At 41.8% G+C, this 107213-nt stretch overlaps 9 protein-coding genes and 1 long non-coding RNA gene across 13 annotated transcripts; 5 read left to right on the plus strand and 5 right to left on the minus strand.

The window, feature by feature from the left end:
* Positions 1 to 897: 897 nt before the first annotated feature.
* slc34a1b (solute carrier family 34 member 1b) lies at positions 898 to 12157 on the minus strand. The gene is made up of 13 exons (XM_026358468.1): positions 12125 to 12157; positions 10912 to 10985; positions 10621 to 10806; positions 10031 to 10177; positions 9614 to 9757; positions 8228 to 8339; positions 7522 to 7717; positions 6910 to 7005; positions 6705 to 6753; positions 6369 to 6536; positions 6066 to 6182; positions 3012 to 3136; positions 898 to 2641 (listed from the first exon to the last, which is right to left on the minus strand). Exons 2-13 carry the CDS (start codon positions 10970 to 10972, stop codon positions 2048 to 2050), a joined length of 1995 nt encoding a protein of 664 aa, XP_026214253.1. The 5' UTR covers positions 10973 to 10985; positions 12125 to 12157; the 3' UTR covers positions 898 to 2047.
* A 1667-nt stretch (positions 12158 to 13824) lies between these two features.
* On the minus strand, positions 13825 to 16211 carry LOC113160906 (SCAN domain-containing protein 3-like; the record flags this gene model as incomplete). The annotated part of the gene is made up of 2 exons (XM_026358371.1): positions 13825 to 13875; positions 14538 to 16211. Coding segments are annotated over 2 exons (1725 nt in total), but the record flags the coding sequence as incomplete, so codon positions are not given.
* Positions 16212 to 23291: 7080 nt separating this feature from the next.
* rgs14b (regulator of G protein signaling 14b) lies at positions 23292 to 33423 on the minus strand. 3 transcript variants are annotated; one of them, XM_026357629.1, is made up of 16 exons: positions 33418 to 33423; positions 33201 to 33340; positions 29863 to 29884; positions 29548 to 29699; positions 29330 to 29422; positions 28621 to 28764; positions 28351 to 28527; positions 28155 to 28236; positions 27939 to 28039; positions 27512 to 27730; positions 27150 to 27226; positions 26713 to 26839; positions 26156 to 26237; positions 25313 to 25356; positions 24882 to 24981; positions 23292 to 24377 (listed from the first exon to the last, which is right to left on the minus strand). In XM_026357629.1, the coding sequence occupies exons 2-16, from the start codon at positions 33318 to 33320 to the stop codon at positions 24094 to 24096; spliced, it is 1824 nt and encodes a 607-aa protein (XP_026213414.1). In that variant the 5' UTR covers positions 33321 to 33340; positions 33418 to 33423; the 3' UTR covers positions 23292 to 24093. The 3 variants fall into 3 exon arrangements, with proteins under 3 accessions (XP_026213414.1, XP_026213415.1, XP_026213416.1); XM_026357630.1 differs by having other exon boundaries at positions 24903 to 24981; positions 33201 to 33421; XM_026357631.1 differs by lacking the exons at positions 33201 to 33340; positions 33418 to 33423 and adding an exon at positions 32342 to 32461.
* An 829-nt stretch (positions 33424 to 34252) lies between these two features.
* On the plus strand, positions 34253 to 37123 carry LOC113160642. Its single transcript, XM_026357994.2, has 9 exons — positions 34253 to 34283; positions 34653 to 34704; positions 34793 to 34845; positions 34965 to 35012; positions 35195 to 35239; positions 35577 to 35603; positions 35681 to 35935; positions 36128 to 36226; positions 36940 to 37123. Exons 2-9 carry the CDS (start codon positions 34682 to 34684, stop codon positions 37020 to 37022), a joined length of 633 nt encoding a protein of 210 aa, XP_026213779.1. The 5' UTR covers positions 34253 to 34283; positions 34653 to 34681; the 3' UTR covers positions 37023 to 37123.
* Positions 37124 to 37132: 9 nt separating this feature from the next.
* LOC113160671 (ADP-ribosylation factor-like protein 3) lies at positions 37133 to 41597 on the plus strand. Its single transcript, XM_026358037.1, has 6 exons — positions 37133 to 38098; positions 38964 to 39107; positions 40228 to 40344; positions 40861 to 40911; positions 41069 to 41254; positions 41408 to 41597. The coding sequence occupies exons 1-6, from the start codon at positions 38081 to 38083 to the stop codon at positions 41453 to 41455; spliced, it is 564 nt and encodes a 187-aa protein (XP_026213822.1). The 5' UTR covers positions 37133 to 38080; the 3' UTR covers positions 41456 to 41597.
* Positions 41598 to 43446: 1849 nt separating this feature from the next.
* LOC113160875 lies at positions 43447 to 44225 on the plus strand. The gene is made up of 2 exons (XR_003298718.1): positions 43447 to 43588; positions 43777 to 44225. It is a non-coding gene; the product is annotated as an uncharacterized LOC113160875 (long non-coding RNA).
* A 326-nt stretch (positions 44226 to 44551) lies between these two features.
* On the minus strand, positions 44552 to 52982 carry LOC113160732 (soluble guanylate cyclase 88E-like). Its single transcript, XM_026358134.1, has 19 exons — positions 52932 to 52982; positions 52582 to 52793; positions 52251 to 52391; positions 51646 to 51785; positions 51341 to 51475; positions 51107 to 51230; positions 50895 to 51014; positions 50608 to 50692; positions 50160 to 50246; positions 48876 to 48993; positions 48158 to 48287; positions 47819 to 47965; positions 47262 to 47408; positions 47029 to 47185; positions 46838 to 46947; positions 46656 to 46745; positions 45736 to 45894; positions 45491 to 45628; positions 44552 to 45387 (listed from the first exon to the last, which is right to left on the minus strand). The coding sequence occupies exons 2-19, from the start codon at positions 52699 to 52701 to the stop codon at positions 45235 to 45237; spliced, it is 2301 nt and encodes a 766-aa protein (XP_026213919.1). The 5' UTR covers positions 52702 to 52793; positions 52932 to 52982; the 3' UTR covers positions 44552 to 45234.
* A 1614-nt stretch (positions 52983 to 54596) lies between these two features.
* On the plus strand, positions 54597 to 59120 carry myoz3a (myozenin 3a). Of its 2 annotated transcripts, none has more exons than XM_026358283.1 (6): positions 54597 to 54705; positions 55185 to 55252; positions 56183 to 56346; positions 56891 to 57044; positions 57658 to 57841; positions 58635 to 59120. In XM_026358283.1, exons 2-6 carry the CDS (start codon positions 55189 to 55191, stop codon positions 58816 to 58818), a joined length of 750 nt encoding a protein of 249 aa, XP_026214068.1. In that variant the 5' UTR covers positions 54597 to 54705; positions 55185 to 55188; the 3' UTR covers positions 58819 to 59120. The 2 variants fall into 2 exon arrangements, with proteins under 2 accessions (XP_026214068.1, XP_026214069.1); XM_026358284.1 differs by having other exon boundaries at positions 56891 to 56972.
* A 135-nt stretch (positions 59121 to 59255) lies between these two features.
* Positions 59256 to 63975, minus strand: rbm22 (RNA binding motif protein 22). The gene is made up of 11 exons (XM_026358282.1): positions 63831 to 63975; positions 62590 to 62643; positions 62474 to 62503; positions 62220 to 62352; positions 61996 to 62096; positions 61653 to 61825; positions 61327 to 61527; positions 61043 to 61207; positions 60523 to 60611; positions 60150 to 60278; positions 59256 to 59993 (listed from the first exon to the last, which is right to left on the minus strand). The coding sequence occupies exons 1-11, from the start codon at positions 63882 to 63884 to the stop codon at positions 59839 to 59841; spliced, it is 1284 nt and encodes a 427-aa protein (XP_026214067.1). The 5' UTR covers positions 63885 to 63975; the 3' UTR covers positions 59256 to 59838.
* A 1781-nt stretch (positions 63976 to 65756) lies between these two features.
* LOC113160492 (bifunctional heparan sulfate N-deacetylase/N-sulfotransferase 1) lies at positions 65757 to 104901 on the plus strand. Its single transcript, XM_026357778.1, has 15 exons — positions 65757 to 65963; positions 93852 to 94865; positions 96390 to 96872; positions 97627 to 97714; positions 98064 to 98218; positions 98983 to 99168; positions 100277 to 100405; positions 100992 to 101174; positions 101544 to 101640; positions 102193 to 102316; positions 103017 to 103191; positions 103320 to 103490; positions 103989 to 104098; positions 104396 to 104498; positions 104610 to 104901. The coding sequence occupies exons 2-15, from the start codon at positions 94320 to 94322 to the stop codon at positions 104727 to 104729; spliced, it is 2670 nt and encodes an 889-aa protein (XP_026213563.1). The 5' UTR covers positions 65757 to 65963; positions 93852 to 94319; the 3' UTR covers positions 104730 to 104901.
* Positions 104902 to 107213: the final 2312 nt, after the last annotated feature.

Here is a 107213-nt window from a genome sequence, read left to right on the forward strand (position 1 = left end):
GCATCATGGGTAGTGAAGCAAAATGCTTCAGAAGCAAAATCTGAGTGCTCAAATTAGTTATTGGAGAATGTGGCGTGACTCTGGTCCTACACATGGCAAGTTTTGCTTAAATGGCAGAAAGAAGCGACCTTTTGGCCTCTGAAGACACTACAGCAACTTCACCACCTGGAGAACGATGTACAACAAATGTGTGTGAGTGAGTTGTGAAGTAACAGGTTTCAGCGGTATAACAATAATCACTTTGCGAAAAGTGGGAAGAGTAGTCGCACAGAACGAAACACCTTGCATATTCGAGATAAGTGAAGAAAAAAGGTCACTTGGGAGTGTGTACGTGCAAATCACTGCAAATAACTCACGATAGCTTGTATTTAATAATGTAGAGACTGATAGAGAACAATGATGATGACAGCAGAAATCTTTGGCAGCTTCTGTTCCTTGCTGTGAATCCCCATATTTGAGGGTTTGGCAGGACCTGACCCTGCTGGATTCAAGCACTGATCCAAACTGCACCCACACAAGTGAGCATCAGCAATCAGATCAGCTCACACTCAGTGTATATTGCTATCCAATGGGTGTGTTTTTGTGACTGCATGCTGTAGCGAGTGCTGTGGTAGAGTCTCATTCTTGGCTCCCCTCTCCTTTCCTCTCAGCCTGCTCTCAAATGTCTCCAAGATTCAGCAGGATGATGCAAACTTCATCCAGACTGCCATGTCTGGCGGTGGTGATGGTCGTATCTCATTAGAAACACCAAAACTTTAAAGAGCGTGGCACGATCAAAGGTGATGATGAGAGGAAGCTATTTTTGTTGAAACAAAAAAAAGTGTCTGGAGTGTGAGTTTGCACATTAGCGAGGTCTTTGAACAGGGGAAAATAAAAGTCTTGCAAAGAAGACATACAGTATCTTCCTACTGAAAGGTGCTTTCATGTAAAACATACAAGAATGAATGAATTCTCCCTTTTTTGAACACCAAGTGTAGACAGATAATACAGTAATTTATTTCATGTACACTTTCAGCTTGTTTCCAAAGTGCTGTTCAAGAGAGTAATTTCATTGTCTGTCACCTTAAAAGGAAAAAGTCTGACTTTATTCTCTCCTACATCCACTGACTTTAGAGGGTTGACATTTTTTAAATGCATGATCAATTGTTTCGACACAACAGAAGAAAAAAACACATTCACACATTCAACAACACCTCCCAAGTGTACATACTCACCCACTTAGAAAAGCATTCACACACACACACACACACACACAGGCTACAACACATTCATACACTGCTTTGTAGATAACATCAAGTAGAGAGTGTGATGATATTCTTAAACTCATCAATTATTTCTTTGTTTATTAAATTTAATTGTTTGATCATTAGACGGTTTCCTTTTCTTTGTGTTGTGTTCTTTGAAAAACAAACTCAAGACTTGTTTCAAACTTTATACATACAGACATTAGTTATTACTAGACGTGTCTGGATGTTGTGAAAGAGACGTCTGTGAAGCTAATTTTTGGGAAACCATTTACAAAGAACAGCTCTATAGTGCCCCTAGTGGTCAAAACGCACAGTGTACAGTACCTTTAATGCAGTGACAGAATCGCTATTTATGCATTATATGTTTTTACCTTAAAAGAAACAGCTGGCAAAAAATCCCTTTAGTAGCTGCTCTGGGGCTTCGGGATGAAAAGTGCTTTGTACAAATAGAAACGTGAATGTTACATTATGCGATAATCAAAATGATTTAAAATAATGGAGAGCTCTAGAGCAACTCCTTAATGGAGCTTGCTGTGAAACTGTTTTGTCACCTTCATACTAAGGTTTGAGAGATTAACATGTCCATAGCCATAGAGCTGTTTGGTGTGGCTTCCAGTTGTACAACAATGATCTTACACAGCTCATGGTGTTTAGTTTGGTTTAAGTAGGATATCAACAAATATCAAACAATCAGAAACCAGAAAGTCAGTTTATTTTCAGCATTATAACCTGGTTTTCTCAATCCTATTCATCCCATAATACTGACAAAATGGGATGCAGATACCGTCTTATCAGTCCAGCTACAGTGGCGTACTGTTGCACCTCTCTAACCCTTTCAGTTTAAGCACCCGTACCCCTGGTCTGCTCTCATCCAGGTAGTCCAAGACTGGGTTGTCATATGCCAACTGTGTCTTTCTCTCAGCAGACTCTTTCTTTGGGTCGGTAGAGTTCATCTGTGTCGAGATGTGCTCCTCTTCATCTCCTCCCTGCGCTTCCTGGCATGCTGAGGTGCAGCAGACGGTTGCCTTGGTGATGAGGCGATCGAGCGGTTTGAGAGAGCGCATCCACTGGGGCAGGAAGTCCCAGTTCTGGAGCTTGGCCGGCAGGTGACGGGGGCTGCGGGACTGCATCACATTTACCATGATGATGAAGATGGTAACGCCCAGGAAAGGAGCCCCAACACCGGCCATCACCCGCCAGCCAGCCAACGAGAGGCCCAGCACCAGAGATGGAAGGAGTAAGAAGCAAAGGAGAAGGTACAAGACTGCAAACCAGCGGTACTTGGCAGTGCGCTCCCCAAGCACACGAGCCATTCTTATCGGCAGACGCATGAAAGGAAGAGGATACCACAGCAGAATGCCAAAGATGTTGAAGAAAAGGTGGCACAGAGCGATCTACATGTGAAAAAAAGATGACACAATTCAATTTCAATGTCAATTTGGGCTGAAACATCTACATGTAAATCAGGTGGTAACTATGTGGTAACATTGACATTGTCAGGAAAAGTGTTCCATCAAACCACAATCACCTGATGAACATAGATGTGTCTAAAGCTACAGATTTATGTATAATCCATATTCATAAATATACTAGTAAATACTAGATCTTTAGATACAGTTTTCTCACTATCTGCAATTCATTCTCACATCAGTGGAAAATATATTAATCAAATCTCTTTTTCCTCCAAATGAGAAGCTAGTGGTACTTCCTATTTCCTCAGTGTCCTGCAGTTTTGAATGGGCTGTTGTATCTGATGAAGCTTGCCTGTATAGCAGCTGCTAGCTTGTTCCCAGGACTGGCCAGAGCTGCCAGCAGGGCTGTAGCAGTAGTGCCGATGTTGGAACCAAGAGTGAGAGGATAAGCTCGCTCCAGACTGATCACACCGATACCTGAAGAGACAACAGAGACACACTGTTTTAGGTACATACTCTATCTATAATGGTAAAGCAATGATAACAAAATAATCTAAAATGATAAAATGATCATTAGTCAAACTCAAATTATACTTATCTACTACTACTACTTATCTTATATGTTGGAAGAAACTGTTTATGGTATAACATTCCTAATAGTTAGTAAAATCTCAAATTGCTGCTTTTATAGATAACAAGAAAGTAAAAGCACAGCAAGAAAAGCAAATATAAAGAGTTGTTTTTTAAACTATTTCAACTCAAATTACTTCTCAGATAAGTAGACAAAACATAAAAATTGTTATACTTGATGTTTAAAATGAACCAAAGCCAATATTTTAAAAAATAAGGACTCGCTGAGATTAAATAGTACTTTGCCAGATAAAATGACTCATGACAAGACGAGCGGCTGCCTGACAGTAACTGGCAACCAAAGAAGGACAATGCTGCTAAAGTAGAAATGATTACGCTCTCCCTGCTGGTCTCTAGTTTGTTTTCACTGTGTGATACTATGACATGGAAACAGTGAGGGTTAAAGGGGAAGTAAAGCTAGAATCCAGAGTAAAATAAACAGGAACATTTAACAGCTGTAACTATGTCTGCAGATTGGAAATCTTACTCTATGTGTATAGTTTCTAAAAAAAAAAAAAAAAAAAAAACATCTCACATTTATCACTGTGTAGCAGGCTGATGACTCAGTCATCACTGATTTTACATGCTTCATTTAGCCAGTGGCATACAGTGACAGCTGTGCAATATGTTCTTACAAACTTCACAAGACTCAATCAGTGGAAAAGAAGCGAGCAATGTGATGTCCTTATTTGGCCCATGGCAACAAGGCCAATAAGGGAACCTGAAGTTTTTTCTTGATAGTGTGAGAATACAAGGGCATTGATTAGTCATTAAATACATCATTAAAGCAACTGAGTTAACCTCTGGTCTGTGTACTGATTTTTGTCTCCTTGGCTTAGACATTTGCTTGATTTGTTCCTAAATAACTAAATGTAAATGTAAATGTAAATGTATACTAAACTACCCAGCTGCAGAACACAGTGGGCTGCAAAAGAAGAGTTTTACATGAAAAGCATAGAATGAATGTTAATCTAAGTAGGTAAGTAATAAGTGCACATTCAGTATGCAGTGGCTGTGATTTCAGACCTCAATTGGCAGAAAGAGAGTTCAGGCGAGTACAATGACTGATAGCCTCCACTGCACAGTGTGGCCCACTTAAGGAAAAGATCTGATACTAAGTACAGTTAGGTTCTAGTTTAATAAGACATTACAAGAGATGATCTCCCCGAAGGCCTCCATCAAATGAAACAGAATCATAACAGTCAAGATGAAAAGACACCTCACTTCAGTCAAACCCTCACTCTGGATAGATCACCCCTGGACTATAAGGAGCACACACAATATATCTGAACACACTTTAAGTTTGTGCCACAAAATCAGTCCCATACTTCCAGATGAAAGGGGCATTGTAGCTTTTTGGTCATGTTTGTGTTTCTAAGATTAAGCTTTTATTTTCATGTTTTCTGGTTGTAGGCATTTCCCCTTATTCATCGTCACGTAAGGATTAAAAATGAGACTAACAGTCATGCTGGTGAACTTTGATACATAAGAGCTTTGAGCTAAATGCTGACATCAGCATCATCATCACATGCACACAATTACAATTTATACATGCTGATGCAAGTAATGTGTAATGTTTACCATGTCTGCCATCTTTGGCACACCAGCAAACTAATATTCACTTAAGGGCTAAATGAAGTAAAGCTGAGGCTGGTGGGAATGTGATTCCTTTTTTAATGGACCTGGTCAAACTGAAGAGAGGCGTGTAATATCTATACCAAATATGGAAATTGGTTCAAAAATATCAAGACATTTCACCCACAGCCATCATGGTGTTGCTGAAGACATCAAAGACGTTAGGATTCATTGTGTGAGATGAATGTCTACACATATGGGCCCATCAATCAAGTGGATGTAGAAACTTTGACCTGCTGATGGTGATAAATTAAAAGACAGAGGGTCCTGAATTGGAAGAAGTAAATGTTTGCTAAACCACACCATAATCAGAAAAGATTTTTAACCCAACACTAAATATGTCATCTTCATGGTGGAACTAAAGGCAAACGCAGAAGATCCTAAAAGTCCAGGGTTCATTGTCTTAGAACAAGGTTTTATATTTTATGTGCATCAATTCAATAGTTGTTGAGATATTTCAGCCTGGGACAAAGTGGTGGACTGAGCATAAATGTGTTTCCTGAGTAAAACTCAAGTGTCAGAGATAAACTGGTTGTTTAACATGACATGCATATGTCTGATACTGTAAAAATAAAAAGTGATGCTGCTGCAGGTTGGAGACTTGGTCACAAGTGATGATGCACCACACAAGGTTAAACTGATCATATTTAGCACTTTATTGGCTGTGGGAGTTTTAAACTGCTGTCTGTCAGCAAGAAAGACACAACATGTCCAAGAGAGTTTAAGAAAGTATATGTTTGTTCCGTGGTGAAAGTATGTTGTCTATCTTAAGTCACTAAGAAGAGCCCGTCTGCAAGATTCCCCAGAGAAAAAGATATAACGTGTTTACAGACCTCTGCTTACTTAAATGAATTTGGATTCACAATGCTAAAATGTACAGTATCTATACATTTATTTGCTTCGCAAACAACATCTGTCATTTTACTTGAAGCAGATGTTGGCATTATAGAACATTTTGGTTTCTGTGTCAGTGACGCCATCATGTTTAATGTCTAACAGATGAAAATGATATATGTGTTTGTTTTTAGTAACATAAAGTACAACCTCTATGCTGTCACTATCATTTATTACATACTATTGCCACTATTATTATTAATAACGTGTCATAGTTTGTACACATCCAAAAGCATAAATCACTCACCTACCAGGGGAGTCATGGCTGAAGTAAATACAGAGCTACTCTGGACCACAAATGTCACGCCTGCACCCACAAGCATGGCCATGTACCCTGACAGCCATCCAAATGGATATGGCAGGTCTGTTGTGAAAGAACAGAGTACACAGATGACAACATGAGAAGATTCTGTTACTTATAATGAAGCCTTTTTCATATAACGTGCATTAAAAAGCAGCTTTCTTGGCTTAATTGCTCATGTATAAACCTGTATTCTGCATATCACACTGCTAGTGGACAAAATCTCCCGCAGCTCTAAGGCAGGCCCACCTGTGTTGATGACTTCATGGATGACCTTTGCTACTTGGCCTTTAAGAAGAGAGTTGAGCAGCTTGACCAGCAACAGCAGACAAGTGCAGAGGACGGCCAGGGAGGCTGCCAGGAGAATCAGACCCACGGTGAGGTCTGATAGTGGGGTAGAAACAAACAAATGCCTACCTGCAGAGAGACAGGACCAACAGTGGTCAGTATATTACTCCACAAACACACAGGTCCACTACTTATTTAGGGACCACTTAAAAAAATAACCCATACGTGCAATATATAGAGATTCAATTCATAGTCATTGTGCAAGGCTGGGCGGGTTTTCAGTGAGTGTGAGCTTACACTTCACTCCACTTGTGCCACAGTTTTCAGCGCTGATATTGTCATTGGTCTGTAGAAAGAAAGGAAGAAAGAAAGACGGAGCTGTGATGAAAACACAAATGAGCAACACGGTTTTCACTGGCAGCAGCGACAGACTCTATTTGGCGCCAGCGTGTGACACACTGTGTCTGCATGTGCAGGCGACAGCAGTGGAGACATGCATTACCATAACAAGGTCAGTCTGGCACCATTCCTTCACCAGGCTCCTGTTCCTCATGCCCTCATTTCCCATGGCAATACCCGTGATCACACACTTGTCTAGCTGGGGGTGAAAGAAAAAATACTTTTTAGTTTTCAAGTTTAGAGAGCTTTATATATATATATATATATATATATATATATTTTTACTAGACATCAGCCTCCTTAGTTGCTGTACACTATCTCTGTCAAGCTTTTTGCTATCACCTCTACCACCTGAATTTAGAGCACTTTCCACAACAATGGCCTCTTGATTGAGACAAGAGTAGACAAAAGCAGCTTATTTCCAGCTAGAAACCGGCACATTTTCTGGCTAAATTGACAACTGCGGCTGGAGACTAGTTAATTGCACTCAAATGAGCTTCATTTACATGGTTGTCTCTGGGTGACACTCCAGGATATCAAGTTGACAGAGAGGCTAAAGCCTCTGAAGTCAGCATCTTAAACAGTTTATGGTTCATGTGAAATAAAAAATAAAAAGTCTTGTATTGTCAATGCATAATTAGACAATTACTGATCATGGAGGGTTTTAGCAAACACGTCCAAGTTACAAATGTGGTGATTGGCTGAGCCGTTTTACCTGTATAATGAGCTTGGTGACTGGCTCTGTGATGACCTTGAGCAGCTCGGGTGCATCTTCCCCAGGCTGCAGGCTGAAGCAGGTGACGAGTAGGTGCGACAACTTGGTCATGATGCCGCTCACCACCTCCAACGGCAACAAAGCCAAGACCGACAGCCAGTTGAAGCAGTCGTGGATTGTCGCCCCAGCAAAGGCACTGCAGTGGGTCACGACAATATTCTGTGATGAGGTCAGGCATCAGCACGATCAACTACTCAAAATGATTGCTTGTTAATCTGCTTTTCGTGGCTCAACTTTTTTTTTGGACGTGTGATGTAATGAGCATTTGAGTGTTGACGCAGTGTGTGAGTGTATTATGAAAGATTCATAAATTACGTTTATTTTACCAGACACGGATTAAGAATCGTGCCATCTGTTCGGTGCTGTATCTTTTCATGCCAAAGGGTTACTGGTGTGGGATCAGTGTGGATTGGTGCCATTATTGTCACTGTTGTAGAAATTGCACTCGAATGAAGGCTGAAGCACAGAGGCATCCAACAGCTGTCAATGCTTTCTCTCTCTTCCTGCATTCTGCCCTGCACTTTTAACACTTCTATCCTTCTCACCTCCATCTCCCCACTCATCCTCTTCACTTTTCTATCTCTGTGTCTTCATCCCTGCTCTTCTGTCTACCTCATCCTGTGCTCTGCCACCTTTCTTCACTTACCGCTGAAACTCACTCCTCTCTGCTGCTTGCATCATGGCAACTATGGTGTTTGTGACTGAAGTCCCAATATTGGAGCCCATGATGACAGGAACAGCCGACCTCACTTCTAATACTGTGAAATGAGACCACATAAAAAGATGTGTTTTACCAAACAAAACATGATGATTTCTACACCGATGAGCCACAGCATTAGTGGCGTTAATGTGTGGCACTCTGACTGGTCTGTGGTTACAAAGCCCCATACACATAACACTGGCCAGACTGATTAAACATTAAAACTGCCAGGTGACATTAATATTGTTAACTGTGATTTGCCGGTGAGTGGAGACAGCTTAGCCTTTACACTTTGCTGTGAGGTCTGTTGTTGAGTGTGTCACTAATGATGATGAACTAGACAACACACAAATGCACACAATCGTACAGACACACATCTATTCCCTTTTCTTTCTCTCTCTCTCTCTCTCTCTCTGCTAATTACCTATAATCTTCCTTCTCACTCTCCTACAGAAAGGCTTTGGAAGTAGAGCGGCAGCCCCTGCATACTGATTTCATTCCCCTTAACCACACTGACGAGAGAGAGGAGACCACAGAGGCTGCACAGACAGGTCATAGCCTTTCAGTGTATTAGTATTATGAGACATAATAAACTATATAATGACTGAAATGCAGGGACATCATGGGATATGAAATGATTTATTTGATTACACCTCTGATCCCAGTCTGACCTGCCAGAGTAAAATAGTTCTTAGGTGCATTTTTACAAATAGCCACCACTGCACTGGTGTCTCAGGTCAGTCAGTCATTGTGCGATCATAATCCCGTATAATGAAGACGACATTAGGCACAGTCGGATCATTTTAATTACATTTAAAGGATCATGCAAATCAAATCTCCCTAATTACTTCAGTGAAACACAGCTAGCTCAATCCCTCAAGAAATCCTCACATATGAGTTACAGTATTTTCATTAATTTGGTCTTTAAACTAAGTAAAACAGTAAAGGTCAAGTAGCACACTATATCCTCCATAGGGAGAACAGCATGTGTTTGGGCTGGGAGCTAGAAAACTGGGATAGTTAGCATAAACCACAAATTAATTAGAAATTAGAATGAATTTGTTATTGCCACAGATGCACCATGGGCGTTCTGGGCTTTTTATGTTTTGTTTAGTTTTTATTGCTGTGTTATTGTTTTTCTGTTTACTGCATTTACATTCAAAATAACAGCCTTCAGAGATATGTAGTGTATATCTCCCCGGGTGTACAGTGCCTCACACACACACAAACACATCCGTCACGTGTCCGTGCATTTATATAAAACTTAGAAGAACTCATGCTACAGTATGCTGGTGCTCACAGATGTACGCAACCTTTTGTGTGCCTACTCACGTCCGGAGGCCACCAGACTGACGATGATAGAGGTGGAGGTTGATGAGCTCTGAACCAGCACAGTGACCAAGATCCCCACCACAAGGCCCGCCACGGGGTTAGACAGCACCGCATTGTCCTGGAAAATGTCCCCTGCCACTTTACCTGGTTAAATATGCCACCCACATACACACAGATACACACACACACACACACACATGAAAATACTGGTCTGGTTGCCGGGAGCAATGTTAAACAAGACTCAAACTACTTGTTTCCCTGTGTCCAAAAAAGGTCACCAGCTTTGTGGTGCAATATACAGCAGGGACACACTGGGACTGTATGAGATGTTATGCAGTGACTCATTTATTTGTCAAACATCAACTAGCTGAGCCACTGTAAACCCACTGAAGGGCCAGTGAGGGTTAAGGTACTTACCCCCTGCTAACTGGAAGGCCGAGCTCAGAGTGTCCAAGGAGCAAACAAAGAGAAAGAGGAGTATGAAGAGGAGAGGGATCTTGGACAGATTGAAAAGGAGTTGTTTGATTTTGCTTGAAGTCACAGCAGTGGTCTGATGAGGACTATCTGTTTGAAAACAACCAACAAAACAACAACCAGGCAAAGCTTTAGTCTCACAGTGTGAAGCTGACCTAGTTTAAAATCTGTGTATCTGTGTATATATATCACAGATAACACAAAAATGTTGCACGTCTCTGGTCACTACCACACTCTGATTATTGTCTTCCACATGAGTAGATAACCTCCGTAAGCAATTCTACATGTAGAGAGCAAAGCCATCTGACATACTACATCACCCATGTGCAGCCAAATACTGCTGAGTGACGGCATGACTTCGCATTTGTTGCCCAGACCTCATGGTCCCACTGGCTCAATGTGTCTTTGAACACGTCCTTATCTAATGAGCACGTGGTTCAGCTTCTGCTGTCGGTATTTGTCTTTCAAAACGGTCAAAGGCACTGCCAACTCAAGAAATGAATGTGTGTCTCCTGTGCGCGCCGCTCTTGTACCTTGCTCTTTGGGAAGTCTGTTGGCCTGCAGCTGAAGTGAAGGTTTGCTGTGGTGGTGATTTGTATGTTGGTTATAGCCCTCGAAGCTGCTGCTGAGGTCAAGGGTGGAGCCGATACCAGACTCCCTGTCCTCCTCCAGCGGGAGTTTGGGATTTGAGGAGAGCTGAGTGTCATGCATCCTCAACCCTGATAACAAAGAGCCAGAATGCACACTCAGGTGGTAAAGATCAGCTTCGAAGCATCACAAAGACATAAAAAGCAGAGAGGTGGGAATTGAAACTAATAAGTTACCATTGTAGTCGAGCTCTGTGCTCCTTCCAGAGGACACTATAGTTATGGTGCGAGAGGACATGGTGTTTCGAGTGCTGTGTGGAGACATGAAGGTAATTAAAATCACAGGATGACACCACAGCACAGGGAACAAATGTGAAATTGAATGTGTTTATCAGCCACCTGCAGCAGCAAAAGGAAACCCAAGGAGACCAACTTGTCTGTATATAAACCCATTTCTCACCATGCTGAGATCAACAGACAAGCAATTAGGAGAGAACAAAGGCGGCTCATATTGTTTGTAATTGGCAGCTGTCCTTGATTTATGGTCAGATCCCACCCTTGAACCATATGCACTGCGAGGCATCATCTCGCCTCGCGACCAGCGACCGCCTGGCGGAATCACTACACTGAGGAAACATCATGCCCGTAACTTGTCATGTGCCATTTCCTGCAGCTGCGCGTCGACTCTTAAAGGGACTCTCCAGCCTCTATAGAGCAGCAAGTCTCCTCAAAGGTTTTCAAGCTGTTCGTTTAAAGACAGCACCCCCACCAACCCCACCCCCCTCTTTCGTGTGAGCCACTTTGCCATATTTTGGGGACTCCAGTGGAGGAGGGAGTACTAATGTGTCTCTTAAAAGCAAAGAGGATGGAAGTGAGTTCAGTAATTACAGCAGCTGAGATTACAGTAATTACAGTCACTGCATCATTTTCATTCTGTGTGGCATCCTCTCAGCAGGTTCCGATGTACACCGAGGCCCCGTCAACATATGTACATCTGTGTGTATGTGGGAGCATGACGAGTTCCATAGATTGCAGCTGAATTAACTCTGAATGTGCGTATTCTTGCTTGTACTAGTGAATGAGATCCTTTAATCTACCCCACGCTCAGCTGTTTCTGTGCCATGACTCACATTTCTATATCAATGTTGTTTATGCTTCACCGAAACGTTCTTCATTTAGTATTAAAGTATTAAAGTAAAAGCATTAATGAAAGATTTAGTAGGTGTTGTCTGTGAGTGATGTCTGACTTGTCAGTATTTTCTAGATGATGTTTGAGCTGCAGGCTCCACCGCTGCTAGATAAAAGGCTAGAATTCGATTTAAATCAATTATTCATCTTAAACAACAGAAAGCATCAATACTAATGATAGTGCTCTCAACACATTATTTCAGCAAATACATCATTTATCATCAATATTTTGCACAGTGATATGTTCAGTGTCTTATCTTACCTTGTCTGAAACTGTCTTAGGTGTTGATTATGACCCCCTGGGAGGAAAACTATCAGACTGAGGTGTAAATCCTCCTTAAATAAGCTACCTGGAGGCATCAGGAGGCACATCCCATCCTTTGTGGTTTAACTTGCTCCATTACTGGAGACCTCATTGTTAATCAATAACACAAAGCCTTAACTTGATGATGCATAAGTCAGGAAAGCACGTGGATGATGAATGGTGTTTGTTCAACCAGCTATTTTTCCACCTGATTCGGGGCCAGATAAAGATTCCAAAGCGAAGATGCCTGTTTGATGTGATTAATGATCCCCTGTTGTTTCAGGTGCTCCTGCTTTCACATGAACATGTTGGAGAAATCTGACACCTAGTGGTAAACGTTGGACAAACGCATCATTTCTGCAGGCTTTTCTCAAGGGTTCACGTTTTTCACACGGCTGTTTTTTAACCACTGAACTGCAGCCCGGCCGAGATTAAAGCAGAGTATTAAATGATCATTTCTTCCATGAGATAAGTCAGTGGAATTATGTCAAGCACGCACAGATTAATCTGCTGGGCTCGTGGAGGATGTTCAGGTACTTACAGACTTTGCCAGGAGTCAAGATCAAGCATGTTGTGATTAGAAATGAGCTATCAGGGAGATTTTGCTTCCTCTTAACACACACGCAAACCCACATTTACTTACACACCCCACTACCCAGGGACAATGTCCTCCTCACCATGGGGGGAAACTGCGATGGCCCATGTAACAGTGTAATTGTTAATAATTAGACCAGCTACAGTTCTGTCATATCAGCAGTGTTTTCAACCAAATATGCCAAAGCTGCTGACCCCAGAACTCACAGGAGTAGAACTTAATAACCCTTTAGATGAAGTTGGTACTTTCCAAACTGTTGTGATAGCTGGGAGCCAGAGAGACACACACAACAGCACTGCTGCACCATGGGCAATTATAAGCCTCCACACACGCGGCGGTGGCTAAATCTACTGCTGCTAATCCCCTCTCCAGATGTACGAGACAAAGGAAAGTTGCTGCCACTGCTCAGCCTGAGAATAAACCAACAACTGACCACTAGGTCGGCAACGTAGCGCCACTAAAACACTTGTCACTCAGTGTGGTGTAGGTGCACGATGTTAGTCCTGTTTTAATCTTACACTGAGGAAACCCACGATGCTTTCTTAAGAAAAAGAGTCAGACATTCACCTTTTCTGGCTGCTCATGGAATATTTACTGTTCTGTTACTTATCCATGATACAGAATTAAATATATTTGGAAAAACAGAGCTGTATGTGATCGTGGACCTATGGATAGTGGTTGCTGCAGCATCTTTGCCCCCTACATTCTCCAACACCAGTGTTAAGGCCCAGTTTACAGCTACTTAGATAAAGAGAACAGGTGGCTACAGCATCACTTTAATGTCAATGCACATACAGTTTGGTATGAATACGATTGTCACAGTACAATGAAACAACATCATGATGGCCGTCGTCTTGGTCACGTACAATTGTCTGTTTGTATTCAGTTTTCTCTTTTTATACATTTTCTTTCATTGCTTGCATGGTTCATAATCTTATTTTTTTTTTATTATCATTATTGTTTTATGTTTCCCTGTGTACATATGTACATTTTATGCATGTTGTGTTTTTGATCATCTTCCAGCTTAATGGCCATTTTATTGGCCTGTTGATCCTTTTATGTATCACTTCAGTTCTTCGGTGGAGGAGGACGTGTCAGAGCTGTCAGCACACTCCTGCAGCGCAGGGAAACAAAAAAAATATAGAAAAACAAAGACAGTTAAACAATGCAAACATCATGAAACATACAATAACACTACAGCTACTGTACAGAAGCACCTAGAATAGGGGTATTCAACTAAATTTTAAAGAGGTCCGGTTACACACATTTTTTGGAAGCAAAGGTCCAGAGGATTATAATGTAACTATTTACTGCAATATATTATTAAGTAACCTGCATGTAATCAATACTTGACTATCAAATCAAATTAATTCAGTACAATTTAAAAACCTTTTGACAAATTTATTGTATTGTAATGTCAAACTGAGCATATATTTACAATGTTGTCTAATTTATGAAATAAAAGCAGGGATGCTTATCAAAATAAGCAAGAATACAAATTTTCAAATAAAGTGCCTAACTTTGAAAAAATAAAATAAAGGAAGGAAAGGCATAAAAAACTTCTCTTTTACATCTTGACTCAAAAGTCTCAACCAATTTAACAGGTAAAAAATCTGAACATATCCCAACAATTGAACAGTTTTAGAGGCTCGTATTTTTCCCCTCATATATTTAACTCCCCCACTTTGTTGCTCAGTGAGAAAATTGAGCTCTAGCTTGTCCTGCTAGAATTTTAAACCTGGGCTTGAATGGAGTTAGGGCCATTCTCATACACACGTGGAGGTGTTCATTGGTTAACCTGGAACGATATTTCGTCTTGATTATGTTCATTGTAGAGAAAGCTGCCTCGCAGTTGTGTGTGGAGCCAAACATGGTCAAGATGTACAGAGCTACTTTCCTTAGATCTGGGAAAGCTGTCTCAGGGATAATTTGAAGCCAGAAAGTGAAAGGTTCAGTTCCCACAATCTGCTCTTTCAGGGCCAGATCTGCTTGGAGATCAATCAGTTGTATTTGGAGAGGCCCAGCATTTGCCCATTTAAAGTGCTGTGTGACTTCCTTTGAGAACCCCCTGACATCTGTGATAAGAAATGGGTTCTGAATGAACATGGTGAGCTGCTGTCCAAAGCTGAAACTGTCAAAGCGGTTGCTGAAGTTTATAATCATGTTATCAATAAAGTCAACAAAAGAAGACACATCTCTCTGTCCCTGAACTTGTTCCTGCACTGCTGGAAAGTGTTCACAGTCTGCCTGCAGGTCTTCCTTGAACACCTCAAGTTTCCTCTGAAAGGAGCGGATAGCTCTCAGTAGCTCACAGATTGAATTGTCCTTGCCTTGTAGCCTCAAATTCAGTTCATTCAGATGGGAAGTTATATCAACCAAAAAGGCCACATTGTCCATTTGTTTCTCATCTTCTAAAAAGACAGAAAGCTGTGCTGCCTTCTGATTTTTGAGCTGTGCCAAAAAAGATGCTACTTCCCTCCTAATGGACCAAAAACGTGCCAACACCCTGCCTTTGCTGAGCCATCTTACATTGTTGTGCAGCAGAAGATCATCTGCATTGGCATCAACTTCCCTAAGGAATTCCCTAAGCATGCGATGCTGGTACGAAGAGGATGCCCTGAGAAAATTGATCATTTTCATCATTGTAATCATCACCTGGGCATGCTCGTCTGACAGGGAGGCACACAGGACAGATTGATGAATGATGCAATGGTAGGCTATGAGCTCAGGATTGTCCTCTTTCAGTCTTGCTACAGCTCCCTTCTCTCTACCTATCATAGCAGGGGCTCCATCTGTGGTTATTGAAACCACTTTTTTTGGCTCTACTCCTCTCTTTGCTAACATCTCTTTAATGGCCACGTAGATGTCTTCTCCTCTAGTACTTGTCTTAAGGGGAGTCACACCTAACAGGTCTTCACAGAATGCTTTCTGGTCAGTGTTGAAAAACCTGACATACACTAACAGCTGAGCATTGTCACACATGTCAGTGGACTCATCCACAGCCAAGCCTACACATGGTGCCTTTAGCATGGCTTCATCTAGCTGGGTTAACACATCATATGCCAGAATTTCACTTTTCTTTGTAGCAGATGATGCTGACATGGGTATTTGTTTTATTTTATCACATAGCTCCTGTTGATTCTTTCCTTCAAGTAACGTTTCAGCTACTGCACTCATGCATTCTTGGATAACCCCTCCATCAGTAAATGGCTTTTTGTGTTTACCCAAAATCCAAGCGACTCTGAGGGAACATTCGTGAGCACGTTGTTGTGCAGTGAATGTGTGGCTCAAGATCCTGGTGGACTGGTCATATTGGGATCTGAGACTTTCAACTTTCTTTGATCGCACTTCTGATTTCAGTGGGTACATGTGTTCAAAACCTTTGTGTTTTGTTTCATAATGCCGTTTGACATTGGCACTTTTAATAAGAGCCACACTTTCTGAACATATCAGACAGACAGGTTTAGTGCTCCCAGTAGGTAATATGAACAGAAAGGAGTCTGTCCATTCCGCATTGAAAACTCTATTTTCACTGTCCACTTTTCGCTTTTTTGACATTTTTATATTTAACTCTTCCTTTTTCAGTCTCACCGTCCCTTTATCAACTGTCTCCTCTCTGTTGTCAATATCTCTCCTCTCTGTTGTCTGTCTCTCTCCTCTCTGTCGTCTGTATCTCTCCTCTCTGTCGTCTGTCTCTCTCCTCTCTGTCGTCTGTCTCTCTCCTCTCTGTCGTCTGTCTCTCTCCTCTCTGTCGTCTGTCTCTCTCCTCTCTGTCGTCTGTATCTCTCCTCTCTGTCGTCTGTATCTCTCCTCTCTGTCGTCTGTATCTCTCCTCTCTGTCGTCTGTCTCTCTCCTCTCTGTCGTCTGTCTCTCTCCTCTCTGTCGTCTGTATCTCTCCTCTCTGTCGTCTGTCTCTCTCCTCTCTGTCGTCTGTCTCTCTCCTCTCTGTCGTCTGTCTCTCTCCTCTCTGTCGTCTGTATCTCTCCTCTCTGTCTGTATCTCTCCTCTCTGTCGTCTGTATCTCTCCTCTCTGTCGTCTGTATCTCTCCTCTCTGTCGTCTGTATCTCTCCTCTCTGTCGTCTGTATCTCTCCTCTCTGTCTGTATCTCTCCTCTTCTCTCTCCTCTCTGTCGTCTGTATCTCTCTCTCTCTTCCTCTCTGCTTCTCTCCTCCTCTCTGTCGTCTGTATCTCTCCCTCTCTGTCGTCTGTATCTCTCTCCTCTGTCGTCTGTATCTCTCCTCTCTGTGTCTGTCTCTCTCCTCTCTGTCGTCTGTATCTCTCCTCTCTGTCGTCTGTCTCTCTCCTCTCTGTCTGTATCTCTCTCCTCTCTGTCGTCTGTCTCTCTCCTCTCTGTCGTCTGTATCTCCTCTCTGTCTGTATCTCTCTCTCTGTCGTTGTCTCTCTCCCTCTGTCGTCGTCTCTCCTCTCTGTCTTATCTCCTCTCTGTCGTCTGTCTCTCTCCTCTCTGTCGTCTGTCTCCCTCCTCTCTGTCGATCTCTCCTGTCTCTGTCGTCTGTCTCTCTCCTCTCTCCTCTCTGTCGTCGTCTCTCTCCTCTCTGTCGTCTGTCTCTCTCCTCTCTGTCGTCTGTCTCTCTCCTCTCTGTCGTCTGTATCTCTCCTCTCTGTCGTCTGTATCTCTCCTCTCTGTCGTCTGTATCTCTCCTCTCTGTCTGTATCTCCCCTCTCTGTCTGTATCTCCCCTCTCTGTCTGTATCTCCCCTCTCTGTCTGTATCTCCCCTCTCTGTCTGTATCTCCCCTCTCTGTCTGTATCTCCCCTCTCTGTCTGTATCTCTCCTCTCTGTCGTCTGTATCTCTCCTCTCTGTCGTCTGTATCTCCCCTCTCTGTCTGTATCTCTCCTCTCTGTCTGTATCTCTCCTCTCTGTCATCTGTATCTCCCCTCTCTGTCTGTATCTCCCCTCTCTGTCTGTATCTCTCCTCTCTGTCTGTATCTCTCCTCTCTGTCGTCTGTATCTCTCCTCTCTGTCTGTATCTCTCCTCTCTGTCTGTATCTCTCCTCTCTGTCGTCTGTATCTCTCCTCTCTGTCGTCTGTATCTCTCCTCTCTGTCGTCTGTATCTCTCCTCTCTGTCTCTCTGTTATTATCGTCTTTCTTTATTAATTTCTTTCCAACCTCAAACTTTCTCTCATCTACTGTTGAGTCGCTAATTTTACTGCCTACGATCCACAGAATCGATTGGCTAAGTGAAGTCACGTGGGATGGCTTAACTCGCATTCAATTGGCCAATGCGTCTTCGCGTCCACTAAATATCTACCGTAACGATCGCAATAGCTGCGCCGTCTAAATTTAACGTGTCCCGCTAGATTTGGAATCAAAACGTTCGGTTTGGTCTGTAGCTCCGGGTCCGTATGGGACAGCTTCTGGGTCCGGATCCGGACCGCGGTCCGCCTGTTAGTGACCCCTGACCTAGAAGATGAACATATTCAACCTTATTCTCCATTTTATGTGTATTGAAATAAATGGAAATTCAAAGCTCACCTTCACTCTTTCCAGCTCTGGTCTGCCTGGGAGGGACTTTTGTGAAGAAAAGGCCTAAGATCAAATAGACCAGTCAGATTCCATCTTATTAGCGCCAGAGTAAGCAAAAGATAAGAAATAAGAAGTGCTATGAGTTATAAACGCTCACCTTCTTTGATTGTTGCATCTCCTCTGTGGATTTAGACCTGTTCTTCATGTGCTTCTGAGGGGACGTAGTGGTGGGACTCTAGAGACACGGAGGTTTGTATTACACATGAGCACAATGATTCACATTCCTTACTTATTAGGTTTCTCTACACACCTCATTTGTCTTCGGTTCCATGGCTTGCTTGAATTTATTCTCTGGAGAAGTGGAGTACAGACTGTACTGAACTGAGGTTTAGGATGGATGATGTCGGCTGGATACTTTTTGGCTGCACAACTACAAATGCAGAGAAGGGAGAGAGTGAGAGGGAGAGAGGGGGAGAGAGAGAGAGCATTTTGGTGGTTGAATACAAGGCTGCTGACAAACAAAACTAAGAGAGCAGCATCTCATTAAAAAAAAAAACTCTATTTTAAATATTCACAGTCTAAATTACATATAAGCAAAATGTTATTCTGATCCCCGATTAATTTTGTCACTTCACAATGCCAGCAAGTCTGCAGTAATCCCATTATTTCACTAGATGGCGTCTCTGACTCAGAGACCCACTGTTAGTGCATCTTCACTGATCTAAATGTTTGGTTGTATTCTTTTCTTCAGTTTATCCTGGTCCTAATCATCACTCTAATGTCCATGCTGTTGATGCTAATGTTGTTTCTCATTTTGATTTATGAAGGTATAGAAAAATACTCCATATTCAGCTTACTGGAAGTTATTATGTTATCACTTAAATGTTATAACTCTGCTTTACTTAGAAATGATAGTTACTATCCTTAAACACCTATCACACACAGTAAGTCTTCAGTATCCGAGTTCAACACAAGATGCTCCATAGTCGGCCCCCAAATATTGTTTTCATCCAAATCTCAAGATAATTATTAAAAAATAATAAAAATGGTTATCAGCAAAGAGATGTAAAAAGGGCAAAATGTTTTAACTAGATAAATGCTTATTAAAAGAATGAAGAGCAAGGATTCATCAAAGGAAGACAAATGAGGATGGGGATGGAAATAGATTAACACTCACACACAGGCAGGACAGAAAAACACTTCCTGCAAAACTGAAAGGCCACAGTGAACACCAGTCAGCAGTCACAGCCAGATCCACAGCTGGTGTCAGGAACCCAAGTGGCTGAAGACAAAACACCTCTAGGTCTAGGTCAATTTGCAAAAGACTGATTTTTATAGACTCTTGTCTGTGGATGTCTCTGACTGTCATCTCATAAATTAGATATGATTTAAAAAAAAAAAAAAAAAAAAAAAAAACCTTTCCAGGCATCTCAGAGTGAATGAGTGTTTACTGATTTCATATTGTGCAAGGTCTTGAAATGGATGAGACATGTGTGGGACTAGAAAGAGTTTGAAAGATGCTACTAAATAATGAAGATGCTACTAAATAATAAAGATGCTACTAAATAATAAAGCCGTGGTGTGTTTGGTGGTGTTAAAAGTATGCTAAGTAAAGCTAAATTATTTAGCCTGAAGGTTCATTCTTGATGTGGAAACAACAGTTTTGTCAAAATTGTTGCTTCTCAAAGTGACTGAGCTCTAACTGCATCTACAGGACACAGCTGGACAACGCTGTGGTGAAGTTGCTTTATTTGATCACTTCTTAATTAATTACATAATGATGATTATACTAGTTGCATGTTTTGGCTTCACTTGTATTTTTTCTATGTGCAATCCCATGAAAATCATCCTATTCAAAATGTTTTACCAGTGCCCCTGTCCCCACATAATTCATACCAGTGAGAAGGATGCTTATTATAAGTCTTCAGAGGTCTGTCCAGGCAAGACAACAATATTCACAAGACAAAGATAACATAAAATGTACGTGCAAGTAATTTGCAGATCTGATTGGAAAGTAAAATTCCACCACCCTGATCTCCAGTGCAGCCTGTGGCTCCACAGGAAAGCATCCGCCCAAGGCTCTTAAAGAATAAAAGGGACTTGATCGACAGGAGCTCACTCACCCACTGTGACACCCGACGTCAGAAGGCATTGGTAGAGCCATATTTGATGCCGGAGGAAACTCCATTAGGAAGTCCCAGTTGGACCAGAATCTATTTGATATTCAATGAGGCTCTACCTGCCAGCCAACATGTGCAAACACAACTGAATCATCTGAATCTGAGGGACTAAAGCAGCTTGTGCGTTTCAGTGGAGTGTTCCCAGCTTCTTCCTTCACACAAGGCCTATTAGCACATGCATGATGGTTCAGTGGGCACACCCAGGGGTATAGCATCCACTTACTTTAAAATGCGCATTGTAGCCCTTTGAGAGACAGAGGAGGACTATCTAAGCCTCGATGGCAGGGCAGGCATTCAGTGAATCCTGAGTGCTCTCCCAGACCAGCTCACTGAGGGAAATGACCTAAATGAGAATGATTTGCCTGCTTGCTTCACCCTGTCTCTCCCTCTGCTTTCCTCCATCACTGTCTGCCTGTCTTTGGATAGATGAGGAATGCCTCCTTTGTAGAAAAGACAAAGTGATGGTGAGGATTGTAAAGGCTGGACTGAAGTGGGTAGAAGTGCATCTCCTTTGTAGCCAAAAAGCCCTGTGGCTTTGAGAAACACTTCTCCATCGATTAATCCACATGAACAAGCCAACAACAATCAAGTGGCACATCCAAAACCATAATACGTCTTTGTGGAGATCATACAAAAGAGACTCACGCACAAATGCACAAAATGCTTCGACGTTATTGCACAGGCAGCGGCACACCACACAAAAGCTGCATCAAGAATTCCACCTTAAAATCTACTCAGGAAGTCTTTCTGCAAGGTTGGGCAAATAGAATATTATGCCTTGCAGTCTTTTTAGTCACTCTCCTCCTCTCGTCGGACAGCAAGAGGAGAATGTTAAAATTCAAGCAGGATTTCATCTGCTCCTGAGATTTGAAGCCATAACACCAGCAGAGACCAACAGAGGCCTAGCTTTAAGTGTTGGGTCGACACTAATTAACTCCCCACACTGAGAACCGCAACAAGAGCTTCTCGAGCTTCGTATCCATGTGGTGAAAGAGTTTAAGACGTTAAAGAGAACAGTTAAGTCAAGTTGTATCTAGATGAGTCATGCTGGCTTCACCAAGTCTGCTCAGCTGCTGAAGACACAATGACAGGAAGTGTATGATGAACTACTTATTTGGGTCAAACTAATCTCTAAGTTTAATCAGTGCCTTCATCTGATATTGTTGTCTTTGTGCATCGCTGCTGGTGAACATGCTAATTGCAGAAGCCAACATACACACAGAGGTGGTTAGAACCACCGAGGTGAGCATATGAGCACTAGCTGCTCCAGCAGCTGAGCAGAGAGCACATTAAGACAGCTCTCAGCTGCAAGGACATCATGTCCTGTAATTGATCATTATGGTCTGTGTGTTCTGCTATGCTCAGGTGTGACACTTTTCCTTTTCCCCAGCTGGATGAATTTAGTCAAGAGTCACCCAACACAGCTGCTCCCAGCCTGAGTCGCAGCTCAGCCATGTGTATTTCACCTGATAATTGAGTCAGTGTTGGTGAATGAATTCATCATTTTACATTTTTGAACACAAAGAGTGGAGTCGCTGTCCTTTACAGGCTGAGCAGCATCTTTCAAATCCAGACTCATGTGCAAGCATTGATCTGACTGATGGATATGGTTTTACACCACTTATGCATTCCTCTGTAGGACTCTCAAAGGCACAATGAGAAACATTCAGTGCTCCCATTAGCAGAGGATTGACTTCAGAAAATAAACACTCCAGATATTCAAAACTGTTTTTATCTCCCAGAGCAGAATAGACAAAATCATGAAATAGCAGTACATAAAAAGCAGAGGCAGGGGAAGACACTGGCACTCGATCTAAATGGAAATGTGCGCTTTTTATGAATGAGGACATGGGATTTATCACAAGACAGCATAAGACATTAGGTCAGAAATGTGACAATGAAAATGAATGATGGGCGTGACAGAAGGTATAAGGGGCAGGCAAACACATCCAGTGATTAAACAAGCACAGCGATCATAAGAAAAAAAAAATAGATTAATGAAATGCCTGTGGGAAATTCATACACTCACCTCCGTTTCTCCCCTATTCCTTCTCCTTTCTTCTCTCAGTACAGCAGACGTGCAGTGGAGTAGATGGCACTCCTCATTTCACTGCTGTAAGAGCACACCCCTCTCTTGCCCATTCATAGCTCCGCCGACGCACCACTCATGCTCGGATGGACACACACACACACACACACACACACACACTCACTCACATATAACATCAGGTGTGCCAATCACAGCTCTGTATGCTAATATCTCCAGTGACAAACAGGTATTGTATACTGCACGTTAATGCTTACATGCACAGCTCTGATCATACTCTGCAATATGCATGCTGCTGACATCATCCAATGTGGATGAAACCATCTATGACTCATCAAATTTATTTTGTAAGCCATGCAACAGCCAAATACACCCAATAATAGACATCCTAGGGTTCTCAAGTGGAAAACACCTTCCAGCAACAAGTCTGTAGACAGATGAAGCAAATCATTGGCTACAAACTCGTCATAACTAACCAATCACAACTCTGCCGTGATCCTCATCACTGTGTGGAATGACATCATTATATGATGGCATTTTGGAGGAAGGTTTCTCTACCAACATAAATTATAGTTACATAAATGGATAATCTAATCAAAGCTAGTTCTAAGTGACACCTACACAGATGCAGATCAGAATTACACTGCATGACTCATCCAGCCGTTCTACTGGGGCAGTGGGGCTTGGTTGCACTTCATATAAAACCAAACCACGTAACATTTGTCAAGCCAGAAACTGACCTCAGTGATTCATCCAGCCTGCTCTATCTGGACTGAAAGCTAAACCCTCATAACAAATGCAGACACAAAGCGTCATATTTCATCATGAAGCACTTTAATTCTTTGGATACACCCTGTGGGATATTTTCAATGATCACGGTGTCTGATTCTCTCCCTGTCAATCCACATTACCAATTGATGATCTGGACCCTGAGATGAATTCTGAGGTGACAGGACAAATAAAGACTTGACCAGGAGCTTCTCCAAGTGCAATCACCGCAAACCAGATGCATTTAGGTACCACAAACACACAAACATTTGAAAATAGCATGGAAGCACACAAAATGAAAACAGCAATTAAAAACAGAAAAGAAAATCTGCATAAACATTTTCACAAATACAAAAGTGCTGCAAACTGAAATAAAGAAAACACAATTTGTGCAATTCTCCTCAAAAACCGCTTCCTGACAGTCAGTAGTTCCTGTGCAGAAAAATGTTTTGCCTTAGAGTTCAAAGAGAAGCATGACTGCAATGTGAGATTAGGAGAAACAGTACAGCATCAAATAGCAGTGAAAAACTATTTAAACAAATTGGTTTCAAGGCGAATTTGAGCTGAATTTTTGGGTGCATTAAATAATTCATAGCAAACATGTTCACATGTAGTGTTTTAAAATGACACTAAATGCTTGCTTCTTCTTTACATACTGCCTCAAGAGGCCAATTATCAGTAGCAGAGATGGTTGCACGCTTCTGTCTCTGAGCTTATTTGTAAACTATTTTAAAAAGTGCTTGAAATTTTTTGGACTAAAATTAGTTCTTGTCTTTTGACATGATTGGGAACATGATATTATGAGTTTCTGATCATGTTTTTGTCCATCCCACACCTGAAAGTCTTTCAAACGGTTGATTCCCTTACGTCTTTAGGTTTTGGTTCAGCAGAGTCTGGGGTTTTCTTCGCTTCTCCAGCTGGACTTGGAGATACTGTTGTCTTGTCCTCTGATTTTTCTTTGGATTCTGCAGGTGAGGAGCTGCTTGTACTGGGATTATCTGGCTCTGTGCTCTGCTCCTTATCTGGAGGCAGCTGCAGAAACAAAGGAATCTCAAGCTGCTCTTTGGTGAGAAGACCTCGCTGGTCATCAACCCTGCAGCACTGAGCCCTCGTCAGCATGTCCAGAAACCCTGATGAGGCAAAATATCATGCTAAGTTAAAATTAATAATTCTGTGCAAAGCAGATTAAAATAATCTGCTTTGGATGCTAAAATTTGAAATTAAAATTTAAATTAAAATAGATAGTCGTCATCAAACCCCTGTCCTGGCTATGTACTCGGGTTGAGCTATATGAACAAAATCTTGTATCATGCACCTTTACATTAAAATATTATTTAGAATGCAATTATTCCCTGAAAATTCAGATTAAAAGTATAGCTAATAAATAAATAATAATTAAACTATGACTTTGCATCACACAAACCTCCTCAGTCAATGGAGTTTGCCAAGTTATAAAGGAAATGTAATTTTAGCCCTTTTACTTACTAGTACTTTTTAATTCTTGTCAAACTGTATAAAATAAATTTAATATTGTCATAGATTCCTTGTTCATGGTTGATAAATTCAACCATCTCACAATACAGTATCTACTGCCATACTGCCCAACCCTACTAGTTACTGCTAAGATGTCCTACCATCCATGTCGCGGTTCTTACTGGGCTTGGGCTGAGTCTTGGTTCTGTCCGTCTGCGATGATGATCGGGCCTCCACGCCACCTCCAGTCACTGTTCCTGCCTGGTACCAAAAGACATTCAAGTGTTATGAATATAGGAGGTAACAGTTCACCTTTTTAGTTCCAATAACATTTTACGAACTACACAAGTTTCTATCTGGAATATAAGCACAGATGTTGTCTAAAAAGGATTTTGGTAGGAATTCAGAAGCCTTCTGTTGTGTCCTAATCAACTCGATTTACTCTAGATTAACTGTCATCTGTTTTATTGTGCGAGTTATGAAATCACAATTATAGATGAAATATTTAAGAGAATGAGAAGTTAATATTACTCTCTGCTAACAATCAAACAATGTGTTGTTTAAGTACTCACATGTATTAACAGTGTCTTACCTGTGGGGAACCATTGCCTTTGGAATTGCTGGCCTGGTCTTTTCCTGTTAAATAAAAAAAATCATTAATCAGTTTCCAACAGTAAAAAAGTAGTCCACGGGCTGCTGATCGTACTATAGAACTTAACTTCCCCACTGTGTTAAACGCTGAGTTCAGCCAGACAAAATATTCTTGACAAGAATTAAATTGATCTTCTTGCAATACAGCCTCTCTAATTGAATCCATTTCCCTCCTGCGTAATGCAGTTAGTCGAGCTGAGGCAGGGAGCACTGATCCAAAGTGAAGTTGGTTCTGGTCTCTCAGAAGCTGGGAAATGAGGTGAATGAACTAAAAGTGACACAGCACTCAACAAACCAAAAGGACTCAGATATTTCAACCCCACGGAGAGAATGTAGAGACGCACACACACATACACAAAAGAAATCAGAGGAGAGAATGAGGAACATGCATAGTGACAGAAAAAACTGGGCAGTAAAGTTGACAGTGAAAAGACTTTATCTTCCCTGCCAGCTAAGAACGAGTGGGCGCCAAGAACTTTCCAGGGATCATTAAAGGAACAATTAAATGAATAAGGTGGCAAAGAATATTCAGAGGAGATCATAGAAAACTGATGTGTCACCCGCATCATCAGCTGCCAACAGTGGATTGAGAGATAATATGAGGCTTCATCACTGTAGATTTACTGATTGGCCAAGCAGGACTGTTTTTTTATGTTGTGTGGCTGCTGGTGATTTTGGGGAAGCAAAGCTGTAGTAATTGAATAATGCAAAGATCACAGAAACATAATTCCCTCAGGTTCACATTAAAGTAAAATACTGTGTTTTATAGGTCAGGTGTACAAACCTTTGTTTTTATCAAGTCGTAGCGTCTTATTAGCCAGTCTGAACACATTGCCACTCATGTTCACAGGTTCGTCACTTCCAACCTAAAACAAAAAAGAAAATATAAAGGACTCCTGTCGAACAGACGCTGAAGCAGGATCAGCTGCACAACTTAGTTGGGAGGAAGCATTAAGATCCCTAAGAAAGCAAATCTTGCAGCATGACGCACAATGCATTGCTAAAACACAAGACATTACATTTTCATTTATCCCATTAGAATTACAGATCTGATAGAAATATTAGCATGCACACTGGTGTGTAAACTGTTGCCCAGCAGTGATTGTTGTAGGCAATTAGGCAGACTGTGCTGACCAGACATTTGGACAGCTTTTTAAAAAAGTATTAATTAAAAATGTCAGTCAAGTTTGTTTGATTTGGAAAGTAGTGGTGAGACATTAATGTGAATTTACATCACATCGACATATGTTCTTAAAGAGAGGTTAGAAATACCAGAGTATTTGTGTCATTCAATGCGGTACAACGAAAGCATCAGCAAATTAATTTTGCAAACACACTGACCATGGTGACTACAACGTCCTGCGGCTTGAGATGGTGCTTCTGCATAACCACAGACAGAGCGTCTTGCAGCGTCTTACTAGACTTTGCCACAATTCCTGTGGTCTTGCCTGTAAAGGCAATCTCGAGCCTGAAAAAGACACACACACACACACACACTTCAATTTGCCTCCCTTACGCAGCAACAAGACATTGAATATCATGCAAAGGAACAACAGTGCAGCATCCAATTCTTCTTCTAAAACTTCTCTGATAAGATATGCAACACAAATGATGACTAAAATTCTCTCTGTCCCAAGTGCCAGTCTCAACTGTGTGGCGTTAACACAAAGACTTCCCTCTACTATAGTGAGAAGTGAGTGCTGGGGGTGTGAAAACCTGCTAGGGTGTCAAAGGCAGAAAAAAAAAAGGAAGTGGGGGAAGTGACACAGTAGACTCACGCAAACGTCACCCTGAGCTCCAGAGAGACCTGCTGATCTCTGAGTACGGAGCAGTCCTGGTCCAGCGATAAGGGTTGCTGTAGAGACAGGAACAGTGTATCAGACAGAGAGAAATTAAAGTAATGTCAGCTTCAGCTGCAGATACTTTAAAATAGGTTTCACAAAGTCTCAGAAATGAAAAGACTGTGTGAGATGGGGCAGTGCGAGGCTGAGAGGATGTTACAACAGGAAGAAGCTAGTCATACTCGTCAGTCTGACTGTTGCAAAATAACTTAGCAGTGTGGTACAACAAATATGAGCAGCGTCTTGATTTAAAGTAATGACTAGTGCAGGAGACAGAGACAGAGCAGCTAAGTGCTCACCTTGTCCTTGCCATGAAAGTAGATGATGACATCTTTCAGCGGGAAGCCTCTCTTCTCACACAGGCTAACCAGCATGTCCTTGATGGGCTGGCCATTAGGTGTGGGCGCTAGGGAGGCACTGCCATCAGGTAAGTAGACACAGCAGTAGCCTCCCTCCACCCCTATTCGATTCCCACCTCCACCAGTGTGATCTGGAGACCGTGGACTTGATTTGCCATTCTATGTGAGAGATGAAGACGAGAGGACTTTAGAGTGAAAAGAAACACTTAAGTGATACAGTTAGTCGCTAGTTTCTGCCATATTTACCCCATTGTAAACAACATGTAGTATTTCAATTGGGGATTAAGTGCCTTATTGTAATTCAATTATATACCAACATTGATTTCTTGTAAACCAGCACCAGCCACACTGGATCAAATGCACTGACCTCTAACTGCCTGTAGAGGGAGCCCAGCTCCACGCTGCTGGTCGACTTGACTGACATGTGGGGATCTTTCCGGGAGTGTGAACCTTGGGTATTGGATGCATCTATTGTTATTGATTATGAGAAAAAAGAACAAGCACAGAGAAAGGGAAACACTGTAAATTAAAGTTACCACATGGACATGAAGCCATTTCTCAGAAGCACATTGACATGTACCACCTCCCCAGGATCCTCTTTTGTTTCGCTGCTTCTCTGTGGCACTCTTCCCAACTGGCAAGCTGTTAGAGTCTGACTTCTTGTTCTGTGTGAGACAGTAATATTGTCTATTGGACTACTGTCATTTAAGCACACCTGAAGCAACAGTCACATTTTTACCCTCACTGACCCTCAATCCATTTTCTCACAGTCCTCCTACCTTCTTGTCGCTAAATGTGGGGCTTCTGATGGCCACCTCCTCCCATGATTCTATTCGGGCCGGCTCATTAGAGAGCTGAGGTAAAAGTTTTCCTTCTACGCTTGCCAAGGTGCAACTCTGGTAAAGAGGAGAGCGCACAAAACGCCTGTAGCTGTCCATCTTCATTAGCTTGAATATCTGACACAGGACAGAGACGGTGGTATACACAGTCAGTCAAGGCCTCAACAATATTATTGAATTAATACCAGACTTTATGGACTTAAAACAGACCTGTGCTTGAGCCTTGTCGAACATCTCAGGTGTGGGCGTCTCCAAGTCTTTCTTTTCAGTCCTAGCTGTGTCATCAATGTTGACTGAGTAGGGAGCACTCTCAGACAGGTAGTTGTCAAAGATTGACTGGGCTGCTGCTTTCAGCTGGAAAAAACAGCCTCATCAGACTGAATCATTCCGATGATTAGATATGGCCTAAACATTGTTTCCTAGTCACCGATTCTAAACTGATCACACATTAACAAGAATAATCCCAATGACTCGTCCATTGTGTGAGTGAGTGAGTGAGTGAGTGTTGGTGTCTTTCCTGTTCCTGTCCTGTTGATTCCTAAGAATCAAATCAACCTTTAACAAGTAATTACACTTCGTAATATACAATTAAAAAGTCACTACAAGGTCAGAAAATTGAGCAACCAAAGTAATGACGTACAGACTGTCAACAAGTCGCATGAATCAGCTACTTAAAGCCCACTGACTGAAAAGAGTGTAGGCACAGACTAACGCACAAATACAACTACAGCTCATCAACATGACAGCCACGTTTCCTCTCATTTTATACATTCAACTTGTACACATCAAAATATATATATTTTTGAGGGAAATGACAAAAACAAAGTTTGTTTTGTTTTTTTTTAACTATAAAGATGCTTATGCAAAACAAATCAGATCAGTTGATAGACCACCAAAGAGGTAACAAGTGCTCTCAAACCTTGTCCATGGAGGCGGCTGGAATCTTCTTGAACTTTTCACAATCTTGCCAGAATAAAATGTTTTCCGCACTCACCTCAGATTTCAAGAAGGCCTGTAAAGACGTAATCACTGAATGAACGCACATGACACACCCACTTTAGTAAGAAGTTGGAAGAAAACATTAGCAGCTTACTGAGAGTTATAATGTAACACCAGTAAATGTTGAGTGCGACTCACCGTAAAGTAACGGACCCCAAAGGGGTCCTCCAACAGCTTCTCAAATGAGACGGCCCAGCTCAGCACACTGTTGGCGGGGCCAGGCTCTCGACCTGGAGCCCCTGGAAGGCTGGAGTTGCTGCCGCTGGAGCCTCGTGCAGACATGTTCAACTCTATAACACAGAAGGACACAAACACGCCCATTTATCAGCGCTGAAACGCACAGCCAAGAAAGAGAGTGAATCAAATACTTTCTCCTGTCATGCACAGACATGTTGAGAGTAGAAATGTGACATGTACAGGGTTGTCGGAGTGCATGTAAGTGCTCATTCTTACCTCCATCTGACACCGCCTGGATCTGTGAAAAGAGAGAGAGAGAAAGGAGGAGATCTTACAACACTAAAACTCAAGAAAATATCTGATAAAATGAAACACACCTCACTGACTGAACATCATAAAGTTATCTATAAGACCAAAGGATACAAATCATAGTAGTTAAAAATTCAGGAGGAGGAAGAGATTCATAACAACTAACTGTATTTAAAATCATGTACATTATCTCTCAATACTAAATCTTAGGTAACTAAGTCTGACAGAACTAAACTATCTATTGTTAAAATTAAGAAATAAATAAAATGCTTAAAGAATGAGTATATCCAATATAACAGTAATTGCTTTGTTGCATGCTTGAGGCGAAGAAGTTACATACGTGGACTCAAAGCGCACAGGCTCACATTTGAGAAGTGAAATATGAACACCAGCTGCATTTCTTTTTTTTTTTTTCTCTCTCTGTTTTTTGTTTTTCTCCTCTATGTGACAGTGTAGTGCAATCAGCCAAGGCTGTTTTCACAGGAAGTGGTTGTGACACCGATGCCAAAAGCTCTCATTCAGCTTTCAGCATCATAAATTCACATACACTTGACAAATTTGGTATCTTTCAATTCAAGAAACCCTCTTGTGCTCGTGCTGTCAACCATGTTTAAATGTTACTCGGGTACCAATGTATCTAGATGTTCAAGGGAGGCATTTTTAAAAATTCAGATATGTAGATTAAATTTATTTTAATGTTACATGAAATCGAGTGCAACCCCGGATGTTCAGATCTAAGAATGAAAGAGTAAAGCTGCTGCTCAAGAATCAAGTAATAATGAAATACTATTTAAGAGGAGGCAGACTGGCTCCCACCACAGAGACCCTGGGTTTTAATCCATAGGTCTGTCTGCGAGGAGTGTAGATGATTTTCCTGTCTATCTGGGTTTCCTCTGAGTTTTCTGGTTTCCTCCCACAGTCCACAGACACGTGGGCTGTAATTCTAAAATTGCCCTGAGGTGTGAATGAATGTGTTTTTATGTCTATGTCAGTTAGTTTATTTAGTGAAGTAAAACTGAAGAAAAAGAAAAAAAAAAAAACACATTTCACTGCCACTAATTTCACTGCCATTTTCCATCATCCCACAATCTGGGTTTATAAAGACTTTTTTTACTTATACTTTTTACTATACTTGTTTTTTTATATTATGTTGTATGTATCTTGCCTCACAAGTTATAAATGTTTAATCTTAAATAAGTAGGCTAACTTCAGTCACTTCTGTTGATTTCATTTGTGGTGGTGTTTTTTCGCATTTTTCTATGTGGTATATCTCGTCTTCTTCATTTAGAGTAAGAGTGATCTATATACATCCCAGGCTGGTCATTCATGCACGGTTTGCTTTCTCGACTATTGAAACCAAACTAGTCACTTTAGCTCTGACTCTAAATGTGAATCAACTATCTGGGGTACACTAGATTCGAAAGTCAAACATATCTTTGACCTCATTTGTGGGGGTGAGACATTGGCACATTTTCAATGCACAAACTGGTAGTCAAAAACAGTGAGAAGATATATGGCATGCATGAGAATTTTTGTCAATATAAAAACAAAGCGTCCTTGTATGACAACAATTCAAAGTTTGACCATATAAGGATGACATGGGCTGGCTGTTTCTGCAGGTGCAACCTCCACTGTGACCCCACCTCTTCACTTTTTTGCTGTACTGCTCAAAATCTGTCTCCAGAAACACGACAGTTCTGTAGAACATGTCAAATACACTTGTCAGGAGAAGCCAACACAAACTTCATCCATAGTTTTCCACAAACTGTTACGACAACAAACCATTGCCATCTCGCCTGTTTGGTTCTCGTACATTAAGATACGGAAAATATTTAAGCTTTAGGATTCTCTGCAAAGTGTGAGGAAAGAGTCTGGTGTAGCAGCAACGACATTTCCAAACGCAAAATGCAAAACACAGGGCCTTCATAAACCATAGTGACATCCATGTCCTCTCTGCATCTTAGAAATACATGATTACATACACTTTCATCTTTAGCAGAATTAAACCAATTCAAGGAATGTTGACGTCTCACAAAGGAGTAGACCAAAGCCAGCTCAGCCTACACAGCCTAGCAAACAGGCATGACTAGGTTTCCTCTTCTGATTTAGGCAGGCCCAGTCTGTTTTCTGTAGCAACCAAATGTAGCCACACAGCCCGATTGGTTCTGGCACGGCTGTGGGATGGATAATAAAAGCCAACACTGCTGCTGAATACTGCTCTACCATATATTCTTGGTACTTTGACCTGAATGTCAGTGCTGCATTGGTACAGTTAAAAACCCAGACTAGAAAGATTCATAATATACGTTTATCATTACAAGGCCACAACAACCAACAAAGCAACTCAATTCCAGCTTATCTTTAGTAAAGAACAGTTATCATCGCCAAACTATACTATGTAAAGGCAGCTACAGAACCAAAGCCCACAAGACTGTTGCCAACTCACCATGTGGCCAGGAGGAATCCCTAAAGCATTGCATCTTTTTGCCATGGCGGCCCAGACACCAGACTACGAGCACAAGTCTTATGCGATGTGCACACTGTCAGGGGACAGAGCAAAGTGCTCCACCCAAACATGATGCACACTAGAAAACTCACTTGGGTCTTCCTGTGACTTCCTGCTTGGAAGGGAAGTCTTACCATAGCAACAAGCCACAAAAGAGGAAGTATGGTTACTATGATCAAACTGTTCTCGGCCTACGTCTTGAGAAACACTGTGATGTGGGAACACAGACAAGACAAACGCACTCATTCTGCTTTTGATGTAGGGTCGCTGTGACTTATCGACACAGCTTATAGGCACTTTACAACGTAGACAGAAGTTTGCAGCGTCTGTGCTGCATCTGAGAAATGTAAACATGTGTCACAGCTTCTTCCTATAGTGAAACACAACGCTTAACCCTTCCTTTAACTTATATCAGCACAATAGTTAGAATAAAAGAAAACCAGAATCAAACTGATGGTACTCACAAACTAACACTGATGAGTTAAAACAAAAAATAATAATATGATATAAATGATACATTTGAAACTGATCATCAAATCATTCTATTATTCTGAAGATACAGTAAAGAAGTGAATGTGCAAACATTATTAAATATCAGTTTGCAAAATCTAAATGAACAGCGACTATGTGGTAAATACACAGTTCACTCTGCCTTGTCTGTGATACACTGATTATGCACACATCCGTTCTCTATTTAAGTGTGTGCGTGTGTGTGTGTGTGTGTGTGTGTGTGTGTGTGTGCGTGTGTGCGTGCGTGTGTGTGTGTGTGTGTGGGTGTGTGATGTAATGCTCGTCATACCTTCACTGCCGTTATTCCAGTGGTTACTTTGCACCATTTGTCATATTCCCTGTGTTGCTTTTGTGCAGCCGCTTTTGCCAGGCGGGACAACCTGTGACAAAGTCGCCTGAAAGCGAACATCTGCGAGAAATATAAACGTCCTACGAGACGAAAGAGAAGAGAAGCTGGAAAACCTCTAGTTGGCTCCAGGTAATTAACAGCCCACTTCCTTGATTACCTGAATCCTGACATGCGCACAAGGTGACGGCACAGGTGAGACGCGACATGCAATTAAAGGTGCGCATCCGGAAGTGGAAAAAATTAAAATACAAAAAATAAATAAATAAATAAATAAGGGGAAAGAATTTGAAAACTATGCATTGTCACAATATGGATTGTAGGTGAAAAGAAAAAAGCACAAAAGACAATTAAGATAAAATTAGCTAACATGCTAAGATGCTGTGTGTTTACATCATGTTACCATGCTTCTCCAATCTGAACAGAAGAAAGCTTGGAGATAATCAAGTGGCACAGTTGTGTCCCTAAATAGTTTACAGCAAGAGTTAACTTTTCGTTTTCATCATTTAGTGTTATGTTTAGTAGGTTGAGGTGGGAAACAACAACACTGTGTGGCCCAGGTTGTTGTGAGGTTAGATTAGGTGGTGGTTAGATGTTACTGGGTTGAATGGTGGGAGTGAGGGGAAGGTTTTGTTGGAGGTAAAATAAAAGGAAACAACTGCATGAGGAGACGACGCCAACCGATATTTAATATTACATGCTTCTTTTATGACAGAGCCGTAAGCGGCCTCAGAGGTGATTTGAATCCACACATCTGTTTGGTTATTTCCATGTTGACATTGCACAGTCACCTTGTGTCTGTTCTCCACCTGCAGTGCAGACATGTGGATTTAGTTAAATAAAACCTTTTGCCTGTCAGTCCTGTAACCACCTTGCCTCTTTCCCAGTGCATGCTGAGATGGGCCCCAGCCTCCTGTGACCCTGAGTGTGTCGAGAAACAGCAGCAGCACTCTCTACTGGCCACTGTGTGAATAAAAGCTGTGTTTAAAGGCCATGAGCTGTATGTCTTCAGTGCAATGTAGTAATGTAAGTCTACAAAAATGTTGTTCCTCACATTAACTGGTGTAGGCAGTGGATAGTTTGCATAAGGAAGCTATTCTTTTGCTGATAACACTATACTATGTCAGTGAGTTTGTCTTTCTATTTCGACCTCTGCCTCACTTTTGACAATTTCTTTTCTTTAAAAAAATCATCATTTTAACCTTAGCAACACAACGACTTAGCAACAGAGACATAACTGTCACAATTGTACAGTGCTCCCACATACGTGCATACATACAAATACCGAATTTGTTTGTTTTTATGACTTCCTGGAATGACTTGATTTGCATCGGTATCAGTGTTTATAATCAGTTGTGCTGTACCTTTTTCCCAATGCAAAATCCATTGGGTTAGGCAAAGCAGAACAGGACACTCAACTGTGTATGAGCAGACAACACCGCTACAGGTAAAATAATGTGTCCTTCTCTAATGTTAAATGTGATATTTTTCATTTTTTCAAATGTTATTCTCACACTTTTTATTAATTCTAACAGGATGGTTATGAGAAAGCTGTTACTAACTCTTTTGCTTGGTCATCTCCTGATAGGTAAACAGCCACTTTGAACCTGACAGTCTGTCTATATATGAATATATGAATCTATGAATGCACATTTCTGTCTGTGTCTGTTTAGTTCAATATATCTATTCATATTTCTTTAATTTTAGCTGGTGTTGACTCTGACTGTGTCGAGTGTCTGAAGTGTTTCACAAATGGTAAGACAAACAAAGAAGGAACAGAAACTCCTGTATTACAGTATTGATCAACTACAGCTTAGAAATGATATTTGTTAATGTACCTGTCCATTGCATTTCCATTAAATAAATACGTAAGTAAATAACTTGAGATGCAAAAGTAATGTTCTTAATGCTCTTTGTTTCACCTCTTTTTCCTGTAGTTTCTTGTGCAGTGTGCACAAACTCCACAGGTGTATGTGTTAATGGTTAGTGACCAGTTTCTTCATATTTGTTTTCTTCAAGACTAATCTACAGTAGAAACAGTACATGGTACAGTAGATACTGTGACTGATGGTGGGGTTACCACAGTTGGATTGTGGTAGGGGTGTTAAACACAGGACACTTAAAAAGTAAAAAAAAAAAAAGCTAATATTTTCTTAATTTTATGATCTTAACTGCTATATTGACAGTGATTTACTGTTCAGAATAGGTTAGAGTTAATATATTAATATAAAAAAAAAGAGACATGATATTTAACTTGAACTATGGCTTATATTCTCATTGACTGTATTGACATCTTTCCATGTTCATCATTCTCTCTAGTAACAAATTCATCAACCTGCAAAAAAGGTAAACTTTAACAATATCTTTATCTGTGGCAGGGCACAGAGTGAAGTAGTTTAACATTAACATTCTCCACTCATCAGAATTTCAGGTTTGGATCAACAGCTCAAAGTCAAATCCTGTGGAAGGTGATACTGTCAATCTAACATGTGGCCATAACATCCCTAATGTGAATCTGACATTTGGGTGGAAGAAGGATGGGGAAACAATCAAAAGTAAAAACGGCAGCTATCTGGTTTTCCCGAAAGTGTTGTCATTAAACTCAGGGTTGTACAACTGCAGTGTGACCAGCACATGTGGCACTTTTGAGTCTTCATCATTGTACCTCAATGTGCCAAGTAAGTAGACATCATCTTTGGTATGTTAACCAGAGGGCTGAGCATTTTCCAAATGTTAAACAGAGCAAAAAATGAAATGGCAGAAATGGATTTCTTGTGAATGTATTGATTTGTAAGATATGCAGAATAAAAAATCAGTGACACATAATAACACCTTCCTTTTTCATTTCACGATTGTGTGTCTTTATCCAGATAATAGTGTGATCATCCTCGTGGTCTGTGGAGTTTCAGCTTTGGTTCTGGTTCTGATTATGGGTCTGGCTATGAAGTTCAAGTTGAAAAGAGACAATGGTAAGAACTCAGTTCAAGAATGAAAACAATGTAAAACACTGTACTTTTTTATTATAGGCTTTTAAATCCAAATTTGAATGATTTATGTCACTTGCTGGCACATAGCTAAACACAATCTATTTAATATAGTTTGAGATTTTGCACTATTTTCTGAGTTGGCAGAAAATGTATATGATTACTGGCTTATATTTAATGAATTGATATATATATAGTAGCTAGTAAGCTTAGCTTGGCACAAAGTCTGGAAAAAATCTGCATAGCAAGTCAAATTTTGCAAACCCAACATTTTCAGTATGCAAATAAACATAAAGCAAATATTGTTTTAAGCTACACAAGAATTTATGAAGTCAAAGGCCACTTTAGCCCAGACTAAGATCTGGTCCAGCTCATACCCTCCATTAAACAAGATGTGTCATACAAACTGATGAACTTTAAAGGTGCTGGTATGTGGACTTTCTTAACATAGGACAGGGCCATCCTAGTTGTTGCCTCATATTACCAGTCTATCTGCTAATTTAATCTAGCTGGCTGCTGACGTCAGCTACATACATTATTTACATTACAGACCTAAGAGTGATATTGATTTAATTTACCACAAGGATTTTTCTAAATAGTTAAATTGTTCCTTACATTTATGACCACTGCTAATAGTAGAAATGCATATATGATGTGTGCATTAATACGTGTGACACCTTCCCTGTTTCTCTCTGCAGCTAGACACAGACAGAGGAGAAAGGACAGGGAGCGGGCTGGGCAAAGCGGCGGCCCAGCTCCATTCACACCAAGAGAGTCCTAAACATGAAGCGATCACATTCAAAATGAATCAATGTGGATATATACAGTTACATAATTTGCTGTTGTAGCACTTGAAATATAAATAAAATATATGTAATTGTTGCATTTGGGGTTAATTGTGAGGTTAGATGCTGATGTATAGGCCACTTCCAGGCCAAGCTGGATTCACTGTGTAACCTGACGTTCATAACTGTGCTCACTCACTGACCAGACGCCTGTTCGGTTGAGGAAAAGAGCCTAGAAATGTTTTAATCCGGACGCGGGACAGGCATGCTCAAACTAATCCCACTGAATGCTCTACTCACTGGAATGCACACTACGCAGAACAGCTTTATAGCGACCGGCGTGTAATGGATATATGGGATGATAATACTTTCCAGTCCACTCCCAAAGAATGATAGATGTGGGATTTGAGAATTTACTCACGACACTGAAATACCAAATTCCCTGGTTCAACAACACAGTGTAATCCTTTGAAGTTCATGGGTGAAGCACTGTGGGTACTTTCAGTTCTCATGCTGCCAGAAGTGTTGGTTTGTTTTTCTGCATTAACAGCATTTCCCCCTCAGCCATATGGCAAAATGTCTGAACCTTTTTATTTATTTTTGATCCTCATAACATGTAAGTGAGTGTGTCAAGAAGGGCTGTCTGTTGAGTTTCCTCCTATAGCAGGTGGCTAAGGGATAATCCTGGTAAAGCCACTGCAAAGTGGAGCTGGAGGGTTGGACAGAGGAAGGGGGAGGGTGGATGGAGTGGCCTTTGCATGGATGACTAGGGCTAATTCTGGCCTCCTAATCCCAGTCCCATCCACCCTCACCCTCTTCCTGCTTGCTAATTTCACAGCGACAGTAAGGACCAATTGACGCCCAGGTAGACATTACTATCACATGCACACATCGCACATAACCCACCGAAGTTTCTGAGGGAAGAAACAAAGGGCGCTGGTACCTTTTTTTCGACTGGCTCACCTGGGTCATCTGGATAGCTGACCCAGCTGTGTGAGCTTCACTGGAGAATGTAGCTGCAGCCTTCCAGCTAAACCACAGGAAACACGCCAACATGGGAGAAGCTCAAAAGGTAAATGACCTGATCTGGAAATACAGGACTTATAAAACCTAATGTGACCCTTTGGTTTGTTTTGATCATTTTGAATTATACAAAATAATTTGCCACAGGTATTGGGATTCATCATATATGACTCATTAAGTATTGTACTGTTTATATTTAGATGCAACTCTCAGCCATGATGACTGGATTATCTAAATTCCTTTGCTTGTCAAATTGTATTTATTCAATATAAGAACTATGATTATACACTAAAATCTTCGATGTACAGTTAGTTACACATTCACTGTGGTATTTATCACCTGGAATCAAGTATTTAAAGCTACAAATCTACAGTGCCTCTTTTGTGAGCAGCCGTAGTTGTGCAACCTTCCTTCAGACTAATCACATTAAACAGAGCAGCATTATATGAATGAAGCTCCAATCAACACTGGTCGTTAGTAACAGACTCATTCCTACAGAATGGGGGTAGCTTCAGACATGGAGGGCTGGGGATTGGTTGGTGGGCATATTGGGCACACATACTGAGGAGCTTTATCTCAAATCAGCAAAGAGGTCAGTGGGTTTTTGATGAGTTCTCAGGTATCAAGTGTGTCTTAAAACAGATTAAAACACATTATTTACCTTCTGATATTATATCAAAGTAACATTGCACCCTTTAGTGAGAACATGAAGTCAAAAATAGGTTTCTCCATAATCATCTTTTATCTTTATGTTTACTAATGCTTTTGTGTTTTAAACATTCAAATTGAAAATGTCCAATGAAAAATAACAGGTTGAGATACTTTTTGATTCCCACACACCATAAATACATACTACAAGTCCTGAAGGATTTGTGAATACTCGTTTTATGGCACTGTCCTGTTCTTCTCTGCAGGGCTTACTCTCTGTCATTGAGAAGCTGAAGGGATCCTCAGAGCAGGAGGTCAGGATAGTGCTTCTGGGGTTGGACAACGCCGGAAAGACCACCCTACTGAAAAGCCTTGCCTCTGAGGATGTTAACACCATCACACCGACACAGGTGAGCGGAAGTAAAGTTCACAAAACCCAAACCCACACGCCGTGACCATAAGGAGCCACATACTGTGCACGATTAAGACACAGAAGATGACTGAGCTGCTCATGTGCATCACCACATTACATCAGCACTTTGTTAATCACAGTACAGAACCTTTAAAAAAAAGAAAACTGCTTTATCTGCAGAAGCTGTTTTTTTTATAATGATTTATTCCTCTTGTTAAATTAAGCTTATCTAAGGATATGATGTATTTCCGTCATGTATTTCCCTGAACCAACATTATAAAAGGCACGGTGATTGTACCTAATCTCATGAGACCAGCTCAACCGGGGCATGCTCAACTAGACTGATATGATATTTCTTTTTTTACTAAGCTGTAAAATAAAATGATTGTTCTTATAGTGATCAGTGAGATAATGATCCAAAGATGTCAGAACATCCTATTCTACGCAGTATGGTTAATAACCTCTCATCTGGAGATTAAGTGTGGACTTCAAAAAGCTTCCTGAATTACATGCTGTTTTTTTTCTAAGACCTTGCATCACAGTGAGGTTCATGTTTTTTTATCAGCACCTTCCGATTTGGTTATCTAACCTCTAATATGATTATCTAATACCCTTGCATTACTCCCAAAAGACAAGACAGGAGTACTACCTTGTCCTGGACAAATATGGCAGCTGATCAGACTCCAGGTAGAAAGGATGCAGTCAAATATCACATGGTGACATTCACCACAATGATAGATTAGATCGGACGCATAAACACATACACTGCACTTGATCCTTTCAGCCTTATCCTCACATTTGCTCCCCAGTTGGCCCTCAGGATAAAGTTATTATGCAATCTTGTCGGCTGAAGCTGCCTGAAAAACGACTGCAGATTAACACAGTGACCATTTCCTTATAAGCACGTAGAGCGCATGTTGCTCCCCTGCTGATACGTATGAGAATGCAACAGAGAGAAACTGTTATTAATTTAACACACACACACCTGCGTTCAAGTGCATTTCTTCTTAATGAATGGTTTCATTTGAAAGGCTTTCCGGGTGCTGTGTAATGGAACGGTGTATAACTGAAGGCAGTGATGTGCACTACACTGACTCCAGCTTTGCGTTTCTCTTCAGGGCTTCAACATAAAGAGTGTGGCTTCTCACGGCATGAAACTCAATGTTTGGGACATTGGAGGACAGAGGAAGATCAGGCCCTTCTGGAAGAAGTACCTGGAAAACACAGACCTGTTGGTGAGTGCCCGCTGTGTAACAGAGGTGGAAGGGGCACAGAAGCTCAATAGTATACCATAAAAGTACCTCTTCAAGTGCCACTCAAAACGTTTGAGTCTGGTTGAAGTACGAAGGACATACTATACAATTTACTACAGTGTATGTAATTTATACAATATTGAACTTGTTGTTGTTGAAAACATGGATGTGCAAGAATAGTACAGATTTGTTTGACAAATGAAAAAGGTGAAAATATACTACTATGAAAAAAAAAACAGTAAAGTTGAAGTATCTGAAAGTTGCTCTTAAATACGGTACACTCAACAGTGTTGGTGGTATTTAGTAAAGACCACATAATGTAGATGTGCAATTTAAGCTTTAGAATATCATTTTAGTGAAGGGAAGAGACTTAAATAGTCACTATGGTTAACAGTAAAATATTGACAGTGTGATTCTTTTATGCATGTATCTAATCTAACGCCTAATTACTTAACATTAATCAAGGTTTAGTTAATTCTTATGTGTTTGCTCTTTCAGATTTACGTCATTGACAGTGCAGACAAGAAGCGGTTTGAAGAGACAGGACTGGTGAGCTGCCTGCATTGTTTTTATTTCTGGATGTGATCCTAGTAAGACTACCTAAAAGTTGACTTTTAGTGAAGTAAAAATAGCTGAAAGTCATTTTTTCTTGATAGATAAAAAAAGGAGGATGGAAAAAAATATCTGTACGTGTACATATGTGCAGGAGCTTTCCGAGCTGATTGATGAGGAGAATCTAAAGGGCGTTCCGGTGCTCATCTTTGCCAATAAGCAGGATCTGGCCACAGCATCGCCAGCCAGCGAGATCGCTGAGGGACTCAACCTGCATACATACCGGGATCGGGAGTGGCAGATTCAGGCCTGCTCAGCTGTGTCTGGGGAGGGAGTTCAGGTCAGACCCAACTCTGATTTATTGATTTCTCCTTCAGGCTGAAGTGTATTAACCATATAATGAATCAACTGCCTGCCTGCTCTTCAATACTGTACTGAGAATCAAAAAACACTTATGTACTTATGTTCTGCCTTCTTTTGACTCGCCCTACAGGATGGCATGAACTGGATTTGTAACAACATTGTGAATAAGAAGAAGTGAGCCAGCATCCCAAGAGTCAAACTGAGGATCAGCATCAACTAAGGGATTAAATATATATTTCACTTCATTTACTATCAACACACCTCACCTATGACAGATCCTACTCCTCTAACAGACCTGAAACCTAATTTGATTTTTACAATTTGTGTCCTATTTTTTGAAAATTTTGCAAATGTAGTTAATTTAAAGGTAACGTGAGTTACAATAAGCAAGTTAGGTGTTTATCAATTTTTGTGAAATGTATATTTTGTTCCCCTCCTCCTCAGGATCCCTGTCTGGTGAATCTGTGTGAATTCATTAACAAAGCTGAGTGTGTAGCCATGTGAAACTGTTTATTAGTTACATAGTCCAGTGTGAGTGTAAAGTATGTGTTTTGAGATTTTTGACAATAAAATAATTAGTCAGTTCTGCTACTTTGGTTTCATTATAGTCTGCGAACACGCATAGATACATGCGCAAACAATAAGAGTTGACATATTCCAAATCAAATGATATTTTTCAAACCTGTCAGTGCAAGCCAAGAACAATAACAAGCTGATTAGGTCTTTTTCAGCTGTCATTCTGCTATACTTTTACACCACAATAACAAGCATGCAGAGAGAGACTGAAACCGAAAAGCGAGCGTGAGGGAGAGAGAGGAGAGTTTACAACAAGATATTAAATCTTCGAGGCGCACAGCAGAACAAACAGTGCAGGGAAATTACACGCAGGGAGACTGACTAATTTTCAGCAGGAGCACTTCTTCTCAAAATGTTTGTTTTATATGCTAATTCGGGGACTATTACGTAGCGTGCAGTCTGTCTCACAGCAATGCGTCTGTTAGAACTTGTCAGGATGCCTTTTGATGGAGGTAGTTGGCCATATGACATCTCCCATGTGTGAGAACAGCGTGTGCCCTGCCGGCAGAAAACTGTCTACTTAGTGTGAGAAACTTCGAGGTAAAGTCATTCTTCACCTTCTGGCTGGAGACACCCAGAAAAGATTGTTCAGGTCACTGATTTCAGAAGATTTCATCAGTTATCCACATGTGGCTCATTGGTCCTGAGGACAATAGCTAGAACCCTCCCAGGATTGAAGGCCCTCACAGCCCTGTGGTCTTCCCTCATTCACTGGTTCTTTAGATTGACCTTGCTGTAGGCTAAGTCTTCCATTCAACCATTTTGGCTCGACGCAGATGCAGTTGGATGTAATGGAGCTTTTGTTTCTATTGTCTGGAGCTGTAATTAACCATCTGAAAGCACTCTAAAATCACATCAGCTGGCAGGCTTTGTTCCGAGTCCTCCTCAATATGAAATTATGCTAATGAATAGTTTTTTCTTTTCTTTTGTCTGGTATTTATGAGTGGCTTGGGGGGGAAACAGCTTTCTGATTTACTTGCTAAAAGTGTTAACAAAATGACTGAATATCAGTAGAATAATTGAGTCATCTCCATGGAGATGAAAAATTGGAGTAAGGCCTAAAACATTTTTTTAGGCATCAACTCCTGTTGAGGGAGCACAGCAGGGGGGTGTGGGACCAATTACTATTTGTACTAAGGGATTGTCGTGGCTGTTTGAAAGAGACCAGACGGCTCAGGAGCTGGGCTGATGGGGAGATGAGTTTGCGTTTTGCAATGTGTTGCTCAGTGCTGCTTCTTCTACCAACAGGTGGCAGTGTTAGAGAGGCTGAATCATCTCCCGGACTGATGAAGAGACTCTGCTCTCTACAAATGAGTGATTTGACACACTCAAATTTCACTAATTCTGCTTTCTGTTCCAAAGACCATGTTTGATTTGGCAGATACTTGTATCCTGCACAGTGTCAGACAGAAGATAACCTATAAAATGATAGATTTAAATGACATGTTGTGATTTGGTTAATGTAGTCGCAGCTCTGTACATATTTTAATTTCCCTGCGTTTCCATCTGTTCAAAACCGCTGAAGAACATTTGTACACTTAATCTGAAGGTGATATGATGTCAGTTAGTGTTGCCAGGGCAACCCCCTCTGTTATTTGTGGTCCACTAGCCACATCTCGTCTTCAGTCCAGCCCTCCCTCTCTGTTCCTCCATTTCTTTCAAGCTCTGCTCATCAAAAGAAAGCCTGAGTCCTGCTAAAAGGGAGAGACTGGACAACAGCGCGGCAACAACACGGGTAAGAACTAAACACTGTGATTGGTTGTCTGAAAGATAAACTCAACATTGTACAAAATTTTTTTAAACTGATCACTAATTATTTTATGCGGTTTGTTCTCATCATTTTCTGAGAGTTGATTTATCGTTTGATTCTTGTTATCTAATTCCTTTTGTGGTAAACAAAATTAAAATCTGTTTTCCTTTAAGGCTACAACAAAGTATCACCAAGCCACTAAGGACACACATCCTCCCATCATGCCACAAGTTGCCCACCAGTTGCCCATAGTGACTAGTGAGCCCAGTTTCAGTGCTACTACTCGAACAACCTTCATGACCACCACCACTCTGCTTCCGTGGGAGGAGTTGCACATGCAAGTGCACACCATCCTGATTGTTGTGATTTTTTGTGTGGTCTGCTTCCTGCTCCTGCTGGCTTTCTTCTATGCCTTCTGCTTCCATTGTTCCATCAGTTCAACGCCTAAAGACACAGGCACTGGATGCAGCATAGATCGTGAGGACGCCACCTATAAGTGCAGTTCTTCTGATAATCAGTCAGTGGGGAACATTGTCTGACTGAAACAGTGTGAATCAGTGTATTTTTGTTAGGATTACTATGTCCTTGCTGATTGTGGATGTGTGTTGTGTGTACCAGAAAGCAGATTGTTAGAAAAAAGGGTTTACTCTTGTAACAGGATCATTAGACAATCGCCAAACACGATAAATGTAATGAAAGATTGTTTCTTTATTTCACTGGAGTTTAATTGAGATCCAGGTGCACATGCATACATGTCACATGGGCACAACACACAATGAAGTCACATCCATGCAACCATATCTACTGAGAAGTGCATTAAATAAAAAGTGTAAAATATATGCAAATGTAAATGTGAGTGTGAATGCCAGTAATTTTGAGTGACAAGACAAACAATAACAAACCAAGCTACATATGACTCATCAATCATTTCTCTTTATTTTCACCGAGCTGACAAGCGTTTACATTGTGCAAAGGCTGTGTGCTTGACAAGACTGATGTAGAACAATGAATGCAGACATGCAATATAAAGGAGAGAGGCGGGAGAGGGACAGAGGAGTGATTTCACACGGGCCGAAAATGAGATGACAAATCTACAAGGTGCGGTAGAACAACAGAGCAGGATATTACTGAGTTTGTCTCCATCCAAACCACATGGTACCACTATTTGGTACTAAAACATATTACACAGTGGGTACACAGGAAATTTCTTACTGTTGACTTTTTAGTGGCAATTTCTTTGAGATGACTGATGTGAGGTATTAAGTGGAGAAATGTTGGCTCCCTCACAGAGCTGATAGAGCTCTGAAGCAGCTGTTCAAAATGATCAAAGTGTAAAATTAACATTTATGGCTGCGAGTGATTTTTGTATTGCCACTGTTGACTTTATTGTTCAAAACCACACAAGGCCCCTAAAGATTTTAGGCATTACAGTCTAGTCCATGTATAAATCTGTCATCAGATGTGTGTCATGCCATCACCACAAGAACACCTCCAAAAACACAAAATAACAAACAGCAGATGCCAGATTCCTATCCAGCATTTAGCCTAACAACTTAAAGGGAGCCACTCACATCATTTACTGCCTACAGTGTCAGCTAGCATCTGTTTGGGTACTAGTACCATGTTGTAGTTTATGACACAGAGCACATGGCGCTCTTAGAGCATCGGGAGTCACAGGAGCTGTCACGGGACTCCATGATGGAGTTTCTGTCATCAGACTCAGGTGAGTCCATCTCTAGGTGAGAGTCCTGGAGTCCGTCCTGCAAACCGTCTTTATAGTGGGACTGTGGAATAGAAAATATCAGTACTAACAACTGATAGAAAGTCAGGAAGGAGCTATAAGTTAGTTCAATCAGAGTCATTAAAAGACCAGATATTGCATCTCACCTTATGAACAGACATCTCCTCCACCCGGCATTCCTCCATCGACTCCTCCAGAGAATGGCCTGAAATCTCCAGCTTGGTGCGATGGGAGCGAATAGACTTGACGTCATCCTCGTCCTCCCCCGCCACCAGAGGGAAAACCTGAGGGCAGTAAGACTCAAGTAATCAGAGATGATGATGATGATGATGGTAGAATTGAAGCAAACAAGAGTGTACACCACTCAAGCATGTCTTAAGTGAAGTTTTACCAGTCCCTCCTCATCCCCTGTTGTCTCAGGCCCGGAGATGGTCGCCTTGCTGATGGCCTTACTGATGGTCTGGGTCTCAAACTGAGGACACGCTGCCTGAGCATTTCCATCTTTGTCCCTCTTACCTTTTAGCCAGTAGGTCTCAATTTCAACATTTCCCTAAAAATGGATGATTGAGAAATAAAACCAGAGCAGCGACAGTCACAGGACATAAAGATGTCTGATACAGCCGAAATACCCAAAGGGCTTCTGTGATGGAGGGGAGTAAAAAGGCAGGTGGCAGATTTTCAAGTTCCCTGATGAAAAATGAGTCACTTTTACTTTCTGGAGATTGGCACCTGTAATCAGCAACTTCAGAAACCTTTGGGAGTCATCTTGCTGGCATTATCAACCTCAAATGTACAACATGTACAGCCTCAAAGTCAGAGCCACTGATAAAATAGACTGGCAAATCAACAAGCAAGCTGCAATTATCAGCTCTGAATACTAAGTGTGCTGAATCCCCAGAGCCAAAACATTGTAAGTTTTTATTATATATATATTTTCTTAGATTTATGCACAAATCCTCCATTAGCACAGATTACAGCCTGAGCGTTGGGTCTTATGTAGGTTCTGCAGTGTGTGAAGATAACACACATGCACTTTATACTTTTTTAAGCATCTTAAGTATTTATTGGGTTTTTTTATCCAGTGTGTTTTATTAAGATATGAGTATATGAGTATATGTGCATCTATGCGTGCTCTGTTGCACATACTTTGATTCCTCTGCCAGGGAAAAAGTCCTTTCAATTGAATTAAATAGAGCTGAGTATGATTCATATGTTCTCCAGCAAATTACATTTAATTACACGTTGTCATAATGTCTAAGTGAATGTAATGGGATGGCTGTAGTTGCCATGGTGACTGGTTTGATCCCTGACCTTGATAGTAATGATGCCCCTTCTTTCGAAGATGAAGTGACTTCCTTTCAGGTGCTCATAGGTGGCACTGCTGAGCTGAATGTGCATCTCCTGATGGAGACCAAGAGTGACAAGTCAAAGCCAAACAGAAAAGGTCAGTTTTCATTTTTTAGCCTCTCGTGTTCATTCATCATGCTATCCACCTTTCCGTTGCTCTCCATGGCAGAAGCCGTGTGAACCGTGTCACCGTGCAGACCGTAACGGGGCATCTTATGGCCTACCACACCCGCCACAACCATCCCAGAGTGGATCCCTGAAACCAGGACAACAGTAATGTTCACTCAGATCCACACTGACATAATCACACTGAAAGCCTCACACACTCTCTACCCACCCACACGGATCTGTATATTGTTGCCATTAGATGGGTCTTTTAGGTGATCTATGGAGCGCACCATGTCTAGAGCCATGTCACAGATGTTATGAGCATGGTATTTGGTTTTCTCTGGAGCCCCAGCAACCACCATGTAGGCATCTCCAATAGTCTCAACCTGAAAAAAGGTAAGCAGCAGCTTTTACTCTGTGTATAAACTTCATCAGAGAGACGGGAATCGCAAAAACACAAACCTTGAAGACGCGGTGCTTCTCGCTGAGGGTGTCAAACAGCGTGTACATGGTGTTGAGCATGGAGACCACCTGCATTGGGGTGATGTGGCTACAAATGCGAGTAAATCCCACTACATCACTGAAGAGAATAGTTACATCTGGGAACACCTGGGAGGAGTGAGATAAGAGAGTTTCTGAGCAAGCAGGTTAATGTACTGCAAACACACACGCACAGACATGAGGGAGGCGGGCATTCATGGGACGTTTTTGATGTCTGCCCTGTTTTGGACCACCAGGTGCAAGACTTCAGAGGATTTCTATTGATGTGTGTGTTTGGGTGCCCAGCCATTATGTTCGCTGGGTAAATAAAAAATGTCATAGATGCTAAATTGAATTTTTAATCAGACAATCTTGCCAAATTTTAACCACTTTCATACATGAGTGTGAGGTAAAAAGCATTATATTAAATGACTAAATGCCATATTTTACTGCTCTGGTGGACTCGATGGTGGAGGATTTGATGTAATGCACAAACAAATATTATTGCCACTGTATATAGCATCATCTATACTCCTGACCTCACAAGTATTTACAGCAGGCTCTCCTTTGCGCAGCCTTTTGGCCACTGGCTTTGGAATCATTCTGTATAGAAGGTCATCAGTCTTCTTCATCTCATAGTCCAACATCTTCATGCTCTCCTCCAGCTTACTGGACTTCTTTTGCTCCTGCACACACAATGAGGCAGAAAAACAATGAGTGAGTTTGCATCTGTTTCTTTCACCTCGGGTCCGCAGGCGGTAGGTGATCTAGGGTTGCTAGACTGAAAGAAGGGCTCCAGAGCATCTTTGCATAATGCAGAGCGACAAGTGAGCTAATCACACACATCTAAAATGCAGCTGCACTTCGGCTCACAGAACCTGTATGAGAGCTCTCTTCAGCTCCTCTGACTGCTGTGTCCCCGCCAGCACCAGGTCTCTGCTGGAGTCGTGCATGCTCAGGTCATTGATGTACAGGCCAGTCTTAAACATAGCACTCAAACTCTCCATCCTGCACACACACACACACACACACAATCAAAGTGAGAAAAATTATATACATGTTTTTTTTAACAAAATGAATAACATGTACCAAAACAATGCACTTAGAAATAAAAAAACAATAGCAGTATCTGAAAAAGCAGGAATTAAAAAACAGTAACTCTGAAAAACATCAATTTTATTTACCACCGTATTATTAATCTACGTAGCATTTAACATTACAGGATATTTGTCCATATGCAGGCTTAAGGTCATTTACTTGCAAAACAAAATATTTTAGAGGAGAAGGGAGGTGTTTTGCTAATGCACTCTGTGGAAAACACTCTCAGTTGCAAATGGGTTCCCATTAGGCTCACAAGAGCTGCACTGTCTGATTACAAGCTAATTAGCAGCTCATTTCATGCATGGTAAGTGTTGGTAGAATGGGCCCCTGATTTGATTCACTGCCCGGGCTTTTATTTGCAGCCTCGTAATTCAGTTTAGCTCTTGCTGCTTTTTCGAATGTTTTACTTTTCAACCGCAGTGTTTTAATAAAGATCTGTGTCTGTGTTTGTGTGTGTGTGTGTGTGTGTGTTAGTGTGTGTGGGGAGAGGCTCACACAGGGGTTCCCAGGAAGATGATGGACTCCCACTCTGGCATGTATCTCATTTGTCCTTTTAGTTTGAGGCAACGGCTCCCATCGCCCCAGCTCTCCATTGCATTAGCACTGTTACCATCTAAAAGAGGAGCACATTCAAATGCCAACAAGATAAGTATTTAATGGTGAAATTTCAGCAGTAGATAATAACTGCTCTGTGCTAACAATGTCATTCTAATGGATTTAGCAATTTAGCACTTTAAAGGAACAGTTCAACATTTTGGGAAACATAAAAGGTTCTCTAAAAGCATTGCAAAGGTATAATTACTTCACACTGGAAGAAACGAACAACAGCAACGTTACTCTAGAAAGAAATCTAGTTTGGACAACTATAGCTAATTTGAAGTAACTAAGAAACTAGAAAAGATCATTTGACAATATAGAGATGAAATGAAATCATATTAACAAATACAACAAAGGTCACACAAGATGTTGTCATAGATAAACTATATATGAACTGTATATAAACCATATATAAACCAAAATAATTACAATGCCTCATGGAGACGTGTCAGCTTTGATTCTTATACCATGTTCATCAGTCTGACACCTTCCTCCCAGAAACTACAGTCCAGGCGGGGGTAATACACAAAGCATGATTATTCATTTGTGCTCCTCTGAACATTTGTTAATACATCTACCTCTTAATAATAAAACTAATGGGCATAGTTCAAACTGTGTTGATCTACTGCTTCAAAGAGCTGGGTATGTTGAAATTACCCAGACCTAAAACAATCCTCTCCCTATTTGTAGTTGAAGTAGTTAACACCACTAAAGCATACTCTTATGTTCAACGTGACGCTAAATAAAACCAGCAAATGATTAGTGCAGCTCTGTATAAAGGATAAAGACTAGCATGTCTCTGTCTAAAGGTAACGATTAATAGTTTGCGGTGGGGTTTTGTGCTTTTTTTGGACGAGAGCAGCGACTTCCTCGAGTGTCCTCTGGTCTCCTGGCAGCTGCACAATGAAAAAAATAACTCCAGAAAGCGTTTGCTCCAGGCCACGAAAGAATCCTGCACATAATTAGTTCTGTCTCTTTTTATTTAATTTCTCATTAACTCAACAATATTTAACAAGAAAGACAAAAAAAACTGTATTTCCCAAAATATCAAATGATTCCTTTAAACTGACATTCATTTGCATTTTAATGTGTATAAATCTACTATATAGTACACTTTTGAATATTAAAGTCTGACTGCTCAGGCCCTGAGACGTATCTTTTAGATAACAGAACGGTTATGACCTTTGTAATCATCTCCAATAATAGACTGGAAAGCCATGAGCTCCACATCTACGTCAGCAGAGCGATTGGCATTTTCATAATCAGAATCTGTGGAAAAGCACAGCAAATCATCAGAGGCGTGAACATGTGCAACCCTTCACCCATGCCAAATGGGGATGGGATCAGTTCCATTAAGTCAATCAATTGAAATTGAATCAAGACATCAAACAATTCCATTTCAGCAACTGCAACACCTTCTGACCTCACAACTTTAATTTCAGCAGCAGTTTTCAAAGCTCTCACACAAGAACAGACATCCATCTCACTGCACACTTGCTCTTTTTTACTTAATGAACCTGATTGTGTCTTTTGTGTCTGACTACAGTGAAATTGATCTGACCACAAGCCAGCGAGTCCTTGCCCATTAGACACACACCCCTGCGACTGTTTACATGGCTCCCACTCTTACTCTGGACTCGATTGTGAAGGTTCCTCTCTCTCTTCACAGGCTCCTTGGACATGATCTCAAACAGGTTGTTGGGGTGGGAGATTATCTGTGCACAGATTACTAAATCAACACTTGTCAGCATTCTATTTAAAAGTAATATTTAAAGGTGCATTGTTTCACCAGCACTGCCGATGTTCCATAAAGAGGATTGATGCATGACTAAAACTGAAAAAGGGTCATTGTAAAGGTTCAATATCCTTTTTTCTGCAACTGTATACTATACATATCAAATGAAGAGGTGTCATTACCATGTTCCAGGTGAACTCCACCAGGGGGCGAGCCAGCAAGAACGCATCATTGATCTTCTTCCCATCTAGATCAGGGAAGACTGTAGCCAGACCTGAGCCTACATTGTGCACAACCATGTCCTGAAGAATCAAAGAATGACTGTCTGTTAATGCATTATTTCATTTATTAACTGTTCTGGGGAAATAAATGAGGATAGCTCAGATAAGATTACCTGTCTGAAAACAATGTTAAAGGGGAAGACCTCAAAGAAGAAGTCTGAGGTAATGGGCAGAATCTCCTGCTCCTCCTCATCCTCTTTCATGATGTAGCGATAGGCTGAGTTGTCAAAGTTCAGCCTGCACAGAACCACAGCTTTCTAAAATTTCAAGCTGAGTATACAAAGTGGTGGAGTAGGTTTTCAGTATTTGAAAAACTTTTGTGTGTGTCTGTGTGTACATGTATGTACCTCATTGTGACATGGGAGTAGTCTCCGACCATCTGCTCTGACAGCACCTCCACATGGATGTCAGTGTCGTAGAACTGTTTCCCCATCTGCCTCAGCTGACCCATGGCGTAGTGCAGGTAGCCTTTACGTTTACTCCTGCACATCACAAAGGAAGAAAATTCAATATCTTTCGATGGAGCCTAATGGCACAGCTCTCAATAATTTTGCTCTGTTCTTCCATTTTTATGTGTGATGTCTGATAGCGTATGCATTTCCCCCCCTCCAGCCTCCTCTAACCCTCCGGGCCCCTCATTCTTGTCTCAGACCTGTAGTGGAGGGTGACTCCAGTGGCAGACTCCTCCTGGCAGAAGAAGGTCGGAGGTTGGACCTTGGGGTAGCTGAAGCGCAGGTATTCATGGAGGTTGTCAAGGCCATTGACAAAGTCGCGCACATGACGCCCTAACACCTGAAAGCAAGGGCAGAGGGTGACAGCTCACATCTAAGATACTGGCTGTACCATTTTCATGGTATTCTTACAGGGAGTCACTGATCTTACAAGAATAGGTCAATATGCTGATCACAGGCAGAACTACTATGCTTGTGAAAACTAAATGTTCTGCAGCTCTGGAGGATGATGAACAGCTTGGCTTGTGATTTTGTGCTTGAGGCGAAACCTTTAAAAATGTAGACTCTTGACCGTATTGTTGCTGTGATTTCAGCCTTTGTTTTAACATCCATTCAATGTACAACTTGAAACTGACTGAAAATCACTGGAGTACCTTGTTCCCAATTTGCTTGAAAATGAAAAACAGCATTTGGCATCACAATAGAAGTGCTAGGGACACATACAATGCATTCATCTCTTTCCTCTTACAAAAAAAATTATGAGACAACACAGTTCTGACAGTTTCGAGTTGAGAACTTTTCTTACCTTGAGGATCCTGTCATAGCCGTACTTCCCTACAAAGCCCAGGAAGTAGACACCCCAGGAGTTCATCAACTCATTGTAGGGCGTACCTGTCACTCCACTGGCTGCCTTTGCAATGCGGGGAATCACACTCTCACTATACACCTGCAGACACACACACACACACACACAGATATTATCCCTTAAAATAGATTATATTGACAAGAAGGAATACAACAAAATCAGGCAAGGAGACGGTAACAATAAAAAAAATGTTGACATGGATACAGAAAACAATCTCACATGTATACAGCATTATGTCATATTATTCTTCTCAGGAGCACAGACACTATACCTGGTGGGTGACGAAGGAGTGTAACCTGACATCTGCTCTTTCTCTGACCAGCTTCCACACATCATCTCCGTATGACTCCTTGATGAAGTCATGAAGACTCTCGCACAGCAGCCCGTACATTATGTCTCCCTGGATTTAAGCTCGAGATGAGCGCTGTCAAGACAGCTCCCCAATGGACTGACTTCCAACAGACCTCCCGAAGGCACCTGTGACTGAAAAGGAAAAGTTCAGAACTATGATTTCTTCAGCGCTAGCAGCTGAATTTTAATGCATTTAGCTTTCAGCATGAAGCTATAAAAAGCCATGTGCTGAATGTTGCTGCTTTTGCTTTCTTCTGCTCTCAACATTACCTGTAGAGTTTTGATCTTCCTCATACAAGCCGGCTGAAAAAGGTTTCATCTGAAGGCCGGCAGGGCAAATGGTTTTAAAGGTGCCCTAATTATTCAAGAACCTCAGTATGAGTCTGTTGTTCTCGTGCCAGCTGTCAGTGCCTGATGGCTGAACACCTCTCTCTGTGTGACACGGACACGCTGCAGAAGTCATCTGTCAAACACAGATGACACCAGTCTCAAGGATTTAACCAGTTTTTATAACCTTTTCTTGTCATATTAAATCCATTTGCAATAAATTGTTGGTTAATCACCAAGGCTCTGTGTGATACAGACCCACACAAAAGCTCAGGTTTCCCTTATTAAAAGAAGGCCACTATTCACTGGTCACTACAGTGGACGGCTATTCTAAAGCTGCTCTTGTATATGCATATGTTAGGGTAAGGGTTAGTAGAGTCTTCGCTCTGTCTTTTTGTAGAAAACCCTAGAAACTACCAGGGTTACACTATATTATCTTCTGCTATTGGTCAAACGCATGTACATTTTGTTTGTAACTAAAATGAATAAGCTCAATTGCATTGCTTTTTTCATGCCTAGAGAGGAATAAAAAAAACACAAATCTTGGCTGGGGTTCTCATAATTCATGCATGAAAGGGTTCTACAAAGAGAAATGACTTTTTTACTTAACAAATATTCTTATAAAACCCTAATAAGCAGCAACTATTCAACTTCCACTGTGTGATGATTTTCAGCAACTCAGGATGACTCCACGTTTTCTTTTAAAGGCCTGGGGGCTCCCTACTGAGGGATAGTGGCATTTTGTAGTAGGGCAGGTGCAAAAATCGATATCCAATCTCTACAGGGATAAAGAAAATGTTTGTCCCTCTAGGTGCCCGCAGAGTTCAATGAATCAATTTGTGGGGGGAAAAAGCTTTCTGATAAAAACTAACTTGAGTTAAAAAATGGCAGCCAAATATAAAGTTAAAGGGCATCACTTCTACTGTAGCATTAAAAAGAGCTTTATGCAGAAACCAAAACTGGAGGTTCCCAGCGGTTGGTAAGTCAGTGAATAAATAAAAACACAATAGCAAAAACTTTGTTTTGTTATCCTACCTTTATGATACTAAATAACCAAGAGGTATGTAAAATACTCCTAACTTACAGCAGCTTGAAAAAGCAGACATCAAATTTCTCACACCATCAAAAGTGGAATAGTGAACAGAGTTTCACCTTTGACCCAAACCTGGAAAACAACCACACAACCTCCGATGAATGCTTACAATGCGTTTGTAAGCAACTAATGCACTGTTCAACAAAGCAATTATAAAAAACTATATTATATTATAAAGAGAAGAAGAAAGAAAAAGAAGAAATACAGATTATGTGTTTCTATGCTTGTTTTATGGAACGTCTGGATGCTTGGCCTCTCGTTTAGCTGTCACTGTCTGGTGAGCAGCTGTCGTGCGCACACATATACACAGAGGGGATCAGATTTTTATTATCTAAGAGGCCCGAGGTCAGGATGTAAATCGTTATACTCGCCCCTTCCCCTTAATCGCCCTTTATACCCCCTCAACACTCCCTCCATCCATCCTCACTCTCTTAGTCCTCTGCTAAAATAAACCCAGTGAGGTAACCACCCGAGGCATCCTGGGATGAGTTTTATACAGACTGTTACTTCTCTGCTGAGGAGTGTCGAAGTGGAGCACTGAAGCATCTCAGCTCCAGCAAGGGATCAACCACACAATCGCCCATATCCACTCTAACACCAACAACATACAGGCAGGAGACGCAGGTAAGGCCTAAAGAGAGAGGGGGGGGGTGACATAATGCTATGCTTATTGTCTGACTGAAAGGAGAGTTAGACGTGGAAGCCGCTCGGTGCTTTAATGAGCTGTAAATGGAGAACTTAGAAGAATCAGAAGAGGCAGCGCTGTGTGTAGCTGCACTGTGGTGTGACATGATCATTCCAGTTATACAAGACTTCATTGGCAACTAAGGATTTTCATTTTGGAGATCTAATCAAAACATCAGTAATAACGTTCATGAATCCCTCCTGACCAAATAAATGGCAGAAGAAACTTCATTACACTCAATTAACAAAATGGGGGTGATTAACATTTAACTTGTGATAGGCTACATACAGTATTTATCCACGGGACTGTGCTGTGCCAGCTTTTGTCACTAGATTAATGGAGAGTTGTGTTAATAGATTATGTATTAAAGTGTTATGCACTTTTATAACACAACTATAATGTAATGTGTCCATCTCAGGAAAATGATAAGGATGCAGTCCAGCTTTGGTGACGCGACCAAACAGAGGATGTTGCAAACTAAACGAGGTACGTGTCCTGTGCATGCATTGGCTTTGTTCCAGTGTATGTGAGATACTGGGACACACGACTAACTCAACTAAACTTTTTAGTTTACAAGTGCATAACGGTTTCCATTGTGTATTTACACCCAGATTTAACCTGCTATAGAGTGTGATCACAGTCAGGGCTGTCAGTTGTAACTGAACCAAACATTAAAGTCTGTTAGCATACTGCCTGGGGACACATGGTACACCCAAATCCCAGCAGAGCCCATGTGTTGTTGAAATTCTGCAAACACTCTAACAGGGACCATCCCAGTTGCACTGTGTGTTTTCCAGCACTGCCCGCCAGCTAGGCTTTGAAATCAAGTCCCCTAAACTCAGCAAAATGTGACTCCCACGACTGAATTTTACACAGGCCGATCAAAGCCAGCTCCTCTGGGATGGCATATGCCCAGATTTCCCCTAAAACTCATCATGTGCAAGAAAGAGGGCCATCCTTACGCGAGTCTTTCATCCAGAGATCCTATTTATATGCCTAGTTACCCATGCAACCTTGCACCACAACAAACATTACACGCCCCTTGACATCATCTCAAGGCTATTTCAGACCCTCTACGAAATAACATGAGACACTGAGCGAAATCTGTGCGGATACCAACTAAATGATGCTGCACATGCTTTAGCTTTTTCACATCAGCCCCACTCAGCTGTTGACAAGACATCAAAAAGACATCATGAATTTCCCAAGTGCCCTATTAGTCTGTGTTACTTTTTTCCAAATTTCTGGAAGTTGCTGCTGTTGAATAACTTCACCTAGATTCACCTTCTACCATATCACACACACACACACACACACCTGTGGCTTATAATAGTTTTACTTTGAAAACACATAGGGATATTGTGTCAGTGCCATCACTTATTCAGTTACCTCCATTTGTCTGTCATGTTGCACCAGGGGGTCTGAACCTGGGGAAGAAGATCAGCGTTCCAAAGGACGTGATGATGGAGGAGCTCAACCTTCCCTCTAATCGAGGGTCTCGCATGTTTCAGGAGAGACAGAGGAGAGTCGAAAGGTTCACGCTAGAGAACACCACCAATAATGCTTACAACACAAATAATGTAAGAAAACAACAAGCAGCACATAACATGTTTTTAATTTTTTTGGAGTGCATCAACAGACATTACCACAATAACAGTGTTTGAAAAATGGGGTAATCTGTCATAGATTTAATTCTTTCCACTTAAATCAAAAATTACAAAATTAATAAACCTGCATTCATAAACAAACACAGACAGCTACTGCGACGTCCTTTGTATGAAAATAAACCCAGTGATTTAGTGCTGCAGTTTTAAGAAGTTGGCAGATCCACGAGACACAAATAAAAATTCTTTAGTTTGGCTTCAAATTAAATACTTTGCACTTCTAATAATGGAACTAAATGGTGTCTTCTAACAGACCATCTGCCTTTTTAAAACTGGCACCTCTAGTTTCTTCAAACTTCTTAAAGCTGTCCCTAACCCACATAATGGGACACTTTCCGTATGCTGAGTAGCACCCAATCCAGATGAGAACGCTGAACTGAATGTGTAATGGTGTCCCTTTGATAATGTCTTTTACAATTTCTGTAAACACATGAACAGAGATCTAACTGTGTGCCATCAGGTCCATCTCGAGGCCATTAATCCCCCGCAGATCATCGCAGAACCACAGGGCGGAAAAGAGAACCAGGCTTTCTCCATCCCTGGTAAGCATAGTCTGGTCATGAATCTACAGAGGACTGTAGCAAAGAAGGGCTGTCCTGACATCCTCGCTCCAGGTAAATGATAACACACGATGAAGATGGGATTGCTAGTAGACTGCCTCAAGCCATAGGACTAGTTCACCGAAATGCTCGAGCAATGCATGGACACTGCATCACTTTGATCTGCCAGTATTCAACTTCCAGAATGAAAATGCACTGAGCAAATAAATTTGTTTTATTATCATCAGTGCCAGGAGCCTTGGCAGTTTGTAGAGAGCAATTACCTCTGAGCATCTTTGCTGAGTGCTGTTGTGTATTTGGCTTGACAGAAGGCACTGCTTACAGTCTGACTGACAGTAAGCTGAGCTCTGTTTATTATCAGGGATTCACACTGAGATCTAATTACTGTAGTTCCTGATGCAGACAGGAGTGACGTCAAATAGATTTGTATGTATATTTGATCTGCTGGTGCTTAGTTGGGGCTTCATTTTTTTGAAGTTATCAAATTAGTTTTTCGATTAGTTTAAAACCCAAGGATTATCCATTTTCTCAATACAAGGGGCTTTATTTTGTTTACTCTGAGTTTAATACATACAAAATAAGTGGCATTAAAGTAACACAGACTGCATTTAAACCCAGAGTGTTATGTCATTTTTAACCAGTCACATCGGACTGTTGTTTGTCTCAGGATATTCTGGCCCTCTCAAGAAAATTCCTCACGAGAAGTTCAACACAACAGTAATCCCCAAATCCTACTGCTCCCCGTGGAGGGAGGCTTTGGGAAACAATGAAGAACTCCTGAACAACCTCAATGCTCAGCTACCCCAGCTCCAACAAAGCCTACAGCCTGCCAACTACAGGTGCTTCAACAGGTAAATCTGCCTTTTCAACTGTGCTTTACCAGTCAATATAAAAATAAATTGTCAAGCTGGGAGCGTCATGGGCACTGAGACCCACCCGTCTTCAAATAGAACCAAAGATGATCTAGCCATGTATCCATCACCAGCATCCCTTCCCTCGGCTCCACTCCATGTTTCCACAGTTTGAAAATGAATCCAGTCTCTGGCTTGCACCTCCTTGGAGTGCGGCTGAGTGGTGGCTATTTTGATGGCTCTTGAAAGACGATCTACGGGGGGGGGGAGGCTGCGAGCTGTTAATTCCGCCTCAAGGCAGACTGCGCACGAAAGGGAATCACCTTTCTCATGGCACACAAGGAACTGCATCACACCAACAAGGCAGAAAAAGAGTTGAGCTTGGACAGATATAGCGTTTATGAAAGACAAACTCGGACTTTGTTCAATTAAGGTTGTCAATCAAATGATTTCTGCCAGCTAGTCTGGAACTGTATCCCCCAGTGGAGAGATCCGTTTATGCCCTGAGGATTATGATGAAATAATGAAGCCATAATTAAATCTGAACTCAACTAATGGTCAGAGCAGCTACACAAGTGGACGAGGTTGAATTCACCACACACCGTTTCTTTCCCCTCAATAGGATCTTGAGTTAAAATCAGAGGTGACTTGACGGACTATCATGTATCATATAAACGTTTTCCCTCTTCTTAGGAAGGAGTGTCAGACATGTGATACCCAGACCTCTGTTCTGCCAGGAACATAAAACACAATGCATTTAGCCTGTTGGTACAGACTGTTCTTTGTTTCTTAGATCTCCTATGCCATTTGGGGGCGCTATGGCCAGCAAGAGGGTGATACCAGTTATTCACTTTGAGGCAGTGGAATCCCAGAACCTGCCCGCCGTTGCTCTGGAACGCATGTGTCAACGACCCAACTTTAACAGAGCACCAAAGGGATGGGGAACTGATTACTGCCCTGAATCTAATGAACTATGAAAAAGGGCTGAAAAGCTGAAGACACTAACTAAGGCGATGCTTGTGTTAATTGTTGGCTACTGCAGGTGAAGAAAAAAAACAATAACAAACTTACTCCTGTTTGGCATACACTGACCACATTATTAGGTACAACTGTATAATCTAATGCTATCCAATCCAACAGTTCTGCCATGAATCCTACTTTTAGATTATAATTTCAGTTTTTATTGAAACTGACAGAAAGGAGATATGATTCTATGATATAGAAGGTTTAGGTATAAACAAGGTCTGACCGGCTGAGGCAGCACCTGATTGCTGTAATCTGTCAATGACCACAGTAAAGGTAAGACACGGACAATCAGTTTGACCTTGTTTCCTTTTTACCTTAAGTATCTCTCTCTCACACACACACACACACTTAAATCATTAACTATATAAATAATGATACATAAATGGAGTTCAAGATGACAAAATTGAGTCATTTTAATGACAAGTGAAAACAACATTCAAAGAAAGCCTTACAATTACTAAGTCATCATGCAGTGGAATAACAGGATTAAGTCAAATAAAAAAAGGAAAGGAAATTTGTTTAAAAACGCTCCTCAGAATTCACCACCATGTGATACAATTGCATGTGACATGTACAAGTTTAAGCTAAAGTATACATTTTATATGTACAATGGCTCCGGCAAGAGGAGCCTGTCAAAACCATATGGCCCTGATCACATTGGTCAGTACTCTCATGTTTGAAGTCTTTCTCTCTGTCAAGTTCCACTGTTTAGATGTTACTCTGGTAGTTTATACCTGCAGGTAGTGACAAAGTCATCTTGTAACATCCTGGATGCTGTCCACACACAGACTGTGCTTGTACAGTTCATTCTCTGCACTGCAGGTGGTATAATAAACTGTTTCATCTTGTAAGAAAGAACCATCTCTGAGCAGTGTATTTCCGATTTCACACCCACTGAAAGCACCTGACCAGGTTCGACATGAGGGAGACTGGGAAGAATGACCCCTAACAGCGGTATTTCAATCTAGCACTTAATCACCGTGGCGTGAACCATGTGCAGCATGGGCACCCATGCGCTGAGGATCCTGAGACGGGTAGTGGATTTGACCAGGAGGTCTCATGCTCATTGGAGGGGGCATTGGTGGAGCCATGGGACCCATGTGGTGAAACATTGGAGGGCCAAAACCTGATTGAGCAGATAAAAAGAAGGAACACAGAATTAGGCATCTACCTATTTTCACTGTGTTTATATGAAGAACAGGGTTAATTAATTCTTACATTTCCAGCTTTGCAAAAATGTATTATGGAATCCTGTAACATACGATAAAGGTTATAATTCTACCTGGAGGAGGCGGGTTGATGCCTGGAGGTGGGGGTAGAGCAATGTTCATGACAGCAGGAGAGGTGCTTGGGTCCAGATTGAAGTAGTTGGCAGGAGCCTCTTCATCTAAAACTGATGGCGGAGGAAGAGCTGCAGCACAAAGACAAACAGGATTGAACACAAAATATGACAATTTAGCAGTAATTCCAGTATCAATACCACATTTTATTCCAGAATGATGAAAAACAAAACAAAAAGAGCTAACGACACACAATATATAAATGAATTATCACTAAACTTTCTTCACTTTGTTACTATGCCTACATATACCGTATGCATCTGTGTTTATACAGAGAGACAGACACTACAGCTCTCCCTGTGCTTCCAGACTCACCTCCGGGTAATCCAGGAACTGGATCAAGTCTGGTTCCCATCTCACTGACACCATCTTTGATGCCCTCCTTCCCTCTTGCTGCCTGAGATCTAAAAAAAAAAAAAAAAACCTTATACGTTATATAGAAAACCAAATCACTTTCTTTGCCAAATACCACAAAATTGCTCAACAGCAGACAGCACCTGTGTTTAAAAGACAACATATTTAGTGTCTTCCTTGACACCATTTCTCTACCGTCTTAAAGCTCTTACTGTGCCTGGAATACTGACAAAGTGCTACCGTTAGTTTATTGTCAGCTGTCACTGTAACAGCATTACTCAAGGCTGTTATGTTTTCTGAAAACTACTGTACATGGTGTTAATAAGCAAATTAACCCTGTAAATCTTCACGTCTCCTCGCTAGTGGCCGATTAGTGAGGCTGTATGGAAGCTAAAAAATGACCAGAGGATCTTTCTTTAGGATGCATCCACATAATGCACATAATTCTTATACTTTACTTTTACCTTCTTCATCTGCTTACCTTCCCCACTTGACAGTGAGTCTTCGTCCATTAATGATGAGTTTGTTGAAGGACTTCTCAGCAGCCATTTCAGCTGATTGCCGCGTGGCGAACTGGATGAAGGCACACTGCTGCCTTTGGACTATGGTAATGGTGCGAATCTCACCAAACTGATAGAAGTGACTCCTGCAAATAAACAAACAAGTGTCTAATATACCCAAAATGCTGAATATAACAACAACCGTTGCTAATAAAATTGCAATCTAAAATAAAACCTCCACGTTAAATCCTACAGAAATCCTTACTTGAGATCCCCATCTGTGACGGTATCTCCCAGTCCCCCTATGTAGAGGGTAGTGATGGACTTGTCCTCTGGTGGGTCCAGTCGAGGCATAGTTGAAGCCCGTTTCAGCAACTTGTCAGCTACTGGGTCATTGATGCCGTAGTAACGATCCTTTATATTCTGATCAGCTAGAGGATCATCAGGATCTGTGGGCTTCTCGTGCCTGCATAAAAACAGGAGCAATAATGAGAAATAAAATGCAATAAAAATTATCAAGATAAGAAAGAACCAGCCAGCCAATTTTTGACCGTGAAGACACAGCAAATGAAGCTTGTTTTAGCCACTCACCTGTAGGGACACTCCTCCCCTCTTTTGCACTCTCCCTTCACCCAGAAGGAGCAGATGTGCGGTCTGTTCCTCTTGTAGTATGGTGTGGTCCGAGCCAGTTTCAACAACATATCGCTCGAGCTGGGAGCCTTACCTAGCTGGCCCACTGGCCGTGTGCCGTCAGAATTGGCTATCTGAAAACACAGAGACCCAAAATGACAGAAATCAATAAAGGAAGATCTCATTATATAGAGATGCAAAATTAGAGACAAAAAAGTGTTCAGGACATCCATGTAACTAGCGTTAGCTGTTTCACCTGTACGAAAAATAGACATCTTCTGCCTGTATTAGAAAGCAACTATACCTCTCGTTCCATGTTCTGTGTGTAGTACTCTTTGTTCACATCAGACTTAGGAACCTCATCTTTGATAGCAAGCCCAGTGTCTCTGACCTGTATAGGCAAACCTGTAAAACACAGTTGTGACAAACATGTTACACTCACATAACTATGTGCTTCAACAAGCCAAAGAAATTTACAAATTCCAAATTACTATTATAAATTACAAGGAGTGCATTTTTGAGACTCACCATACTCTAGGTCCAGCAGACATGTCTGACAAACATTCTTCATTTTACTGCAAGTCTGACAGACTTCTGTCTTCTTGAATCGCATTCGGGTTCCTGGACACCATCGGAACACAGTGAAGGGTCGAGCACAGATCTGAAAAAAAAAATTGGACAAATTATAAATACTATCGCATGACACATAATGTTACATGTGTAAGCCAAACTGTTATGTGCTGCATAATCATGAAATCATTCTGTATAGTTGCAAATGATACCTTGCATTCTTTCCCATATTTCTCCTTGGTCTGCAAAACAAAAGAATAAACAAATTTAAACCTGCACAGATAGTGATATTAACAGTGCAACGAACAACACAGTAAAACGTACTCACCATACGAATGTAAGGATTTTCTCCTAAACATGTCTGGCACAGAATTGGAAAATCCTGGAAAACGGGAAAAAGGAAAACTCTTTCTTTAATTTTTCTTTTGAGAAACCAAACACCATATGTGTTTTTGTCCAATAATCTGAAGCAGTAACTTGGCCTGCATTTACTATCTCACTTTCTCAAACGTGTGAATACAGGGAGTGCAACTTGCTCAGACATGCTCACTCCTACTTTGTCATGTGGGGAAAGGATGCTGTTACAGTCCAAGTGCTAGCTGCAGAAAATGACCTGCCTTAATCCATCCCACTGACAACACGAGCCAAAATACTAAATATAAGCAGCTCATCACATCAACTACATCTTCTAAGGTTGCAAAGTTTATATTCCAGTGTCTTTACAAAACCAACATTGGCTAGAGATATTGTATTGTTGCAGACATTTTAAGCTCTTTAAAAATAAACAGTTGCGCACATAGCTCACTGCAGAGTAAGATCTGATTACATTTAAATTTAACTATGAGAGTAAGTTGACCCAACTTGCCTTTGTGATAAATAAAACATGTCATTTATGTGACAGAACTAAGAGCTGCTTATAAACAAAGAGCGCATCTCCTGTCACATTTCCAAAAGGTAAACTGATGACTCTAAGTGAAGCAGGTTTGTGCTATTCTGTGAGCGCCTGCTAAGCTATCATTGCTTATAAACGAGTTTTCACTCGCAAATGTAAGAATTTAATACAAACCTACTCGCTATAATATTTTGGTCAGCTTTCGTTCTGCATATCTCAGACGTAAGTTAATCTTAGTTATCTGGTTACCAGACGCACCATCGTTTTATTGTTGATAGCCAGCTAATGCTATTTCATGTTAGCCAGCTTGGAGAGGCAAGTTTAGGATATTACACATTTAGATTCAATCAGCAGCGAGAATTTGGTTTGAACACACTCTCGGCATTCATCGATTTTCTCTGTAGCTCACTATTGCTGTGACTTGAAGAAACTAAACTCAAATCAAAGTAACGTTTTACGAATGGATGCTAACACCAATAAGCACTGAGAACGTAGCAGCCACGCTTCTGCTAACCTTACAAGCTAACGGAAGCTAACAAACTATTGAGGAAAAAACCGCCAGGTTAGTGGCAGGCAGGTAACTTTTATGCTAACTTTAATTTCTGTGGCGAAACCAAAAACAGTTGTACGTTGAGTTTTCTCCCTGTGCTGTGAAATATAATGTCGATTAAACCTACTGCGTCTTCCCAGTTCTGTCTGTTGTAGGTGTTCGATCCCAGGGACGTCGCCATTTTGCAGAGAATGAGCCAAGCGGGCCGGTGTCGGCCCACAATGCACCGCGCCAGAGAAGCGTGTTTCGCCTTAGGGTGTCGCCCTGTTTCATGAAACGACCAGATCTACGAAACTACTCCAAATAAGAAGAAAGGAGTAGCAGTCGGTGCAAATACAGCGAAAAAATAGCATTACTGTTCGACATACATGTCGTAATTTAACAGATTCACATTTAGCATACAATCAATTGCACTGTGTTCTCAAATAGCAACATATAAATAAGGCTAGTCAAAATCAACTCCATAGCCATTCAAATATGAGTGCAATAAATAATAGATTTACATTCTAACCTACTGAGGGGAGTCATTCTGCATCATACTTCTAACCTACTTCCATGCCTAATGCGGGACTTTTGCAATCTTGTATTTCTACATTGTGGTAGTGCAGTTTTTAAGGTACCTAAGTACTTTGGTGAGAGACAAACTGGCAGACTGTTGTGGTCGACTGGTGTGTACGAGCTGGTGTAAGCCAATTGTGCAGTGCACTTACAGTTTATCCACCTGTTCCTGTTGAGGTCAGGGTGTCTTTAGCTGTGTGAAACTCCAATTAGCGGGGCAAAGGATGTTTGAGATTACGGATGTGTGTTAAGCCCCTAATGTTTATTTAAGGTCGAGCTGAGGTTGTGGAGTCAAAAGACTGGGATTAGATACAGCCCCGGAGAACTGGCAACTCTTTGCAATTGCCATTCAAGAGGTCAGGAAGGAAAGTCTGCTGTATTTTTAGACTACTCCCAAGTGAAAAAATATCTCTATTGCCTGCTGATTCTTTTGATGTCTTAGTTAGATTTGGCGACTTAAAGGTATAATCAGTTGCATTGTGCTCATCAACTCCGTGACACTGATAATGGCTCAACAGTTTCTCCTGTGATCATATTTCCATGGGAAAGGTTTAAAGTGAAATGTCTGCTGTCTCCTCCTCCTGTTTCCTTCCTAGCCAGGTGCACAGCCCGCCTCTTGGCCCGTGTTTAGTGGGACACCAAAGTAAACCTTTCAGGCATCGCCTTTACGTCTTAATGAGTCGTGTGACCCTGTCTCCTCTATCATGTGATGTGGATGAGACAGCCAGAGCAGTTTTGAAGGACGCTTTGTCTTGGATTTAACCTCTCTATAATGAAAATCACCAACCTCACCAGTCACAAGGCCAGAGGACGTGTAGGTGTAATGCTAAGCTGCAAACTGATACACGATGCAGGGCTTCATTGAAAGAAATTATTCTGAGAGTGATGCTGATGGTTCTGATGGTGTTATTTTGTGTGTTTTTATGAGGTAGGCTACATGAACACATTAGTTCTTGTTAAGGTAGGGTATATATAGGTTTATTCTTCTTCATTTATAGGATATTTGTTGGTCTGTTATAAAGGTGGTCTATCAGTTTTTAATACCATATTATCTTAAAAATACAATTAAAATATATAATAAGACACTTACTATACCTATACTATACCCATATTCTGTAGCTATACTACGATGCAATGCGTCCATTGGGTTTACACAATTTAAAAACACATAAATGTGCATGGACATTTGTTTTGTAATCTGTGCTGTGGTGACTAATCACAAATCACCACTGCCCCAGAGCTTCTGCTCCTAATAAAGTGTGAATCATAAAAAAACTTTCAAGGTAATCCAAATATCACTGCACGACTGAATTCCTAACACAGTTACATCGGATCGAGGTCACGGTAATCACAGCACTGATGAGCACGGATGCAGATAAACCTCTGCGGAAATATGATCACAGTGATTTCTTTGAGGAGTTCTGTATTATGCATGTATGCGCATATCAGAGACAAAAAAAAAAAAAGTGCTAGGTTAGCGCCTCCTGTCGACAGTTATGAGCACACACACAACTGCAGAAAGAGAAGGGCATTCTCAGATTTCCCGATCTCTCTCCCAGCCGAGTCCGCTGTGCCGCTTCCACAACACGACCGACGAGCGAACCGAGACGACGTCGACGACGACATGCGCCCAGCGTGCTTCGAGCCCGCATCCATCCCAGCCGCCCCGCGCTGTCCCGGATCCACCTAGACGCACACGGAGGTGAGTACGCGGACCCGAGTGTCGCGGCGGTGTTTTCGCACGTTTCGCAGGCTTTCGCGTCTGAAAAAGCCCCGCCGCTTGGTCTCCCAGGCCAGGCCAGCGAGCGTTGTCTGGCGCAGACGGGAGAATGAGGCCAGTTTTTCGGCCTGACTCTTTCTCCCCCCCCCCCCCCCCTTTGGTAGGAAACATAAAGCCCCGGCGACACCACCGTGCAGGGTCGGTGCAGCTTTCGGCTCGGCCATATGGCAGCACGGAGCGGAGGCTAGCGTTATTGTGGAGACGGGGTCGGGTCGAAGTTTGCGCTCAGTACAACCGTGTGTCCGGCTGCTTCGCTCTGCGCTTTAATATCGGGATTCCTTTATGCAGCCGGATCCCGTCGTGCAGCCCGGTACCAGCGACAACCGACTCCAACTTGTTTTTGTAACTTTGTAGCAGCTGCGATGTGTTGAGTATCATCAAATAGTCGCCTCGACTTAGCCCCTACAATTAGGCAGCTCACCTACAAATGCCCGTCTCCTGCAGTAATGAGGCCAAACGACTTTGTGTGCAAATTATATATATATATATATATTTATACTATATGTGATGTACTCGTGTGCAACCCAGGCAAACAGCAGTGCACAGGACAGAGGGGGACAACAAGCTCACTGTGGGGATGCAACGATTTTCATAGCACCACTTGGTTTGTCCAAATGATCTCGGAGGGCTTTGCTTATTTATCAGCAGTGCTGACAGGTGACAGATGATTCATCAGATTATTATTAGCTGTACCTGTAGGAATCCTCTGCGGGGCGGATTATTATAATTATTGCGCCTTTGTAATGTTTGAGGGAAGAAAAACAAAAGAAGATAGAGCTGACTTTGTCTTATCAACCTCCAGCCTGTGTTTTCTTTTAGGAAGCAGGACAGTTCAGGATGCACTGCTTAACAAGAGACATCCAGGTCTAATAGTTTTCATATGTTGTTTACGTGCTCGAGTTTGTGGGAACGTGTTTAAAGCTGATGGCCGTTGCACAGAGCAGGAGTGGAGTGTCAGTGTTCAATTAGGTCAGAGTGTTTACTCTGTGCAGTAATATGAAGCAAATGTATGGCTCAACCAAGGTAGCTGCATCTAATAAATACTACAAACACTTGACTGGCAGTACAGGCGTGCCTGAAATCTGTTGCCTTGGGGTGAACACACGGGCAAGCAAGCACCTATGTGAGTACGAGATTACTAAAGAAGAGTGACTCACTCGCAGAATGTGTTTGGCAAAGTCATAAGGACTTTCCCCGCATTTCTCCTCCTCAGCTGCAGAGAAACATTCCTGTAACTAAAAAACACTGTCCTTCTAGGTTTATGTATCATGTAGCTTCGCATTTTTGCTATTCCCGAGCCATGTGTGGTTTATCACATGTTCCACCCGGCATTTGTTAAAAAAAAAAAAAAAAAAAAAAAGCGTAGGGCTTATTCCATTTGCAGATTAGATTATAAAAAAAAACAAAAAGGGTGTGTGGTCGCTGTCATTTGTTTGTCAAATTTGCAGAGAGCTGAATCTTAAGTTGCGTTCTATTTATCTGTGCCAACTGTTTGTCTGGTTGTTCTAACCCTCCATCTGACTGCTCCCACTGGCTGCCAAACATGCTGTGATCTAGCGCTTTCAGCTGATGAAGGCTGCCACTGCTGCCGCAGCCATTTGATCATATATCAGCATCTCTTCGCTTAGATATGCCTGGGAACATACAGCGACTAGGATACAACGTCTGCGCTTGAATGTTGATAGAATACTGCCAGTATATGTCACCGTGGCTATTTGTCAGAATGAGATCTGATCACAGGTGAATCCAGTTAAATGGTTTTATTGAAAACCAGGAGAGAATCGTCGTTTGGTGTCGATATGGCTTTGACCGCTTTACTGTAACTTGTCTTCACGTAGAGGAAAATATAAATATCTTACTCCAGGAACTTTACTATCACATTTAATGCCACATAAAGTAACTGTAGGGAACTGCAGTGCCCAATAACATGCCAGCCCTTGTATTTTTCCATGTCAGTGCCCCTTGTAGCTACGCTCACTGTGTGGAGGGCAGACCTCTCTTTAGAGTGGGGCTGAAGTCAGGCATCCTTCCAAAACTCGAACCCCCCCAACCCTCTCTGCTGGGTATAAGCGCTGCTTTGTGCCACAGTACTACTCCCTATGGTTCTTATTCACATACTACTACAACACCACTGGCTCCTGTAGATATTGGAATCTACAGTTGGACGTGTGCACAGAATAGTCTGCTGTTTGGCAGACAAACTCGCTCAGATGTTTCCTCATGAAGTCAGGCTCTTGGAGTAATGTGCCAGAACGCAAGAGGCAGATTGTACCATTGTTGCATGTAAAGTATTTTGTATTAAAGTGTCTTTTTCTTTCTGGAATGTGGCTGTGGCATTTTTTGGCTTAGTCCGCGCTGTCGTGAGGGGTATTTGAGAGCAGGGGTAGAGTAAATACATTTCAGACAGCACAGCACAACCAAGTATTAGCAAATGATCCGATAGCAGCTATAATCCTCGGGAAAACCTGGAGAGTTGTTTTTAAATGGTGCTAGCCTCCATCAGATAGTTGGCAGGCACCAGAGGTGTCCACATGTGTGACCGGCTGGCCAGGCTAGTAGTGTGGCTGAATGCTACAGTATGCAGGCAGATCAGATTACTGAACGATTAGCCATGCCCTCCTGTCCCTAGCCCAGGGAAATGATTTTCCACTGTCATAATTCCCTAGACTGAATTACGCAGCCCAGTGACTCAGAGATACTCAATACTACAGGCCTGAGTACTGCACAGTGTAACTGTTGCTCTCTGGAGAGGGGACATAGGTTAAGAGTGGCAGCACCATTGCTGCACTAGAGGACAAAATAGTTTTCTAATTTGAATTCCATATTGAGCTATAGTGCTTACTTTCAAACATGGAAGGTAGTTTGACAGAATCAACAGTGGTGGGGCAGAACACAGCGTTCACTGTGATGTTTACCTTTCAGCTGGCCCTTTGACATACATTAAAGGAGGCAGCAAGCAGCCAGAAAATGGTCCTAAAACTCTAAACTGATCCTGTGCATGTCCTTTTTATCACGTGAAATGCATAAAAAATGGGGTTAACTTCGTGATATATATCAAGCAGACTTCTAGTTTAAAATCGGTGAATAAAATTATAGATGGGAGGAAGCGAGACAGACAGAGGGAGGAAAAGTGGGAGAGGCTAGCTGGTGGAGGTGGGTCCGTGTTTCCAAGGTGCTTACCCCCCGAGGCAGGAATCTGATACATTCCAGAGGCTCCTGTATCCAGACGAATAATGGCGACTTGGGTGTAGAGTTTCATCAGATGACACATGATTGGAGTGTAAGTGCTGGGAAAGTAAGAGCTATGTCATAGGCTCAGATGTAGCCAGCTCTGGCTGCCTGAGGGATTGAGAGGTATGCCAGGAGAGAAGGGCAGGTTATGTGCGATACGGATTTATCCCAGTCAGAAGACTGCCTTGTTTTTGTAGCTCCTCTGCTTATTGCGCCCCCGCCCCCTTTGACCTAATTTACATCATTGTAGGCATTTAGTTGACACTCATGAGCAAGTTCCAACGAAAAGTGCAGTAGGAAACCTCTCAGTTGTTTTTGATCATTGTGATCCGTTGAGATTTGATTAGTCCCCAGGTAGTTAAATCAAATAAGCATTGGCACTTTAATGACTCCTGATGAATAACCAAAAAGTCATTAGAGCCTGCGTGGCTACTCTGTGGACAAGTTACAGCATGCAGCTGTTTTCGGGATCCATGGCTTTCTGAGAACTGTGTGGAATTGCTCATCATACAAGATGCTGCAAATTCACCTTTAGATTAAGGCCTGTGATGATACATAATAATTTTCTTCTTCAGGTGGAGTTTTTAAACCCAGCAAAGTGTGCTTCTCAGCTCCTAAGCTAAAGGCTATTTATACTGCAGACACAGAAAAATACCCTGTTTTATTTAGTGGTCAAAAAAACAAGCTGCCGGGTGTTAATGGACTTCACCTCAGCCATTCCGGCAGACCCTCGGGGTACAGCGCGTTCATACGCTCGGCAAGGGAGCTCTCGGCACTGGCCTGTTAATGAAGCCATTTCCCGAGATGGAGAGATGCAGTAATGGGAACGCACCACTTCACTGCGGGATATTCTAACCCCGTCTTCATCATAAGTGCTATCAGTCATCGGATATTATACGTTTTTTTTCTTCTTCTTTGTGCATTTAGCAATTCAAGAGCCTGTTTTCAGCCTCCGAGTTAGACATGTGCATTTGCTGCCGTAGTATTGCATTGCGACATACCTTCTATTTACTGTACATTGAGAAACTTTGACCATGTTATATTTGGTTAAAGGTTTTGTACTGCTATTGGAAAACAGAGTGCCAGTGTGTAAATGCAACAGTCTGTTTAATTGTAAGCCTTAACACCTTCATGTCATATCCAGTGTATGATGTAGCTCAGGCTTGGTGCTGAAAACCCACTGATGTGAGCAGACAGGTGGAGGGGAGTCTGTGTATTTACTCAGTTGTCTGGTGGCCTCGGCTGGGTCTGGCTGCACCACAGATACCACACACATGGTCTCACCTACTGTACAACTGACTTGCATTCTGCAGTATACCCACAAACAAGCATGCCCCAAGTTGTTCACAGGAGTGTTGTTCATAATATTGAACAGACCATAATCAAATACAAATTGATCAGTTTTGCATGTGTGAATTTAAGGTGTAGGTTGAATTGGAAGCTTTCTTTGCATAATATTGAAACAGATAAAAAACAACATTTCAGTCATTTTATTTTATAATAGGAATCATAATTGATATTAGCCACTGTCGCCTTAAAATGAAAAATGTCATGCTTACAAATGTATTACTTACAGATATGTATGCAAAATGTTTATATAAGCTCCAGTGTGTGGTGTTCATTGATGAAAGGTGTTTTTAATATTCTGTTCACTCAGTTTATTTCAGTGAGCAGGGTTTTAATGATTCCCAGAATGCAAGGTTCAGTTCAGACCTTGATTTTTTTTTTTAAGCCACAGGTTGGTTCATACCTCGTTTAATGGTTTGTTAATTAATGTTTTTGAGGTTGGGGGCTTTCGTTAGTTAGTAAGTGTCCGTACCTTAGTAACAGTTACAGCAGTCTTTGTTTGCACTGCTTGACTTTTCCTTCTGAAGCTTAAACAAAATCACAGCTGTGACCTGATGCTGCCAGGAAACTCAAGTTCAGTGTTTACCAGCTGGAGTTTGTGTTTACAGCGCTGTCATAATCAGCCATGGTATTTTGAGGAATGTGAGCGGTGCACACCTACACAAGGACACATAGAGGTTTTCGTTTTGCTTTGTTAGCCTGTGATGATAGAGACTGTTGTTATCTAGGACAGCAGTACACAGTAAAACACAGGCATGTTTCTGCTTTTTCTTTTCGCTGTCCTGATGCTTGAGAGCAGACCACTTGAGAGCATTATGGCATCCCACCAGGACGGCAGGACACAACTTTAGCAGGGCATATGGGTCACAGTGCCCCTGTTCCCTTCTCTTTTCCCTCTCTATCCTCTCTCTTAGCCCCAAAGCAGACCCCGCCACCACACCACAGCAAGTCATCTGGTGTCCAGTCGGCTTCCATCTGTGAGTGTATTTGGCTTCCCTGCAAACAAAGCATTGCAGCATGTGAACAGCCTCTGCTACATCTAAACAGCTCAGCCCTGCTATCTGGCCTAATCTTTGTGTGGAAACTATGAGTGCATTGCCAGAGTTGTGGGTCATCTCCATTTTAATTCATTAAATTGTATCGAGGTTTTGAGAATCTACCGTGACAAACTGACCACAGCTGATGGCATACCTCTTCCACATTTTGAATTGCTGAGGTGGAAAGAATTGTAATGGTGCCGACCCAAGGTTTAGCTGCTGGCAGCCTCAAGTGTACCCCTCCACTGATCCGAAGCCGTGCCGTGTCTGCCCAGCCTGCTGTCTCTCATCCATCCTGGGTGGTGGGGATTTGCGAGTGTCTGCGTGTGTTGGTGTGCGTGCACCTGTCGCTGTCTGTGCTGGACAGGTGCTGGCAACCCGGAGGTCAGTCCAGACGCAGCTGGGGCACCTAGACAGGAGGTTGGCTGGAGACAGCAGGATGAATGAGCTTTGTTTTGCCAAGTTTTGACCAGTTTTATTCAGAGGGTGTAGCTTTGAAGGGGGTCAGTTGTGATGGTCAGGTGGTGTAATGGCTGGCTGCTCTCAGCGGGACATTCTATTGCTGCAAACATTTGGTTCTTAGGAAGAGGCTCAGAGGGTGTTCGGCTATAGACGCTAAACTAACAGTACCTTAGTGGGGTGTGCAAGCCTGCAAACACAAACAACACCCTGCCCCCTCTGTGAAGTGTCAAGTGGCCGGATATGTTGGTGAATGGGACACAGGTGTCTGGGCCGGTCTGTGTGTGCCTGGCCAGAGGTCTGTGTTTGTTTTCTCTATGTAATGACCGTCAACTCTCTACTACAGCTTGACCAGAGCTCATTGCCTCTCAATGGGCCAGGATGGAGGGCCCCAGCCCCCTCTTTTTCCCTTCTACTGTGAGACTAAGCAGTGGATGAACTTAAGTTAAGAATCTGATAATGAAATTCAAGACATCCCACAACACAATGTTGAGGCTTTTTAGATTCCTCTTTCTTCCTTTATTCTTCTCTTTATCCTTCTGTTGCCTCTGATCTACCCCAGCAGAGCAGGCGTTTGAAGTTGTCAAGGCTCTGGCTTTACTATTGAGTCCTCAAAGTACTTATGTGACAGGTAGAGAAGAACTGGAGGGGAGTAATGTGACTCCCACATAGTGCACAGCCTCGCCAGTCTCCATCCTCCGCGGCCTTGTCTCCCACATGCCTCCTTCACACAGCCGTCATATCTGTGGTGATGTCACTCCGCAGAGCTCCTCTTTGTTGAGTAACAGAGCCCAGAGCGCACGGTTGGGCTCTGAGGAAGACTCACCACAACCCCATGTTGTGTCTCTAGGGAACACAGAACAGGGTGAGGTAATGGGTTGTTAAGCCACCAGCCACCTTCATGTTTGGACGCCATACTGTCACCACTGGTTGCTGACAGCACCCTGATTTGAGTAACCCTGTGGCTCTCCCAGATGTCCCGGCCTCTTTTATATGGTTTTTGATAACCATACAGTTAATATCTGGCCCACATAACACTCAGCCTGCCGTCCCCCCCCCCCTCCCAAAAAAAGGAAAATAAACCCGCTGCTCTCATTTCTCACTGCCTGCACCCTCTGTGCTATTGTCTCTGACACCTTCTCCTGAGTGCCCTGTTTTATTTCTTTATTTCACTCATCTTTTTAAATTCCAGAATCCATTTCTTTTGCCCCTAGGCACAGAGGGTGATGGCTAGAGACGGTGGAGCAAATTAAATTTGGTCTCCCTCTTTTGCTACCGTTGGACATGGGTGCAGCGCAACACTGGAAAGAGAACAAGAGCAAAGAAAGCTGGAGGAAAAAGCCCATTTCCCATGCATTACCATCTCTTTCCTCGGGGTCTATAGTAAAGTAACACCAACACCTCTATTGCTTTTTTTTTTTTCCCTCTTTAATTTTCTTTTTCGTGCACTCTCCCCCGACTCGCTCGCTGTAGCTATTTCTTCTCACGCGGCCTAACCTGAAGGTCTCTCTGCTCTTGCTGCCACTGTTAACACAATCTGACCCAGTTTATTAGTTTGGGTCTAGTGAATCATTAATCGAGGTTATCTAACTGTTCCTGTAATGATTCCACTGTGACTCGTGTGTCAGAGTCTCTCTGTGTTCGTAACTGATCAAGCTCTACCCTCATGCCTCTTGCTCTACACATTTGTACTCTATCATAACCATCTCGCAAAATCGCATTGTTCCCCAAGCTAGACTATATGTGTAATAGGTGTGCTGTGCACTGTAATATGTCATTGTGTCAGAGCACAATGCAAGGACTAAGTGCACTGAATGCAAATTAATCTTGTGGGATGGCAGCAGCTGAATAGAGTGCGGTTTTGGGGAAAGGAGGGGAGCAAAGGGAGGGACAGAAGGAGGGCTAATAGTGGTGACAGAGAAGAGAGGGAGAGAAAAGAGCATGTGAGGTGGAGGAGGAGGAGGAGGAGGTGGAGGGATGTGGGATGTAGTCATCACCAGGGCCATTCATCATGCAGTGCCTGCTGGGATGCGCTGGGGTCAGTCCCGCACAACACAATTACAGCCTGTTCTGGTGTGTTGTGCTCGGCTCCACTGTGTTCCGACTGTGTTCTGTTGTCTTTTGTTAGATTTCCTCATTTCTAACTCTCTTGTTTTCCCCTTTGTGTCTTCTCTTCTCCGCTCTGCACACTTCTGTTCAGTGGCAGACTTCTCATCTTTTTGTTTTTCTTTTTTTTTTTTTTTTTCTTCTGGTGCTTATTTTTGAACTTGCTGTTCAAGCTATCACTAAATGATCTGCTGCACTTCTTTGAGAAAAACATCTCAATTAGCCGAGCATGTGTTGTTTTTGTTTGTCCCTTTGAGTCTTAAACTCTCTACTTTGTTTTTTTTTTTTTTGCAATAAATTGCCATATTTTTTGTTCATGTGGTGTAGCCGCTTGCCAGGCTGTTGTACCAGACTTCTTTCATCCACATCTGAATTGCACTCTCTAGATGTGATTGACAGGCCTGGTTAGCATGGGGGTGTGAGATGCTAGTAAGCATGTTGTTTACCCTGCTTGTCTGACAGTCCTCTGTGAGCCTACAGATGTTTCCAGAAAGCTGTAAATATCTGCTGTGTGCTCTAATCTCAGTTGACAGCATATCCGATCATAAGGACATCTCCTGTCTTCCTGTCCGTGCCTATTCTTTGTGCAGTGAAAGAGATTTCCCTGCCAGGGAACCTTTAGGTGGTCTTAAGGCCTAAATGGAAACATCACACAAGGACCCTGCAACAACAACTTTTTGAAGGCTGTGCCAGAAATCGTTTTTAACATCACCGGGCATGGCAGGACCTGTCATTGTAGCATCTGTTTGTGTCAGTGATAAACAATACAATGCAGATACACCCTATAGTTGCATAATCTGATCTGATTTTTGGAGCACCTTGCTGCATTTATTTAGATTTTACAATTTGGTTCTGTTTTTTCTGCCATTGAAGTATCTGCAACTAGCAAATGTTTGGCAGCAGCTCGTTTAGTTGTTCGGTTGTTCTGCTTTTCGTCGTTCTTGTTTCAGAGCAGTGCCGCGTTGTCTACATAGAGTCATTTCCAGTAGTCATCGAAAAGACTTCCTGTAACAGTGGAGAAAACAGTCTAACCCTAAGGTCCCTGAAATCGACTTGCTCACCAAGAGTGCATTGGGTGGTGACTTGGCTGACAGCAGCGAAAAGGAAGCCCCAAGACTAACTAAAAGAATGACAAATCAAGGCCAGAAAATGCAGCAGTTTAAAGTACAGAGCATCTGGAAACAATCTCAAACAATGGATAGTCTTCAGCGGGAGTCATGTCAAACTGTATAGATTCTTCTCTCCTGACTTTCTTCCTTCCTGAGGGAACTTTGGAAGAACTTTTAATATCATGGGAAGATATATTTGGCATTGTGTGATTTTATTTATTTATTTATTTTTGGTATGGACCGTAAAACTCACCACACTATCTGTCACTTTGTGTAGATTTTAAAAAATGTTTGGTGTATTAGCAGAATGTAAAGGCAGAATGGACTTCAAATCATGGTCTCATTCCAATCATGTAAGCTGTGAATAGCTTTCACCTAATGAAATCAGATTTTTCCTGACTGACTCATCTAATCACTTGGGTACAATATAAAGGTCTATCCTTGACTTGGAAGATTCATATATTTGAAATAAGTCAATGCATATGCATTACATAAATTTCCATAAAAATATGTATTATTACAGTTATATAAAGCTAAATACAAAATAGACGGGTTGTTGGCACCAAGGACAACCAAACCTATTATATTTTTGCTCAGTAGCTGATTTCTAATTACTGGTAGACATTCAAATGCCCTAATCATGGAGAAGTCAACTGAAAACTACAGGGAAGTGGCCTTCGGGCACCTTTTTATATTGCAGTCTCTACTTCCAACAATAAACCTAGCCACATTGTATTATGTAGGACAAGTTCTAACCACATCCCTTGGCGATAGTCTGGGTAGCTAAATACACCTGCTCAGTGCTTCTCCAAAACTGCAGACACAGCGGCCCGTCTGTCATCAGGTTGTCTTTTATGCACCCTAATGAAGCCGGGGGAGATGTGACGACATGCCCCACATTTCACTCTTCACCTAATTGTGTTGATGTGGAGGCTGATATTAGTGTTGTGGTGGTTAATCTTCCCAGCGAGAGGAAATGGCGGAGTCATCAAGGGATACGGCACAGCTAATTAGACTTGTGTACGCTTCCGTGTGTAGGGAAGGATGGGGTGGTGTAAAGCGAGACGGAGCAAAAAAGTATTTTGGGGGGGGGAGTGGAAAAGAAATTGGCTTTTTCCTTTTTGAAGATTATTTTTTATTGATTGAATAGGCTGTGAAACTTGCTTCAAAAACCTGTCTGGGATATCTGGTATATTCTTTGAATGTCATGCTGCCTAATGACAGCATTCACTTTCTGACAAGGGACAACCGGGGGAAACCTCAACATTCATTAATGCCTGACATTTTACCCACTGCACAAATCACTATCTTGGAGAGAGTGAAATTAAAGTAATTTGAAGTTGCACACATAGAAAATAGCCTACTGGAACAATAATGCTGTTTTAGACTTCATCTCCCCCGAGGAAAGCTGTTAGTAGGTTTGACTGATTAGGGCTTGGAGCTGCTGGCTCTCAATTAGGCTGAAGACAAAGCTTCAACCCTTGCTTCTGGAAAATCAGAAGTAATGAATTAGTGATAAAGGTTTTAAAGACAACACCATTAGAGGGGCTGTCAGACAGACTTGGACTGCCTTCTACTTGCAATTTGCAGTTAATTTTTAGTCTAAAAGAATACACGTAAAATACTTTGTATTTCATTTTAATTTTATCTCTTTGACTCCTGCGCTTCTTTCTCTCTCCCTCTGGCCACCAGTGACTGAAGCACTAACTTCACCTTTACTGCACTGTCCTCATGTGACCTGGCAGTCTTTGCTTGTAAGGAGTGGTCAGCTGTATCGGCACTCAGGGTCTCGAGCCTCGCTGGAGCTTGTACTGCATTATGACTCCATCACTTGGGGGTGGGAGGATCAAATAATATATTAAGACTATGTTGTGAGCAGCCACCCTCCACTTGGACTGAGAAGTACTATGCCAGCAAAAAATTCTGCAGAGTCATACTCTGATTTCCTTTTTTTTCCCTCAAAGGCTACCTAAGGTCTTGTTTGATTTTTGTTATGTGTTCTGACCTCGCCAAAGATATCCACACCGCTCTTTCCCTGTATTGACTACCATTAGCCCACACGGCCGAATATTTGTTTCGCTCCTTGTGCCACCTCACGCAACACACTCCACCATCCTTTCATGCCTGTGTCTACCTCACTCTCAAAGGAGGAAGCTCAGCCTTGTCACCTGATGGGCAAACTGCATAGTGGAAACTTGTATCCTCTGAGGTATGCGGGGCAAATGTTGATCCTTTGGTGGTTCAGCTGTTGTTCCCTGTGCAGACTGAGAAGACACGGCGTGTCTCTGTCTCTGTTATTGGAGGAGTTAATAGGGCTGAGTGGGACATTTACTGCTTGCACAGAGCTTTTTCTGCCTCTTTAAAGTTGACTTTAGAGTCACCGTGGTCTTTTTAGCATAGACAAATGTATCTCATATTGAGCTTGTTCATTTGCAATGAAACATCCAGTTTCAGCATCTAGACCTTGTTACACCATTGGTTCAGTTTGGGGGGACGGGGGTAAGTAGTCCCATCTTCACTCTCTTGTTTTACAAAGGCATTGGTTGGTGATTATGGTTTGTTGGACATAGTGGCTAGTCTGAGGTCAGCCCACTTGTGCGACTGATGGCGGAGTGCCATTTATTTTTCAAACTGCTTTTACATTTGGCTGTATTCTGACCAAAAACTAATTAACAAAATTGTCCTCACACATTGGTCATAATCAGCCAGTGATAAACTCCCAGAAGTCACAGTAAGTAGCTGATATAAGGCTTGGAGATATGGACATTTTTATCATATCAGTTGATATTGATATGTCACCATATAAACCAAATCACTATTTCTTTCAAGCTTAAAAGTTGATTGTTACTCCACCTCAGTTAGATGTGAATATATCCCATGGTTATTTCAGCCACTAATTAAAATGGGCTTAATTCAAGTCCAACATTTTCGACTGTGCTTACAGGCACGTCTTTTGCAATAATGTCGGCTCTTGCATTTGTGATATCTGTCTCTTTGTTTTTTGTAAGCCATGGTGCTAGAGGTCTGTATCTCTATCAGCACCTATTATGCTTCAGCCTATGCTCTGTGCGATGTGTGTCGACGTGTGGCGCTGTTCTCGTTATCATTTCCTTTTTGTGTTTTCTGTCAAACTCTGGATGGAATGAATTCTATCATAAGTTATTTTGCAATATATCTTTATTATTTTGTCACCCAGTCTAGAACAAACTATATAACAACTCGGCTCATAAACTTAAAAATACCTATAGTAATGGAATTTATCATTCTTTTTTTTCCTAGTAACCTTTATACTGATCCATTTTTAATATCTGACCTTTATTATAGTGAAACAAAAGGTTAAACTTCTGGTTATACATTTAACAGTTGACTTTACTGCCCTAAGATTTTTCAGTACTTTGCCTCTAACCTTCAAGTTTTCCCCGTTGTCTCAGAGATCACTTAATCTAATCAGGAGCTATGTTGCTGGAGACCTTGCAAAGTTCAAACGAACACATCTTTGACTTGGGAGTAAAGTTCATTATAATCTCTGCACTCTCCCTAACCTGTGTCCGTCATATCAGCCAGGCAACCTCTTCCTTTGCAAAGAGAAGAAGAGATGACAGTCAGCAATGTGATGGGATGTTACAAGTTCCTGCCAGCACGACTGTGAGAGAGATCTGTCTGTGACAGCCAGATAATGAACCTCACACTGTCTGTCTCTCTTTCTCACTCAGCCATCACTTCACCTTTCCGCCGCCTCGCCCATTCAGTTGATACAGCACTGACATCACCCCCTGCCTAATGGAATCCGGCCTTCCTTCGCGTCCGTCTTTGCTCTCATCAGCTGCTTGCTCTAATTAGATGAGGATGATTTCAATAAAGTTACTGTCGTCCTCACTCCATTAGTTATATTAACACTCAGATTCCTGGCCTGAAGTCGTTTAGCTGTCCTCTGCCTTTCACCGGGGGGTCCAATCCTCTTCTTTTCATAGATCTGTGTAACCTAGTTACTGAGGCCCAGCAGGGGAGGCCAATCAATTAATGAACAAAGGAGCCCGTGCACTGAGCAGCAGCTAGAGTCTGGGACTATAAATGGGGCACTCCCAAAACATGGTTGCTGTCAGTTCAGTATTTGATGGATGTTGTTTTCCTTTGTTATTTTGTGCGTGTGAGTCTAGAGTACTATATCAGACGAGTCTAATGCCATCTGCTTTTGTGGTGTTACCTGTTTGAGCACAGTACCTGCCACTATTCAGGTGTCTTTTATTGAGAATGAGAAGTGAAAGAGATGGATTTGAACATTTGTTGTCATTAAAGCACAAAGCCCTCTCATCCCCTTTATGTTTAATTACATTTGAGCTGTAAATAAATGGACTGCAGCATGTAATGTAGTGAAAAGCCCAGAAATAAAAAAGACTTTGTTCAAAACCTCTACTGCCCTCAGACAAAATGTGGAGCTGAGCTAACAAATTAGGTATATGGACAAAGGTTAAACATTCATATTTGGTGGTTCTGATCAGTCTCCCCTGGCAACAGGCAGATTTGGATGGATAGCTCTCTCTCTCTTTCTCTCTTCTGTCTGTTTTATCCACCTGTGCTTTTTCCCTGTCTTTCACCACTTTCTCATCCTTTCCTTTTCTCAATACCTCTTTTCATCCTATTCAGTTCCCTTTTTTTCCCACACCTCACATTTTTCCAACATCCCTCCGTTCCACCCCTCAATTCTGTACTATCTTTCTTCTCTCCAGCCACCCGTTCTCTCTGTCATCCCTTTTTCTTACTCTGACTGTTCGTCCCCTGTGTTACCTTCCCCGGAGTTTCCTCCTCTGTCTCCCTGTGAGTGGGATCAGGGAGCTGGCTCTTGTAGCAAGCTGCTGAATAATGTAAGTACAGAGCATTAGGCCAGAGGTGCAGTTAACCCTTTGATCCTCGATCACACAGTGGGTGAGGTGGACACATCATAAATGACAGCTCGACAGCAGGGAAAACAGCCAATCTTCTTCTTCCATTTTATACCTAGAGGATATAGATCCCCCATCTGGTTTCATTGTCATGGCCTCTGTAAGCAGGAACACAGTGAGTGTCCCTAGCCTTGATATACTAGCATTGATGTATAATTAAAGGGTTAGAAAAGCTGAAGATGAATAATTGATATTGGAGCAAAGATGTCATGGCATCCTGAACCTTATTGTACTCTGTATTTTCACTTACAGTTCAGATAAAAGATTTACCAGTCTGCTTTTTTTCTGGTCAACTCGTTCTGTCTTCACTGATTCATTGTGGCACTGTGCTCCACTCTGACTGAGGACTTATCATGTCTTTATTCAGACCTTTAGACCTGTGTAAAGTGAAGTGTCAAAACACAAGGCTATAGGTTGTAGAATAATCGTATTAAACTTTCTACAGCAAGCAGGTTGTATTTATGTTACCTATTTGTATCAATTAACTGACGGAGTCATGCATTTCCAGTCTTATAAAGGCGTAGCCAGCATACAAGTGCTCATTAACCCTTTATAATCAATACAAACTCCCCCCTCCTTAAGTGCTTCTAGTTAGCTTTAGACCCTCATATCCTGAGGCTTGGGTGTATTGATCTGCTGGACTGATTGGAAGTTTCCCTTCAGGAGGTGAAGGATAGCAGTGGGACTGGGGATGTTTTGGCAAGAGTGGAGAAGGAGTGGGTCTTCATGGCTGGATCATCTTACCACTTCCTACCCCCACTTCCTTTACCACACCTGTTACTGTGTGTGTGTGTGAGAGAGAGAGACAGAGACAGAGTGGAAACGGCTGTTTGTGTGCTCAGGAGAGAACATGGCTGAGAGGCGTATCAAATGAGAAATGTGTTACATAGGGTTTATGGTGATGGCGTGTGTCTGAACTGCATTGACTTTGGCAGCTGCTGGCCTGTTATGGATGGGTGGCAGGAGACAGATTTTAGATTTTACATGGCTAACACACTATGTGACAGTCTGCCTTATAGATTGGGTGTTTGGACCCATAACCTACTGCTGAGCTGCATGCACACAGCAACACATGAGCACACCACGAAACCATCAGGCACTGTGGCTGTGTTTGTATGCAGTGCGGTGGCATTTAATCCATAAATTTGACAGACCTTCCTTGAACCGACAGGGAAAAACATAGCTCTCTTCCCACATAAATACACCCCTTCTCTCTTCTACTCTACCTTGGCATTTTTCCCCTTTCTTAAAAAGTAATAAAATATTGTTTTGATTTCTGAGTGTTGTGTTTCAGGACATACACCGCGCATGCTGTCCTGCGAAGTCTTGACCCTGTCCACATGCTTCAGCCACCCCCTTCTGTAAACTGATATCTGTGTGTGTGAGTGTGCATGCTTGGGTGTATGTGTATGTATGTCACGGTAGGATACACAGCAGCTGTACAGGCAGCAGTGAAGAGGGGAAATGGGAAGAGCCAGCTCTGTAGACAGAGCCCAGATAGACCTGTCAGCTCCGTGACACCCACACATGCTTCACCCTCTGGTCCAGGACGAGAACAGAGGAAGGGGAATGCAGCTTGGCTGTGGACAGGTAGAGCGAGGGGCTAAAGTAGACAGAGTCTTGAGTAGTGGCAGAGTTAAGACTGCAGCTGTGAAAGGGATAACAGTGTGCTGTGGCAGAGCCGTGCTTATTTTGGGGAACATAACAGGACTTAAGGGAGAGAGGATAGAAGACCTGGTAGGCACAATGACTAAAAAGTACCTCCTCTCTCCTTTATTTTACTCTTTGACACTGATCATCAGATTGTCAGATTCCTCTATGTAAGCACAAGTACAAATATAGAACATAAAATACTGATTACATAAGTAATTATCCACTAAAATTTTATATTTAGTAGAAGTTTTAGTCTTGCAGTGATTACAGGCTTATGTCTGCGGGCCAGGTCTGCATCAGTGCATATTACAAAAAGGCATAGGTCAAGTTTCATAGGCTGCAGGTTTAAGTCTTGCAACTAATTTCACATTGGATAAAGGTCCAGACCCTGACCTGGTCACTATCGGGCATTAACATTGTTTTGCCACTTCACAGCTTATGGCCTGTGTAAAGGATGGCCTCGTCTAATGAGTCCATGTCTGCAAACATGCATCCCCGAGACATGATACGGCAACCACCAGACTTCGTGGTGGGGCTGATGAGCTTCTGGTTAGAGACAGTGTTTTCTTTACACCAAACATAGAATTGAATATTTTGGCCAAAAAACAACAAACTTTGCTTTGGTCACATTACACTATAAAATCTGCTCCAACTTTGTTTCAGAATCTCCCACATGCCTTCTGGCCAACAGTAGCTGAGATGTCATGTCATTTTTTTTTTTTTTTAAACAGTGTCTTTCTCTTTGCCAGTCTGCTATAAAACTCTGGTTGGTGAATCACCCAAGCAACAGTTGTTGAATACACAGTGTCTCTTTTCTCTCGGTAATAAAACCCTGTAGATTCTTCAGAGCCGCTTCAGGCCTCTTGGTGGCCTTCACGCTTGTGTCCTTCAATGCACAGTTGCTCAGTTTTTCTCCACTTGCTACCTACAAACATTTAGTCATTTAATAATTGTCCCTACCTAAGTGTGAAAGGATGTTTCTTTGTCCTCATAGATTTTGACGGGGAACTATCACCTGTTGGGTTCTCCAGATTGAAACATATTCAACATCATTCAGCAACATTAATTATACACAGTTGCTGTTCATTAAGCTTATTAAGCAACTTTCCACTCTGGTTCTGTCATCACATTATTATAGTTCACTATTAATAGTTTTTACTACTGTATTTCTAACTAATGATGGTGCTTACCCATTAATAAACTTGTTAGATAATGGCATCTAGATTAACCCATCTTGTATTTGTCAAATATGCAAATAATTTTCCATTTAGTCTCTGTCTTCTGTCTCAGTTGAATTAATGTTAGAAAACAGAAAAAAAAAGTCCAAGAGGGGGGTGAATACTGCCACGTTGGAAAGCTGGGGAGTATAGCAGAGCTTGGCTGTGGTTGTGTTTTAAAAACCGTGACGGAGGCAGAAAGTATGACAGAGAGAGAAGATAAAAGCTGGAGCTGAGCCTAGGTTAAAAAACACACAGGATTTGTAATAGGACTCGGGCTACAATTGTAAATGTAATTATTGTCTTTGCAACAGGCCAATCATGAGGCTGAGAGTTTCTCTGCAGTTACCACGACCAGGGAAGGTGTCAAGCATGTAATGTTTGTTTATGTAAATCTTACTGTATACAACCCTTGAGACAATTTTCCACTTCCGTCCATTTATCTGTTGTTCTTGATTGTGCTCTGAAAGCACGCTGATGATAATGATGAGCGTGTTTTCATGCAGGAGGAAAAATCCTATCTGTTTGATCTCACAGGCAAAAATATGGGCAGAACAACCGAATCTCATCTCTTGTGTCAGCTATTCTTCTGCAGTGTGATATTCCCATGGGAACGCATTTCTGCTGTGCGAATCACAGTCGGATCAATGCGGGCCGTTTCTTATCTGGACATGAAAGAAGGGAAGATGGAAGGGGGGGGGGGTGTGAGGAGGGGAAGTGTGGTCCCCTGGGAATTATAATACCTGAAATTCATTGGGCAGCCTCTTGAATATAGCTCATCATCTTATCATCAGCAGGTAGTGTACTTTTCCCTATCACAGCACAAGATACATCCTCTGCTGTGCTTTTTCCCCTCAGTCCTTCCCTGATTGATCGAATCGATTAAACAGTTGCAGTGTTTATGTGCGCGCCTCAGCTCGTGTCAAAGCACGTCTGGGGATTTTATTATTTGTTAGCTCATTTGCTTTTATTCATCTGCGGTCATCGTGAGCACTGTTTTTTTTTTTTTGATAGCATCTCTGGTTCACGTTAGGTCAGCAAATCTGTTATTGCTGCTCTGCTGCAGGTGTAAAAGTCTTAATAAAACTGTTTTGCTTTAGTGAGGGATTCTTTAGAGCTCTGAATAGGTTTTCTACACTGAATAGGCAGTTGATGTGATCGGCACACCCTGCATCTTCAGCCACTCTGACAACTACTGTTATCTTCACTCGCCCTTTCTGCTCGGAAGCCCCCCAACTCCCACGCTCACTCACAAATTCACACACACATTGACACACAGACGTGCCTTATCCTGAGTGCTATGACTTTCACCTCTGAAACAGGCATCACACTGAAAGTGATGTCTATTGTTGGTATAACGGGAGACCCATTAGGAATGCTCAGTCCCAATGGAGACATCGTGCTGTCTGACGTGCTCCCTTGTCCTTCAGCAGTGTCCTGAGATGACAGTAGATAAACAATGGGAACAAACAGTCACTCCCACCAGCATTGATCTGGCTCCCTCTCCCCTCCCTGCTCTCACCAACAACGCCACATTGATTCCACCTACACTCAATTTATATGAAAGCCCCCTGCTCCACCTCCCTTTTCCACCAAGACTGACAAAAATGATAAATGACCAGCCCCTTCTTCCCTCTGCCACTACCTCCCGGTGCCTCACGTTGGCTGTCCGAGGCACTTTAGGCCTGTTTTCCCTTAGAAATCCAATAGAGTGAGTTCCCCCTTTTTCAGGGAAGTGTACGTTTTTTTGTTTTTGTTGTTGTTTCTTTTCTTTTTTTGCAAAAGGAGGAAGGTGCAGGGTTTTCATTGCTTTAGATCCTTCCTATAGTTTCCACAAGTAAACATTTCACTGGCGTAATTTCAACCCTGCAGGACATCCATATGCATGATGTCAAACCATCAAAACGGATGAATGAAGGCAATTATTATGTGTTTCAATGGCAGGCTGTAGAGCCTCCTCTCCTGTGGCTTCTGGCTAATAGTCTGCAATGTCACTCAAAGATGAAATAATATTCAGAGCCTTCGAAGTAGGGTCAATTATTATAATTTCTTTCTAACTGGCTTAATCAGTCCATTCTCCTGTTATGGATCTGATTACCTTTCCCCATGTAATCAAATACATCGGAAAGCATTTAATTCAGACATGACACCTTGGCTGTGTGTTGTCATTTGTGAATAATAATGGTGAATAACAACTGTCCATGTGAAGGGAATAATGGGATTTTACTTTCTTCAGTGTTTTCTAGATCTTTTTTTTAAATTATTATTTGTTTTGTCTTCGACTCCCACTTAATTGCTAATACCGGTCTGTAATATAGAAATTATGTCTTCCATGTTCCCGTTTTTTTTTTTTTTTTTTATTGTACAGATCCAGTGTCCCAGTGCCTGTAAATGGGGCACAGTGTGTCTATAAATAGATATACTGTGGTAGTGAGCTGCTGGTAGTTATCAGCAGGAGGGGTTAGTGTGTGTGTGTGTGTGTGTGTATGTGCTTTTTATGTGCTGTGTGGAGGTGATCAAGGCTATTGATGAAGGCGCTGGTTCTGCTGTGGCCACTCTACCCCAGTGCACAGGGGAGTAATACCACTGTGCAATGTCTCCATTTCACATCTCTCCTCCACCATTCCCTAATGACCTTACTTTGCGTCGTCTCCACTCAGCCACAGTTTTCCCATGGCTCCTACAGCTCATCTACACTGCTTTTACACTCCCTGTCACACTCGGATCTGTCCCCATTGCTCCTGCTTGAGATCCCAAATCTAAAGAAGATGTTTGGGAGCCTAGATTCCAAGGGGGCCTAGGGAGATCTAAGATTAAATAGACTTGGAGAGTGCCATGTATATTTAATTATCTCCTCTCTGTGTTTTTATTCATCTTGGTCCTAATCATCCAAAATAAGAATAATGTGTAATCATGGTGTCATGCCTGTGCCTGCTGAGGTCATCTTCACTGAGGGTGATATCTGTGGTGATGGGAGTTGACATGATCCCTCTAATGGAAGTGTAGTGGTGGATTCTTACTGTCTCATGCAGAATATACAGTTATAGTACAGTGAGGCCCCATTTCTCTTTAATTGTCAGTGAACACACTTTTGATGTCTTCCCATTCTGGTCATAATTGCTCTTAGCAAAAGATTGCACTCCCCTCAATGGATTTGAAGATTAGTCGCTGCCACTTTGTCCTGTTACTGTATCAACGGAAAACATTGCAATCATTTCAATTATGACAGTGCTGGGATTGAGGTCTTCAAGTAGAGCCTTGAGATGTAATTGGAGGGGCACAAGCGAATTGGAGGAAAGGCATTTTTCTTTTGTGAAAATTGCCTCAGTCTTGGGGACAGTAAATTGAGGTGCTGAAAAATGATGTGATAATTCAGCCGCATGGTTTGGTAGGGGAAATGGCCTGAAAGTCACTTTCTAGAGAATTAGGAGGCACAAGTACATTTCTCTCCTGAGTCCTCTGTCCTTCACGCAGTGGCATGAAATGAATTGATGAGACAGAGGGAGAGGGAAGTGTCGGTGTAAATGTTTGCAGCTAAAATGAAGCTGCCTGCTTGTGCATTCAGATTGGCTGAAGGGTGAGAGGCGGAAGCTGGAGTGAGGATATGCCGCTGCGTTCCACGTTATTTCATGGCCTAAGCCTTTAATCGCAGCAGCCACAATGGATGCATAAAATGGAATTCAAATTTCAGATTGATTGATTCGGTATTGATGAATGCCAAGGCTGGCTTGAGGGGAGAAAACACTGACTGTGGCTTTTAAATGTAACCTCTTTAAGAACACAAGTGCTTGCTCCTCACATGTGCCTGTTTGTGGCTATAGATATGCCTCAAAAGAAATTTGAAAATTCTGGCTTTTTGAAGTTTAATCTTGCGCAACAAAGGGTAGGAGGCTGAATGCATATGCAGAAATTTGCTTTAGCTTTGCTTCTTACTGCTTATGGTAGAGAATTTCAGCACAGTGCTTTTGTAGCTGCTGACAGTGGTCAAAACATCTCACACAGTAGACTTTTAAGTTTGCCGTCTCTGCTTATAGTTAAGTCTTGTAACTGAATACATGAATCATCTTAAAACAAGATTAGCAGTAACGATACATAGCATTTTAACCCCATTCTTAATATATGTTCAATCCTCGCCTTCCTCACTCTATTGTGTCTTGTTTCTTAATCCCCTAAAGGCATGTTGCACAGTAACAGAGCTGGCATAAGCACATTTGTCACTGTTTGCAGTGTTGAGATTAACAGGATTACAGATTAAGGATTACATCGGCGTCATTCTTACTCATTTAACCTTGACCCATGCCCTACTGAAACAATTCAGACAGTTAGCTCAAACGTGTTTCCGTATTTGCCGTGCCTGAGTGTTTGCACAAAAGCTCAGTAATATTTGTTCAGGAAAAAGCACAAACAAAATGTGCGTGCTTTGTAGTGAGATAATTTGGATTGTAGATCTTCTAATGAGTCCCTCGGGTCGGTGTCCACTGTGATTGAGCCACTTTGGTACATGCACATCAATACACAGACAAAGACACAAAAGTGACAACAACAGTAGCCTTTTGATCAGCGTCCTTTGGATTAACGCCCTCCTTCCATTTCCCACTGCACAGTTTCCATGCCTCGGCACACAACGTAACTCTGCTGTTTCCATGGACAACATGCGGTTGCCGAGCCCTGTGGTGATTGAACACAGAGGGTCATCATTTATATCTGTCCATCAGCGGCGAGGGGACGGTTAAGGGAGTAAGGGTAGCAGGGGGAGAAGGGGGCACTATCGGGTCCTGAGGCACTCAGAGAAGGTCAACTCTCCTTTTAAAAGTTAGTTTGTCGAAAGGGATCACTTACGGCTACTCTGGCCCACAGTGTTCATGTCCCGAATCTCATCACAGGCTCCAGGTTGCTTAGTCTTATTCAAACTTTAAAAGAAGTGCAGCAGCAGTGTTCAGGAGGGAGGGGGGAGAGAGGACATGTGAGGGTACATATGGTTAGTGTTGTTTATCTAGAGAGTTGTTGCAGCTGAGGACCGGGCTCCATCCCCCTGTTCCTCATCAGCTCTCATTAATCTAACAGTATGGTTCTGGCCTCTTTCCCATGATGCAGAGTGAGCAGGTTTGAGTGACCACCCACCCTGATGAAAAGCATGAGTCCGTCTTCTCAGTCATCAGCTGCAGTTGTTTATGCGTTCACTTCATTGTCACCATCTCTCAGCTGTTTTAAAACAACGAGGGAAATATTTTAATTGATGCATTCAAAGATTGATAGTTACCCCAAGGCGTGAATTTCACGCTCATTTCTCTCACCAATCTGTTTTTTTTCCCTCATGGTTTGGTAGTTCATCATTTCATTCTTTTCTTTCTTTGTTTCCCTTTCCACGGACATTGTTGAATATTTCCCTTTGTTACTGCCCCTTCCTCTTATGCCTGCCATCATTTAGCAAGACTGTAAGTCCTGTGTGCAATCACAGGTGTGAGCTCTTTCCTTCATTGAGAATAAAAAGTTACATCAGATACATCATAGCTTCCATCTGCCTCTCCTTTACACATGAGTTAAAACACTGACTCTCTTTGACAGACTGAAACAGTTAGGTGTGTTACTCTTTACCTTGCAGATATGTCTGCTGGCTATACCTCTCATCAGCTTCTGCTAAACGTGAAATATTCATGTTCTCTGTTCTTCCTTTTCTGCAGTTTTGCATCTATTATTTTACAAGAAGACATTTCTAAGGTATACACAGAGTAGAAGACACATTAGGTGAGATGGGCATGCAGACATTTAAGATCCATTAACCATTATTCTGTACGGTCAGTGCTATAGCCTCATCTCCATTAGTGACTAATGTATTGTTCTCTCTTTTAAGCCAGACTGATCTCACGGCTTCACACTTAAATTCAATTTAGTTTAATTCAGTTTATTCATAGCGATACAACAAAAATCTCAAAACATCTCAGGCCATTGTCAGGTTAAAGCTTTACAGAATTGTATGAAAAACATATACAACTATATAGAATTATATATAAAACTAACAGCTCCCCTTGAATAAATACTATACTATACAACAGTAAAGAACGATGGCTCAGGGTGGGCGACCATCTACCTTGACTGGTTAGGTGGAGGGGAAGGTGGAGAGACAAAAGATCAAGTAAGCGAGGTTGCTTGGTTGGCAGGGTTCAGTAACTGCACTGGTATAAAGAAAGGGAGACAGGACACAAAATTAATGACAAGCAATGGTGGTGTAATAATGGATAGGCTGAGGAGATTTAAGAAGAGGAGTGGAGCTCGGTGCATCCCAGCAGTTTAAGTTTATAGCAGCATAACTAAGAGATGGTTCAGAGTCACCTGAGCCAGGTCGAACTACAAGCTCTTATCACAAAGGAAAGTTTTAAGCCTAGTCTTAAAAGTAGAGAGGGTGTCTGCCTCCCGAACGTGGACTGGTTCCACAGGATAGATAAAAGTTCTGCCTCCCATTCTACAGTTGGAAAATCAAGTAAACTTACACTCTAAGCATAATTTGTTCTATTGGTATAATATGGTGCTATAAAGTCTTTAAGATATAATGGAGTTTGATCATTAAGTACTTTTGTATGTAAGGAGAAGGATTTAAAATTGTGTTTTAGACTTCACATGGACCCTGTGCAGAGAAGCTAATACAGGAGAAATATGATCTCTCTTGCTAAGTCTGGTCAGAACTCTGGCTGCAGCTTTTTGGATTAACTGGAGTTACTGAGACATCCTATTAGTCGTAGGTTACAGTAGGCCAGTGTAGAAGTAACAAATGTGTGGGCTAGTTTTTCAGTGTCACTTTAAGACTAGATGTACTTTATTTAATGATACTGGAAGAAGGCATTTCTTTTACATGCAAGGTAAAGAAAGTATCCTGATTTAAATTAACTCACAGTAGTACTAATACTTTACAGGGACCCTGTGGAGAAGAGTAATTATACTGTATGATTAGATGGAAAATCGCTTTAAAAACCTCTTTTACAAATACCAAATACAATAACTTCTGTCTTATCTGAATGTATAAGTAGTAGATTACAGGACAGTCAGGTCTTTATATATTGCTTGGCTTTCTTTGGCTTTCTCGAAGCTGGATCACTTGATTTGTCCGTTTTGTGGATTTCATATAGCTGGGTGTCATCTGCGTAGCACTGGGAATATAGGCATTGTTTTCTGATAACATTGTCTAAGGGAGACATGTATAAAGTGAAAAGAATCGGTCTAAGCACAGAACCCTGTGGAACTCCATAACTAGCTTCGTGAGAATGGAGGACTCGTCCTTAACATGAACAAACTGAAATCAGTGTGATAAGATTTGAACCAACTGAGAACTGTTCTTTTAATCCCAATGACATGTTCCAGTGTCAGTAAAATATTGTGATGAATAGTGTGAAATGCAGCACTGAGATCTCACAAGACTAGGACAGAGATGAGTCCACTGCCTGAAGCTAACAGAAGATCATTGGTGACTTTCACCAGTATTTTTTCTGTACTATGACATACATTCTCTTCATACAGGTTATTCCTGCAAATGTTTTTTTCAAGGATTTTAGAGATAAAGGTTAGATTAGAAGGATGGATAAAACACCTGAATCAAGGGTAGATTGTGAGTTTAATTACAGCAGCCTTAGATAGGTCAAGGTTGATTGATCTGATCTAATATGGAAGTGCTGATTGCAGGTAAATCATCTTTGAACAGTCTAGTTGGGATGGAGTAAAAGAGACATGTTGATGGTTTAGATGAATTGTTAAAATGAGCACAGCAAGTGGTAGCATGGTGTAGAGCTGTTGTACATGAGCATCCATCAGTGCTAGTTACAGGGAGAATGTGATTAGTTTTTTTTATTGTTTACCAATTATGACTTTATTTGTAATAAAACTCTGCTAAGACCCCAATACCAGGCTCAACAGAGGTATGACTCTTTGTCAGCCTGTCTGCAGCGTTGAAACACTTTAGACTTTGAACTTTCCCTTAATTTCTTTCAGTTTCTTACTCACACATCCCCTCTCAGACCCTATTTCTCTCTGTCTCATTCTCACTTCCTCTCTTCAGTAGTAGCTGTATGTATCACAAACAGACTGAAGGTCAACACTGGGAGATGGTCATCACTGCTGCAAATTAGGCAAGAAGTGCCCCTGCACCCTTTTTTTGTGACAACTTTTAATGTAATGCCAAGCCATGTCAACAGAGTCATTAGTTGTGGCAGAGGTCATTATCTCACAGCAGATGTTGGCCAAAGATACCACTTGGCCATCATCAAATTAATCATAAACAGGAAACTGCTTAAAAATAGCTTCCTTCTTGAAGTGTTTATGCTGTGTGTGCTATTATTAATGCATTTTTAAGCTCTACAGTAGCATTATGTAGTCAAGTACCATGCTCATCAGAACCCTTCAAAATATACTATTAGTTTAACTTGTATAGGTGCATGAGGATGCTCGTGTGCATGTGGGTAAAGCAATACACATTCCTGCCACTTTCACAGTATTAGGTGGTGGTGGTGTCCCAGGAAATGCAGCAATGCACCAACAAAGGCAGTGGAAAAGAAGACTGTAAGTAGACATGGATGTAAACAATGCAGGGTTTCAAATTTTCAAAACAAATAAATGTTTTATGAGGAAGGAAGCGCATTAAGCACATGCGTTCGATGCTCAATGATAGAGGCTGTGTGTGTATTTAGTGAGGAATACCAAACATAAAAGGTTTTTGTCTTTTTGTTCTTTTTTTAAGCAAACTCCCCAGGGTACATTGAATCAGCAGAAAATAAATAATTGTGATAAATGATAAATAGTTTAAGTCACCTCTCAGGGAAAACAGTCACTGGTCATTGTATTCATTAGTCGCAGCCCCAGATTCAGCTAAAATTGGGTCAGTGCTCCAGCTATCATAAGTAGAATTTGGTGAAACCTTATCAATGCAGGTTTTTCATTTTTATTATTTATTTGTGTCTGTCCGTCCAAGAGGTCTGGGGAAAAAAACACAAAACAGACCCTCTGTGCGGTGTTAAAAGTTGTCTCTGCTGTGTTCTCTTCTGCTTCACTGTTTCCAGCAGCAGTCACTTCCTGTGGCTAATCATACTTTGATATTCCGTGGCACGAACCCTGGCTCTTCTCAGAAACTAACAAACGAGATACAGGGTGGGTAGGGGGGGTCTTAAAGCGACCGGGGCTGTTGGTTTTTTGTCTGCTCCACTGTGATACATTCTCTGAACGCCCACTGTTTTTTCACGGCCTCTCTTTACATTAGACTCTGCCTCCCTGTGAAGAGGAAACTTGGACATGACTCAGAACGAAGTGTGATTTCTTCCGCTGCACTCTCACTGAGATTTGAGGCATCCTCTTAAGCTTAGCTGGAAGGCTAGGGGGGGGCAGAGATGCTCACCAGAATACTGACCTTGATTACATTAAAAGGACAGTATGTAAACCCACAACTGATCCACCTTATCTAGTGCTGTGCATATATTGTATGAATGAGCTGAACTTTAGTGTTTAGAGGGACATCTTTTCAGAATTGTGTGAAATTATTTATTACATGATCTGAGGTTCGTTTCATATCGGGAGGTAAAACAAAAAAAAAGCAAATCAATACTTTATTGATTGTAATACTTTCAGATGGATAGTAAATGCCCATAGATTTCACTGTGCTGAGTATAGTACAGCCACTCTTATTTTAATGTTACCTATTTTTCATTAAACCATATTTAATAGCTTTACTAATAAGCCATTTTAACACATAATCTAATTCATTTTATGTCCGATTTGCATCTGATGAGTCTTGACGGATTTGGTGGTCACTCTTTAATGTCAGGATGAAAGGGTTGAGACTCTGCTCTAATGTGATACCTCGGGTTTTATAAAGGGACAAGTGTGTGCACCTGAGTGGCTCTCCAGCTTATTAGGCAGAACATGTATATGCAAAGGTAATGATGCTGGTTTTCATTTCTCTAGCTGTCCCCTAAATGGAGAAATGATGTTTTTGTAAGTGAGAAGCTCACACTATTCTTATGCAGCATCTTGTGCTTTTCACACTTTGCTCGATGGAGATTGACTACAGGGCTTTTATGTTGTGTGAGGTCTGCAGAGGATATGGGAATGTATATGGAGTGTGATAAGGGGTTTTCTCTCAGAGCAAAAGATACTATTGTTGCCAGGTCTGTTTGTCACTGTCGGCCACTTCTCTTCTCTTGCATGGCTTTCCTTCTAACGGCTTGTTTTTCTCCTGCACTCCATTTCGGTCTTGATACTGTGAGGATTTGAGGGAAATAAAAGGGGAGTGTCCCCGCAGGTTATGGCTTCACTTGTATGCATTCAAACACTCCTACTGGACTGAATCGGCAATTGGCTCGCCCCGAGGCTTTGTTGTCACTCACATTCTGCTATTGATTGTGTGGAGGCTGTGTGAGCGGGTGTGTTTTTGTGTGTGTGTGTGTGTGTTTGTGTGTGTGTGCACGCACAGGGGTTAGGTGTGTGTGTAGGGGGGAAATTGGCAGTTCAGACTTTGTGTAGGTGAATGCAAAGACTACTTTGGAGCGAACTTTTGGAGTGTTGGCACTGGAAGTACATACAAACACACACATAAACACACACACACACCTCCTACATTATGCTAAACCCACACAACAAAAGTGAAAAATGTGATGTGTTGTTTGTTCTATAGGAGCTGATGCTCTGCTGTCAGATATTAACATTTTTTTTTTCTTTTTTGTTACCATTTTTCTAGGTCAGGAGATTTGTTCCTGAGGGAATGTTGCTGCTGAGATGACCTGCGTGACCTTACTTTCCTCAAGAGATCATTCTCCAATCAAACGAGTGCAGCGAAATCTAGCTGGGACATGGTTGGCAGGTTCACATGATGGACAGGTGATGGAGTCTTCCATCATCTTTCTCCACCAGTGACTTGGCCCCCTCCCTCTGAGGCATAAGTGTGTACCAGCGGTCCAAGGCCTCCTATTTCTCTGCCATGGTGACATAAGTAGCGCTGCAATATGAGGGAGAGCCACTGTGAGACCGTCTCATTTCTTTCTCCAGTAGCTGCTGCAGCTGCTACCTTAACACCATTTGTATTTTGCTCCATAACAAGACTGACTTTGTGAACAATCCTTTCTCGCCATTTTCTACCCACACCGAGAGAATCGTCCCCCAAGGCGTCCTGCTGGGCCGGTGGGGCGGAGCGGTGTGGCGCGAGACGATGCTGGGATGTGTGACACGCCTCCGTCGGCTGGTCCGTCTCCTCCCCCTGCAGACCTCCCTCCTCCTGCTTTTCCTATTCTGCACCGTCAGCGTATTTATCTCTGCCTACTTCCTCTATGGCGTCAAGCGGGAGTTGGAGCCATCGGGAGGGGGTGTATCTGGAGCCGAAGGTGCATCCGCTGACTCCGATGACCCAAGGGTCACTCCGTCCCGGCTGTTACCTTTGCGAAGTGTCTCAGGGGGCCCCGGGGCAGATCCCGCAGGGGCCAGGACTGATCCTGTGGTTTTGGTGTTTGTGGAAAGCCAGTATTCTCAACTGGGTCAGGAAATCGTGGCCATCTTGGAGTCTGGCCGGTTCAGGTACCGGACTGAGATCTCTCCCGGTAAAGGGGACATGCCCACTTTGACAGACAAAGAAAGGGGGCGTTTCACACTGGTGATTTATGAGAATATTCTCAAGTATGTTAACTTGGACGCCTGGAACCGAGAGCTGCTGGACAAATACTGTGTGGAATATGGAGTGGGCATCATTGGCTTTTTCAAGGTTAGGACAACACACTCCCTCTCCCTCCCTCCCTTCCTTCCTCCCTCCCTCCCTCCTCTGCCTCCTCTCACTCACACCTTCTGCCCTGTCCATCTGGCTGCACTGTCTCTAAGGAGATGGGATTCACAGGGTTGGAAAGACCTGCCTGGTTCAATATCACTCAGTCCCACTGCACTGTTTTTCTTATGTTCTATCTAACTCTTGTTTTTTCTTTCATCTGCAATCTGGCCTCCTTCATCTTCTTGCCTTGTCTCTTGTATCTCTTTCGGTGTTGTTTCTTTTGTTTCAGTTTCTCCACAGATTCAGTCCTCACCCATTCTCTCTCTTTATTTCTCTCTCTCTCTCTCTCTATCCTCCTCGTTCTCTCAGTAATCCCTAGCCAAGGCTGCTTGCCCATGGCCAGTTTTCAGGTCTTGCGGTTTTAATCACCATCTCTGAGCCATGGAAAGAATATACAAAGAGATGTGAAGGCACGGATGGTGGTGCAGAGATGTTAGGCGCTGTAGGTGAAGGTTAGGAAAGCCTAGTGGGATTTGCTGTCTATTGAGAGAGGAGGAAGTAGAGCGAGGGTGTGCATCACAATGACCTGTGCACACAACAGTGCCCTGCTGTTTGAACCAATTTTGTTTGCAGCATAGCCCAGCCAATATACACTCAGTTGCTAGTTTATTAGGTACACCTACGGTAGAAAGGTGGTGATTCAGCTGGATGGTTGTTATGGAGGATGTACTTGGTGATGCTGTTGAATTGTATCGCATTACATTGACAGATTTTTTTCTGTTCTATTGTCCACCCTGTTTACCGCCCACCTCTTTAAATCTGAGCTTAATCACCTTCTGGAAGGGAGGATTAATTGCAGGTCTTTTATACTAGACTATGTTTATTAAGGCCAACAAAAAAAAAAAAACAACAATATAAATTACCTTAATTTGTTTAATTGTGGAGTCTAAAAGAAAAAGGAACGAGAAAATATGTGTTGATCTCTTGTTATTAGACTTTTGAAAGTCATATCTGCCTCCAGAAGTCTGTGATGGGTCTGTTTTGCCTGTCTCTGTGGACTAAAATCAGTAGCCAACACAGTGAACAAAACACAGTGCATGTAGTGACAATGCTGTCACTAACACCCACACAAACAATGGCAGAATTTGGAGTAAGACTTGAGGAAAAGAGCAAGAGAAAGTAGAACTTGTGTATCCCTGGCACTGAGATGTGAGAGAATAAGAGAATGGCATATTCAGAATGGGAAATATCAATGAATAATCATTGAGCCCGCTGTCTTTTAATCTTAGAGGACACAGCAGGAGGTTATTCATTTTGACTGCAATCTCGGAGAATAGCAGATCGAGCATAGCAGGTAGAAGCTGCCTCATGCCTTCACGTTTGAGTAGGCCTGACATTCCTTATTTCACACTTGATGGGAGAAATTGGGGAATTATATCCAATACATTTCTGTCTTCATCACTCTGGTGTATGATGAGTGTGTGTGTGAATTCTCTCTCTTGTCTCTGTCTCTCTGTTGATCAGGCCAATGAAAACAGCCTGCTCAGTGCACAGCTGAAGGGCTTCCCGCTCTTTCTTCACTCTAACTTGGGTCTGAAGGACTGCACAGTCAACCCTAAGTCCCCCCTTCTTTTTATCACTCGATCCGGGCAGCCCCTGCCTGGACCTCTCCCTGGAGATGACTGGACGGTTTTCCAGTCCAACCACTCTACATATGAGCCTGTGCTGCTGGCCAAGACCCAATCAGCGGAGAGCATTGCATCGATGGGGCAGAACGCTGCTCTGCTCCCATCGGTAGTGCAGGACCTGGGGCTCCATGATGGGATCCAGAGGGTCCTGTTTGGCAACAACTTGGTATTCTGGCTCCACAAGCTGGTGTTTGTGGATGCTGTTGCCTTTCTGACAGGCAAGAGGCTCTCCCTGTCACTGGAGCGCTACATCCTAGTGGACATAGATGACATCTTTGTGGGCAAAGAGGGTACACGCATGAAGGTGCCTGATGTAAAGGTGAGTTTGTGAGTAAGTGGCATGTCTTTTAGAGTGCAAAAAGTTACCACAACAGAAACTGAACCCACTTATGTATTCGTCAACCAGTGTTTTCAACAGCCCTTTGCAGAAATATAAAAATTGCCTCACATAGAATGTGATATCCTCTGCCAGTCATACAGAAACCCCTTCTTCTCGCTCCTCTTCTCCTTTTGAATGCATTCGTCCCAGTAGGCCGCTCAAAGCTGACAGGCCCCACTGCTCACACTGTCACAGAAGCTCCACAGCAATGAATATTTCAGGGGCCCAGAGACATAGAAAGAATGTTGAAAAGCTCCTTGCTTGCGTCCCCTCAGAGCAGAACAGACCCCCCTCACACACATGGAGGTGGAGGGTATAAGAAAAAGTTGTGGAAGAAGCATCAAGGCCTCCTCACTGGCAGCGCAACAGCAAGCTTTAAGGAACAAATCGCACCCTGACAAGATGGAGAAATCAGAGAGCGAGGAGAGGGTGTGTGCTGGGAGTCTCATCCAGCATGGCGATCAAATGAAACAAACACCCAAATCAGAGGAGAGCAAAATATCAAACAGAATTAAGGAGAGACGTGAGGCAACTGGGAGGGGATGTTGGATGTTTACCAAAAGAAACTTGCAGAATGAAATATGTATGTGGGCATGCATGCACAGGGGTGTTCACGCTTCCTCATTAATGCACTTGTGCACCAGTGTGAGAGCATCGTGTACTGACTCACTCTCTCTTCCTCCCACTGTTTCAGGCCCTGCTGGAGACACAGAGGGAACTGCGCACCCATGTGCCCAACTTCACCTTCAATCTGGGCTTCTCAGGGAAATTCTTTCACGCTGGTAAGATGCAGCCTGCGAAGAGAAATTTTGAGAACCTGCTGATAACTCAGGCAGAGATTAGAACATGTAAAATTGAAAGGCACTTGTTTGTAAAGTTTATTCAAATCTCTCTTCTCCCTTATTCTCCCACTTCGTCATCTGCTGTTTATCTCACTCTACAATGTGAACGGTCTCCTGTTGGCTCTCCGACTTTCATTTCCTTCTTTTCTCATCACTGTCCTCGTTTGACTTTTGCTACTTTTTGTCTTTGTCTATTTTTATCTCCTCCATTTCCTCTTCATCCTTCTCCCCCTGTTTTTGTGTCATCCTCCCACGTCTCCTTCCTTCTCACCCCCTCTGTTATGTCCAGGATCTGATGAGGAGGACCTCGGAGACGACCTGCTGCTTTCCTATGTGAAGGAGTTCTGGTGGTTTCCCCACATGTGGAGCCACATGCAGCCACATTTATTCCACAACCAGTCTGTGCTGGCCGAGCAGATGTTGCTCAACAAGAAATTTGCCATGGTGAGACACGGGGTCAAGGTTCAGATCACAGCTTTGAAAGACCACTGTGATCTGAGCTGTCCTTGCTTATCATGTCACCTTTGTTTAAATAGGCAGACACAAGCAAGGTGTGTTTGCTTTGTTTTTATGTTATAAACCAGAAAAGTCAGAAATACAGCAGAAGACAAACACGTGCCTGCTTACAAAGGATCCAAACAAACATTGTTTTTTAAAATTTTTGTGGTGTTTTAACCTCTCCTTGTGGTTCCATTACATCGCAGAAAAGAAATTATTCCCTCAACAAAAATGCAGATGTGTGTGTGTTTTGTTTTTATACCATCACTGTCGGCACCAATTGCTGTGACAAATGCATTGCATTTTACAGCGACTGTTATCCAAAGTCACTTCTAAGTGAGGCATTCAAGAGCACCTGAAGGAGCTGGGGGTTGAACTGCCAACCTTGTTGTTAATAGATAACCTGCTCTACTTGTGGTGCTGTAGCCTCTCCTCTGTGCCTTTTTAATGTGAAGCAGCAGTAATTTAATACAGCTCTGACATGGCGTAAAGACAGCCAACAGTAAACAGTGAGGCTGATATCAATGAGATAAAATTACCCCGGATAACATGCTGCATTGTTTTCCTGTGAGTCCCTTGTGCTTAGATTTGCAATCTGAATCCAGGACGAGAATGACTGCTCCACCATGTTGTTTTGGTGCCTTTCCATTGTCCATTCATTCCTTTTTTTTCCGTCTCCTAACTCTCATTGGTATATTTTCCTCCTCCAGGAGCATGGGATCCCCACTAACATGGGTTACGCAGTGGCACCTCACCACTCTGGTGTCTACCCTGTCCACATGCAGCTGTATGACGCCTGGAAGAAGGTGTGGGGTATCAAGGTGACCAGCACAGAGGAGTATCCCCACCTGAAGCCTGCTCGCTTCCGACGAGGTTTCATCCACAGCGGAATTAGCGTAAGACCACTTTTCATACACCCGGGGCTCATTACCTTGAATTGAATTGCCTTGTTGCTTTCCCTCCACTTGGCTACTTTACCCTTTCAGCGTTCTCTCACTCCATCTACATATGCTAACCTTCATTCATTAATTATCTCTCCATGTGCACCTACTCCAGTTCTTCTGTATTTATTTTTCTCTGTTTGCTCACGGTTACTCTACAACCAGCATTTGTCCATCACCATTTTCTCTTGTCTGCCTCTGCTTTTCTTAAATGTTGTCCCCAAAGACATTGAACAGAATCTTATTTTGATTTTCTCCATATCACCGAGGCAACAGACATCCTGAGAAAGGCAATCATCTCATTAGTCTGGCTGTTGTATTCTTCCACGGAGTGGGACATGATAATGTAGTCAAGTGAACCAGTCTTGCATGAGACACCTGTCTGAGTAGTGCTGCCTAGCAGGCCTCAGTACCCTAACGAAGACTGACGTCTCTGGTAACAGCCTAGCAAGTGTCTGCACACAGACACTCACTGAAATATCAACATGCAAAAAAAAAAAGTGCCCTTTATGCAGCTTCACAGCCCAAGCCAGTGGTGAATAATACGTAGTCATGAGAGCAAAATTAAAATGGAATAGATTACATTCAGGCAGTTCAAAAGAAGGAGAATCTTATCTGTTTCTTTCACAGGTTGACCTTCAGCACTGATGGGAAGCAGTGCGGCCTCAATCCAGTTCCTTTTGTAGTATTGGCACTCAGTCGGCCTGTGTGGTCTCAGCGCTCTATTGCCGTCCTTGAGTTAGTGCAGTGTGAATGGCCGGTCTCTACTGCTTACTGATGATTGATATTCAGTTCCCCAGACACTCCAAACTGTAAACGCATTTCCATGTATTTCCATATAGACTCAGTGAATAAGAGGTTTGCGTTGTCTAGATGAGCTGCATAATATGAATGTTATTGAAAGCAAACAATGTGTGGGGTAACTGCCTGGAGTACTGACAGCTCCACTCCGCTCTCAGCAGAGGGTTGATGGTGTGTGTGTTTAGTTGTGAATGCATTTCTTTGAGATTTTTATTTTTTTTTTTTTCCTTTTTTGATGATTTTGTATTTGTTTATATCACAGGTGCTGCCCAGGCAAACATGTGGCCTTTTCACACACACCATCTTCTACAAAGACTACCCTGGTAGTCCGAATGAACTGGACAAGCTCATCAACGGGGGAGAGCTCTTCCTCACTGTTCTACTGAACCCTGTGAGTCAAACACAGCCGCATGGCACTGTTTTCTTTGTCTTGCACACTTGGACACCCATTTAACTGGTGGTGTAAATGGAAATTTAAATAAGGGCTAGAACAATAAGTAGTCAGTGACTCATGCAGAGATGTCTGCATCGTGCTGTCTCTTTTTACACTATTCTGAAAGCTTATTTTATTGGCACCGAGGTGCATTCTGGCAAATTCCTGATTCGTCAACATGTTTTGTTTTCAGATGATAAAAAAAGGTTACTTTTATTAGCATATCTGCGACAAATGTCATCGAGCATAGTCTGCAGATGTATTCTTCTCAAAGTCTTAACTCTTTAAATACCAACCCACGTCCACACTATGGAATAAACATCTTTTGTTCAAGCAATTTGATCATAGTTTGACCTTTCCTTTGGGTCTACTTCTTAAATGCACTTTAAGTAAAAGTAGTTTTGACCTGAAAGGGAAGCATTCATCCTTTTTCAGTGGCTTATCAGTGGGACACGGCGCTAGAGCTGATGAGACAATTACTATGTATTATACATATAGAGATTTATATTTAAAGCAACAGCTGCTTGTTCATTTCAATCCACAGATTAGTATCTTCATGACCCATCTGTCAAACTATGGGAATGACCGGCTGGGCCTGTACACCTTCAAAAGTTTAGTGACGTTCGTCCAGACATGGACTAACCTGAAGATGCAAACTCTGCCGCCTGTCCAGCTGGCTCAGAAGTATTTTAGCCTTTTCCCCTCTGAGAGAGATCCCCTTTGGCAGGTGAGAACAAGAGGCTGATGGTGATGTAATTTATTAGTTTGAGTGTAAAGTTAGCATTAGGAACTTGGCAGCTCATGTTGCATTAACCGAACACTCCAATAACTGACAATGGCACAGTAAAAAACACATTGTTGTAAAGCTTTAAGAAATATCCAGTTAAAATATTTATGTATTATAAAAATAGATCCTTTGTTTGACACACTGTAGTTATGACTACAGACTATTGTAGTTAATAAATGACAGTGGACCTATGTTAGACATAGAACAGAGGTTAACCTGCTTTCTTTAGGATTTTTAAATATACATATTTGGTAGAATTGTGCCAGAACCACACTTCAAAGAGGGATTGATATCTTTTTGTGGCTACAGGATCCGTGCGAGGACAAAAGGCACAAGGACATCTGGTCCAAAGAGAAAACATGTGACCGCTTCCCCAAATTGCTTGTCATCGGGCCTCAAAAGACAGGTGAGACACAGTTCTTCAGCACCCTCTACAGCACGGAGTTGGAATTAGTTCTCTCATTCACCTCAAAGCAGCAGTGTAGTGTGTTGTTTGAGGCTTTAATCATTTATTTGAAAATCAGTTCTTATTTTCATAATACTAGACAGGCATCATGAAACCAGTCATTTCCAGTATTCCCTCAGATATTGTGGTATATAAAATACCAGTATTTCTTTAGGGTCGTCATCTTTAGAGTTTTTAAATGTACAGTTGATTATTGTTTATATTGATTCTAATAATGTTCATGTAAAAGTAGTAGACATTTTGTCCTTTTTGTCTTTTGTTTCAGATTTATGATTTCTTGTGTTTTATTCTTCAGTCACTTTCGTATTTTCTTTTCCTTTGCCTTAATGCAGTAGAAAATGTTAATAAACTAAATTAAACTAAATCAGAGTTAACAGAGTAAGTTTTTAAATATTTTTTTTACATCTCCACCATACTAATAATCTTAAACCACCTACGTTTTTTTTTTCAATTTATATTTTAAGCCACTTGTTGTTGTTTTTTTCTCCTCAGGGACAACAGCACTATACCTGTTTCTTGGCATGCATCCTGACCTGACCAGTAACTACCCCAGCAAGGAGACCTTTGAGGAGATCCAGTTCTTCAATGGCCACAACTATCACAGAGGCATTGATTGGTAATAAACCTCCCAAGCACCTTAGTCCTTTTTATAGTAAAGTCCCAGCACAGTAACACCAAATCAAATAACACATAACTAGCCATTTATTCAGAAATGGACCTTCTCGTGGCACCACGTGCACTGACATAAACTCTCTAACACTGAATGTGACTAGTTCAGTAGTTCTCTTGCAGCTGTTGATCACTTGTAATTATTATATTTTGATATGCTCTCTTAATGTGTTCAACTCTTGATTACAATTCAGTTTGGTTAGGTTTAAATTAATGGTGTATACCAAGTCAGTCAGGTGTTTTTGATTGAACACAAATGAAATCAAGAATTAAAATGCATATGCCAGGACCCCCACAACCACATAACCACTCAGTACTGGCCTACCTGACAGCAAGCCCAGTAACACAATTAACACTTGTAGTTTTAATTGATTGGAAACCTTCATCACTGAGAAGCTTCATGCACCACACAACCCAAGTCCACACAGAATTTACTTGGCAAGCTGGAAATGTATGAGTGGGTTGCCCAAATATTAACATTGTGTGTATGTGTGTATGTTTTTGTGTATGGGAGGTGCCAAGCTGTTGCACATGGTCGATCACCCACACAGCGCTCAGAGAAATTATCCTTATATACAGGGAGAAACTTGGACCAGATAAAATATGGCTGTTTATGGGCCTGTGTTTTTGTGTTTGTTGTGTGTTAGGTACATGGAGTACTTCCCTCTGCCCTCCAACACCAGTTCGGACTACTACTTTGAGAAGAGTGCCAACTACTTTGACTCTGAGGTAGCTGCTCAGAGGGCTGCAGCTCTTTTGCCTAAAGCCAAGATCATTACCATCCTCATCAATCCAGCAGACAGAGCTTACTCCTGGTACCAGGTGTGTCATAAATCCCCGTTTATCTCTGCACTTTTGTCAAACTTGTTGCCTTTAAAAAAAAAAAAAAGTAATTGAAATAGAGCTTGGAACTGATTTTAAACTATCTTCCCTCATGTCTGCCTAAACAGCACCAAAGAGCCCACGATGACCCAGTGGCTTTGAAATACTCCTTCCATGATGTTATCACTGCGGGCCACGATGCTCCGGTCAAACTGCGGGTTCTCCAGAATCGCTGTTTGGTTCCAGGCTGGTACGCCATCCACCTGGAGCGCTGGCTCAACTACTACCACCCCAGCCAGGTACCATGGTTGTTTCCATGCACATAGTAGTCGGCATTATTCAGTAAATGAACCAGAACCGATACATTTTTGCTGTTTATTAAGCTTTATGGGTGGCTGGCAGGAATTTTCTCCCAGAAAGGCTGGAGGCAAAAATAGGTTTATTTACTCTGTGGTAATTTCATCAGGTGTTTTAAATCTACTTGATGACAAGCGAAGGGAGCTGCCTACTTAAGGAACACTCAAGAGAAAAGCGAGCACTTGTTGCTATATTATTATCTATTATTTAGAATACCTATAAAGTGTGTGCAGCATTACTTGTTACTAAAAATAGTCAGTGCCACTTAAAGAAAAAAACATATCTATCAGAAGAACACTGAATTAAGTCTCAACATTTTCAGGGAGCCACTTAGGTAATAAAAAGAAACTGTTTTGTGAGATTAGTTTTGGAATATTTGTGTGATTATGTGACTGTCCTGTTCCTGTTGTAAAATTTGTGACTGACTGTGTCTCACCCAGTTATTAGTCTTGGATGGACAGATGCTGAAGACTGAGCCTGCATCAGTAATGGACAAAATCCAGAAGTTTTTAGGCCTCACAAATATCATCAACTACCACAAGATCCTAGCGTGAGTATCTTCAACTGCCACGTTTACAACTTTATACTCCACAGATTACCTACCTACGTTGTTGTTTGGTGCTAGTAAATACGATGTGTATGCAACAAAACCGGTTTTGTTTCATTCATGTTGTATGTCTAGTGTGTGATCTGCAGCACATATCACAAGCTTGTACACCTGGCGGAAATTATTTGCTGCTCCCTTTTTGTTATTAAAAACTAGTCAGATTTTTCCTTAAGTTTTAGTTTTGGGTTTTAAAGGATAATGGTTGATTTAATTTATTCTCATATATATATATATATATAGGTTTGATCCTAAGAAAGGTTTCTGGTGTCAGCTGCTGGAAGGAGGGAAGACAAAGTGTCTGGGGAAGAGTAAAGGGCGCAGGTACCCTGACATGGACCCTGAGGTATGATCATTTGCTCATTTGAATTTTACTTAGCTATTGCTAAGTAAAGTGTTGCTTTAGTTTTGATTGTTTTTTGATGTGATTCTTATCAGATCTTGTTGTCTCCCTCAGTCACAGGTGTTCCTCAGGGAATACTATAGGGATCACAACATTGAGCTGTCCAAGCTGCTCTACAGAATGGGTCAGCCACTGCCCAGCTGGCTCAGAGAAGAGCTGGTCCACACCAGGTAGCAGCACCACAGGGGGAAACCACAGCTTCACACACTAAACCACTGTTCGACCCAACTGCGGGACACTGGCTGATGTCGAAGATCCCAAATAGTTTTGAATGAAACTGAAATAGGTTGAGTAAATATGAACTCAAAACTTACAGTGATCTTCCAGAATAAACAGGCCAACAGTGGATAGCGAGCAAAAAAGGAGCTTAGTTGCAATCAGCAGCTTCCCTCTCTTCCTGATCTGCAAGATCCTGTTACCCCACCCTGCAGGACAGACAAGGTACAGAGAAGCCCTGACTATGGATTCTGCTGTGTCCTGAAGGAGGGAAAGGCTCGATGACGCACAGGAGGGATGTTTGATAGTCACATCCCTGCTCTTCTTAATCAAACCTTCTCTACTTTGCATGAACTTTATCCTGCAAATCAAAGGAAGGAATAAAAAATTGTCAACTTTCATCTCTGGAAAACGGGTGACAAAGGAGCTCTACCACTTTTTTCTCTGTGAGTTGTAGTGTTTGGAGCACATTAAAATAACATGGACTAAATGGATGACAGCTTGATTGACAGAGAGACCTTTGATATAAATGAAGTGTTTTTATGAGAGGAGAATGGGACATCTGGAGTCTTGACTCAGGCTGCATGTAGTAGCCTTACTTGATAAGCCTTGGTAGAATCTAGTTATCGTATTTACAAGTGCCAGGACAGAATCATTAAACTATTACCACATGGACTTCTGATGGTTCTTTTAATTTTTTTAAAGTTTTATGTTTTGTTTTCTTTACTTTGGATTTTGTTTTAGCGTTTCTTTAATGCTGATGGCAATGCATATTTGCATAATGTACCAAAACTAAACATCTTAGCTCAGTTTTCACATGTAGGCCAGATGTACTTAAACTGTTCAGCTCAGCCTCTTCTTTAAAGTCAGTTCCATGACCGTTTGGCTAATGCCAGAACAGTAGGATAAATGTTGAAAGCACAATATTTAAGGTACTCAAGTGAGCATACAGGTTACTGGAAAGCACACTAACAAAACAGCTCCTGCACCAATCTGTGAAGAAGATCATAAGCTAGCTACTGTATGTTAAATTAAGCACTCTGGTCTGAGAGATTCAGATTGTGTACAGAGCAAGGTTGTTCATTTCAAAATCAGTTTTCAGCATTAGGTTTGTTTTGTTTGTTTTTTTTTTGTCAAAGTTGTATATTTTGTCTTATATTTTATTTCATTTTATTTACTAGATGAGTTTGAGTTTGTGGGTGGGGGGGGTGGGGGGCTGTCTCTGGGGAAAAACCTGTAAAGTCACCAGGCAAACCAACAGTATGCCCATCTAGACGTTTGGTTGTCGGTCAAGGTGTTACCACTGCAACTAGATGTCAAGCATAGATAACAAAAAGCTGCTCTTATTGCAATAGTTTTGTACAATGTTCCGATGTAATAACAATGCACATATTGTTCTTTTTATTTCCTGACTTTGTAATGTACATAATACGCAACCCTCGGAAGACCTAAATTATTGAATGTCTTTAGGTTTACACGCTCCATCAGCCCATTCCCATAGTGTGAAATGTCAGTGCCGTACTGAGGGAAGTTTGGATAATTTCATTGTGCAGAGTTGTGTTGATAAGATTGTTTCCTCTCATGTCCTCTCACTGCCAACTATTGTACAGAGGTATTGAGTCTCTCCATATAAAGTATTAAGTGATAACACATAACAGCAACGATGGTACTAACCTCCTGGACTGTATGATAAAGATTTGTAATTGTTGTCAATAATTTTTACAGTGTAACTAATATTGTTCGGTGCTTTTTAATTTGCAAATAAAACACCACTGTATTTTTCAGTAGTTTGATCTTGTTTCTCTATTTATTCAGGGAATAAACAAATATTTATTAAAAGCTGTTGAAATAACCACTTTAAATCCAAGGCACGCAAAAAAATGGTGACTGCCTTCCTGCAGAGATTTCTAGAAACTTGGATCACTCAGTTCTCCAGCTTATCTTTTGGTTTCACTTTATATTGAGGTACTTTTAAAAAAAAAAAAAACCTGTGATTTTATTTTGTTTTGTTTTTTAATCATGTGCAGCATAGGCCTAGTAAACAATAAATCAAATTACAGATTTGCTTTTAGGTATATCCTTCTGATGGTAAATATAGACACATACTTTCAGAGCAGGTTTACAAGTGGTTCATGCTTATTTATTTTCCTTTCCTGTTGGGGAAAACACCAAATACCTTTTATTGTACTAAGTAAACGATGGTGAACACATTTTATGAATATCTGCTTTTAAAAATAGTAGTATTTAGAAATAAGGATGACATCTACTACAAGCATATTCACCTGGTTACTTTTTAAAAATGTTTCGAACTTGCATGCATTTTAGTAATAAAAACGTTATTGTTCCTATTTCATAATCAGGGCTGTTAATATTTATGTTGTTTGCATTCAATGTTTCATCATTTGTCACTGTAAATCACTTAAAAAGTAAAAGTAGCATACA

Source organism: Anabas testudineus, chromosome 10 (genome assembly GCF_900324465.2).
Source record: "Anabas testudineus chromosome 10, fAnaTes1.2, whole genome shotgun sequence".
NCBI classification, from domain to species: Eukaryota; Metazoa; Chordata; class Actinopteri; order Anabantiformes; family Anabantidae; genus Anabas; species Anabas testudineus.

What these genes read in the sequence shown, in the direction of transcription:
- slc34a1b (XM_026358468.1), bottom strand. Translation starts at nt 10,972, where the DNA reads ATGTCCTCTCGCACCATAACTATAGTGTCCTCTGGAAGGAGCACAGAG. An exon ending in CACAGAGCTCGACTACAATG is followed by an intron (nt 10,807 to 10,911) that starts GTAACTTATTAG and finishes CTTTGTTATCAG; the next exon opens with GGTTGAGGATGCATGACACT. An exon ending in TGGCACAAGTGGAGTGAAGT is followed by an intron (nt 6,537 to 6,704) that starts GTAAGCTCACAC and finishes GTCTCTCTGCAG; the next exon opens with GTAGGCATTTGTTTGTTTCT.
- rgs14b (XM_026357629.1), bottom strand. Translation starts at nt 33,320, where the DNA reads ATGTTCGCTTTCAGGCGACTTTGTCACAGGTTGTCCCGCCTGGCAAAA. An exon ending in CCACATTTAGCGACAAGAAG is followed by an intron (nt 28,237 to 28,350) that starts GTAGGAGGACTG and finishes TGTCTCACACAG; the next exon opens with AACAAGAAGTCAGACTCTAA. An exon ending in CAAAAGAGGATCCTGGGGAG is followed by an intron (nt 28,040 to 28,154) that starts GTGGTACATGTC and finishes CAATAACAATAG; the next exon opens with ATGCATCCAATACCCAAGGT.
- LOC113160642 (XM_026357994.2), top strand. Translation starts at nt 34,682, where the DNA reads ATGAGCAGACAACACCGCTACAG. An exon ending in TCTGAAGTGTTTCACAAATG is followed by an intron (nt 35,013 to 35,194) that starts GTAAGACAAACA and finishes TTTTTCCTGTAG; the next exon opens with TTTCTTGTGCAGTGTGCACA. An exon ending in CACAGGTGTATGTGTTAATG is followed by an intron (nt 35,240 to 35,576) that starts GTTAGTGACCAG and finishes CATTCTCTCTAG; the next exon opens with TAACAAATTCATCAACCTGC.
- LOC113160671 (XM_026358037.1), top strand. An exon ending in ACACCATCACACCGACACAG is followed by an intron (nt 39,108 to 40,227) that starts GTGAGCGGAAGT and finishes GTTTCTCTTCAG; the next exon opens with GGCTTCAACATAAAGAGTGT. An exon ending in GGTTTGAAGAGACAGGACTG is followed by an intron (nt 40,912 to 41,068) that starts GTGAGCTGCCTG and finishes ACATATGTGCAG; the next exon opens with GAGCTTTCCGAGCTGATTGA.
- LOC113160732 (XM_026358134.1), bottom strand. Translation starts at nt 52,701, where the DNA reads ATGTACGGGCTGCTGTGCGAGAGTCTTCATGACTTCATCAAGGAGTCA. An exon ending in ATCTTCCTGGGAACCCCTGT is followed by an intron (nt 48,288 to 48,875) that starts GTGAGCCTCTCC and finishes GTGTGTGTGCAG; the next exon opens with GATGGAGAGTTTGAGTGCTA. An exon ending in CAATATACAGATCCGTGTGG is followed by an intron (nt 46,948 to 47,028) that starts GTGGGTAGAGAG and finishes TCCTGGTTTCAG; the next exon opens with GGATCCACTCTGGGATGGTT.
- myoz3a (XM_026358283.1), top strand. Translation starts at nt 55,189, where the DNA reads ATGATAAGGATGCAGTCCAGCTTTGGTGACGCGACCAAACAGAGGATG. An exon ending in TCCTGACATCCTCGCTCCAG is followed by an intron (nt 57,045 to 57,657) that starts GTAAATGATAAC and finishes TGTTTGTCTCAG; the next exon opens with GATATTCTGGCCCTCTCAAG. An exon ending in AACTACAGGTGCTTCAACAG is followed by an intron (nt 57,842 to 58,634) that starts GTAAATCTGCCT and finishes TTTGTTTCTTAG; the next exon opens with ATCTCCTATGCCATTTGGGG.
- rbm22 (XM_026358282.1), bottom strand. Translation starts at nt 63,884, where the DNA reads ATGGCGACGTCCCTGGGATCGAACACCTACAACAGACAGAACTGGGAA. An exon ending in GACAGAACTGGGAAGACGCA is followed by an intron (nt 62,644 to 63,830) that starts GTAGGTTTAATC and finishes CCCGTTTTCCAG; the next exon opens with GATTTTCCAATTCTGTGCCA. An exon ending in GGGGAGGAGTGTCCCTACAG is followed by an intron (nt 61,528 to 61,652) that starts GTGAGTGGCTAA and finishes GTTTTTATGCAG; the next exon opens with GCACGAGAAGCCCACAGATC.
- LOC113160492 (XM_026357778.1), top strand. Translation starts at nt 94,320, where the DNA reads ATGCTGGGATGTGTGACACGCCTCCGTCGGCTGGTCCGTCTCCTCCCC. An exon ending in TCACTGTTCTACTGAACCCT is followed by an intron (nt 100,406 to 100,991) that starts GTGAGTCAAACA and finishes TTCAATCCACAG; the next exon opens with ATTAGTATCTTCATGACCCA. An exon ending in TATCACAGAGGCATTGATTG is followed by an intron (nt 102,317 to 103,016) that starts GTAATAAACCTC and finishes GTTGTGTGTTAG; the next exon opens with GTACATGGAGTACTTCCCTC.